At 42.5% G+C, this 121,531-nt stretch overlaps 3 protein-coding genes across 5 annotated transcripts; 1 reads left to right on the top strand and 2 right to left on the bottom strand.

Annotated features, from left to right (window-relative positions):
• Positions 1–3,562: 3,562 nt before the first annotated feature.
• Positions 3,563–44,981, bottom strand: Cyt-c1 (Cytochrome c1). The gene is made up of 7 exons (XM_069313742.1): positions 44,838–44,981; positions 40,341–40,391; positions 30,902–31,066; positions 19,466–19,582; positions 16,978–17,142; positions 16,206–16,334; positions 3,563–3,944 (listed from the first exon to the last, which is right to left on the bottom strand). The coding sequence occupies exons 1-7, from the start codon at positions 44,907–44,909 to the stop codon at positions 3,720–3,722; spliced, it is 924 nt and encodes a 307-aa protein (XP_069169843.1). The 5' UTR covers positions 44,910–44,981; the 3' UTR covers positions 3,563–3,719.
• A 630-nt stretch (positions 44,982–45,611) lies between these two features.
• tral (trailer hitch) lies at positions 45,612–102,611 on the top strand. 3 transcript variants are annotated; one of them, XM_045763950.2, is made up of 7 exons: positions 45,612–45,857; positions 60,477–60,640; positions 64,893–65,208; positions 73,938–74,082; positions 94,916–95,416; positions 100,577–100,732; positions 101,139–102,611. In XM_045763950.2, the coding sequence occupies exons 1-7, from the start codon at positions 45,737–45,739 to the stop codon at positions 101,275–101,277; spliced, it is 1,542 nt and encodes a 513-aa protein (XP_045619906.1). In that variant the 5' UTR covers positions 45,612–45,736; the 3' UTR covers positions 101,278–102,611. The 3 variants fall into 3 exon arrangements, with proteins under 3 accessions (XP_045619906.1, XP_069169844.1, XP_045619910.1); XM_069313743.1 differs by lacking the exon at positions 101,139–102,611 and adding an exon at positions 100,948–100,995 and having other exon boundaries at positions 45,616–45,857; XM_045763954.2 differs by having other exon boundaries at positions 45,617–45,857; positions 64,893–65,064.
• Positions 102,612–111,941: 9,330 nt separating this feature from the next.
• LOC138357224 (uncharacterized) lies at positions 111,942–112,735 on the bottom strand. The gene is made up of 2 exons (XM_069313884.1): positions 112,585–112,735; positions 111,942–112,405 (listed from the first exon to the last, which is right to left on the bottom strand). The coding sequence occupies exons 1-2, from the start codon at positions 112,733–112,735 to the stop codon at positions 111,942–111,944; spliced, it is 615 nt and encodes a 204-aa protein (XP_069169985.1).
• Positions 112,736–121,531: the final 8,796 nt, after the last annotated feature.

Consider the following 121,531-nt stretch of genomic DNA (forward strand, 5'->3'; position numbering starts at 1 on the left):
GAACAGATAAAACAGTAAAAAGAAAACAGAAAAACTAAGGCAAAGAACTGTAAATTAGGAAAGATTAACTGGTGGTTCAGTGAAATCCAGGTTGGATTTCGATGAGTCACAATAATGTGGCTGAAGATATGATAGTCAACATCAAGAAAGTGTAGAAACGATGACATTTTGGTCCCTCCTGGACCATTATCATGCCATGTAAAATAAGAGAGCAAGGAACAGGCAAATATAAAGTGAGAGTGTGAGGTAAGGAGCAGGTAAAAGAAACATAAGAATAGGAAGAATATAAGAATAAGGTAAGAATCGGACGAGTAATAAAAAGAGGAAGGCAAGAATAAGAAAAGGGGTAGGAAAAAGCATCAAAGGCAAAGTTTCATTCAGATCATGATTGTTAAGAAAGTTGGAGCATTTGAGTATATACTGTGAAAGGGAAGAGTCGACAGCAACAAAGCCAGGACTAAGGTTCATGTTGGGTTGGTTGTGTATCAGAGCTGATTCAACAAAACTGCAATCTGTGAGTAGAGGTAGGTAGTTATTTGAAAACAAAACCAATCTATAGGATGATTAAGAGTCCCTTACATGACAAGGAAGCATTGTGTGTAAACATAACACTTCTTTTGTGTTCCTCAAATCTGTCATTTAGTGAACACAAAACAGACACAATGCTAAGGGTTTATGGATATGCACAGCATCAGGGCAGGTATGGTCATCAGGACAAAGATCATAATACAGTACTAAGACCATGTAGTGGGGCCGAACAAATCCTGGAAAGTAGCAGGGGAAAGCTGGAAGCAAACATGTGAGTGTGAGATGATGGTGTCAAGGACCACCCTATGAAGGAGGGGGTTGAACAGCTCAGCTGTTACAATGGAAGGAGTCATACAAGGGGATAAGGTAGTAACCACAGGGGGCTTGGAGCTCAACCCAGCTACATTAGTGGGAGGGAAGCGGGGAAGAGTCAGAATGGGTATTCAGAGATGAAGCCGGGTCTGGGCCCAATGTAGTCAGGGATATGGAGCCTATCCTTCCATCATGGTTCAACTCTGGGGCCTAGTTGCCCACCCCACAAGTCTTAGAACAGGGAAAGAAGATAAAATAGGGAGTCTAAAATCTGCATAAAATGAACACAAAATTGTCCACAATTATGCACCCATATCCAACCATGGCGCCACAATTAGATGACAGGGAATCCCACAATACTGGCTGTTCCAGGGGTGCATCCTGGATATACAGTATATCCCACAATCATTACCTTAAGAACCGTCAATCCATTGACATAGGGATCAGTAATGAAGAGTTTTACAAAAGCTTCCCCTTACTTGAACACATCAGGTACTCCAGTTCAATGGGCGAGAAAGTGCACCGTCTCAACTCGCCCCTACATCGGAAAATAAGAAATCAAATGAAAGAATATTCGAGATTGGATTAGAGTTGTTACAAAGCTTCATGCAGAAAGAAGTAGGGAGGGAAGAAAGAAACATGAGGAAGAGAAAATGGTGTCCAGCAAAATTAGTAAAGGCTGAAGAACAAGGTTAAAAAAGGACATGAAGTACCATCTTATTGAGCATCACACTCCAGCAGCCACCCACCAAGCCGCCTCACGTCAACAATGGGCTAGACTCAAAGGGAGCCGGTCGGCCAAGCAGACAGCATGCTGGACTTGTGATCCTGTGGTCCTGGGTTCGATCCCAGGCGCCAGTGAGAAACAATGGGCAGTTTCTTTCACCCTATGCCCCTGTTACCTAGCAGTAAAATAGGTACCTGGGTGTTAGTCAGCTGTCACGGGCTGCTTCCTGGGGGTGGAGGCCTGGTCGAGGACCGGGCCGCGGGGACACTAAAAAGCCCCGAAATCATCTCGAGATAACCAGTGAGGGGTCCCTGTGTTCAAGGTATTTACCCATATGACTAACAACAATGGTCCCAGGGCAGAGACCTGGGCACACCACTTAAAAGTTTCTCATTGAATAAACTCCATCTATGCCATTTGATTTCTTTGAAATAACAAAGCTCTAATACATGAAACAGCAAAGGAAGGATTGGGATTGAACATCAACAATGCACTAGTCAGTTAGTCTGGCAAGTGCCTTATGACTGAAGCACGTAAATATGGAGTTTAAGATCATTAACTACATTTCCAAAAGAACACACTGGCCTATCTTGAGAACAAGAGAAGTTAAAGGGGCTGTCATGACAACCTTGGATTAATTCATAATTAATGGAGAGCTGGTCACACTTTGTGATTAAATATTTGCCACTGCTACAAAGAAGTGGCAGTGAAGGTTAGATGGTCATCAGGCTAGTGCAGAGGGTGCAGTGCTGCAGTCAGCAAAAGCTGTGGGGCCATCAGGTAGCTCTCCATGGGGTAAAATAGCAGCAAAACCCTAGAACCAAGTTTGCTACACGTCTTCCTGGCTTGTTGCCTTCTTTTGATAATTACTTACTTTGCAGGCTAGTCACCCATCAAACAAGATTGGAGATCATCTTGCCATCACCATGTGTATTAGTGGCTTTAGGCATAGTACTGTATGTACTAGCTCTATGTAGAAATCCAACATTATGTTTGTAACTAATTTTGAATGTATGTACTTTTACCTGAATAAACATTCTTATCTATCATCATACAACAAAAAATCATATCTGTGCCTACATTCAACAAACAGGGATTGCATCCACAGGTCACCACCGAAAAATTAGGAACCAACAGGTGTGCAGACTTCTTTATGCCAACTTAATATTATTCCTACTAACTAGTCCAGCTGATGTACTTAACCAGGCTACAAAACCTTCTAATTTACCCCTACCTAACAAAGGAGTGTGTTGCCCCACAGGGCATGCAGTCTTGGGAACACTCGACTCCCAGATGAACGGAAATGGAGGTTTACAAGTTTCCACGTAGGGCAAGCACTTGGCTGGCGTAAGGCCAGACAATATTTGGTCGAGCTTTTAATTTAGTAGCCAGTTTTACAAATGAACCTGCCGGAGCCTCAAGGCACCCAATAAAGCGTCGGGGTCGAACAAAGCAAGCAAGGCCCACCATAGTAACCGCCAAGGGGAAAAATTCAGTCTCACTGCCCCATTTATACTAATTTCAGTCTTTCACTAACTTTTATCTATTCACTTTTAGTAACCATCTGAAATCTATACAAATCTTTTCCTTTGCTAGATCATCATTTACATGCATCAAATCTGACACTCCCATTATCCCTATCATATGAGGGCTTATTAGTGTTAAAAAGGATAAAAAATGTTTCTACCAAATGTTTGATAAATTTCTTATAATTTCCTGTTAATGTACACGGGTCTTGGCAATACTACAACAAGATATAGTGCTTGCAAAATAAATACAACATTATGTACACGTGTTTGTCTGACAGGTGGGAGCTTTCCCTATTCCTTGCACATTTCCTTTTATAAATTCCTACATTGTAGAAACATATCAAATGCTCCTGAAAAAACAGTTACACTGCTTGCTGGTGACCATGTGTCTCGGGTAAAACTTGACAAGTTAACATTTTTAGAGATACAGAATCTAACAAGGGAAATCTTTTAAAATACATTAAAACTATTTTAATGGCATTTATTCTATAATGCAGCATCTATTTACATTTATGAAATCACATCCATGGGCATTGCCATAACTTGGTCAAAATGTTTCATGTAGTAGTACTGTATTTATCAATTCACAGTGAATGGCAATCTCTTAGCAAGGGAACAACTGCTTATTTGGGAGGCTTAAAAGCAAATTTCCTACTCTTGAGTACCGTCCACTTGTGTCTCTTGATGTAATAAGTGACGGCACAGAGGAGAGAAAATATCATTAATGACTTCAAAGCCATCCTTTTGCGTTCATCGTGCTCAGGCTCTCCAGCCCACTTGAGGAAGGTTGCTACATCTTTGGCCATTTGTGATGATGTAGCAGGGGTGCCATCACTGTACTCCAATGCCTAAAAAGAGAAAAATGCCAATTTAAGATTTAGACAAAATTAATAAGCTTAGGCTCAGCTACAAGTAACACTGGGAGTTTGCAACATCTGCTGATGTAGCAAAATGAAAACTCTGTCAGCAGAGTTTACATACTTGCATACAATTTGCATCATTATATAACGGAAATATGAAAAAATTGCAAAATTCAGAGATAACACCATCAATTGAGTCCAAGAATTGTGTAAGTACGTCAAACTTTCCTTTAAAGACTTTCATAGCCCAGTCGATAGTGCTACGGCCTCACACGCATAGCGTCCATGGTTCAAGACCCATACAGTCCAGGTTACCCAGTTGATGGGGTTCTGGGAGTTCTTCTATTCCCCAAGCCTGGCCCAAGGCCAGGCTTGACTTGTGAGAGTTTGGTCCACTAGGCTGTTGCTTGCAGCAGCCCGCAGACCCACATACCCACCACAGCCCGGTTGGTCCGGCATTCCTTGAAGAAAATGATCTAGTTTTCTCTTGAAGGTGTCCATGGTTGTCCCAGCAATATTTCTTATGCTCGCTGGGAGGATGTTGAACAACCGTGGACCTCTGATATTTAGAGAGTTCTCCGATTGTGCCTATGGCACTCTTGCTCTTCACTGAAGCAGGTTATGGAATGGAGGGAAAGTACTTCATTCATAATGATGTACTGCTAGGAATCTTAGCAAAGTATCCAAAATTTGCTTACTGTAGGTGCAGCCTGCACACACATGACTGTAAAGCTGCCATCCAGTTGGGTGGGTGTGCAGCTGCATGACTCACCATAGATGTAAAGTGCCTTGTATAGTGACTTTAGAGCCTCTTGTTGCATTACTTGTGATATAAAAAGATTATCGACATGTATATGTATTTGTGTACATTGATGTATATACAGTGGAACCTCTATTAACGAGTGGCTCTATTAACGAGTTTTTCCAGTAACGAGCAAGCCACTCGCAGCAAATTTGTCTCTATTGACGAGCTCGCCTCTATTAACGAGTGAAATCACATGGCGCTTCCTAGCGTCTCGCGGTTCTCGCAAATTCTCGGACGCCTCCGACACCAGTGTTGTTGTTGTATCTCACACGACAAGCATCCCTCTGGATATATTTGAGCTTTACTTTGGGTTTTTAGTGGTTTTGCGACTACAATTTGTAACACACGATGTCTCCAAAGAAGCTGCTTGCTAAAGATAGTGTTGTCAAGAGGAAGAAAGACACAATTACTGTGGATTTAAAGAAGGAAATTATAGCAAAGCATGAGTGTGGTGTCTGTGTGATTGATCTCACAAGGAAGTATGGCAGGTCCTCATCAACAATTTACACCATTAGTAAGGGAATGAGGAGGTAAGGGAGGATGCTGCCTCTTCCACTGAGATCAGGGAAGTGTTTGGAATGTTTGAAAAGGTGAACGCATTCTTGGAAAAGCTGCCCTGATGAAGCAGTGAGAACCCGGTGTGTGAAAATGTTTAATTTATCACTTTGTGATAACACTTTATGAAAGTGTTATCACTTTCGCAGGTATATGTCGCTTGAACGTGACACTTTTTTCTCTTGAATGCACCCAAACACCGCGCTCAAGTATCATTTGAGCAAATATTTCTATAAAATCCAATTCTTATCCGATCGACTTGGGGATTGTATACATGTTTGCCATGAAATTTCCGTTTTCTTTAATAACCACATTGCCTATTTGAGAAAACGGCATTGTATTGTATCTTCGTGGTAAGACTATTATATTGTTGACAACGAGTGTAATCAACATAGTTTTTTATTTGGTGCTGGTCTAACGCATCCTTGTGTGACATTTGAAATGAAATTTGGGTGAAATTCCCAAGAAGAGAGAGTCCGCCTGACTCAGAGGTGGATTCTCCTTCCACACCATAACCCCTCTCCTCCTTCCCACCTCCCCATCGTCTCCCTCAAGCCAGCAACTACTCTTCATAAGGTAAAGTAAATATTAAAACACTACAACAAAACATTTATATTTACATGTGCAATATTATATTTACATAAGTAAGTAAGTAATTATCAAAAGAAGGCACCAAACCGGGAAGGCTATGTAGCACCATCAAATACGCAAAATAATCAGAGGGCGCTAAATATCACCAAGGATGCCAATACGAGAACAAAAACGCATAAGGCGAACGATATCAAAAGTATCCGAGTCACCAAGAATTCTATCGAGGGACAGGTGACCGCGAAGGGTGGTCGGAAAGCAAGACACACGCTCGTCCTGGAAGTCAGGACATTCAAGAAGGACATGCACGACCGTAAGAGGGACAATGCAACTAGGACAATAAGGAGCAGGGCGGCGCTCCATCAAGTGACCATGGGTTAAGCGAGTATGGCCAATACGCAACCTCGCCAGAGCTGTTTCCCATCGCCGGTTACGGTGGAAGGAGGACGGCCACGAGGAAACACAACATTTAAGAGTACGTAGCTTGTTACCAGTAACAGACAACCAAGAAGCCTGCCAACGGGTAAGAACTGAGGAATGGATAACTGGGTAAAAGTCGGAATACGGAATGCCTTTACGAGAGATGGGACAAGAGCGGACAGCTTCCTTAGCGGCAGCATCCGCACGCTCATTTAAAGACACACCAATATGGCTGGGAACCCAACAAAACTCAACCGACTTAAATTTACTGTGAACAAGAAACAGCCAATGCTGGATCTCGACAACTACCGGATGAACCGGATTAAAGGACCCGAGAGCCAACAACAACCACAAAGGAAGACTGACAACGAGAAAGCAGGAGACGAAGAGCATAGAGAATAGCATAAAGTTCTGCTGTAAAGATGCTAGTCTCCGGAGGCAAGCGACACATATAAGTGCGATCAGGAAAAACAACAGAGTAGCCAACACCGTCCGCTGACTTAGACCCATCGGTGAAGACAGAAACGGAGCGGGAGTGAGAAGAAAAGTGCTCGAGGAAAAGGCGTTTTAGAACCGTAGGAGGGGTAAAAGCTTTAGTGATACGGGTCAAGGAAGTACAAAACCGCGGAAGAGGGACCCTCCACGGGGGCAAAGAAGGAACAACACGAGGAGAAACATCAGAAATACGAACGGAGAGAGAATCCTGTAGGCGAGATAACCGGACAGAAAGAGGGAGGTGGTGAAGAGGAACAGGAACCGCAGGAGGGGTAAAAGTTAAAGCACGACAGAGGCGAGAGGAAGGATGTTGCAAGGACCGCGCAAGATAGCGAAGACAGTAGCGATCACGGCGGTCCTGGAGAGACAGGAAGCCAGTGTCAACATACAAGCTAAGGATGGGAGTCGAACGAAAGGCACCAGAACTGAGGCGCAACCCAGTATGGTGCAAAGCATCAAGACGGCGAAGAGTAGAAGGAGAAGCAGACGAGTAAGCAGGGCAACCATAATCGAGCTTAGACAGGACGAGAGAGGAATGTAAAGCAAGGAGTGCGCGCCTATCTGCCCCCCAAGAAGTATGGGACAAGACCCGAAGGAGGGTAAGGGCCTTAGAGCACTCAACACGGAGGTAAGAGATATGGGGAGACCAAGACAAACGAGTGTCAAGGAATAACCCCAAAAGCTTCGCGGAATCTTTGTATTCAAGGGGATGACCATAAAGCGACAAAGAGGGACGAAGAACAACCCGTTTCCGCGTAAAAGTCATGGCACAAGTCTTAGAAGTAGAGAACTTGAAGCCATGACCTGTGGCCCAAGACGACACGGCATCAATTGCAAGTTGAAGCCGGCGTTGAAGGAGAGGCGAATCATCACCCTGACAACAAAGGGTAAGATCATCGACATAGAGAGCGGAGAAGACACCAGAAGGAAGAGAGGAAAGAAGACCATTGAGGGCAACAAGAAAAAGAGTAGTGCTCAGAACACTACCCTGGGGCACACCTTCGTATTGCTGAAAAGAGGGAGAGAGAGCGGTACCAAGGCGCACCCGAAAGGAACGACGAGAGAGGAAGCTGCGGAGAAAGAGAGGGAGATGACCACGAAGGCCAAAAGAATGAAGTTGAGATAGGATATGATAACGCCAAGTGGTGTCGTAAGCCTTTTCTAGGTCAAAAAGGACGGCAACAACGGAGGTCTTCGCAGCAAAAGCAGTACGAATATAGACCTCCAAGTTCACCAGGACATCTGTCGTGCTGCGGCACTTGCGGAAACCAAATTGAGAAGGGGAGAGGTGGTGATGGTGTTCCAGGAACCACATCAGACGAACGTTAACCATACGTTCAAAGAGTTTGCAGACACAACTTGTGAGAGCAATAGGGCGAAAGTCCTTAGGGGAAGTACCCAGAGACCCCGGTTTGCGAACAGGGAGGACAACGGCATCGAGCCAGTCCGCAGGGACTGACGACGACTCCCAGATCCGATTATACAGACTCAGTAAATACTGAGACGTGCTCGGAGGGAGATGGCGAAGCATCTCATAATGAATACCATCGGAGCCCGCCGCCGTAGAACCGCAGAGGGCCAGGGCAGAACGAAGTTCAGAGAGAGAGAAGGGATCATTATAGGGAAGCTGAAGATGAGTGCAGAAATCTAAAGGACGAGACTCAAGGACAGGTTTACGAAGAAGGAAAGATTGGGGAAGATGAAGACCAGAGCTAACAGAAGAAAAATGGGAACCCAGTTCGGAAGCGACCTGCAACGGGTCCGCCACAAGAGTATCATGGAGGTGAAGGACCGGTGAAACATCGGGAACGAACTTACCCGCTATCTTGCGGATACGCTTCCAGATCTGGGCCAGAGGGGTCTCGGACGTAATTGTCGAGACATAAGATGCCCAACATTCACGTTTAGCCGTACGGATGGCCCTACGGGCCACCGCACTCGCTTTCCGAAAGAAAAGAAAAGAATCGGACGTCTGCCTACGGCGGTGCCTCTTCCAGGCTGCACGCTTACAGTGGACAGCCCGAACACAGTCCGCATTCCACCAGGGAACGCACTTCCGTGGACCCCGAGAGGAAGAGCGAGGAATAGAGCGGAGGGCAGCGTTGAAGACAGTGTCATGAAAAAGGAGGAGAGCGCGAGAGAGAGGCAGAAGGGAGAGGTCAGGGAGAGCAGCACTGAGGGTAAATAGGGTCCAGTCTGCCTTAGCAAACTGCCACCTAGGGAAAGAGAGGGAAGGGCGAAAAGAGAAAAAGGAAACAAGGATGGGGAAATGATCACTTCCATGGAGGTCATCAAGAACCTGCCACGTGAAATCTAAGTAAAGAGAAGAAGAGCAGAGAGAAAGATCAAGACAAGAAAGGGTGCGAGTCCGAGAGTCCAAATGAGTGGGCTCACCAGAATTCAGAAGAGACAGGGAAGAAGAGAGGAGAAACGGCTCAAGGAGGCGACCCCGGGTATTCGTCAGAACGTCACCCCAAAGAGAATGACGACAATTGAAGTCACCCAGCAGGAGCACAGGCTCCGGCAAGGAGTCCAGGAGGTGTTTCAAATCAGGAAGAGAGAGCGGGACACTCGGGGGGAGATAAATGGAACAAACTGTGTACCATTTCCCCACAAAGATACGAGCAGCAGAACAATGGAGAGGCGAAGGAAAAAGTAAAGGAACAAAGGGAACATCAGCCCGAATCAAAAGAGCAGAAGAATTAGAAGCCCCAGCAATGGCTGGGGGGGGGGGAGAGAAAGGAATAGCCACGAAAACGACCAGGACGAGCACCAAGCATTGGCTCCTGGAGACAGACACAAAGGGGCGAAAACCGCGAAATCAGAAGTTGGAGTTCGAGGAAATTGGCGTAATAACCTCGAACGTTCCATTGAAGAATGGACAACGACGAGAAGAGAAAGGACAAAAACAGAGAACAAGGAAGAAACAAAGGCGAAAGAGCAACAGAGCACGTTAAAGAATATCAGGGTCGGGATCAGGGTCAGCAAAGTCAGGGTTAGGGGGCATGGGTAAACTGAGCAAAGACGGAGGGAAGGAAACGGGAGAACAGAGCAGAGGTGGGCGGGCAGGGTCTGGAGGAGGAGGAGGAAGAGGAGGAGACAACGGAGAGGAGCCGTCAAGGACAGCAGCAGGAGGAGGGGGAGTAGAAAGAGGGGAGCGCACTCCAGCAAGAGCAGCAACCGAAAGGGAAGCAGGGGCCAAAGAAACCTCCATAGCAGGAACAGGGGGCGCAACCACTGAAACGGGAGGGGAAGGAGCAACAGAGCCAGAAGGAGGAGCTGAGGAAGAAAGCGAAGCCTTCTTACCCGCCGGGGAAGAGGAAGGAGAGGAGCCAGGCTTACGCTTCTGACTTAAAGAGACCGGTGTCCCAGCAACTACGTACCGGGCAACGGATTCCAGTGTCTCAACAGGAGAAGCCGAACGAGAGCACACACGACGACCGTTAGGAGAGCGATGGACATCCGCCCGCACCGACAGGCGGTGGGGAGAGCCAATAGATGGAGGAAGAGGATGGGAAGGAGGATCAGAGGGGGACGAGGAAGAAGACACAGAAGACACGACAGACCGGGTAGAAGGAAGGGGAACCCCAGACAGAGGACCAGGAGGAGGATCCTTCGGGAGAGAACCCAAAGGAACGGAGGAGGGGGCAGTGGGCGCATCAGGGTCCAAGGCCCGGAAACGGTTGTGAGTCTGAGGAAGGCGGGAAGGACGTGGAGAGGAAGAGCGCAACACGCGAGCATAAGAGATATTAGCATAAGGCGGGAGCCGGCGAACCTGGCGCCTCGCCTCAGGAAAAGATAAACGCTCCCGGTGCTTCAGGTTGAGGACGGCTGCCTCAAGCTTGTAATCGACACACGCACGGGAGAAGGTAGGATGGGCCTCACCGCAGTTGAGGCAACGAGTCTGGGGAGAAGTGCACTCCGACTTAGAGTGACCTTCACCACCACACAAAGGACAGAGATACAGTCCCGGAGCAGCGGAGGGCACCATGCCCAAACCTCCAGCACTTGTTGCAGAGCCGAGGAGAAGGAATGTACTCCTGGACAGAGCACCTGGCACCAGCAAGAATGACAGAGGGTGGAAGGGTCCTACCATCAAAGGTAATCTTCACAACCCGGAGGGGTTGACGGCGACTACCACGAGGGGGACGAGTAAACGTGTCCACCTGGAGAATAGAATGGCCCTGGGCAGCGAGGATATGGCGAATATCGTCGTGGCAGTCGCGCAGGTCCCGAACACCGGTTGCAACATGGGGCGGGAGCAAAATAGTGCCAACACTGGCATTCAATTGAGCGTTCTTCGAGACCCGAACGGGGGTCTCGCCAAGGCAGGATAAGGCAGCCAAGCGGGAAGCAGCATCCTGAGAAGGAGCAGCAACGACACGCGTACCGAGACGAGTGGGGTTAAAAGTAATGGAGGCATCCACGGAATCAATGAGATGTCGATGAAGGGAGAAATCGTCAGGAGGCGCAGAATCAAGAGGGAGGAGATCAAAATATTTGGCCCACGAAGCGGGACCAAACAAGGCTTGATAGGTAGCAGAACTGGAAGGAATCGAGCGAGGGCGGCCGTGACGAGAACGGCGGTGAGAACCCCCAGAGAGAGAGGGGTTAAAAGGCGCAGTAGTTACAACTAGAGAAGGAGCCGCGCCAGGGGACGAGGTAGTCACCACTGGGGGCTTGGGGCTCGACCCAACCACAGAGGAGGGAGGGGAGCCAGGGGAAGGAGTCAGAGAGGCCAAAGGAGGAGCAAGGTCGGGGCCCAATGCAGCGGAGGCTACAGAGCCCGGTCTTCCAATACGGACCGACTCGGGGGCTTGGTCGCCCACCCCACGAGCCTGAAAAGGTAAGCCAGAAGCAGCCGAAACAGGGGTTATCATCTTGACGAAATTAAGAATTCACTCACGAATGTGCCCCCACACCCACCATGGAGCCACAATTAGAGGCAGGACACCCAACAAGAAGCTATCGCCGATCTTGTCGGGGCCTCCTAGGGGTGCGTCGTGAGTATACGCCCCACAAACGCCACCTTAAGAAACCGACAGTCCGTCGAGATCGGGTTCAGTGACGAAGTGGGGATTGACAATAAAAGGTTCCCCTCGCTCTCGACGTCGGGTACTGCAGTTCTACGGGTGCATGAGTATGCCTCCTCAAGCACCCGGGCGTCAAAATAGAAGAAGTCCATGGAAGAACCAGAACGAGCAAAAGGTCGGCAGGAAACGGCCAGCAGATAGGAGAAGAGGGGGGAGAAAAACGAAACAGAAGGAAAAGGAAAAGGTGCCCAGCAGAATTGGAGAGGACGGCAGCAGGAGCACAAGGCTAGAAAAGGACAGAGGACTGTCCGAAGGAGCATCACACTCCAGCAGCCGCCCACGAAGCCCCCACACGGCGACAACGAGCTGAGCGGGGAGGGGGCCTCTTCAATAAAACACAAGCGAGATAGCACCCATGACAGTGTTCGACACCTCTGTAATGGGAATTACACAGCGGAAGGATAAAATCCAGACGTTCCCACTCAGACAGGAACAATGGCGAGCAGTTCAAAGACCATCTAACCTTTCAGGAATGAGATGCACAATCCAAACTGCCAGTTCTTCTTCCACAGCAATGTGGGCAACAACACTGCCAGTGAGCATCTTTCCTTGCCTGGAATGATGAATGCTGGACACTAAAAGCAGTCATAACCCAACAAATTTATCCAAGAACTTTTATGGAATTGAAGTCATCTTGGGCCCAAAGAACCAGACAGGTTGGGTGGGGTCCAGAAATAGGGGCCACCAGAACAACCACTACAAGGTAGAAAAATATGGACCACCGCACCCCCAACTGCAAGTGTGTGGAATGAACACAAATAAAAACTCCCAACGAGACTGGAGAGAATTTTTCAGCTTCCAGGACTTACTCTGCCAGTATGTAATATTATGCCTATTATGATGTTATACTGTATATATGACATGTGTACAGTTATTACACTGTACACATGTTATATCTGACTACTTGTATGCACCATTATGAACCACTAAGCAGTTCTGGTCGGTGTAATAATCTCTTAACTAGTGATCAGAGTTCAGCCTAGGCCAGCATACTATGCATGGAGCACTAAGTGCACATGCTGAACATATTATACTTTCCTTGTATTTTTAATGATTTACTATTGTTTTTTCAAGTGCATTGATGCATCAGGCTCTCAAAATGTTTTTTTCTTAGAACATGCACACACACACACACACACATTCTTGTCACCAATATACACACAATATTATATTCTTTGAACAACATACTGTACTGTTTTTACTGTTATTACACTGAATACACATTACATATAACAATCTACATGTTTATACACCATTACATACCCGTAAGCAGTTCTGGTGGGTGTGGTAATCTTGTAATCCAAGCACAGCACAGCACCACACGTAATTACTGATGCCACCTGGCAAAGCACAGCACCTCCCAATCTATTTACAGTACACGCACTGCTATTTCAAGCCACAACACTAATATCAGAATCCTTCTCACTAATATAATTCTAATATCAGAATTATGAATATGAACCATTTTCAGAAAGTTTGTTTCTTAAAGGAAGATGAGGTCCCATTTCATGCGTACACACTCGAAAACAAGTGTGGCTGTGTGCTGTGAACATTGTAACCAGCATTAGATGCAGCAATATCTGAACCTTACCTGGAGAAGGTTTCGGGAGTTCTTCTACTCCCCACTGCACTGCTGTGCAGTTGCAGTTAGTGCCCACAGCATCACTTGATAAAATAAATAACTGCGATTGTTTAACTGATGTCTTAGAAGATCCTGACTGTGATATATGTACAAGGTCGAGCCTGGCCTGAGGCTCGACCTTGTACATCTGTCATAGTCAGTATCTTCTAAGACATTATCAGTTAATTAAGTTACTTTGTTATCAAGTGATGCTGTGAGCATTAACTGCAGAGCAGTGCACTGAGCTGCTGCTACATGTCCTATTCATGGTTCTCTCAGTACCGAGGCCCTCACACCAGGAGGGGGGGGGGTTAACAATTGGATTTCCTCCCCAAGATGACATTTACTAACTTATGTCCTGAGGAAGCAGATGCGAGACCTGTGTACCCGTGGGAGTTTTAAATCCAACAGTTCTTTAAAATATCCCTGAGCATGTTATGCAGTTTCTAGATAATCAGCGTTCTAAGGGGTTGTCTTAGCCAGGGGGTGGTAATGGGGGACGAGCTCCCATGACCTATAAAATGCTCCTATACGGCATGCGTCTCCAATAGCCTCTGACAACCAAGTCCAACTCCTGGCCTGCACGGGTGGCTTAGTCTTTAAGTCCGGCGGAACTGCTTTTACCGACAGGAGAAGGGGCGAGGGCATGCCTCTGGCGCCTTAAAACCAGCTGCTCCGTGTAGATGGGACTTGATAGCCTGGGAAGGCAGCCCATCTAGGGGAAGGAAAACCCTGATTTTAAACCTCTGCTGCCTTGCGGCCATACCCCCTTTTTGGGAAAGGCTTCAGGAGTCAACCTCGAGGAAAAATCCGGAGTTGGAGCCCCTAAGGCAGTTCGTTGTTGACGTCGACCTCGTTCTGGCAGCTCCTGCGATGTTGCTGGAACCATGTGTATTGGCATTTGCCTTTCTATTGGATAATTTCAGCAATGTGGAGTGGGGGGGGGACCTGCTGCATGGGTAACAGCTTCTCCATATCTACCTACCCAGGCTTTTCCATAATCTTTAGACTGAAGGATGCCTACTACTAGATAATCAGCGAGAATATCCCTAGCTGTGTCACACAGTTGAAGGGTTAAGGAGGCTTGACAAGGTTAGTTGTCGTTCTGTTATAGGGAGCTGTTACCTCAGTGCGGCTCGAGACTTGTCAGTCTTGCTTCTCTGACTACATGACCAGACTATTTGAAAAGTTAATCATAGGAACATGGTGGATGAGTAAGTCATTAGAGCCACGAGGCATCATGTTTATTTGTGGGTCTATACAAAGCCAATGGTTCAATACAACAACTGAGTGGGCCTTACTTCAGAAATCTAAATTATGTAAATATATATAATTTTACTAATTACTAATAGTTTGTATACATTAGAAAGAAAATACAAATAGGTCACTACATGCAACATCCACGATGGTGGTGTAAACATTGCCATTTTTATTTTGATTGCTATTTAACACTATCGCACTCTGCGCGGGAGCGCTGCAGACTGACATCATGCTCCTGACGTTTCAGGGGAGCACGCGGCGACACCGAAAAGTGTATACTTGTTTCAGTTTTCTCACTTTAATTCTCGTGCTACATCGTTCGTTTTGGTATCATTGTGTTCACAATAGAATTCCCTACAGGGGTATATGCATACAAGGTCTAAAAGCCAGGCGTGACTCCCCACAGCAAAGCCTAAATTCGGCCAAGTTACCCGTGAATGAGCACCAATTGGCACATCTGCAGACTAATGTATATACTCGTTCAGTTTGATAACATCAATTTTCGTGTTATGTTTCATTTTGGTATCAAATTGTGCGCAATATAAAGGCATGTATTTAAAAACTAGTTCCATAATAATAGAACAATAAATGGACTTTTAACAAATATTTTAATGTTTGACGACTTTTTGACGCACATCACCACAAAATTATTTATATCTTTCCACTGTTCTGACAAATTTTTGGGGTACGTCTTTCATTTTGGTATCAAATTGTGAGCACTCTAATGGCGTTCATTTTGAAACCACCAAGAAGTTGATTCTATAAAAATTGATTTTTTTTTTTCAAAAATTTTAAAGGATGCGATAGTCATCCGCTGAAAATAGGGAGAAAAACAGATGACAATGTTTGCGACATCGGAGTGCGATAGTGTTCAAGTGGGATCCGCAGAATTCCTTACGATAGTCTATTACCATAAAATTCCAGAGAGAACGTTCATACTGACTACTTCAGCTATTCCGAAGATTACCCAAAACTGCTGTAGCTATAGTTAAGGATTCTCAGTTTTCTGCTAGCTAATTTTGGTGGAACCAATTTTCATATTTGGATTACTGTACATTATAATTGTCTTCCTGGCTGTGATACCATGCGTAATATTAATAGAAAGCTCAGATTGTGATCATGAGTTATAATTTTTCAAGTCAATAATTAAGAGTCAAGACATTAACCAAAATAACGGAGAAAAGTCACCAATGAGCTACATTAATTTATTACAACAGAAAGCACACTATTTTGGTCATATGTAAATTAATGACTAAAATATAAGTGAAGGAAAGTTAAATTTCATGATCATACACAAGCACCTCAGTCAATGTGACGAGGTGCTCAAGACATCACGCAAAAACATTAGAAAAAGTAAAAACCGTAACTTTTCCTTATTTAATAATGACGAGAGAGCACTTTACCCTACTCACCTCATTGTAGAGTGCCTGAGCCATTCCAATAGCCCCGCCAGGAAAGTAAGGATTGTAGTAGAGACCCTCACGCACTTGTACACCAGCAGGAGGGTCACAGTACCCAGTTAGCAAGGAGAAGATGTAATTCTGCAAGAATAAATAAAGACTACTCAATCCTATCTTAGAGACAGACACAAATACATAGCCATCAATGACATAACCTCCCCCACTCTACCTTTAATCGTAGGAGTGCCACAGAAAAGCATCTTGGAACCTCTTATTTCTTATATACGTTAATGATTTGACAAATGTTTCTAACATTCTTAAACCTATACCATTTGCTGACGACACTACCTTCATCTACCTAATTTTATCATCAGTTTTCTACCCAGTGCTTCAAACTCGACTCTATCTTGTGCTACCCACTCCCCCAATATTAGTGCGCAAGACATTCCACTTCACCATTGTAATCACTGCCATCAACTTACATCGTACTTATTATTTTAAACTCAAATTTTACTACAATGTACCTATTAATAATAGACCAGGACCAGCCTGAAACACTATGCATGTCAGTGGCTTTACAAGAATGTAAAACCACCAATGTTATGTACTCTCACAAACCCAATGTACCTTGTATAAATAAAACACAATAAATAAATAAATAAATAAATAAAATAAAAGACTAGGGGTTAAAATAAACACAGTATTTAGGATAATCTAATGCATAATATTAATAGATAAAAAGCTACTTACTACAATTAATACCAAACAAACGCATTGAACATACCTCTCCACCATGTCGGGCTAATACAATGTAAGAAAGGTCTGGAGGCAAGGCACCATTGTTGGCATGGCGAGCAGCTTCATCATTAGCATAAGGACTAGGAAACACATCAGACAGTTTGCCTGGTCTCTCAAACATGTTACCCTCTTCATTAGGTCCATCTGGAATCTGGAAAAAAGTCCAATATAAATGAAAGCAATGTAATTTTCTCATTTCTCTGCTGCTTCCCTAAAATGTCACAGACCATGAAAATCTTCATTTTTGTTTTGTTTTAAAATAACTATATATGCTTTGGTCATAGTGAATCAAGGATCTATATGCTAAGCATTCACCAACACATGTAAAAACAATATTAATTCTTAAAAACAAAAATGATACCCCTTCCTCACTGAACATAAGCTTATGCAAAATTTTAAAATTTATAGCATATAGAGGAAGAGAAGGTGGAAGAATGTAAGAATTCTTGCACCTTTCCACACAGACATAACACCTCATGAGACAAGGATGCATGGTAGGATGTACAAAATAAGCCCATTGAAAAGCAGAGGTGCAATAGGTACACAGAGAATACCATCAACATGAAGGGCTTGAGACTTTAACACACATTCTATACACAAGCAGCATAACTAGCCGACTTCTCAAGGTGCTCACAAAAGAGAAATTAATAAACACTTCCAAAGGATTCCTAATTAACCAGGCCATAGACACGTTGATTCTCATAACCAATGCAATATAACCAAAAGCAAAGTAACCATCATCATAACTTCTGAGAGATGAACAACTAACTGGTTTGTTTCTTTTAGTCTGGTTTTGATGCAGGGATATTGGCACTGCTGAAAGGGTGGGGGGGCAACCCTCCCATTCCCTATGGGTGGGAAGGAAAAACCCCACAAGCTAGATAAAAACCCTCAAAACCCCCTCCCCATTTCTCCGAAGTGGCAAGAGGAAACAAGGACAAGGAAAGGAAGGGTAATAATTGTGTTAGGCATATTAAGAAAATATTTCTGGAAATGCAATGTCAAAGTTATTAGCACCAAATATAAAATAATATAAAATCAAGTTAGGAAAACAAAACATTGAATTAAACGAAATAAAGGCCCCTTTCAGGTGGGTCCCCTCTGTATCTCATTTAAGCTAAACTCCAGCTAGATCTCCAGACCTAGGTACCGCACCCGGCTATTATATTAGAGAACAGGATCAGAATCCGGCCCCTCAGAGGTAAATTGAGTGGGGAGAAACAAGAGCAACCACATAACCAAAAGGGAAAACCCACATCCTCAAATCCTCCCCCTTCTCTGCCATCAAAGACTGGAATGTTGACCAGACCACACACTAGAAGTTGAAGGGACGACGACGTTTCGGTCCGTCCTGGACCATTCTCAAGTCGATTGTGATGAGGACAGGTAGGGACAGGCAATAAATAGGCAAGAGAGAGCTGAGGAGGAAAGTAAGGTGTAGGGGATAGTAGTAATAATGAGAACTGCAGAAGGCCTATTGGCCCATACGAGGCAGCTCCTATTATAACTACCGAAGGAGATAGTAATGGAATAAGAAGAGGATAGCAAGGGAGCGTAGGAGAAGACAAAGCACAGAAAAAGGGAGAAGAGAAAGAAAAGGAAAGAGAAAAAGAAAAAGAAAGATAAATGGAAGGGGTAAGCTTATGTTAAGTCACGTTTGTTAGAAAGATTAGAGCATTTGAGTATATACTGTGAAAGGGAAGAGTCCACATCAACAAAGCCAGGACTCAAGTTCATGTTGGGTACATTGTGTATAAGAGCCGATTCTACAAGACGGCGTCTGTGTAGAGTAGAGGCAGGAAAGATTATTTTGGAGGAAGACCAATCAATGGGATGATTTGGTCTTCCTCCAAAATAATCTTTCCTGCCTCTACTCTACACAGACGCCGTCTTGTAGAATCGGCTCTTATACACAATGTACCCAACATGAACTTGAGTCCTGGCTTTGTTGATGTGGACTCTTCCCTTTCACAGTATATACTCAAATGCTCTAATCTTTCTAACAAACGTGACTTAACATAAGCTTACCCCTTCCATTTATCTTTCTTTTCCTTTTTCTCTTTCCTTTTCTTTCTCTCTTCTCCCTTTTTCTGTGCTTTGTCTTCTCCTACGCTCCCTTGCTATCCTCTTCTTATTCCATTACTATCTCCTTCGGTAGTTATAATAGGAGCTGCCTCGTATGGGCCAATATGCCTTCTGCAGTTCTCATTATTACTACTATCCCCTACACCTTACTTTCCTCCTCAGCTCTCTCTTGCCTATTTATTGCCTGTCCCTACTTGTTCTCATCACAATCGACTTGAGAATGGTCCAGGACGGACCGAAACGTCGTCGTCCCTTCAACTTCTAGTGTGTGGTCTGGTCAACATACTTCAGCCACGTTATTGTGACTCATCGCCTGCAAGACTGGAATAAATTAGCAAGCTAAAATACAGCACTAAGGAGAACTGCAGACACCTGCAGCACAGACTTACCATTACGGACTGGGCTTCTTCCTTGGCTTCTTCTTCGGTGTGAGAAACTCCAATCAGGTTACGGTACGCAACGTACTTCATAGAATGGCATGCAGCGCACACATTCTTATACACCTGCAGGCATATGAATGACGAGTTAGAAATATATTTCTTTTTGCTTTATATTTGTAAATCAAAGCCAATCCATACCAATATTCCCACTTCTTTTTGTCAGGCAAGTCCCTGATTACAAAGGTCATGATACAATCTTTAAAATACAAGTTGTGATGAAATATGAACACCCCCACCAAGACTACTATTTTTTTTTTTTTTTTTTTTTGAGATATATACAAGAGTTGTTACATTCTTGTACAGCCACTAGTACGCGTAGCGTTTCGGGCAGGTCCCTGGAATACGATCCCCGCCGCGAAGAATCGTTGTTACAACCAAGTACACATTTTACTGTTGCGTTAAACAGAGGCTACAGTTAAGGAATTGCGCCCAGTAAATCCTCCCCGGCCAGGATACGAACCCATGACATAGCGCTCGCGGAACGCCAGGCGAGTGTCTTACCACTACACCACGGAGACTTAAACTACCACGGAGACTACTATTCACACTACTGTATTTGGTCAAGTTTGCAAGGTCTGAGTTCCCTTAATTTTTGTTTTCAAATCTCTCTTCAGATTAGAAAAGAACCAGTAATAATTTATTACATTAGGAACATGAATAATTGACTTAGCTATGTTAGGATTGGATAGGTCTAATCAAATTTCTATGTTAGTTTGGAGGGGATTTTTTTTGTATCTGCATTTTTTATACAACACACAAGAAAAATTTAAAAAATATATGATGTCAGGAAAATTTGACTTCTTAGGTACAACACACATACATTATATGTAATTACTTAGGTGTAGTTACAGGATGAGAGCCATGTTCGTGGTGTCCCGTCTTACCAACACTAATATAACGCTTTGAAATTACTGACGGTTGGTTCTTGGCCTCCACCACCTTTTCACATAACTTGTTCCTGTTCCAACCATCTACCACTCTGTTGGTCAAAGTGAATTTTCTTATATTTCGTCGGCATCTCTGTTTAGTTTGTTTAAATCTATGTCCTCTTTTTTCTTGAGTTCCAGGTATCAGGAATTCTTCATTATCAATTTTATCGATTCTCGTTACTATTTTGTACGTAGTGATCATAAAGCTTCTTTTCCTTCTTGCAATGTTTTGGCTTCTAATTTCATCTTTTAGTTTTGGCATATTTAATGCCTCTAATCTCTCCTTGTAGCTCTTGTCCTTCAGTTCTGGGGGTCATTTAGTTGCATGTCTTTGCACTTTTTCCGGTTTGTTGGTGTGCTTCTTAACACTTTGGCGTACCCCGCGCGCCACCCCTCAACTGTGCGATATGGGATTCAGGGTGTCACGGGAGCGCGCGTAAATTCTGAAAAGTGTATACTCTCTTCAACTTTGTCACCTTAATTCTCGTCCTACGAGATTAAATTTGGTATCAGTGTGTTCGCAATAGAATTCTCTACAGCACTAAATGCATATAAACTCCAAAAGCCCGGCTAATTACCCGCAGCAACCAGAGAAAGTGCGAACGAGTTACCCAGGAGCGCGCAAACACGATAAAATGTTTTCACTATTTTCACTCTGGTCACCTCAATTTTTGCCCTAGGTCTTTCATTTTGGTCTCAATGGATTCGCAATAGAATTCTATAGAGGAACATTAGCATATAAAATAAAAAACCTGGTCACGCTCCAACCGCCGACGAGTTGAAGACGAGCCACGCGTTAGCCGCAAGTGTGTGCTCAGATGCCTTCCAGCTACACTCCCAATTCCCGCCCTTTTCAAGCCTTTCTTTCGCAATTTTCTTCCTGGAAGGGCCTTGTCCATGATCACTATCCATCGTGGAGTAAGCTTAGATGGTTTCTAAAGCCGCAGTAAGAAATATAGCCACGGAAAATAGCCGAAATGTTCACACGTTTGAGATGCGAGGGGAGGCGACATTGGTCACAACAGTGGAGCGAAAACAATGGGCCCACGGCATGTGCCAAGCCGCCTGAGGGCCACAAGGCTCAACAAAGAAAATGGGAAGACATCGGCGCGCATTTTAAAACCAGTCCCAAAAAAATCGGATAAAAACCTGATTTTTGGCGATTATTTAAAGTGGATGACGCAATGCTGCGCCATCCCCGGAATTACCGACAGTAAACGGATGACGCAATGCTGCGTCATGCCCGGGCGAAAGTGTTAAGATATGGGCACCATACAACCGCTGCATATTCCAACTTTGGTATAACAAAAGTCATGAATAATTTCTTTAGTATTTCACCATCTATGAATTTAAAAGCAATTCTGAAATTAGAAAGTGTAACATAGGCTCCTCGCACGATGTTCTTTATGTGGTCCTTAGGCGATAGTTTTCTATCTAGAACCACCCACCAGGGGGCCTCGTAGCCTGGTGGATAGCGCGCAGGACTCGTAATTCTGTGGCGCGGGTTCGATTCCCGCACGAGGCAGAAACAAATGGGCAAAGTTTCTTTCACCCTGAATGCCCCTGTTACCTAGCAGTAAATAGGTACCTGGGAGTTAGTCAGCTGTCACGGGCTGCTTCCTGGGGGTGGAGGCCTGGTCGAGGACCGGGCCGCGGGGACACTAACAAAGCCCCGAAATCATCTCAAGATAACCTCTCAATTCTTTAAAGATTTCTCACAATTTATAGGTTGTTTGGGGTCTATGTTCTTCTATTCCGCATTCCATAACACTGCATTTATTCACATTAAATTCCATTTGCAAAGTGGTGCTCCATATAATTATTTTGTCCAGGTCATCATGAAGAGCATGACAATCATCTAAGTTTCTTATCTTCCATATTATCTTACCATCATCATCAAACATGTTCACATAATTCTGTATTCCATCTGGTAGATCGTTTATGTAGACAATGAACATTACCAGTGAACGAACTGTACCCTGTGGTACTCCACCCGTGACATTTGTCCAGACCAATACATTGCCTCTGATCATTGCCCTTGTTTTTTCTGTCGGTTATAAAATTTTTCATCCATGTTAGAAGCCTACCTGTCATTCCTCCAAAATGCTCCAGTTTCCAGAACAACCTCTTACGTGGAACTCTGTCGAAAGCCTTTTTTTAGTTCCAGATAGATGTTGTCAACCCAATCATCTCTTTTTTGTAAAATCTCTGTGGATCGATCATAAAAACTGATCAAATTCGTTACACAAGATCTTCGATAGAAAACCATACTGTATGCCTGTTATGTACTTTTTCTCCAGATGTTTCTACCTATTTAGTTACAATAACTTTTTCCAATATTTTGACTATTACACTTTTCAGTGATACAGATCTATAATTGAGGGGGGCTTCCCTGCTGCCATTTTTGTAAATTAGAACTTTGCTAGCCTTTTTTCCACACTTCTGCTACAACTCCTGTACACAGGGATATCTGAAAAATCAGTTGAAGTGGAATGCTGAGCTCAGGTGCACATTCTCTCAGAAACCATGGTTAAACTCCGTCTGGGCCAACTGCTTTATTCTTTCTTAGCTCCTTTATGATTTTTCCCACTTCGTCTCTAGACACCTCTATGTGCTCTATGTTGTTCTCTGGAATATTTATTGTATCTGGTTCTCTGACGATTTTAATTTGTATGAACACACTTTGAAACTTTTTGTCTAATGTTTCTCACACTCATTTCATTTTCTGTGAATCTGTTTCCCATTTTCAATCTCTGAATACTATCCTTTACCTGCAATTTGCTGTTGATGAACTTATAGAATTGATCTGGTTCTGTTTTACAGTTGTCTGCTATCCCTTTCTCAAAATTTCTTTCTGCCTCTCTCCTCACTGCTGTGTAATTATTTCTTGCTTCGTTGTATCACTGATGTTTGGGGATTGACCTTTTTCTATATATTGATTCCATTTTTGTGTCTTTTGAACTCTGGTCTTCTCGCAATTTCTGTTGAACCAATTCTGTTTCCTAGTTCTGCATCTCTCCTTTGGTATAAATTTGTTTGTGCCTTTATCATATATTTCACAAAACTTGACATACATTTAATTTACTTCCTTGCCTAACAGCAAGTCTTTCCAGTCAAATTCCCCAAAGAAATTTTTAAGTTCCCCATAATGTCCTCTCCTGAAATCAGGTTTGATGCCAATTCCTTTCTGACTTCCAGCCTAATGTTCATTTTGTCCTAATTGCTGCAGTGTTTGGCTTTCTTTACTGTTTCTTCTACTTTTCCCCTTCTCCTTGGCCACTTGTGGATAGGCGAGTTGCATATCCTTCTTGCACTGTTCTATTCCCTGTGTAACTTTCTCCATCTGTACTGACAAAAGTTTTTTTTTTTTTTTGCTGTTGGATTTCCTTACTTAACCCAGTGTCATTCATATGTGTGCGCAAATATTTATTATTTGTCTGCATGATCGAGCTATTAGCTCTTGGACCCCACCTTTCTAATCAATCTTTATTTCCTTCATAGTATCTACTACAAATAGTTCTCTGACACACACATCCCCAAGAAGCAGCCTATAACAGCTGTAACTCCCAGGTAACTATTTACTTCTAGGTGAACAGGGGCCCTCAAGACTAAAGAAACCCTGTCCATTTGTTTCCGCCTCCACCAGGGATCAAACCCGGGCCCTTAGGACTACCGAGCACTGTCCACTCAGCCACAAGGCCCCCAAATTTTAATGTGTGTAAATCATAAAGAAATTAATGCATGATGAACACTGTGACAATGTCAGACCATGAAGGAAGGATTAAGACAGTAATGTCCTTAAGTACAGTACTTTCATATTTAATAATACATCTTCAGAAGGATGGATTTACAATTCAGTGGTGAGGATAAATAGGCAGGAATAAGGTGAGGTGAGAAACAACGTCTTTAATGAGGTGGGATATTAATAAGGTATTATTGAGATAAATGTGTATCTATGATCCCTCCCCTCAAATTGCCCTTTAACTGAACAATCAAAAATGGATCCAAATTATACAAACCAACACATGTTCAAATTACATGATTTTGTAATCTGTATTAAAGCAGATTCAATAATATTTCTATTGAAAGTGATTTCAAATTGCATTATTGAAGAAGCTCTCCCAATCAATTTGGTGAGAACTTTCTGACAAATGGACAAACAAAGCATTAGGGTGAAGGTAGGGTGGGAAGAGGGTGTGGGGAGCAAAAGGGTGGGGTGGGGGGAGGGGGAGGGTTCTGGGAGTTCTACTACTACTATCCAACCCCAACTTGGGGCCAGGCTCAATTTGTGATAACATGGCTCAGTACTGTACTTCTTTAAGTACAGTACAGTGTCTAATTTTCCCTTTAACACTATTTTTTGTACCAGCAATGTTTCTTATGTTTGCTGGGAGAACATTGAAAAACTGTAGACCTCTGATGTTCATACAGTGTCTCTTATTTTACCTATGGCATCACCACCCTTCACTAGGTCTATTCTACATTTTGTATTCTTACACATCAGTATGTTGTTATTTTACTGTGCAAATTTGGGACCTTGTCTTCCATTTCCATAAATGAAGAATAGTAAGAGCTCCAGCACCGAATCTTGAGGTATCCCACTTATTACTCTATGCCAGCCCGATTGTGTATAATGTGCAATACCTCTCTCTCTCTCTCTCTCTCGTCTCCTTTCTCGAGAGTATATTTTGAGAGCTTTAAGATGGCGCTATGGCCTGCTTGAGCCAGTAACTGGATTCTTTCTGCTTATGGGCCTTAGAGCCACTTCTATGATCCCACCCCAAGTCAATGGCAAGTTCTCAAGAATTGGCAGTAGCAAGTAATTGTGCAAGGAATAATGGGGGTAAACAAGACAATTACATCTTCACCAATATATTATCAATCGAAGTATAACTACATTTATGTACACAGTGTCGCTTTCACACGGGACACTCAATACATCGGCAGTGTTCTTCGAAACCCGGCGAGTCCACTATCTTCAAGTACACGTCGTCCACGTTCAATGGTAATCACAGACGAGTTTACCTTACTCAACATGGGCCAAATCCCACACAGTATTGTCACGATGTCCAAATACCCCACATCTGCTCTCCAGAAACCCTGGCAGAATACACACTAGCAGCACATCTCAGCAGAGGGCCAATACTCTCATCTTTTAACTCCTCCTCTTGGCCAAATCCTGGGTATGTCGGTCCACACAACACTGCCTAAGCACAACAGCCAACACACTGCTTACTACTAAAGGCGGCCACTTGTCCTAGCAAAAAACAAGTCGAGAGTTTTGGACTGCCCATGGTGAACCTGATTTCCATAGCACAATAGACTTCACGTCGCCTGTGGAAATACGTCATTAGCCAGACAAACTATTCAGGGAGAGCATAGGATGGCAGCCATTCACCGGGGAATTTCGAAATGTAATCGGATGCACAATCTAGATGGCGTTAATAACATTACTTCACTCACCACAGGTCATCATCATCGACCTCACCTCCTAACCGAGATATGAAACGGGAGCCATTCACAGATGCCACACCTCTGCCCACAGATAGCGTTGTCCTTCGTCTCGAATGCCTTGGAGTTGGCGTGCAGGTCCAAAGATGGTGTTGATATGGCCACTCCTCACTCCAGCAATTGTGTTGATAGTGTAACAGATGGTCCCAATAGTTTAGGAGTTTTATTGGCTCAATGAATGCTGTATATGTTCTCTGTACTGTATTCCTTTTTTCACAAACCTCTCCTACTTTAAAAAAGGAAGCGAGTATCGATAAAGTACTCAAGGTGGGAAGCACAAGTGATTTAAAAAGCAGGAGCATTTTAGTAGCCTCCCTGGATTTGAAGGTTCTCATAATCCACCCTATCATTTTCTTGGCTAAGGACTATATTTGGCTTATGTCCTTAAACATTAAATCATCTGACATTATTACCAGAACACATACACTTTTTTTTCTATGAGTAATCTGATTGTCTTGCAACTTTTATTTCCTTAACGTTCTTAATTTTTTTTCATACCCAAGTGTCTGGAATTGATCAGTGCTGTTGAAGATAATTATTTTTAGTTGTCCAACTAGAGACTTCAATGATATCAGCTTGTAGTTTTCCAAAGTGTTCTACAGACATATTTCCATGCTAATTTTTTATCCCCGAAGGATGACACAAAATGGCGACATTTTTGTCCGTATCTGATACATACGAGTGGGGAAAAAGAAGTGGTGCAAGGACTGTGCCCTGGGGTATAGAGCTTTTCACTGTGCTTGAATGCCAGAAAGTCTTTGAAAATGCACCAGTAGTATGTTTATGTATGCAAGGATCAGTTTACTACAATTCTGTTAATGCATCATAGGGAAATCTTAAGAAAATAATCTTATGAACTCAAGACACACTTACCAGTTTCTGTAAGTGCTTCTCTCATATACTGTAGATCTTGCAGCTATTTGTCTACCCACCTCTAGAACTGTTGAAGTATTCCTCTAACACACTACAGTTAGGTTTGAGTGGGTAAGCATACAAGGTGTTGCTTATTTATGGATAGGTGGGAGGAGATCTAGCTTTTATGTCCTGCCTCATAGCAATTTTATTGGTTATACCTGGTATGCTAATGACATCTCTTGACATTAAAGCACCTGTCATACTTTTGTGGTTGGAAGTGGTGTTGACATACTTCCTTCAATGCCTTCTTAATATTGATCAATACAGGGGTACTGTATCAGAATTTCCTTACATCTCTGATAATTGCGAATCCAGCTTCCACTGATGCCCCTTTATCCTGCTCTCTGAGTTGAAACATGTAGCCCTTGTCTACGCGGTATATTCCACTCAGGGAAAGGAGGCACAGGTGTGCGGTGGGAGGGAGGGGGAAGGAGGCACGGATGTGCGGTGGGAGGGAAGAGGAAGGAGGCACGGGTGTGCGGTGGGGAGGGAGGGGGAAGGAGGCACGGGTGTGCGGTGGGAGGGAGGAGGAAGGAGGCACGGGTGTGCGGAGGGAGGGGAAGGAGGCATGGGTGCGTGGTGGGAAGGCAAGATGGCATGGGAGTGCAGTGGGAGTTAGAGGGGCAGGCAGCAGGGGTGCATGGTTGAGGGACAGGCAGCAGGTAGGACAGACAGCACGGGTGTATGGTGGGTGGCAAGGATGTATGGTTTGTTAGAGGGAGGAGAGGGGGACAACAGCAGGGGTTGCTCTGATTTATGTCAGGCTGCAAATTGCTGCATCATCAGACCAGCAACCATGAACCCAGTCAGAGACTGGGCCCCAGGGGATGTTGATTCTCGAAATCAAATGGTAGTCAACAGGTAGACCCAAACTAGAATATGCAGTTGTATGATGCCCATATCTTAAGCAGCACATCAACAAAGGAAAAAAAAGGTGCTAAAATATGGAACTAAATGGCTTCTGGAATTGAAATATAAGAGCTACAAGGAGAGGTTAGAAGTACATGCCAGAGATACAAGATAAAAGAAACAGGCGAGATATGATCATACATACAAAATAATGGGATAATAATGGGGAAGACAAAATTGATAAATAAGAATTCTTGAGACCTGGAACCTCAATAACAAGAGGTCTAAAGTTAGACTACCTAAACAAAGCTGCAGAAAAGATGTTAGAAAAATTCACTTTCGCAGAGTGGTAGACGGTTAAACCATCAGTAGTTTTAAAGCAATGTATTACAAAGAGTGCCGAGAAGATGGGACACCCCAAGCATAACTCTCATCCTATAACTACACTTAGGTAATTACAGTGGGAGGAAAGGAAGGGCAGCATGGGTGTAGTGAGAGGGAGGGATGACATGGGTACATGGGAGGAGGGAATGATGGAGTAAGATGGATGGGGGTTGGCGAGGGAAGTAGGAGGAGAGGTTCTTGGTGGCGGTTTCCCCCTCCCTGATAAAAAGACTTGTTCATGACAGGTTCAACTTTTCTCTGAACCTAAACTTATTAACAGTTATCAGTGGGTTCAACTGTTCAATAACGAATGTATCCACTTTATTTTTTATGTTTCAATACAATAATCCCTTCTCTATGGGGACACATTGCTCACTTTCAATAGCTTGTACATCTACTCAAACTTTTAATTAATGAAATTAAGGTCATTTATTAGGAGAAAGCACAATGCCAGTTGACTATATACAATAGCAACAAAACATTATGACCACAATGAACAATTAGCATAGTCTGGAAACTGACAAAACAATCCTAGTTGTCCACTTTTGCTTTATTCCCCCACCCCCATGATAGTAAAACAGTAACATGCGCTATACTGGGTTGGGACACCAAACCACACTAACACACACTATACTGGGTTGGGACACCAAACCACACACACACACACTATACTGGGTTGGGACACCAAACCACACTAACACACACTATACTGGGTTGGGACACCAAACCACACAAACACACACTATACTGGGTTGGGACACCAAACCACACTAACACACACTATACTGGGTTGGGACACCAAACCACACTAACACACACTATACTGGGTTGGGACACCAAACCACACTAACACACACTATACTGGGTTGGGACACCAAACCACACTAACACACACTATACTGGGTTGGGACACCAAACCACACTAACACACACTATACTGGGTTGGGACACCAAACCACACTAACACACACTATACTGGGTTGGGACACCAAACCACAAACACTATACTGGGTTGGGACACCAAACCACACTAACACATACTATACTGGGTTGGGACACCAAACCACACTAACACACACTATACTGGGTTGGGACACCAAACCACACTAACACACACTATACTGGGTTGGGACACCAAACCACACAAACACACACTATACTGGGTTGGGACACCAAACCACACTAACACACACTATACTGGGTTGGGACACCAAACCACACTAACACACACTATACTGGGTTGGGACACCAAACCACACTAACACACACTATACTGGGTTGGGACACCAAACCACACTAACACACACTATACTGGGTTGGGACACCAAACCACACAAACACACACTATACTGGGTTGGGACACCAAACCACACTAACACACACTATACTGGGTTGGGACACCAAACCACACTAACACACACACTACTGGGTTGGGACACCAAACCACACTAACACACACTATACTGGGTTGGGACACCAAACCACACTAACACACACTATACTGGGTTGGGACACCAAACCACACTAACACACACTATACTGGGTTGGGACACCAAACCACACAAACACACACTATACTGGGTTGGGACACCAAACCACACTAACACACACTATACTGGGTTGGGACACCAAACCACACTAACACACACTATACTGGGTTGGGACACCAAACCACACTAACACACACTATACTGGGTTGGGACACCAAACCACACTAACACACACTATACTGGGTTGGGACACCAAACCACACAAACACACACTATACTGGGTTGGGACACCAAACCACACTATACTGGGTTGGGACACCAAACCACAGTAACATGCGCTATACTGGGTTGGGACACCAAACCACAGTAACATGCGCTATACTGGGTTGGGACACCAAACTACAGTAACATGTGCTATACTGGGTTGGGACACCAAACCACAGTAACATGTGCTATACTGGGTTGGGACACCAAACCACACTAACACACACTATACTGGTTGGGACACCAAACCACAGTAACATGTGCTATACTGGGTTGGGACACCAAACCAAACACACACTATACTGGGTTGGGACACCAAACCACAATAACATGCGCTATACTGGGTTGGGACACCAAACCACAGTAACATGCGCTATACTGGGTTGGGACACCAAACCACAGTAACATGCGCTATACTGGGTTGGGACACCAAACCACAGTAACATGCGCTATACTGGGTTGGGACACCAAACCACAGTAACATGTGCTATACTGGGTTGGGACACCAAACCACACTAACACACACTATACTGGTTGGGACACCAAACCACAGTAACATGTGCTATACTGGGTTGGGACACCAAACCACACTAACACACACTATACTGGGTTGGGACACCAAACCACAGTAACATGCGCTATACTGGGTTGGGACACCAAACCACAGTAACATGCGCTATACTGGGTTGGGACACCAAACCACAGTAACATGCGCTATACTGGGTTGGGACACCAAACCACACTAACACACACTATACTGGGTTGGGACACCAAACCACAGTAACATGCGCTATACTGGGTTGGGACACCAAACCACAGTAACATGCGCTATACTGGGTTGGGACACCAAACCACAGTAACATGCGCTATACTGGGTTGGGACACCAAACCACAGTAACATGCGCTATACTGGGTTGGGACACCAAACCACAGTAACATACGCTATACTGGGTTGGAACACCAAACCACAGTAACATACACTATACTGGGTTGGGACACCAAACCAGATTCATTACAAAACGAGAGCCCTGCAACTCACCTCAGTATCCACGACGGATGGATGCATGGTCAAAAGTAGAAAAAAAGCCGTCATGAGGCCAGGGGAACTTCGACGTGTGTAGCTCGAGCTCGGAGGCTTTCACCGACTCATTAAGTGCATAAGCCAAGCCTGCAGCTCCTCCTCCAAGAACACCTATCGCAGCTAATACCTGGAAAAGGATTTTTTTTTTATTAATAAAAGTATTTGGACATTGGTTAGAAAATGTGATGGTCTTCAAAATATAATAGAAATACAGGCATACCTCAGTTTAAGAGTTTAATTGGTTCCTGGAGACGCCTCGTATTCCGAAAACTCGCATTCCGAAGCTAATTTCCCCACAAGAAATAAAGGGAAATGAATTAATCCGTTCCTGACTACCCCAAAAACTCAACATCAAACTAAATTTTTATACCTAATTCATCTAAATAAACCTACAAAACTATGTTCAAGTTATTACTTACCTTGCTGTTGAATGCTGTAGGCGTATGGAAGATGGTGAGGAGGTGGGAGGAAGAGAGGAGTTACTGTTTGGAAGGGGAGTCCCCTTCCATTATCACATAAGGCAGTGAGGACTTCACTGGTATGCACACACTGCCACATTTTGCCTGCATACCACTAGGACTTGCTTGTTTTACTAAGAATTTGTCTAATGACACTTGTTTTTCCCTACATTTTAACACCTGTCTGCAGTAACACATCACATTATCATTTAAAAGGTCAATGCAACGGCCTGCTACAGCTTTATCTGGGTGAGTTTTTTCAACAAAACTTTGCAGTTCTTCCCATACTTCACACATTTTCTTAATCAAGAAGGGACATCCTCTACTGCCTCTACTCACAGCTATTTTCTTAGGTTGAACCTTACCAATGGCTTTCTCGAGACCCATGGCAAGATATATACAGTAATGACAACTTTTATGCTCAAATGGCCAAAAAACTGATAAAAAACTGTAAATCCTTGTGAAGAATTCAGGTGGGATAGTCACTGAACACGAGACACTGGTAAACTGAGGCGCGATCGCCATGCCACCACGCGCCAGTTGGCCTGTACACATATCAACAAACTCGCGTTCCTGAGGTAACCCTCGCCTTCCGAGGGTTACCATATTTCCTCGGAACATATTTTCCGAGGAAATCCTGCTCGTCTTCCGAAAAACTCGCATACAGGGACACTCACATTCCGAGGTACCACTGTAATTATGTATTCTAGGAGTGGTGCTCTTTTTTGCCCAAACTGTTTTCTCTCCTTCAGCTGCATGCTCAGATTATTAAATTGTTCATACAAAATTTGTTTGCATATCTATATGGCTAGAACATTAAAGTTGATATAAAAATGTAGCGTGGTTACAAAAAGCATTAATGCAGAGCAGTACAGCGGTTAACCACTTAACTGTGCCAACCAAGAAAACACTGCTGATTTTTCCGTACCCATTCTAAATGTGAGCGAGGTTGGTTATGTACGAAATGGACTCTTAGGACCTCCAGTGAGAGGCAGCCATCTTGGAAAAAATTCCACGAATGCCCTAGGGCTGCTGGCTGGGTTAGTACAGAATGAGCAACCATGGGTGGCGCACGCGCCTCTGGCTCCCAAACACCTGTCTGACGCGGTGTTGAATGATAACGCTCTGTCAGTGAAATTCAAACCTTATTGTTTGAAGAACATAAAGGTCATAATATTGGTGAAGCTAGGCGCAATAAGGACCTAACACAAAGGTTGGATGCAAGTGATACAGCACCTATGAGGACTGATACAGCGAGTGTATCCAGTTGTAGCTCTGAGCGTCACCCTTGCAATCCTATGCCATCTCCAATTTATTTAGATGATATAGATGAATTGTTTTTTGCATTCAGTGATGATGCATCTGATACAAATAGCATAGATGAACAGTGTTAGCGGCTTCCATGGTGGTGTTTTCCATAGATATTTTCAAGAATACCTGAATCTGAATCTCTTCCTGACTGACGGACACTCTGAGGCAAGCTGAATCTCTTCCTATGTGGGACCACACAAAAGCGATCTTTTAAAGACTACCTTACAAATTGATCTTTTCCTATAATCTTTTCAATACTACCTTATGCTTTACAAGCTTGGCTACCTACAAGTACTAAAGCCAAGGGTGTACATGAGTCCGTTATTTGCAAGCACAGAGAATGAAGAAACAGGAAGCGAAAATTTATCTGTACCTGGTGCAACGAGAGCGAAGTAGCGTTGTGCACCATGGACTACTTTGTTGATTATAGCTCACTTCCGAAGTACCTAAGTGTGTAATACAGTGTTACTGTGTAAATAGTGTGAAACTGTACATATTGTAATTTTAGTGAACTTTTAACAAGTAATATTGCAACAATAAACATTTATTGTGGACAGGTCTATTCTCCTACCCATTTAGTTTTAATTATTTTTTTCCAATATTTTTACTATTACACTTGTCAATGATACAGGTCTGAATTGAGGGGGTCTTCCCTGCTGCCACTTTTGTAGATTAGAACTATGTTAGCCTTTTTCCCACACATCAGCTACAACTGTACTCAATTTCAGGAACATGTTCCCCCCCTCCTAATTCTTCACTACCCATTTCTCTAGTGATTTTGTTGGTTTGCCTTTTTTGTACCATTTTACTGGGTCTGCATACCCCCTATCACTTTGTAGAAAAATGAATCGATTTCTTCTTCATTCCTGCTCTCATTTAGACGTTTTGCCCCGACGAGGTTCAGTTTTATCTTCTCTCTGTCTTTTGAAAGATCTCATCTTAACACTTTGGCGTACCCCGCACGCCACCCATCAACTGTGCGATATGGGACCCAGGGTGTCACGGGAGTGCGCGTAAATTCTGAAAAGTGTATACTATCTTCAACTTTGTCACCTTAATTCTCGTCCTACGAGATTAAATTTGGTATCATTGTGTTCGCAATAGAATTCTCTACAGCACTAAATGCATATAAACTCCAAAAGCCCGGCTAATTACCCGCAGCAAACAGAGAAAGTGCGAACGAGTTACCCAGGAGCGCGCAAACACGATAAAATGTTTTCACTATTTTCACTCTGGTCACCTCAATTTTTGTCCTAGGTCTTTCATTTTGGTCTCAATGGGTTTGCAATAGAATTCTCTAGAGGAACATTAGCATATAAAATAAAAAATCTGGTCACGCTCCAACCGCCGACGAGTTGAAGACGGGCCACACGTTAGCCGCGAGTGAGCGCTCAGACGCCTTCCAGCTACACTCCCAATTCCCGCCCTTTTCAAGCCTTTCTTTCGCAATTTTCTTCCTGGAAGGGCCTTGTTCATGATCACTATCCATCGTGGAGTAAGCGTAGATAGTTTCTAAAGCCGCAGTAAGAAATATAGCCACGGAAAATAGCCGAAATGTTCACACGTTTGAGATGCGAGGGGACGCGACATTGGTCACAACAGTGGAGCGAAAACAATGGGCCCACGGCGTGTGCCAAGCCGCCTGAGGGCCACGAGGCTCAACAAAGAAAATGGAAAGACATCGGCGCGCATTTTAAAACCAGTCTTCAAAAAAATCGGATAAAAACCTGATTTTTGGCGATTATTTAAAGTGGATGACGCAATGCTGCATCATCCCCGGAATTACTGACAGTAAACGGATGACGCAATGCTGCGTCATGCCCGGGCGAAAGTGTTAACGACCATACTTTCCCCTTCCTCATCACCTTGTAATTTTCTAGCATTCCTTAGTACAGTACTTCTTCCATCTGTTTGGCACCGTTTTGGGTGATCCACAAAGGTCGATCTTTCCCTTTAACGCATTTTCCAATCCTCCTGTAGTCGCAGACATTATCTACGGTAGCAAGACCTTCCACGAGGCCAACAATTTTATCTACTACTTTCTCTTCTTCTACAGCTCTTTCTGACCTAAATGTTATCTCCTTTCCTTTGCAACCAAAAATTATCAGGGACTTACTTCGATCAACTGTGTTTTGCACCAACTTCGGGTTAGATCAAGTTCCTTTCTCACTTCCAGCCTAATGTTTGTTTTATCCTGGTTGCTGCAGTGTTTGGCTTCCTTTACTGCTTCTTCTATTTTTTCCTTCTCTTTGGCCACTTGTGCATAGGTGAGTTGCATATCTTTTTTACACTGTTCTATTCCCTGTGTAACTTCATCTCTACTGAAAAGCTGTTTTTCCATGTTGAATTTTCTTACCTAACCTATTGTAGTCATTTATGTTTAAATTTGACTTAATTTTTTCCAAAGCTATTTTTAAAGTTTATTTTCCTCTTCCATGGCTTAGCAATTTGTTTCCAATTGATTCTAGTCCTTGCATAATCCTTTCAATAACCCCTCAAGGTCTAAAACCTTGCTACTCGAGTGCTCATTACTTTCTTTCAATTTGCTGATTATTTCTGCATGATAGTTCACTACAATATCTAATTTTGCCAATTTGTTGTGTAGACTGCTTATATTAAGGCTTTCTTCATTAACCCTTAAACAGAAAAATACATACATATATGATGGGAGTAACTCACAAAATGGTGTTAAAATAGTTAAAATAGTCCCACACATACATAGAGCTCACATCTGCTTCTTCAGACCACCAGTAACCATCCTCCATCTTTAAAAAAAAACCCGAGTCCCTTACTTTCCTTCTAGGGCCTTTGTAAGAAAATGATGACCATTGCTTGGCAACATCACCATCCAGTGTCTGAATGTTTAGGGCAGCCATAGAGGATACACAAACTTTTAGCAACAACAAATGAGTGACTACCATGTATATATTTGAGGCAAAATGTGTGTTATATGCAATTTTAAGATTTAGGCTTAAAATATATATATACATACATGTATTATTATGAATAAGTATGTGGGTTTCTTTATATCTATACTTGTATACCCATACATACATATATTTTCAAAGTTTTACATAATAGACTAACTTTGACACACACATACAACCTGTTAGCATGAAAAAAAAACTAAATAAATAAATTGAGAAACAATGAAAATAAATCAACAAAGTTATTCCTATGCAGCACCTCAACTAAAAATATGCAACTTCTCAAGGCCACTACAGCTAAATCACAAGAGTTGGAGACTTTTTATTTGGATTTTTGTGCTTCCTGAAGGTTAACAATGTCATAAGAAAAAATAATTGTCAAGACAATTTTTTTCTTGAGCGCCCTGGGGATGTTGGCTATTTAACAGTTAGTGGTTTAACCCCTTAACTGCGTTGCCTCCAAATGTGACACCCCCGCAGTGCGCAGGAAATAAATTCTCTGGAAAAAATTCTTTTTTCTTTTTAAAGTGTCAAAAACCCTTCCCTCAGTATGGGTATGTAAAAAAAAAGTCGAAATTGTACTTACTTTGGCTGCTATGGGGTCCGGAAGTTGGGGCGTGACGTCATCATTCCCCGTGCGCCCGTGCCGTGAGCTCTCGGGGGCGGTGGGGCGCTCGGGGCGGGGCGCGCGAGTTGCCGCGAATATATTTTCGTTCATATTTTGCGCACCTTTCCAAATACATTTTCATTGTTTTTATGTGCCAATCCAATGTATAATGAACACGTACACTATAATATCGCAGTACAACATCCGTACTGTCCGTAGACACTGTGTTACGTGCATGAAACTTGTGTACACATATGCAGCACATATTTACTATGTATCATGCTAATTTGTGTATATATACAATCTATTTACACACTATACACTGTCACACACTATATACATTCACTATCAACACATTCAGAACACCGTGTAGCAGCTGCTTCGTATGGGCCAATAGCAGCTGCCTCGTATGGGCCAATAGCAGCTGTCTCGTATGGGCCAACAGCAGCGGCCTCGTATGAGCCAACAGCAGCTGCCTCGTATGAGCCAACAGCAGCTGCCTCGTATGGGCCAATAGCAGCTGCCTCGTATGGGCCAATAGCAGCTGCCTCGTATGGGCCAATAGCAGCTGCCTCGTATGGGCCAATAGCAGCTGCCTCGTATGGGCCAATAGCAGCTGCCTCGTATGGGCCAATAGCAGCTGCCTCGTATGGGCCAATAGGAGCATTTGGCCATGAACACATTCAGAACACCTCGAGTGAGAGCAGCCACACCCAGCCTGTCTCCCTCACTCCAACATCTTACTCGCCAACATTGCTCCTCCCACCATATTGTTATAGTTCTTATTACACATGTTCTATATACCTATCTACATGTTTTATTTACCAGAACTATGCAAGTAAGCCAATATTGTGTCCAAACAGTACAGTGGCCACCATACACTGCATGAAAAATCACACAGCAGACGACGCTACGATTACGTCACCTCCCTCACCAAAATAGCTCCTCTCAACATTCTTCTGTTGCTGTTCTTACACTATATACACACACTATATATACCCATGTACATATGTGTTGCCCATAGCGAACCACTAAGCTAGTATGGTGAGCAAAACAAGAGTGGCAGCCACGCACACAATGAGGCTACCTCAATTCTCGCCCTCCCTCCCTCATCAAAATTCCTCCTTCCACAATACTACGCACAACGCTAATTATAACCACATTCCTGCTATTATCACATTCCTGGTCACTAATTCCTGTAAATGAATAATTGACCACACGTTTATTTTGAAAAGGAACCTAAGAAATCATTTGAAGATTCCTAGATGAACGAAATAATGCTGTGGTGCTGTGGCTAGCGCTGTGAACATCGTGAACAGCATTGAATCACTGATATTTGAACATTGTACCCAGTCATTATCACACTCAGGCTCTAATATAACACTATCATAGCTAAATAATACAAGTTATATATATATTTTGACATTATTAGGCGATGCTGTGGTCACATGCTGAACAGCAGTGCTGTGCGCTCATGTTGCGAGCGCCAGCCTTGGTTGCTCACACACTACTGAGGCTCCCACACCCGGGAATGTGGACCACGATTTTTTTTAAAGATGGCGTCTGTTTACAAGAGCCCTGAGGAAGCTGATGTGAACCCCATGTAGCCGCGGGAGTTTTGAATGGAACGTGAAAAATACAAATACCCGGAGGCGCGTTGCGCAAACCAGACGTGAGCCTGCAGGCGCGTTGCGCAGTTTAAGGGTTAAGGGTTAAAACCCCCAAAAATCTAGTTCTGTTTTGTTTTCCTTCCTGCCGGCGGACATCTGTAATGTTGTTGTCTGCTCTGTGAACACTAGAGCAATGTTTTCTCAAACAATTTTTCACTTCACTTTGCACATTTGTGTTATCTCACCTACTTTTCCAAAGCACTACACATTTATGTTCTTTGGGACACCACTTATTATCATTAACCTGTACTACAATCCTTAGGAATTGTGAAATGTCCTGGAGCTCCTGTGATGCAGGTGTTATCACTAGGGGTGTCACCTTTTGAATGTACACTTGCTCTCGTGTTACTGGATTATGACAGCTTTGTGAAGCATCTGCCATATGCACACTAGTGATGTTGCATGCAACTGCAGTTAGGAAAAGGTAATATTACTTCCTCTCCACACTGAGAAATGTTGACATGCTGAAGCAATGGCTCCTGTGGTGTTACCACCTGTTACTAGGAGGAAAGGGTGGGAGGTATGGTCATTTATTCCTTTATTTTGTGATTTTTGCAATTGCCCGCTTTGCTTTACTGTGCTTCCTTTCGGCAGGTCTTCAGTGAGGGCGATCAAAGATCGTTTGCGCCCTGTGCCTCTTTATATATATATTTATCTAACTTTTATATATGGAGCTGACTGTGTGTAGCGACGTCTCTTAGTGCCTGTACTAACTACAGTATATCAGCTTAGTTGTACAGTTGTGTTGAACAAAACATGTAAATACTTATATATAACGTCTGTATAAGTGAATAAAATAAAAAACAGGATGGTGGGAAGAGAAAGTGGGTGAGTGAGGCATTGTTGAAGGAGTGGCAACGAGTGGCTGGCTGTGTGTGGCGGTCACTCCTCGTTGCTTTTCGACTCGATACCAACTTAGTGGTTTGTTATGGTGAAAAAATCATGCAAATACTTGTATATAAACTGTTTATAGAGTGTAATAACAGCAAAACTATTTGTTTAATGTTTAATGAACATAATTGAATCACTAATATGCACACCAGACTTTCGAGTATAGCGATGATTCACCCCTTTTATTATATAAATATATCACAATACACACTATTGAATAATATTACTGCAAAAACTAAGAAAAAATCAGTCAAAAACATTGAAATAATTAGGTAATATCATCTTTGTGGCAACTCCCCCGTCAGCTCGGATGACGCTGACCAGCTCTGACGACCGCTGTCAACGCCCACATTTTGCCAGACTTCCTCGGCCTATTGCGCCCAAAATATGTCGCCTACAATTTATTTTTTATTTTTCCCGTGCTCAGGGAACACAAATTAACATTTTTAGAAGACGAAATAATTTTTAGAATTTTTTTTTTCTTGCGCACAGGGGTGTAAATCTCCTCAGGACCCCTTAGCAGCTTAAGGGTTAAATAGATGAAAATTTGGCAATACCGTATTTAAATTTTGGCATATCTAATTTTTTCTTTATCTTGAGATGATTTCGGGGCCTTTTAGTGTCCCCGTGGCCCGGTCCTTGACCAGGCTTCCACCCCCAGGAAGCAGCCCATGACAGCTGACTAACCAACCCGTCCTCTTAAAAAATAACGCCACTTTTGGCTCGTATGCGCGCTATGGCCAAACTTGGACGTAATTTGAAATGAAATCGACTCACAAAAGTGACGTACTGTTCCGTTTTCTGTTTGAGTCGTCGGTTTACTCGGCCAGCTTAGTAAAGGAAACTTTCCATTAACATTTTTCATACCGTTTTAAAACTGTATGAGAATTTCCTGCCCACCTAACTTATCAGAGGACCCTTAACTTACTGTTGTTGAAAAAAAATTCCCAATTTTCATTTTTTTTTTAAATTTTCAAATTACATGTATGTCCATATTCGGTCATACGGGCAAACGGCCAAAAGCGACGTTCTTTTTAAGAGGACAGGTTGGACTAGCACCCAGGTACCTATTTTACTGCTAGGTAACAGGCGCATAGGGTGAAAGAAACTCTTCCCATTGTTTCTCTCTGGCGCATGGGATCGAACCCAGGACCACAGGATCACAAGTCCAGCGTGCTGTCTGCTCGGCTGACCGGCATATAGAGGAAGCTGCTCTGTAGTTGCAGAGTTTCTCCACCCACCAAACAAAGCTGAATGTAGTAGATGATATACCGACGCCTCATTGGAATAATAATGATACACTGATCCACCGCCTGTGTTGACATGAAGTCACAATACCCTATACTAAACATACTAGTTTTAATTCTACTCCAAAACCACATAATTATACAAAATTCAATTATAAGTTAGGTAACTTTTTTTGTAGCAAAGGCATTACTTATGAAAACACTTTACAATATACCCAAAACAAGTATATTTTTACAAATTTGAAAATCTATAACTATAAAATTCTTTATGCACATGAACTGATACTTACAGATTTCCTTGTAGCCGTCATCGCTCTCAGTGTTGAGAATTTGGCCGATGGCTGTAAAAACAAAAGAATGTCTTAACAAATAAAGTAACTAAAACTAACCATTTATGTTCATAACAAAACAAGGATTGGTGTTGGTTTCTATTTTTATACTGTGTGCACATTCCCCATGTAATTCTCAATATAGTCTTCCAGCTATAACTTTTACCTTCATATAATACCGTACCGAATACCAGACTTGTCATACCGGAATGTGTCAAAGTAGGAGTTAGGAAAAGTAACAAAGTTCTTCCCCGTAACTTTTCTGAAAGTATCACCGGAAAATATACTTTATAAGCTTATTAAAAGTATTCCATAACACTGCACCAATTAAAGCATTGTGGGATATTTTAAAGCTGTCTGGGGAATAAAACACCTTATTAAAATTATATATAAATAGCAGTGTGGAAAAGAATGGTAAAAATGGCAAAGGTTTTTAATGTTGGGGTTGTATAATGTCTCCCAGATAAACAATAAATAATCTATTAAAAACTTGTACCTGTACAGTACACTGTATAGATGGATTAGTTAATTATGTAAGGGCAAACCACACCTGCAGAAAGGAGCTAAATTGGACTGTGATGGAGACAACATCTGATCATTTTTCTTACATGGGATTATATAATGGGAACAAGTTCCTAATTTTTCACTGTAAATTAATTGTGTGAAAACTCTGAACATGGTTTCACATAGATGCAATGTTGTAAATGAAAAAAGGTTATATATATAAAAAAATATATATACAGGCATACCTCAGTTTAAGAGTTTAATTGGTTCCTGGAGACACCTCGTATTCCGAAAACTCGCATTCCGAAGCTAATTTCCCCATAAGAAATAAAGGGAAATGAATTAATCCGTTCCCGACTACCCCAAAACCCCACATCAAACTAAATTTTTATACCTAATTCATCTAAATAAACCTACAAAACTATGTTCAAGTTATTACTTACCTTGCTGTTGAATGCTGTAGGCGTATGGAAGATGGTGAGGAGGTGGGAGGAAGAGAGGAGTTACTGTTTGGAAGGGGAGTCCCCTTCCATTATCACATAAGGCAGTGAGGACTTCACTGGTATGCACACACTGGCACATTTTGCCTGCATACCACTAGGACTTGCTTGTTTTACTAAGAATTTGTCTAAAGACACTTGTTTTTCCCTACATTTTAACACTTGTCTGTAGTAAGACATCACATTATCATTTAAAAGGTCAATGCAACGGCCTGCTACAGCTTTATCTGGGTGAGTTTTTTCAACAAAACTTTGTAGTTCTTCCCATACTTCACACATTTTCTTAATCAAGAAGGGACATCCTCTACCGCCTCTACTCACAGCTATTTTCTTAGGTTGAACCTTACCAATGGCTTTCTTGAGACCCATGGCAAGATATATAATGACAACTTTTATGCTCAAATGGCCAAAAAACCGATAAAAAACTGTAAATCCTTGTGAAGAATTCAGGTGGGATAGTCACTGGACACGAGACACTGGTAAACTGAGGCGCGATCGCCATGCCACCACGCGCCAGTCGGCCTGTACACATATCAACAAACTCGCGTCCCGAGGTAACCCTCGCCTTCCGAGACATTTTTGGAGTAAATCCTGCTCGTCTTCCGAAAAACTCGCATTCCGAGGTACCACTGTATATATATTGGCATACTTAATTCTCTTGTGATGCCTATAGATTGGATTTTCTCATCACATGAGGATAAAAGAAAGCAGATGAAAACAGAGTTAAAACTGCATTTTTAAATGTCTTTCAAGAGAAAAAAGTGCCCTCTCCAGCTGTGCAGTTAACAAATACAGTACCTGGAACAGTACGTATATCTTGTGGGTTTCACCCTTTGCTCTGCCTCACTCAGTAAGAAGCGGAGCCTGCTACATCACCCCCTGTCGAGCCCGACTCATCAAGTGAGCCTGCTATTTCCCCTGCTGTGCCTCACCATGCGAGCCAGCCTCTTCACCTCTTGAGACAGACAGGAGTGACTGGTAAGGTGCTCCAGTGGATAAGGGAGTACCTAAGCAATAGGAAGCAAAGATTTACAGTGAGGAGTGAGACCTCAGATAGGCGTGAAGTCACCAGTGGAGTCCCACAGGGCTCTGTACTCGGACCTATCCTGTTTCTGATATACGTAAACAATCTCCCGGAGGGTACAGACTCATTCCTCTTAATGTTTGCTGACAATGCCAAAATTATGAGAAGGATTAAGAGAGGACTGCTTGAGGCTTCAAGAAGACCTAGACAAACTGAAGGAATGGTCAAACAAATGGTTGTTAGAGTTTAACCCAAGCAAATGTAATGTAAATAGGTGAAGGGAGCAGGAGGCCAATTACAAGGTATCATTTGGGAGATAAAATTCTTCAAGAGTCAGAGAAAGACCTGGGGGTTGATATCATGCCAGACCTGTCCCCTGAAGCCCATATCAAGAGGATAACATCAGCATCACATGCCAGGTTGGCTAACATAAGAACGTCATTTAGAGACTTGTGTAAGGAATCATTCAGAACTTTTTATACCACCTATGTCAGACCAATCCTGGAGTATGCAGCCCCAGCATGGAGTCCATATCTATTCAAGCACAAAACTAAACTGGAAAAGGTTCAAAGGTTTGCTACCGAGACTAGTACCCGGGCTGAGAGGTATGACCTATGAGGAGAGACTACGGGAATTAAACATCACGTCGCTGGAAGACAAGAGTTAGGGGACGTGATCACCACGTACAAGATTCTCAGAGGAATTGACAGGATAAAGACAGGCTATTTAACACAAGGGGCGCACACACTAGGGGACACGGGTGGAAATTGAGTGCCCAGATGAGCCACAGATATTAGAAAGAATTGTTTTAGTATCAGAGTGGTTAAACAAATGGAATGCATTAGGCAGTGATGTGGTGGAGGCTGACTCCATACACAGTTTCAAGTGTAGATATGATAGGGCCCAATAGGCTCAGGAACCTGTACACCAGTTAAGTGACAGTTGAGAGGTGGGACCAAAGAGCCAGAGCTCAACCTGCGCAAGCACAAATAGGCGAGTACCTGCTGTGCCTGCCTCACCAAGCGAGCCTGCTGCTTTATCTGCTGCTTCATCTGCTGTGCCAGCTTCACCAAGCGAGCCTGCCGCTGTGCCTGCCTCACCAAGCCCGCTGCTTTATCTGCTGTGCCTGCCTCACCAAGCAAGCCCGCTGCTTTATCTGCTGTGTCTGCCGCTGTGCCTGCCTCACCAAGCGAACCCGCTGCTTCACCTGCCATGCCTGCCTCACCAAGCGAACCCGCTGCTTCACCTGCCATGCCTGCCTCACCAAGCGAGCCTGCTGCTTTGTCTGCTGTGCCTGCCTCACCAAGCGAGCCTGCTGCTTTGTCTGCTGTGCCTGCCTCACCAAGCGAGCCTGCGGCTGTGCCTGCTTCATCAAGCGAGCTCGCTGCTTTATCTGCTGTGTCTGCCGCTGTGCCTGCTGCTTCACCTGCCATGCCTGCCTCACCAAGAGAGCCTGCTGCTTTATCTGCTGTGCCTGCCTCACCAAGCGAGCCTGCCGCTGTGCCTGCCTCACCAAGCGAGCCTGCCTCACCAAGCGAGCCTGCCTCACCAAGCGAACCTGCCGGTTCACCTGCTTTACCTGCCTCACCACAATCACTTCAACAAAGCTCCAACTGTCAAGATCATATACACTGCTGGACTACCCTGGGTTTGACAGGGCAAGATTAGGCCGATGTTGTTAGGCATTATAATTCAAATAAACATCTAAATATAACCCTTGAGTTGGACTCGCTCAAAGTATGGGAGTCTAGTACCAATCACCTAATGCAACTGTTCACCTAGCACTAAATAGGTACACACGAGTTAAGTCGGCTTGCTGTGGGGTTGCATCCTGGGGTCAGTAGTTTGACCTTGGGGTGGGGGAGTAGGGGGGAAGGGGAACTATCAGGAGAAAAGTGCCAAGCCATTACAACTTTATAGCAGTGGGAAGGGGGGTCAGGATAGAGATTTGGGATGGGACAGAGGGAAAGGAATGGTGCCCAACCACTTGGACCGTCAGGGATTGAACTGCATGAATGGAGACGGGGGGGGGGGGAGGAGGGCTTCAATATAAGCCTAACATGTATATACACACTGGCTGTCTGTCCCCCGACAGCCCCGCAGATGTTTTCCTTCAAAACACCATTGCAATGAAACCTACAAATATTGGCCCAATACATAAAAACATTAATATCACCCTCAACACATTATCATAATATGCACATAATTATTCTATGTAATATGGCCCATAGTTACTATCCTCTTAAGAGTTGTACTAAGAAAATACCACAACTAGACAACACTAACCCATAGATTTTCATAAACAAACCCTCACGGTTAGTATTTTCCTGTACAAATTTGCCATTTACACTCTAGTGTAAACAATATAACACCACCTACCATTAACACAACCCATAATTGTAATTAAATAAGATGTCATCGAGTGATTACCTGCAGAGTCAGCCATGGTAGAGAAGTTTTCAGAAAACCGGCTCGGGCAACTCTGCTAGCAGTTCCTGCCATCTTGGGAAAAGGCAACACACCCCGGCAAGAGTGCTCGATGTGCCTGCCCTCTCTATAACCTATAATATCATTAACTTTGATAACGTGGAAATACAATATTCACAGATTTATAATTATTATTTAATGAATTAGTGTTATTATGTATAAAATAAGTACCACGACCATGATAAGTTGAATTTTCGGTTTGAAATTACTTTTGCCTTGTTATAACTTGTAAAAGCAGTCAGCTGTTTAGTGACAAATCAACAAAGTCTTCAAACACATACATATTAATATATAAGTCTTATGATAGAGCGTTAAATTTAAATTAATACAAAATATATTAATATATAATAATGTAATATGAATCTTTATTTGTTTAGTATTTCGTCCAGTAAAACTTTTATACAAATCATCAAATTTCGACGAATAAAATATATAATATTTATGAACAATGCCTAATAAATTATTATATATATTCTTATGATAGTTATAAATAGAATTTATCAAGAAAATTACATCTTTTCATGTTTCTAAAAATATTGGAACCAGTCTTCCGAAGTGTTTCCTTCTCAAAGACTTCGCAAACATCGAAAATGGCTAACACTCAATACTTATAGCATATACAAACTACTTTATGATTGGTATAAAAGTACAAAATATATATGGTTGAGGGTATGAGGCCGGAGAGGGCAGAAGATGCCTCGGTAATAAATGTTTCCGGTGGTTGACCCGTGACGTCACAGACCGGTAACCTTCCTCGGACACAATGAGTGAGACGTCGTTTAAATCGTAGCAAATATCGAGAGACATCGGTGTTAGAAATTGGTTAAAAGTGAGCCACAAGTATGAGTGGGCCTATACCCTTCCTGGGCAGTAAGATTAGCCTGATATCCAAGTCTGAAATCCGATATGAAGGCATTTTGTACACCATCGACGCTCAGGAGTCGATTATCGCTCTGGCGAAGGGTAAGTTTCGTTTGTTTACAACCCGAGGCGGAAGTGCCTCCATGAATAAACTTTCCTCAAACCTTTATGACCTGCAGCCCAAATATACGCTCTTTACTCTGGGGTTCTTTAGGGGGTCGGCCTGGCAGTCTATATATACTTATATGTAACAAAACTAACGGGGAATTTTTAATTTTTTTTTTTTTTTTTTGTTATTTAAGCAATCTGACGCACTTTCATCAGTGACGCACAAGTCCAATTTTGAGCTAAGGCTTGGAGTTATCCAAGCCTTTGTTTGTTCCAACACTAAGCCTCCAAACATGATATCTAGTGGTGATATGAGACTTGATATAATAGAGCCCACTTGGTAATATTAAGTTAGGAAGCTGTGGAAGACGCACTCTCTCTCTTGACCCACTGTGGCTCTCTCCCGCGCCGCTACTCCTCGTCTCCATTACCTCTCGCTTTAAAATGTGGCAGAAATATTCCCCATTCCTTCCGTCCCGTCCCGTCCCATCCCTAATCCTTATCCTGACCCCTTCCCAGGGCAATATAGTCGTAATGGCTTGGCACTTTCCCCCTGATAATGCTCTACCCTCCCACACGTCAAGGGCTTTGTCTAAGCTTTGTCAGTCATGCTCGGCCTCCCGCACTGCTCTATGATAATAAATTATAAATAAATAACATTTTATTTAGGAAAAGTACATGCATAGATGCAGCGTTACAAACCTACTGTTGGATTTATAGATAAGAGGTAGTGCATACAATACCTAAAGCCACTAATACGCATGGCGTTTTGGGCTATGCAAACATAGCCCGAAATAACGTGCGAACATACATTTTAAATTGGTATGGTATTGGCTTGCTACAAGCTGTTGCTTTCATTGTATAAAATATGACCTAACCTCTTTTAAGAGTTGCATCTTTCCAAAGGTAAAGGATTTTTACAACCTACCTAATCCTTGCCTACCTTGTTGACCCTCCCTCCCCCCCCCCTCCCTTAACCTAGAGGGGTAAGGGATTGAGGTCAAATTTGCTAGAAATATTATTTACTAAGCAAAATTAATGACATTGCACTAAACTAATACACACGCACACATTGGTTACTGTTCAGCAAGGGTGGTACACGAACAAGGGAACATGGGTGGAAACTTGGTACCGAAATGAGCCACAGGAATTTGAGAATTTTATTTGCAGTGTCAGGGTACACTAGTTAGCAGATGGCATGCACTAGGAAGTGATATGGAGGAGGCAGGCTATAGGTTCAAATATAGATATGGTAGAGCCTAATATGCTAATGGGAGATGGGAGCAAAGAGCTGAAGCTCCCCCCCCCCCCCCCTTGAACACATCTGTGTATGTAAGTCGTGTCACCCCCCCCCCCCCCCTTGCTGTCTTTAAGACTACATTAAGCTTCTATGAACTTCATAATGGAGGTTTTAAATTTCTGGGATTAACTTTTGTCATTCTTCTCTGTACATGGTTTAAGTTAACTTTTCCATTCCATGGTATGGAGGTCCAAACTGTACTCTTATAATCTAAAAGGGCAAGGTTAAGTTTGTATTTTAACTTTTATTGTTATTACAACGTTATTATTGCTAACACTTTAGAAATAAATCTATAACTTATTCGCTTTATCCTGTTGATTTGTGCATTGATTTTATTTTATTGGCTAAAGATCCTTGCCAATTGTGACTATTAGATGTTTCTCGCATTCAGACTTGGCTATTTCAGTATTTGGACTAGTATCCATTAATTTATTACTAAAGCTTTGAGCCATATATTTTTCAGCATAAAGCTGTATCTATTTTTTTTTTTTTATAGCCTATTGTGATTGCCTAGCCCTTTTGCCTTCATCTGAATGATAATTACATACAATAAATCTCTTCCTAATTAGGGATTTTTTTCTGTACAGTACCATTTTTTCAGACAATCCTCAACAAAATGAACAAATTGCATGGACAATTTCACATTTTAAATTGGCTCAAATTTGCTAAAACCTTGCATGGCTCTAATTATTACTTTTGTTTAACCATTCTCTATTTACCATGTGCATTTATTATTCCCCATCTTGGAGCCGTATTTTGATTTGTAAACCATTTTGCTGTAGTGTAACTCGATGCTATAATTTTTAAATAGTCAAGCAAACAAGCTTTTTGTCTAAATAGTATTAAAAGTTGCTTAACACTTAAATTATTAAATAAATTATTGCAGTACTGTAATAGGTGTAAGTGAGAGGGTTTGAAGAAACATTTTTCCTGTTTTTAGCACATGACTGGCCAATGTTTTGTTATGCTGCTGATATTCTAATTATACTGACAAGAGACTATGGCGACCTTCATAGAAATGTGTACAATACAACCTAATCCCTGTTCCTGTAAATATATCTATGCTTGCTTTTAACTCGCAGGGCTCGTTTTAGTGACAAAGACTAAAATTGCTAAGCAGAGACCGAGTCTTTTGAAGAGTATCTGGGGCATATTTCTACCCTCAAAGGGCCCACTTGTCAATTTTTCAGATATAGTACTACTACAGACTTGAGGTTGGAACAAATATCATAGTAAATTCAGTAGTACATATTGAAACCTGGTCACAATTAAAGTTAATAAAGTCAGTGACATAGCTTGTATGACTGAACAGTGGAACCAATAAAATACTGACCTTGGTAAGCTTAATTCTGTATGGAAGGACTGTTTTAGACTTGTCTAGGGTGTCCATTCTTGCATTCACTTCAATCTCTTTCTTGGCCTGATAATCCCGCCTGTACTGTACTTGACGAAATAATGTACAAACAAATGTTATCTTTTTGTCTGAAAGGAATAGCCCATCCAGCAAACAGGTACTTGGTTATTACTGGCCACTCCTACTTTTCCAGAAATACAAACTTAATGGTCAGGAAATATAGCTTGGTAATTGCTAAAAATGCATTGTTGGGGGACAGGCAATCAGTTTATACATAGTATAGTACATAAGAGTACATTTTAGGCTTGTATCGAGGTTTCCCTCCCCACCCCCTCCTTCCCCGGAATAAACACGAGGCATCCCCCCCCCCCCCTTCCCCAACCAGGGTTGAATTACTAACCCACCCTAGGATGCAACCCCACAAGAGCAGACTAACTCCTAGGTGAACAATAGCATTAGGTGATAAGTAATGTGGCCAACCATTGGCCTGATTGAGATTTGAACCAGAAATTCTAGATTTGTGACTAGAGAACAAACTAAACTACTACTGGGACCTCATGAACTAGACTGTACTACTGGGACCACCCGGTAGAACGAGAGGTATTATTGGTTTAGCAAGTCTACAGACTAGGATAAAACTAGTAAGAGACAGCACCTCCCCCCCCCCCCCTCCTTCACAAGCTGGATATTTGGAAATATAAAGGAACTAATTAGAGATGACTTGCTGATAGGCATTCAAATTCCAATTGAAGTCAGATTGATCATTCCAAACACTGGAATAGTTGAGCTTGGATAGCCTCGGCATCTGTTGATGTAGAATGTCGAGGGGTGTTCAGATTACTATAACTTGGTATTCATTTATATTGGCTCTACTTCTTGCTGCTCTTGTGCTAATTTTTATATAAGTCGTCAAAAAAAATATCTTGCTGATCTTGCTTTAAAAACGGTGAAGTTTACCAATTTATCACCTAAATTGTCAAATGTTACTTGCATTATTCTTGGAAATGTAAGTTTGATTTATATTGCTACTCAACTATTTATTTAGTCAAGCCAATATTGACTTGTAAAAGTTAAGAACAGTTTCCAATTCTGATTACAATACATGCTATGCTGTTGTAACTTGTGTAATTAATTTACAGTATTTAAATTTGTATGTAAATTCTCAGTTATAAATTTACAGCCATTTATAAATAGTTTGCCCTGACACTACATTGGGTTATACTTTAGAGCAGCCAAAGTTATTAATACTGTACAGTATAAATTAAACACTGGAATCTTGTGAACATGGCAGCTATTAGTTTTAAACTGTTATGTTGGCCAAGCTTCTATCTTGCTTTTTCATTACCTTGTCGTAAAACTCCAGAAGGATCGTCAGGAATAATTTCCATTCCCTAAAGCCGTGTTGTTGTTTACTTACAAACCTAACTCTTTCTAGGTGTGCAACTAGTCTTTACCTTTAATTCTTTAAAGTACAGTGATACCTTGGTTTTTTAATTTAATCCATTCCCAGAGACGGGTCGTAAGCCGAAAATTCACAACCTGAGACGAATTTTCCCACGAGAAATAATGTAACCAGAATTAATCTGTTCAACACTCAAAAATATTAACTTTAAATGCATTTCATATATAATAAATACAAATATTCTGTATTATAGTACGTAAAAGTTATAGCTTGCCTTGATTGATGACTTGTTGGCATATGGAAGACGTTGAGAAAAGGTAGGGGGGAAAGAGAGGTGTTAGTGTTTGGAAGGGGTTTCCTTCCATTATAACATCAGGCAGTGATGACTTTCTCTGGGGTACTTTCTCTTGTTTTGTAGGCATACCACTAGGACCTGGTTGAAGTTAATGGCTTGCTCGTCTTGCTAAGAATCTGTCTAAAGACTCTTGGTTCTTCCCTACATTTTAACACTTGTCTGTAGTGAGACAAAACTTTGCAGTTCTTCCCATACTGTATTTTACTCATTAAAGTTCAAAAACAAAATAGCAGGAAAAACAATGACTTTACAAAGAATTCAAGCATGATTGTCACCGAGAGGCACAGGTAAACCTGAAACGCGGTTGCCCGTGCCACCAGGAACCACCTGCTCGGTCGACCCATACGTGTGTCAACAGTTGCAATGTGAGGCAAAGTTTGTAACCCAATTCAGACTTTCCGAAGAAATTGAGTTGGTAACCCGAAACATTTGTAAAGCTACCTGAGGTTCCACTGTACTTTGCAAGGAATGCAAAGTGTGACAATGTGACACTAGGCTGTAGTAAAAGAATTGCAACCTGGGGTACTACTGCACCCTTGAGGATCCCAGAGGTTTCCACTGAAGCTGAACCCTGGTTTCACACAATTCCACCATGCACTCTGGCTCTGTTGTCCAATAATGCTACCTCTGATGCCCCACTTTCAATACAGAGAAAGTATTAAATACTGTGCTTTCAATGCTCTGTTCATTGAAAGTCCAGAGTGCATTGGGGGGGGGGGGTGAAACCTGGTTTGGTCAGTGGAATCCTCAAGGGTGCAGTAGTAGTAACCCAGGTTGTACAGAAATTCTTTTGTTGTGGCATAGTTGTTAAGAGCTTGCATCTAGGAATACCCAGCGCATAGGTTCGAATCCTCATCGCCGCTTCTGTGGTTTTTCTCATTGATGTCACTATACTGTACAGTACTGTAATGTGATTTTTTTTTTATATACTCGCCTCCCCCTCCCTTTTTTGGGGGGGTGGATGGTAACCCTGTCATTTGGTTATTTGAAGTATTTTCCTATTTATATAGCTATGTAGGAGTTTTGGTTGTTTCTTTGCTTTGGAAGCGATATAATTTTCATGTTTTTTCTGCCATTCTTATATTTATGTAGTCATTGCTTGCCCTGTTGCATCTATTTTCCCTGTCATTTGCCCTCTGTATTTCCTCCACTCCCTCCTGCTTTTTGCTTTAGCTTCCTGGTGTTGTCTATTGAACTATGGTTATATTTTTTTTTTCCATTAATGTTGGTACGAGTCTCCTACATCTTTGCACCTCAGTGTGACATGGTAAATCATTCTCTGGGCTGTTGTTTTCCCCTCAAATTTTCTCCTCCCATTGCACATTTCCTAGGCACACTTACTTTTATGTAGGTCTACTCTCCTTTCCCTGATTGTCTTATGGGCACTGTTTTAAGTTTGATCATATAGTCAAATACCAAGACTCGATGGTCAATTGCTCATAGTGGTATTTTATGCTTGAAGTTCTCGGTGTCTCATTCTGGGTAAAAATTGGGTCCTGTAGGCTTGGTCTTGCTTGTCCTTTACATGCTGTGTTAAGCTTTTCTCCCACCTCCAATAAATTTTGCTTACCACGTTTCTTCCCGCTATGGGGATTTCTCATCACTCCATGATTTGGGTCCCCATGACTTGGATATTTAGCTCTCATTCTGTGTGATGCTGTTGCTGCTGTTCTGCAGTTCATCTATGCGCGTTTTGTGTTGTCACCGTATTCCTGCTGGATCTTCTGTTTGTTGGGGGAGGTTGTAAATTGCCAGGACTACAGTATTTTATTCGCATCTGTTATCAGTGTTCGAGTAATGGCGTAGGTGTTTGTATTTTTCTTTGAACTTCCACTACCGTTTTACTAAGAGTGCAACTCCTCTTTCTTGCTTTTCTTTCTTTCCTTGTCCTTCTTTTGATGATTACTTGTTCTTTATCACTTGTAATCTTCCTGGAAATATTGCATGAGATGTAATTTATTTTGGTTTCCACTATATTGCAATTAAATTTATCATTTTCTCTAACATTATTTCCACTGCTTTGTTTGTAGCTCCATCTGCATATTTGTACCATACCTCGAGGCTCTTCTTGGACACCCTGTTCCTAGAAATATCTAGTCAAGGAGTAGGTGGGTGGAGGGAAAGGGGGGGGGGGTGTCTAGGCGTGTGTGAGAGGGAAGGTGTTGGTGGGAGGGAGTAAGCCCAAGTCAGTGGGAAAGGGGGGGGGGGCAGGAAAGTAGTTGTAGGGCAGAGCAGGATTAGGTGCAGTAAGGGGGGGGGGGATAGGGGTCAGATCATTGGCAGGTAGTGTATGGTTGGGGGCTGTGGTGGGGTGTGGTTGGGGGAGGTGATTACATCTTGTCTAATCTAATGTATTGGGTAAGATGAAAAGGTAAATTATAGTAAAAATTTATGAACATACAACTAAAATATATACATGGACAAAGGTGATTACACAAGTGATGTAAAGTATGTCTAAAGTACTAATATCGGGAAGTGGGTAGCACAAATTAGTGAGTTTCAAACACAAGGTAGAAAACTGAGGATGAAATTAAGTGCTTTTTGGTTTGCCTTTTGAATAAGGCATAGATTGGACAATTTTTTAATTCATTAGGGAAAAGTTCCATAGACTAGGTCCTTTTTATTTACGTGGAGTGTTTGCACAGATTGTTTGACGACCACATGTGGCCTTCTATATCTATCTGGTATCTAGTTTGACAGCTATTTATTTCTGATGTGTTGCTCATGGGTTCAATTACACCTATCGAGTAATAGTTTCGGGTCAAGATTAACATTTTGGGACAAGGCTTTGTGCATGTAAATAGCACATTAGAGAGTGTGCAGGGAGTGTGTGTTTAGCATGTTAAGTGACTTAGAGGGGGACTGTGTGTTGTCTTAGAGGTGGGGGGGGCTGTGTGTTGTCTGGAGACCCCATTTGTTATAGTTCTGATAGCAGATTTTTGCCGAGTGATGGGCTTGAGGTAATTTGCAGTGGATGAACCCCATGCACCAATACCTTGTGTAAGATTGGGATAGTCTGAAATATTTTCCTTTGAGGAAAGCCTGGGAAAAAAAGGTCCAATGTAGAAAGAGAATGCATACGACACTACAAAAGAAAAAACTGAAATGTTTAAGACCCAATTTTCCATACAAAGGAGGAATAATTTAAACAGGGAAATTGAAGAAATTGAGCAGACACTGAAGCATTCTTATCAGATTGAAGAATGGCAACTAGAACAGAAAGCAAATCAAGAAATAAAGGAAAAACCCACAATATTTCTTCACATATGTGGAATCAAGAGCAAAAACTACTGCCAGTATTGGACTTATTTGTAAGAGTGAAAGTTCTTACACTGAGGATGACAGAAATTGGTGAAATCCTAAAAGAGCAGTATGAAAAATGTTTAGCACTCCAATAAAGAGCATGGAAATGGAAGATCCGGACAACTTCTTTATGCGTGATATCCAAACCCCTGTAAATATAACTGATGCCAACAAGAGCATGGCAGATTTTGAAAAATAAAAAAAGATTACATGTCCATGCAGTCGGCCCTGGGTCCAGACTTGAAATTCAATATTTATAAAGAAATGCAAAGTGCCAATAGCACAGGCACTCGATATAGTGTGGAGGAAGAGCTTGTACATGGGCGATACCAGGTGCTCTTAAATTGGCAGACACAATCCCTCTACACAAGGGAGGGAGCAAAGTTTTTTTTTTTTTTTTTTTATAAGGGATATTCCTGCCTTGGCCCTAAGCCTCTGGCTGGCCCACTAAGTGTTGCTTGTTTCTGTTTTACTTGGGAGGAGTACGAGTATTTGACTCGTATGGTCACTTCAGTAAGATTTTGCCATTTGTTTAACAACTTCTGCTCTGTTGAATCTTAGTTGAAATCTTAATGGGTTTGTAACAGTGCACTGTGTTAGATAATGTTCCAGTGGTGTGTTGTGGCTGTAACTGTACACTGTGTTATATAATGTTCCAGTGGTCTGTCAGGCATTTCTCCACAGTGCTGACCTTTCCTCTCATCTTCCGGAACCTGTAAGCCTATTTCCCATGCACATGGGTATCCAAGCCTGATGCGATGTAAGTGTATTTCTGTTGCTCTACTGCTTCCTTTCATCAAACTAAGTGATTTGTAGTTGGTTGAATTCATGTACCAACCCGCAGATCCTGATGTTGCAACTGCCGTGTTGTGGTCACTGTACATCTTTTGCATTTGCTCTGTTTCTAATTACTTTCTTAATCTGTGATAGGCTCTGTGGTATGTAAATGTCTGCATTTTTTCTTAGTTGCAAGTTTTGCAGCTTCGTCTGCAAATTCATTTCCTATTTTTCCCACGTGACTTGGCACCCAGCTGATAAGTACCCGTCGGCCTTGTCGTTCGAGTGTTTGCATTAATGATATGACATTTGTGATCAGATGTATGTTATCACGTATGTGTTCTTGTTGCAAGGTTTCAATGGTAGTTCTCGAATCTGTATGTATGATAACATGTTGTCGGTGTTCAGCAAGAGCATGTTCCAAAGCCTTTTGAATGGCTAGCATCTCTGTAAAGTCGAACACCCATTTGAGAGCCTCCAACTATTTACAGAGTTTCCCGCTTTAACTGCAGCTCCGGTTTCTTGTCCCTGCTGGTCTACTGATCCATCTATGAAGTGAAGCTGTCGGATGCCAAGTTTGCTTCTACATGCACCTGTGCAATGTTATGTAGCAGATGAGGATTTGTCTGGTTCTTTTTTCCTTCAATAAGCATAATCTTAGTCTGCTGATGGAGATTCCCAAGGGGATTGCATAACAAAGTCTGCATGTATTTCGTCGACACCCTTCTCATTGACATATCGAATGTATTGATGGTATTTATCGCACAATGGGTCCACCTGTTGCTATTGGAGGCTCTTCTGTCCAGAGTTAGTGTTCCAGTGATTATATCTTTAAGTGAACTGATTCTAGGTCTAGTCAATATCTTAGCAAAGCATTGGCAAAGAATTGGACCAGTTACACTGTCCCAAATAATAAAAGGATTTGAGTGATCATGAGTCGGGTTGTCAGATTCATGGAGACTAATGACCTTCGGTCATGGATTTAGAGCGGGGAAGATCATGCCTCTCGCAGCTACTTGACCACTACGACAATATCACAGGGGCATTAGAAGGGAAATGGAATGCCCATGTGGTATTCGCAGATTTTGCAAAGGCATTAGAAAAATGTGATGATGAAGTGATGGCATACAAAAGGAAGTCGATGGGAATGACTGGTAAAGTAGGACAGATACTCAATTTGTCTGTTGCACAGAACATAAAATAAGTCGATCATATAAAATAGTCAAAGTGCAGTTAAAAGCTTTCTGTACCTCAGGGTACAGTCCTTGCACCACTGCTTTTTGTTATTCTATCAGATATAGATAAAAAAGTCACAGCTATGTATCCTCCTTTACAGATGACACACAAATCGGCATGAAAATTACCTCGGCTGAAGACATTGAAAAACTAAAAGCAGATTTTAATAAAGTTTTCGACTGAGCAGCAGAAAATAACGTGTTTAACAGTGATAAATTCCAGGTATTCAGGTATGGGGAGCCGGTCGGCCGAGCGGACAGCACGCTGGACTTGTGATCCTGTGGTCCTAGGTTCAATCCCAGGCGCCGGCGAGAAACAATAGGCAGAGTTTCTTTCATCCTATGCCCCTGTTACCTAGCAGTAAAATAGGTACCTGGGTGTTAGTCAGCTGTCATGGGCTGCTTCCTGGGGGTGGAGGCCTGGTCGAGGACCGGGTCGCGGGGACACTAAAGCCCCGAAATCATCTCAAGAGGAGATGATGATAAAAATGAGGACCTTAAACATAATACAGGGTACAAAATGCAATCCAATTTGTCCATAGTAGGAAAGCAGCATGTAAAGGATCTGGGAATAACGATGTCTGATGACCTAACGTTTAGGGAGCATAACAAAGCTAATATTGCGTCGGCCAGGAAAAAAATGATAGGATGGATTACGAGAACTTTCAAATCGTGGGATCCCATCACAGTGCTTGTACTCTTCAAATCGCTTGTGTTGTCCCGCCTTGAGAGCTGCTCGGTACTCGCTTCCTCCTTCAGAGCAGGAGAGATTGCTGAAATAGAGGGAGTACAGAGAACACGCACAGGCACGATAAAGCACCTAAGTTATTGGGATTGTCTCAAGGCTCTCCAATTGTACTCGCTAGAAAGGAGACGAGAGAGATATCAAATACCGTATACACGTGGAAAATACTGCGAGAGCCAAAGTCTCAAATCTACACAGTAAAAGTAACATACTGGAGTGAATGATGTGGAAGAAAATGCAAAATAGAACTAGTGAATTGCAGGGGTACCATAGGTACAATCAGAGAACATTGTATAAACAGAGGTCCACAGTTGTTCAACATCCTCTCAACGAGTATGAGAAATATTGCCGCAACAACCGTGGACATCTTCAAAAGAAAACTAGATAGTTTTCTTTAAGAAGTGACAGACCAAGAAGGCTGTGGTGAATATGTGGGGCCTGTGGGCTGCTCCAATCAACAACCTGTTGGACCAAGCTTCACTTTAGCTCTCACAAATCTAGCCTGGCCTTTGGCCGGGCTTGGGGAGAACTACTACTACTACTCGGAGCACCATCAAGCAGGTATCGAGCAGATGAGTGCATAATATAATAAGAGGAGAGCAGAGTGAGGAACATGATATATGATTTTAAAGACTATACATACAATACTGACACTTTATGTATATTTTTTTGGCTGTTGTGTGTGGGTACTGAAGTGCAGTAACTATATATAGTCGAGGAACTTTAGCAATAAAAATGAGTGAATGTTAACATTGTCTATCTGAAGTTGAATTCGATTTGATTTGATTCTTCCAAATATAATGTAGTAGTCTGTTTAGTGTGAGTTTGGTGGTTGACATTCATGAGTGGACTTCTTTTTTTTTTTTTTTTTTTTTTTTTTTTAATTATAGTATTATTTAGTATGTGGGAGTTGAGGTCTGAATAGATTAAGGTAGTATCATCAGCAAATGGCATAAGTTTAAGAGTGTTTGAACTATTTGGCAAATCATTGATGTACAGGATGCCTTGTAACACTATGGATACCACTTCTCTTTCTAAATTTTTCAAACCAGTCCCTGCTTGCCTTAAACTCTTTCTTATCTGCATCACTCGTTGCAGGGGTATTCTTTAGAAGGTCTTCGTGCAACACCCTGGCTTTCTCACAAATAATGGCCTCCGAAACACTATCACCCCTCAACTCCTTGTCGTGTATCCAAATTAATAACAACTTTTCCACTTCTTCAATTATTTGTGGTCTTTGTGCCGTTAATGTTCTTACTCCTTTTGCCACTTTAGCACCCATAATCTTATTTTTCTTCTTAAGTATAGTGCATATTGTTGATGTGGCTTTGTTGTACTGCCTACAAAGTTCAACAACACGTGTACCGTTCTCATGCTTCCGAATGATCTCTTGTTTCTCCTCTATTGTCATCCTCACATGAGCTTTCTGGCCTTTATCCTTACCACTGGCTTTCTTGGGACCCATGGTGAGATATATAATAACAAATTGTATAGACAAATCATATGTAAGAAATAGGTACTAAGATGCTGCCCTGTGGTACTACCACTGTTAATAAGAGTGGGGGCGGTTGTTATTGATGGCTACATATTGGTGTCGTGTCACTTGAGATAGGAGTGAATATAGTTCACTAGTTCCTGGTTTTGGTATTTGCATATGTGTGAAGTTCAGGGCAAGGCCTCGGATTCCATAGTGATGAAGTTTAAGAGGTAGTCATGGTTTACAATATCAAAGGCCTTTCTTGGGTCAATGAAGAGGCCAATTGCGAACTCATTTTTGTCAAGGGTAGATTAAATAAAGCAGACTAATAATGGCATCATTGGTACTCTTTGGGAACAGAAGCCAAACTGGCAGCGACTTGATACTGTGTCGAGTTTTACAAGGTAAAATTCGAGCTGTTTGTAAATAATTTTTTCAAAATTTTTGAAAAGTATAGGTAGATTTGATATTGGTCTGTAATTGTTTGTCGGCTGTCTCGCCTCCTTTATGAACTAGCGTTACTTCCTTTTATGGATATCGGGGAAAAATGACACTAAAGAGATTTGTTGAATAGCTATGAGTAGGGCAGGGGCAAGCCTGGCCTCGGGCTGGGCTTGCCTCTGCTGGGGTTGATGGGGTTTGGGAAGCGGAAGTACTTCCAGAACCCCATCAAGCAGGCAGCACTCTTGTATACCATAGATGGTATTTCACTAGTTCCCGGTTTTGGTTTTTAGTGATTGAATTATGGAAAATATTGCAGGAGTGACGGTGGATATATTCAAAAGGCACTTGGACAGGTTCTTGTAAGTAGTGTTGGACCAACCAGGCTGTAGTGGATATGTGGGCCTGTGGGCCGCTCCAAGCAACAGCCTGTTGGACTAAGTTATCACAAATCGAGCCTGGCCTGGGGCCAGGCTCGGGGTGGTAGAAGAACTCCTGAAACCCCTTCACGGGATGCTCCAGTTACAGTACAGTATATGATGTCTGTCAAGCTGACTAGTAAAATGAGTAACATGTCTGGGGCTTTAGGATTTTTTCTGGCAAAGTTAGCACCAATTGATGAAAAGAAGCTATTAAATTCAGTTGACATTTCTAGGTCTGTTTAAAGTGTGCAACCTTGGAGAGTTTTATCGGCTTAAGTGATTGTTGTTTAGATCCTATGATAATAGATGGATTTGCACGTGCTTTTCATATTTCCTTTTCCTTCATTAAATTTATCACAGAAGGAAAGTTTGGCTCTTATTACAGTATTCTGGTAAGTATTGATGCTTATCTTAACTACTACAACTACTGTAACTAGGCCAATCCTATTTTTTTTTCATTCGTGTTTCTTTTTAATGTCCTTAACCACTGAACAGTGCTGCTAATACTGTATTAGCCAACAACACTGCTGTGCGCAATATAAAAATACAATTTTTGCATTTTCCCTTCCCCTCTAAGATTGTTAAAATGTGTTCTCTGATCATGGATGGGGGGGGGTATATAAAAACAAAATTGTAAGAGATGTATTTTGGCCATGATAGGGCGAGGAAGTCTGACAAGATACAGGCGCTGAAAGAGTATGCGTCCGGGCCGGTCTCCTCCACCCGAGTTGTCAGGCGGGAGTTGCCACAAAGATGTTGCCTAATTATTTAAATGTTTTTCCTCTTCCCCCAGTAACATTATTCAATAGTGTTATATTTATATAATAAAATGTGTAAACCATTGCTATACTTGAAGGTATGGTTTGCATATTAGTGATTCAATTAGGTACATAAAACAAAAAGAAAAATATTTTTGCTGTTATTACTCTATACACGTTATATAAAAGTATCTGCATGTTTTGTTAACCATAACGAACAACTATGCTGGTATGGTGCATGGTGGTTATGCAGTTTCATTACACTGTATAAGTCACACACAAGCAAACAGATAATGCCACCTCCCTCACCAACACTTTTCTGCCAACATACTATTTTTTTGCTGTTATTACACCATATGCACGTTATATACGAGTACTGTATCCATGTTTTTCACCATAATGAACCACTAAGCTGGTATGGTGAGACCAGACAATAAGTGGCAGCCACACAGCTGATGACTCCACCTCCCTCCCTCACAAAGATTCCTCCTCCCACAATACTATGCACGTCGCTAAGTCTCGCATTCGCGAATATATTAAATGAAATCGTGGAAATTGATACTAATTTCTTGTGATAAATCAAATCAATTAGACATGACACGAGTAAGATGAACTTGTGTGACACCCCTTATGGTCACTGGACAAGGCAGGCCCATTTCCCATTTACACATTTCACACCCCTCTGGTCCACTCCTTTACTGCGAACAATCTTTGCATGGGCAGTGATACCTGGCGTCTGTGTACCTAACCACTTCATTACTAATTTTATTTGGACAATGAATAACTGGCATGTCAGGATAAGTTAGTGTCCAGAAAGCACTTGGTCATGTTTCTTTGCCTTGATGGTTTGTTTTGCTATAGTATTAAAAGAATAGTTAGTGTGTCCTAAAATGTTAGACCACCACTTTTTGCTGTTGGTAATATTTCTACTCGAATGTTCAAGAAAGGTAGGATAATGACTTCCATGATCACCTCGGTTTTTATTTTCTCTATGAAATCTATTCGTGCTTTTACACAAGTATTTTCAATTGTCTTTTTCCACAGTGCGATCTTTTGGGACGGAAGATCGACCGACAGAGATGCCAGTTCCTGCCAGGGATGAAGTGTACGAGTACATTATCTTCAGAGGCACAGATATTAAGAAGATAGAAGTTTGTGACACGCCAAAGCAGCCTACCTTACTTCACAATGACCCTGCAATTGTCCAGGTGAGTTTTCTGCTTTACTTATTTTAAGCATTCTTCCAAGTATCTTTTGAGGTCAGCCTGTCTCAGGTGTCTTGAGGCTGTCCATAATTATCTTGGTTGAGGACCTCATAGAACTTTGTTGCTTGTAAACTGTTTAACATGGCGCTTAGGTGATATTTAATGCAGTAGGGCCAGTCTTTAAGTTGACTAATGTTGTGTGAAACAAGCCCTAGTAAGCATTTGTGATCATAAAGGTGTGGGGGGGAGGGTGCACAAAATGATTGTGTGGAACAATTCAATAGCACTAGCCAAAGTCTTTTGCCCTGTTATTTGTAATTGTGCCAGTATAGTAGTTAGTCCTACATAATACAGTAAATCATAATGTAAAATGATTTACATCATAAAACTGAAAGCAGTCATTAGGGCTTAGTTGTACAGAGATACTTTACTGCTAGAATCCACTCGGTAAAACATCCAAACTATTGAACTACTAAAATGTCAGAATCTGTATTCTCTTGAGTGCAGGCGGGAGAGATGCATAATAATTTACACTTGGAAAATAGTAGAGGGGCAGGTCCCAAAACGGCACACTGAAATAACACCACATGAAACCAGAAGGCATGGCAGGATGTGCAGAATACCCCTGTTGAAAATCCGAGGTGCAATAAGTACTCGGAGAGAACTCTGATGCTGATAGTACCGGGACTTCAACACGCTTCCACCACACATAAAGGGTTGGGGGGGGGCTTAACTGGCCAACCCCTTGCAGTGTTCAAGGGAGAACTTGATACACACTTCCAAAGGATACCTAATCAACCAGACTGTGATCCATTTTGTCTGACTGCAAGCAGCTGTATCTAACAGCCTGGTTGACCAGTCCAGCAACGAGGAGGCCTGGTCAAGGACCAGGCAGTTGAACGCTAAGCCCCAAAATGATCTCAAGGTAACCTTAAGGTAAGGTAGGGGTGGATCGAAAAATGACTTTCCTGAAATCTAAAAATGTGTAGTTCTTTATCGGTAACAAATATGCCAAAAGTAAGGCAGAACTTAATTTTTGGGTGATTGGCACTATGAATGGGCCAGCAACTGCTCTGAATGCATCTGCTCAGGGTCAAAATGGCCAGTATGGCCATGCTGCCATCCTCTGGTTCCAGTGAAGAGTAGGGGTGCTATAGGCACAATCAGACAAGACATCAGAGGTGCATTGTTGTTAAACATCCTCCCAGCGAGCCTAAGAAATATTGGCGGAACAACCATGGCCATAGAGAAAACTAGTTTTCTTCAGGGAGTATTGGACCAACTGGGCTGTGGTGGATATGTAGGCCTGTGGGCTGCTCAAAGTAACAGCCTGTTGGACCAATCTCTCATAAAGCCTTGCCTTGAGCCAGGCTTGGGGAGAACTACTACTCCCAGAACCCTATCAAGTGGGTAGACATGATTTGTGGTTCAAATTTTGTAGAATCCTTCCACTTGTATATATATTGGAATTTTTTTCTGCAAATCCATTATTGACAAAAGACTTATTAGGTACTGGCATTGATGTAAAAAAAGTTAAAATAGCCTAGTGGGTGGAAGTTAACATTCATTATACATTGTAACTTTATTTGCCTGCTATTTAATGTGTAACATTGCCCAAGTCCTTATCTACATTTTGTGGCTAATTTTATAAAATGTAAGATGGGATAGTTACTCGTGGGTCGTTGGTTTTTGTTTAACCAGAACCATTCCCAGAAGACCTAAAGACTGGTTGAAAGATGGCCATTGGCTTGCAGAAAAGTTAATCAGCCCTTTAAAATTGGTATAGATATCTATCAAAAGTTTTTGGAATGTAATCCCCCCCCCCCCCCCCAAAAACCAGCAACTTGTGCTGATGCCTCGGTTACCAACTTGACATATCTCTAAACAGACTGGCTATGACATGGGTGGTTTAGCTGTAAAGGTTTCATTCGGCAGCGCTCTATCGAAATTTGTCAAGTACCTGTACTGAATAGCAAGAGAAAACGAAGTACCAAGGGGAGTTGTGTAAAATCCTGGTTTGTGCCTCGGAGAGGCTACAGGATCCAATAAGTTCAGTAGAACTTCGGTTTCAACTCTTTTTAACCCTGTCGTAGCTCAGTCGATTAAGGCAGTGTCTGGGATGCTCCCAGACGCAGGTTCGAATCCTCGTCACGGCCCTTGTGGATTTGTTCAAATCATAAAATATTAACTGGAACACAACTGGATACCATACTAATAATAAAACTGAACAGGAAAAATATTAAATGCTACGCATAGTTATCATGAATCATGGTAGAATCAATACTAGATTCGTAACGGCATCGAGAAAGGTCTGAAGTGTCGTGTCTGCTACAAGTCTGGTAAAAGGAAGGACAGTGGGTATAAGTGCAAGTCGTATGGTGTGGCACTGTCCTGCATCAAGTTACTGTAAAATGACTGCAAAAATTACACTAAATTACATGAATTGGATTACACTGTAAAATGTAAATTAGCACATTGCTAATTCTCGCCACAATCCTGCTATTACCAGAATCCTGGTCACTAAATCCTGTAAAAGTGAATAATTTTCCACATGTTTATTTTGTAAAGGAGCACGAGAAGTGGTTTGAAGATTCTTAGGGTTGACGAAACGATGGCAGTGTGCTGTGGCTAGTGCTGTGAACATCTTGAACAGCATTGTTAACTAATATCAGAACATTGTACATGGTCTTTATTAGTCAGGCTCTTCTGTAATACTATCATGGCTAAATAATACCAGCTAAATATATATATTTAGGCATTTTTAGGTGATGCTGTGGTCACCTGCTGAACAGCAGTGCTCTTGGCTCATGCCGTGTGTGCCTTGGTTGCTCACTCAGTGCCGAGGCCTTCATACTTGGGAATGTTGCCGACGATTTACAAAAAAAAATGCTTACTCGAGCCCTGAGGAAGTTGCTGTGAACCCCGTGTAGCTGTGGGACTTTTAAATCTTGCGCGGTACTCCCAACTATTGCGGCGCCTTGCCACAATAGTTACTCAAGCAAGCTATAAATGTATTCTGCCCCTTAAGGGTTAATAGCTGACAACCTCTTTGTGGGGGAGGGGGTGACTTTACATTATTAACTAGCATTCACGAATCGTAAAAATCCAAGCAAGTCTCTCCCTCTTGTGGTTTAGCTGTAGTGACATGGAGAAGTTGTTTTTTGGTTGAAATGAGGTGGGGTGCTGCACGAGGATTTCTTGTTTTCATTGTTTCTTGCTTTGTAGTTTTCTCGTGCTAACAGGTTGTATTGATGTCAAAAGTTGTTCATTATGTATAACTTAGAAAATAAATATGTTCAGAGATATATCTTGATCTTGAGGTGATTTCAGGGCTTAGTGTCCCCGTGGCCCGGTCCTTGACCAGGCCTCCTTTTTGTCCGTCCCCCCCCCCCCCTTCCCAACCCCAGGAAGCAGCCTGTAGCAGCTGTCCAACTCCCAGGTACAGTACCTATTTATTGCTAGGTAACAGGGGCACCAGGGTGAAAAACTTTTTGCCAATTTGTTTCCGCCTCCACTCCGGATCAAATCCAGAACCTCAGGACTACGAATTTGAAGCGCTGTGCACTCGGCTGTCAGGCGCCAGATAAGTGTAAATATAAGTACAACACACAATATTTATATTCATATTAGAATACACTGGTGCTTTGGCTCTTCAATGGCTCCCAACTCTATTTGGCTCTAACACTTTGAGAACAAAAACGCTCTGTAGTAGACCGTTTGTTCGGCACTCAAATGTAAATGTACGAGTGGGATTGGGTGGCTATAAATAAGAGCTGCCTCGTATGGGCCAATAGGCCTTCTGCCGTTACCTTTATTATGATCTTAAATGCTTGTAACAAACAATAGTTTCCCAGTAGCTGTTGTTCAATGCACAACCCCACTAAACTTCTTTTGTAGACTATCTCGTGTTTTCTTGAATATTTTGTATATACTTGGCATAAATAAGTCACCATGGCACCTAAGGTGGTTAGTGATGAGAGGCAAACGAAAAGAAAACTAGTAAGAACCACGATGGAGAGAGAATAACAACTCGTAGCAAAACGAGTGTACATGCTGTATATGCACAGTGGTATACAGTACAGAATAAAATTCTGATTGTTACCACTTTTCATTTATAGGGAATACTGATGTAAATGTATTTTTTAGTGGTAAAAATACTGTACTGTATTTTTACCACTAATTTTCATTACAGCATATTAGGTAGGCTTGTATTTTAGCTAGTAACAAAACTAATTTAATATTTTCTTTGTTTCAGCACTCTGCCCCAGCAGTTCCATCATCCTTCCAGGCAGCGCCGTTCTCCCGTCAGTCCCTCGGGCCAATTGGCGGGGGCCTGGGTCTGTCGTACAGTGCTTATGGCCAGTCAATGACACAGCAGGGTATTCCAGGGGGAGGTGGTTTCCAAATGGGCGCGACAACCCAGCCCAGTGAGTTGACTACTGTGGCAGGTGGTGGTGTTAGTAGTGTTGTTGTTGGTAACCTGGATCAGCAGTCTGGCCCTGCCCCAGTGGCAGTGCAGGCCCCCATTGGTCCCCCACCCCAGTCTGGTACACATGCACTTCACCAAACAGGTAGGAGCAAGTGCCACTTTATTATTTACATGAAAGTTAATGTCTTGGGGAGGGTTGTAAAGTAGTGTGGGTTGGGAAGGGGAATTGTTGAATATTGAATCATGATCTAGTATATGATGATATACATTTTGCTATTGTATTAAAAAAAAAAAAATAATGGCATTTGTTCCTAATATTTTCACGTGGTGATGGTAGAAATAATACAGTAATACTACTTGAACATATTTGTAGTAGTAATAGGAATTCAAATTAGATTTTAAATTAATAATGCAGAGTAGAACCTTCACTGTAATGATTTTTTGTAGATGAATGGAAAATTTAAAGTTTTTAGATGGAAGTACAGTACTTTATTTTAATGTTTATGGAGGCTAAGTTGTATTAGGTATAACAAGAGTAATGTCAATAATCAGAACTGTGCTTGTGTACTTGGAATGTAATTGTAAAAGGTATACAGAAGTTTGACCCATGTACCGTATTTACTATGCACCCATTTAATGACAACCCCATGGTGCGTACAAACCCCATCCCCCCCTCCCCAAATTGTCTTTATAACAGTTAAAATTCATTCAGTAATTACAGGAAACTTGGAAAAAAAAATTAATACAGGGGTACCACCTCGGTTTAAGAATTTAATCCGTTCCTGGAGACGGTTCGTAACCTGAAAATTCGTAAATTGAAGCTAATTTTCCCATAAAAAAATATTGGGAAATGAATTAATCCATTCCCGACTCCCAAAAACTTCACTTCAAAGTAAATTTTATACCTAATTCACCCAAATCTTCACTACAAAAGTATGTTCAAGTTATTACTTACCCCTTGCTGATGACTCCTGTTGGTGTATGGAAGATGGTGAGGAGGGAGGGGGGGGAGGAGAGGTGTTACTGTTTGGAAGGGGGGTCCCCTTCCATTATAATATCAGGCAGTGAAGATTTCTCTGGAGTACACTCTGGCACATTTTGCCTGCATACCACTAGGTCCTGGTTGTGGCTCACTGTTTGATTTTCTCACAAGGAAACGTTCCATTGAAGATTGTTTTTACCTCTTCGCAATATTTGTCTGTAGTGAGGCATCACATTATCATTGAAAAGATTAATGCAATGGCCTACTACAGCTTTCTCTGGGTGAGTCGTTTCAATGAAAGTTTGCATTTCTTCCCACATCTTACACCACTTCCTAATTGTTGAGGAAGGGACATTCTCTACTGCCTCATCCTCCTCTGAAGACATATCCTCAGCTGCCTCTTGTTGCTGCTCCTTTTGAAGGGCTTGGAAGTTCTTCGTTGTGTTCTTCCACCAACTCCTCCATATCAGCACCATCCAATTCGAAGCTCATTTTTCCGGCCCAGAGTAACAATTTCCTCAACAATTGGCACTTCATTTACAGGCTCAAACCCCTCAGTCTAGCTCTGACACATTCAGGCCACAATTTTCTCCAGCCAGAGATGAAGGTTCTTAGTCACTTTTTGCCAGGCTTTGTCAAAGTTTTAAAGCACTACAAATGTTAAAATGTTTTTTCCAGAACTCTTTGAGGGTGAGGTTTGTGGCATCGGTCACTTAAAAACATTTCCGGAAAAGTGCCCTTTCATAAAGTTTCTTAAAATTCGCTATGATTTTCTGGTCCATAGGCTGAATTAGTGGTGGTGTTAGGAGGAAGGAACTTTGAGAGAAAATTAAATGTGTTCAACAATGCATCTTCCAAGCCTGGAGGATGAGCAGGAGCATTGTCAAGGAGAAGCAGGGCCTTGAGTGGCAAACTTATTCTCCTGCAGATATTTTTGTATGGCAGGGCACACCACATCATTTACCCACTCCGTAAAAAAAAAATCCTAGTCACCCATGCCTTATTAGCCCTCCACATCATACACATTTGGTTTTTCTTTACACTGTACTTTTTGAAACTCCTTGGTTTACTTGCATTTCCACTTGCATTTCCACACAGTACAAACGTAAACCTATCTTTCATAGGCTTGTGTCCGGGCAATGATTTCTCCTCCTTGGTAATGTATGTCCTCTTGGGCAATCTTTTCCAGAACAGTCCTGTCTCATCACAAACACTTGTTGCGGTAGGTATCCCTTAGCCTCTACAAAATCTTTAAATTCAATAAATCTTTCAGCCGTTGGTTTGTCTGAGCTGGCAGCCTCCCCATGCCTCCCAACACTATGAATCTCTGTTTTTTTTTTTTTTTTAAGACTAGTGTCTCGAGGAAAGGAAGGACCCCATGCCTTTCCTGGTGGAGCATTGAGCACCTTTTAAATCACCTGTACTTTGTTTGCATGCTCTTCAGATTGGGGGCTAGATTTGGCTATATTATCGAAGGTGTTGTTGCTTTGTCTTCTGCTTGGGTTGGCACTTTGCTGCTACTGGAGCTGCTTGATGTGACCTCCTTGGGCCATTTGGAGAACTTAAAGTTGCTTTCCTCTTTGGCATTTTAAGGGTTTAAATTCCTTGGTACCTCGCCCTTTCATTGCTAGAGCTCGCCGATGTGGCAAGACTTGGCTTGGTGGGTATTTGCAACTCTTGCAACACTGCCAAGGGTTCTGGTTGATACATGCAAGAAATGGTAGTTTTGTGGCAGTTTGCATTTTTGATGCAACACTTGCAGGACTCTGCTTTGGCTTCACTTAAGCTATTGGATCATAGACGTTAAATTAACTGGAAGGCCTTTATTCCCTTACAATGAAGATTATTCCCTTACAATGTTGTGGGTAGAATTGTAGAATACGCCTCGGTTTTGGTTTCTCGAGAGAAAACCTTTTACTTTTGGTGCAGACGTTTCTTTCCTTATTTTCCAAAGTTGCTACTGCTCCTGTTTTTCTGGAATTGACTTGGTTTCTGCATAAGATTTTGCCAGTTTAGTGTCTTATCCCCCTTAATTAGTTAAGGATTCATTATTATTTTTATATAACACTGTTAGGAAAAGTATGCAGTTCTTGCCCTATGCTGAGAAGAGGGTGGGGGGGCTGTTATGCAAGTTTCCAGTACACGGATATAGCTGGCTGCCCGTGCCAACAACCTCTTTTACATTGTAAGAAATTATCTTAAAATTTGTTCATTTAGATTGAGTAAATAGATTCCTCTTTAATGTTATAAAGTGTGGGCCAAAACACCTGCCAAGGCAGCTCCTATTTATATCCAGCTGAACATATTCATATACATGTCTAACTAGTGGCACAATCACATTACCAGACAACCAACTTGGAACAATGTGTTCCATGAACATACTACCCCCTACTAAAGCAATCGCAAGGTTTTTCTGAATCTTACCCCGAGTTCATAGTCGTGCTCTTTTCTGTATATATTGCATTAATGTGCCATAACTCGCTCACTCTCGCACACTTTTTAACTTTTGAATGTTAAGCTTTTTTTAAATTTCTTCATACTGGAGGTTTCTAATCCCTGAGTAAACATACCTCTGCATGAGGTTTAAAGTTGACTTACAGCCCTTCTATAGTATGGCAGCCAAAATTGAACTTTTATCTAAATGGTAGGTGGGGAGGCACCTCTAACAATAGCAATATAAAGCTGAAGAATAAAATTAGGTGTTCCTAGCAATTTTAATGTTGATCTCAATACTGCATCTTATTTGCCTTGTTTTGTACACTTGTGCAATGATTTTTCTCAAGATCTCTACTAATCATTGCTCCCAGATTTTTTCTGACTTCTGCTATTTTTGCAATTTCAAAATTCAGTCTGGCAACTATTACCATTACATAAGTTTAGAACACTAAATTTGTCAGTATTGTATTGCATTTACAAAGTTGGTGGTCATATTAAAAGCCTATTTTGATTGTTGTAAAAGTTCCAAAAAGTGGAACTTTTGGAACAGAATAGACTTGATAATAGTCCAGGATGGACCGAAATGTTGTCATCTCATCATCTGGTGTGTGGTTTGGTCATATAGTTCCAAAAGTGTTTTGACTAAATATTTTTGCACTTCATTTTTTTTGTTCATCTTCATGAAATTTGCAAATGTTGCTGATTATATAATCCATATTGGTGATGAACAGAGGTCTGTCCAAAGCCCTTAACTGCTATAAAAAAAAACAAATTTTACTGGACCTAATTATGCCAAACTGCTTTCTTAAGAACTAGCATGTCCTAGCCTAAATTAACACTTTGGCGTACCCTGCGCGCCACCCCTCAACTGTGCGATATGGGACCCAGGGTGTCACGGGAGCGCGCGTAAATTCTGAAAAGTGTATATTCTCCAACTTTGTCACCTTAATTCTCGTCCTACGAGATTAAATTTGGTATCATTGTGTTCGCAATAGAATTCTCTACAGCACTAAATGCATATAAACTCCAAAAGCCCAGCTAATTACCCGCAGCAAACAGAGAAAGTGCGAACGAGTTACCCAGGAGCGCGCAACACAATAAAATGTTTTCACTATTTTCACTCTGGTCACCTCAATTTTCGTCCTAGGTCTTTCATTTTGGTCTCAATGGGTTCGCAATAGAATTCTCTAGAGGAACATTAGCATATAAAATAAAAAACCTGGTCACGCTCCAACTGCCGACGAGTTGAAGACGGGCCACGCGTTAGCCGCAAGTGTGTGCTCAGATGCCTTCCAGCTACACTCCCAATTCCCGCCCTTTTCAAGCCTTTCTTTCGCAATTTTCTTCCTGGAAGGGCCTTGTTCATGATCACTATCCATCGTGGAGTAAGCTTAGATAGTTTCTAAAGCCGCAGTAAGAAATATAGCCACGGAAAATAGCCGAAATGTTCACACGTTTGAGATGCGAGGGGAGGCGACATTGGTCACAACAGTGGAGCGAAAACAATGGGTCCACGGCGTGTGCCAAGCCGCCTGAGGGCCACGAGGCTCGACAAAGAAAATGGGAAGACATCGGCGCGCATTTTAAAACCAGTCCCAAAAAAATCTAATAAAAACCTGATTTCTGGCGATTATTTAAAGTGGATGACGCAATGCTGCGTCATCCCTGGCATTACCGACAGTAAACGGATGACGCAATGCTGCGTCATGCCCGGGCGAAAGTGTTAAATGGACTCGTGTTACAGTATTTTGAATGCCTTGCAGTTATTGGTTACCTAACCTGCCCAATTTTTCTAAGGCCTACTTATTCTTTGTTAGTTGCATCTGAAAGAACCATTTAAGGTTTCTAGTTTCCTTTTTAACTGTTCTTGTTCGATATTGCTCTAGACTAAAGGTGCACTTTCCCCATTAATTTGTTTGTATACTGTACTGTGTGGTTGTGGTGTTTTATGCAAACAGGGGTCGTCTTCCTTAATACTTGCACAGCCCAAGGGTTAATACCAATATTGTTTCTCTTAAAGTGTAAAGTTCAGTTTGAGCTGGATACATTTTAGGAACGCATGCCTCTTGCATCCCAATACAGAGTATTTTGAGTAAGTGAAACCTCAGTGTGTCTGGGAGAACTGAACATGCTTATAGAAGACATGTTTGTGCATCATAATTTTTCAGCAAAATTGCATTAAACTGTTACACACTTAATCTGTGGTGTAATCTGTAATTTTCTAATATAAACAAAGCTACCCACTGTAATTTATTTTTTTTATTATTGTTGAACCATTGTCGTGCACGTTTTGCAATTTCGTTTGCAAGGATGTGTAACATTTTCCTATTTATTTAACATTTTAATGCTCATTGTAATAGGAACTCGTTTTCTGAACCAGTGTGAACAAAAAATTTGATTTGGTTAATCGGGCGTTTCATCCTTCTTGCAAAATGTTTTGGATGAAGATATATTGGGATTAGTGGGCAGGTTTACAACTAGACCATGAACTAGACACATTTAAAGAGGTAGGAAGTGTTGACCCTAAATTTGAGCCCATAAGATGACGATAATTACCCAAGTGTGGTTACAGGATGTTACACTCATGGTGTCTTGTCTTTCCAGTGCTCTGTTGTATAATGCGTTGACACTACTGACGGTTTTGGCCTCCACCACATTCTACCACGCCATTTCTAAAAGAAAACTTTCCAATATTTTTTGGGCACCTTAGTTTGAATGTCCTCTTGTTCTTAAAGTTGTTGGTTTCGGAAATTCCACTGTCAATTTGGTCGATTCCTGTTATTTTTGTAAGGGGGTGATCATAGCCCCTCTCTTTTATCTCGTAGTTTTGGCATGTTTGATGCCTGTAGTCTCGTGTAGTAACAATTGTTTTTTGGTTCCGGAAGCCATTTTGTAGGATGCCGTTGCACCTTTTCCAGTTTGTGCTTAGAGATTTGGGCACCGTACATCTTCTGCATATTCCAATTTTGGTCTCGCAAAAGTCATGTATTTTAGTATTGCCTTTAGTATTTCACCGTCCATGTAATTAAAATATGTGAAGTTGGAAAGTGACGCATGTGCTCCTCTCCCAAATGTTTGTGGTCCTCTGGTGATGGCTTACTGTCCAAAACACCCTTGGGTCTCGGTTCTCTATTAGATTTTTAATTCCTTTCCACATAATTTGTAAGTTGTGTGTGGTAAATGTTCTCGTTTCACATTCCATAACATGGCATTTATTCACATTGAATTACATTTGCCACTTGACTCTCCACTTATTTTATCTAGATGAATTTGAGGGGCATGACGATCGTTTGCATCTCTATCTTCCCAAGTATCTTGGCATCATCCACAAAAATGTTCATATAATTCTCTTTGTTCTGGTAGATAGTTTATGTAGATGATCATTACTGGTTCAGGAACTGAACCCTGTGGTTGTTTATAACGCTCCTCCAATCTGAAACGTTGTCTCCGATTACTGCCCTAATCTGTCGGTTAGAAAATTTTTCATCCGTGCCAGAAGTCTCCCTGCCTCTCCTCTTGTCACATAGGTGTTATCTATGTGCTCTTGGAATAATATATAGGTTAGGATATGTTAAGACTTGCATGGTCTTCTTAACACTTTCGCTACCTGATCACGTATATTTCATCATAAAACCAAAATACACAGAGTGCGTGATAACTCAAACGGCGTAAAATTTTGTTTACACATTCCATTTATTGTCTGAATACTATGGAACTAGTTTTAAAATGCGTGCCAACATCTTTCATACCCAACGTGGCATCCTGACCCACTGTGTGGGCACCCACTCATGCTGTAGGCTCACTGTTCTTGTCACAGCCACGACCTCCCCTAGAGTCGGTTTTCCCCCGTTCTGTTTATTTTATCTTGGGTATTTGTTGTTACTGGCTTTATAAACACTGCAAATTGACTTGCAGATGGATACTGATGAAGAACAGAGTCAATCCATGATGAAAATATGAGGGAAAAAGTTAAGTGTGTTCGTGAAAAGTATAGGAAAGTGAGACTTGTATGTTCTTATATGCAAATATCCCTTTACAGCATTCTATTACGAAAAATTAAATACCAAATTTAATGATGTATCGCAAAAATTGAGATGGAAAAAGGTGAAAGAGTATGAACATTGTAGTGAAGTTGTGTGTTTGCGGGCAGCGCTCAGCTGACCTTGCTGTGTAATTACCCAAGTGTAATTACAGGATGAAAGCTATGCTGATGGTGTCCCATCTTCCCAGCACTTTGTCATATAATGCTTTGAAACTGCTGATGGTCTTGGCCTCCACCACCTTCCCCTAACTTGTTCCAACAGTCTACCACCATTTGCGAAAGTGAATTTTCTTTTATTTCTTAGGGCATCTGTGTTTAGCTAGTTTAAATCTGTGACCTCTTGATCTTGAAGTTCCAGGTCTTGGGGAAATCTTCCCTATCGATTTTATAAATTCCTGTTACTATTTTGTATATGGTGATCGTATCGCTTCTTTTTCTTCTGCCTTCTAGTTTTTGCATATTTAATGCCTCTATCCTCTCCTCATAGCTCTTGCCCTTCAGTTCTGGGAGCCACTTAAAAGCATGTCTTTTGCACCTTTTCCAGTTTGTTGATGTGCTTCTTAAGATATGGGCACCACACAACCACTGCATATTCTAGCTTTGGCCTAACAAAATTTGTGAGCAATTTCTTTATTTCGGCATCCATGTATTTAAAAGCAATTCTGAAGTTAGAAAGCGTGGCAAAGCTCCTCGCACAAAGTTCTTTATGTGGTCCTCAGGTGATGGTTTTCATCTAGAACCACCCTTAAAATATTTCTTTATCAGAATTCTTTAAAAATTCCTCGCATGATTTATAGGTTGTGTGGGGTATGTTCTCCTATTCCACATTCCACATGCCAAGTGGTGCTCCATATACTTATTTTGTCCAGGTTTTCTTAAAGGGCATGACAATCATCTAGGTTTCTTATTCTTCCTATTATCCAAGCATCATCAGCAAACGGGTTCATATGATTGTGTTCCATCTGGTAGATCATGTGGCAGGTTGCCTGCTGTGCCAGTGAAAGGTTCGAAATTTACCCTAATAGGTCTTGTTTCTCAAAGGTGAAATTGCACGTGGGTGCTCGGGGTGTTAGGGTAACGATGAGCCCCTATCAAAAATACTTTTGAACGATGGGATTTTGAAAGTGGGATGGCCTCTAGTAACCTTAATTTGTAATTGGGGGAATGGCGGAAAATTGACCTCTGTAGTAACTAACACGATCAGAGTTATAGTAGTTTAAAGGCACAGTATTTTAGATTTAGAATGTTCTGCACAAGGCATAATCATCCAGGATGGAGTTGTTAATGTATTAAAGGTAAAAAATGAAGTAAATTTGTATTTATATTGAAAAGTTGCAATAATTGTGATTTTGGTTAAGACATACATACACTAACATGTAATTGCATTTTATTTTTGTTGGTATGCTGTCAGATATTCTAGTAGCATCAAGATCATCCACACCCACTGTCCGCAAATCTCCCGTATCTGATGCCGGAGTGCAAGTTACCCCACCTCCTACTAGAGAGGAGAAAAAGAAAAGTCAATCACAGCCTCAGCCACAGAGGCAGCAAGAAAGGTAAAAAAAAAAAAATTATTTAAGTTAATACCTAGGTTTTTGTCTTTGTAATTAAGTTGCTATATCTTTTTAAATCTGCTTATTTATAAAATGCCACATTGTTTCTAAAGCCTTTACACTTCTGTGTGTGTAATTACCTAAGTGTAGTTACAGGATGAGAGCTACACTCGTGGTGTCCCGTCTTCCCAATATTCTTTGTCGTGTAACGCTTTGAAACTACTGACGGTCTTGGCCTCCACCACCTTCTCGCCTAACTTGTTCCAACCGTCTATTACTCTGTTTGCGAAAGTGAATTTTCTTATTTCTTTGGCATCCGTGTTTAGCTAGTTTAAATCTGACCTCTTGTTCTTGAAGTTCCAGGTCTCGGGAAATCTTCCCTATCGATTTTATCAATTCCCTGTTACTATTTTGTACGTAGTGATCATATGACCTCTTTCTTCTGTCTTCTAGTTTTGGCATATTTAATGCCTCTAACCTCTCCTCATAGCTCTTGCCCTTCAGTTCTGGGAGCCACTTAGTAGCATGTCTTTGCACCTTTTCCAGTTTGTTGAAGTGCTTCTTAAGATATGGGCACCACACAACCGCTGCAATATTCTAGCTTTGGCCTAACAAAAGTCGTGAACAATTTCTTTAGTATATCGCCATCCATGTATTTAAAAGCAATTCTGAAGTTAGAAAGCGTGGCATAGGCTCCTCGCACAACATTCTTTATGTGGTCCTCAGATGATAGTTTTCTATCTAGAACCACCCCTAGATCTCTCCTTATCAGAATTCTTTAAAGATTTCTCACATAATATATAGGTTGTGTGGGGTCTATGTTCTCCTATTCCACATTCCATAACATGGCATTTATTAACATTAAATTCCATTTGCCAAGTGGTGCTCCATATACTTATTTTGTCCAGGTCATCTTGAAGGGTATGACAATCATCTAAGTTTCTTATCCTTCCTATTATCTTAGCATCATCAGCAAACATGTTCATATAATTTTGTATACCAACTGGTAGACAATAAACATCACTGCAAGAACTGAACCCTGTGGTACCCCACTTGCGATATTTCTCCAGTCCGATACATTGCCTCTGATTACTGCCCTCATTTTTCTATCAGTCGGGAGATTTTTCATCCATGTTAGCTTACCTGTCACCCCTCCAATATTTTTCCAGTTTCCAGAACAACCTCTTGTGTGGTACTCTGTCGAAAGCCATTTTTTAAGGTCCAGATAGATGCAGTCGATCCCAACCATCTCTTTCCTGTAAAATCTCTGTGGCTCGATCATAGAAATAGAGTAAATTCGATACACGGGATCTTCCAGATCGAAAACCATACTGTCTGTCTGATATAATATCATTTCTCTCCAGGTGTTCTACCCATTTAGTTTTGATTAGTTTTTCCAATACTTTCACTATTACAGTAGTCAATGATACAGGTCTATAATTGAGGGGATCTTCCCTGCTGCCACTTTTGTAGATTGGAACTATGTTAGCCTGTTTCCACACATCTGCTATGACTTCCTGTATACAGGGATGCCTGAAAGATCAACCAGACTGTGTAGTTACCCAAGCGTAGTTACAGGAGGAAAGCTACGCTTGTGGTGTCCCATTTTCCCGGTAATGTCATAAAAGTTGTGTGGTGGTCTCCTCCAATTCCACATTCAATAACATGGCATTTATTCACATTAAATTCCATTTGCTACTTGATGCTCTAAGCACTTACTTTATCTAGGTCGATTTGAAGGGCATTACAATTCTCCATCTTCCCCAGTATCTCTGCATCGTCTGCAAACATATTCATATGATGCCCGTGTTATCCCGTGCGTAGGTTCTGACCCTCAAAGTCCTTGTGGATTTGTTTGTTCATGTATTTCTGTATTCCTGCTGGTAGATAGTTTATGTAGATGGACATTTTACTGGTGCAAGAACCGAATCCTGTGGTACTCCACTAGTAACACTCCTCCAGTCAGATAAATTGTCTCCTGATTACTACCATCATCTGTCAGTCGGTTAGAAAAATTTTCATCCTGTGTCAGAAGTCTCCCTGGCACCCTTCTAGCATGTTCTAGTTTCTAGAACAGCCTCCTGTGTGGAACTCTGTCAAAATCTTTTTTCAAGTTCAGAAGAGGCAGTCAACCCAACCACCTCTCCTGAAATATTTATCATATTTACCATAAAGTAAATTTGTTATACAGGATCTTTGTTCAAAAACCACCTGTTATGTCGTTACTCTAGGTGTTCAACCCATTTGGCTTCAATTATTGTTTCTAGTGTTTTGACTACTACGGTTGTTATAAATGATATGGGTCTATAATTTCGAGGTTTCTCTCGACTACCATTTTTATAGATTGGTGCTATGATGGCTTTTTCCTTGTACCTGTATTTGCTAAGATTCCTGTGTATGAGGATGTCTGGAATATTGTTTGGCGTGGAATGCTCAGCTCTGTTGCACATTCTTGTAGCACCCAAGGTAAAACTCCAGGTCCAACTGCCATTTTTTTTTTTTTTCATGCCCCCTTGAGTAATTTTTCAATTTCATCTTCCTCTATATATTCTATGGTGAACTCTGGAATTGGTATTGGTCCAGCTCTCTGAAATCCTCATTGTGTACAAACACACTTTTGGAACTGTTCATTTAGCATTTCACATCTTGGTTTTCATTCTCATTAGTCCTGGTTTCCCATTCTCATTAGTCCTGGATTCCCATTCTCAATCTGGATTTTATCCTGTACATGTAGCATTCTTTTAATGAATTTATAGAAAGCCTGGATCTATTTTACATTTGCCTGCTATACCTTACTCAGTTTTTCTACCTCTCTTCTCGCTGCTGTGTAATTATTTCTTGCTTGCTTGTAGTGCTGGTATGTTTGTGGGTAAGGCCTCTTCCTATATTGAACCCATTTTCTTGTCTTCCACTCTGACCCTCTCGCAATTTCTGCTGAACCAATCCTGTTTTCTGGTCCTGCATCTCCGTTTTGGTTTAAATGTTTGTGTGTTTATTTTGCAAAATTTGGCATACATCTCGTTTACTTCCTTGCCTAGCATAAAGTCTGTCCAATTAAACTCATTAAAGAATTTAAGTTCCCCATAGTGTCCTCTTAACCTAGTTAAACTCTTTCAATGACCTCCCCCCCCCCCCATTCTCTTCTAGAGTGTCACAAAGCATATTTAATTTCTAAAAGGACATGATCACTCTCCCAAGGGAAGACAGTACAGTATGTTAAATATCTCTTCTTTCCTGGTGAATAGTAGATTCAGTATTTGTGGAACATCCCCTTTCCTCATTCTTGTTGCCTGTTTGACGTGTTGATACATATCTCCAGAATGAGGTTTACAAATCTGCCTGTACAAATGTTCTCCATTCTTAATTTATAGGCCTCCCAGTCTATCGTTTTAAAGTTGATTTCCCCCCTTCCCCCCAGTACCAATAGTTTTAATTAATCATTATCTGTTTTTACTTTAATCTCTCATGATCATTATAAGGCCCTCTTGTTTTGTTTATCTAGTTCCTCCTTTGTCCATGTGTTGCTTGCTGCTGGTGGGCTGTAGGCATTTACAATTCAGTTTGTCATCCTGATCCCAGACCTGTAATGCCATTGTCAACTTCTTGAGGGTTTTTGGTTATTAACACTCTTCAGGTGTCACAAACAGTCATGCCCATGCACTCGGCTCCTGGGCCTGACTCGTGGAATTCAATATTCATAAAGAAATGTAAAGTACCAGTAGCGCGAGCACTCGGCATAATATGGAGAAAGAGCCTGGATACAGGGGGAGATACCAGCAGCACTTAAATCTGCAGTTACAGCTCCTTTGCACAAAAGGGGGGGGGGGGGGAGTAAAGCCTTGGCAAAAAACTGTAGACCATTTGCACTAACATCGCACATAATAAGTTTTTGAAAGTGATTAGGAATCAAATTTCTAGTTTTATGGAAAATGAGTTACACAACCCAGGACAACATGGATTTAGAGTGTGAAGATCCTGTCCGTCACAGTTACTCAACCACAATGACAAAATCACAGAAGCTCTAGAAGAAAAGCAAAATGCAGATGTAGTATACACAGACTGCAAAGGCATTTGATAAATGTGATCATTGAGTGATTGCACACAAAATGAGGTCAATGGGAATAACTGGTAAAGTAGGACGCTTGATACACAATTACCTGTCGAACAGAACACAGAGTAACAGTCAATCAAACCAAAGTCAAAGTGCAGTTAAAAGCTCTGTACCTCAAGGTACAGTCCTTGCACCACTGCTGTTCCTTATTCTCATATCAGATATAGATTAAAATAAGTCACAGCTTCGTGTCATCCTTTGCAGATGACACACAAATCGGCATGAAAATTACTTCTGCTAAAGATATGGAAAAATTACAAGCAGATATCAACAAAGTTTTCGATTGGGTAGCAGAAAATATGATTAACAGTGATAAATTCCAGGTACTTGGGTACGGCAAAAATGAGGACCTGAAACATAATACAGGGTACAAAACACAATCGAATCTGCTCATAATAGGTAAACAGCATGTCAAGGATTTGGGAATGATGAAGATAATGATGTGCGATTAACGTTTACGGAGTATAACCAAGCAAATATTGCGTTGTCCAGAAAAATGATAGGATGGATTACAAGAACTTTCAAATCCAGGGATCCCATCACGATGGTTGTACTCTTCTTGAAGTCACTTGGGTTGTCTCGTCTCGAGTACTGCTCAGTACTCCCATCCCCCTTCAGAGCAGGAGAGATTGCAGAAATAGAGGGAATACAGAGAACATATACGGCACGCATAGATGCGATAAAGCGCCTAAATTATTGGGATCGTCTCTTAAGCTCTCCAAATGTGCTCGCTAGAAAGGAGACGAGAGATACCAAATAATATACACATGGAAAATACTGGAAGGCCAGGTCCCTAATCTACACAGTAAAATAACATACTGGAGTGAACTATATGGAAGAAAATGCAGAATAGAACCAGTGAAGAGCAGGGTGCCATAGGCACAATCAGAGAACACTGTATAAACATCAGAGGTCTGCAGCTGTTTAATGTCCTCCCAGCGTCTATAAGAAATATTGCCGGAACAACCGTGGACATCTTAGAGAGAACTAGACTGTTTTCTAAAAGTTCCGGACCAACCAGGCTGTGGTGGGTATGTGGGCCATGGGGCCGCTCCAAGCAACAGCCTGGTGGGCCAAACTCTCACAAGTCAAGCCTGGCCTCGGGCTGGGCTTGGAGAATAGAACTCCTCCCAGGACCCCATCAAGCAGGTATCGCCCCTCCTCCCCCATCCTAGTTTTTGTGACGTTCCCTGTTCCCTTTCCCTTCCCTTTACTTCCTCTTTCCCTAATGATTTTGTTGCTTTGTTTTATGTATCATTTAACTAGCTTTCCAGACTCTAACACTGAACAAATAATTCATTTCTATTCCCATTTAGAGGTTTCACTTAAAGGTTCATTCTCAGCTTTTCTGTCTTCCTTTGAGAAGTATTGTCTTATTGACCAAAGTTTGCCATCGTCATCACTGCAATTTCCCAGAATTTCTAAGCATTTGTCATTTGTTTCACTATTGAATGTCATTCTTAAGAGGCATGTCTTGTCTCTCCTATTTTCCTATTCTCCAAAAATCGGACATTTTCCTTTTGAATTGAGGCCTTCTAAACCTATTTATCTAATTTTTATCTTTTTTTTTTTTTTTTTTTTTTTTTTTGCTGCTCTGTCCACCCTAGATATTTCCTTTTTTAAACACCCAAAATTTATGGACTTGCTTCTATCTGTATTGTTTTGAACTAATTTACTGCTGGTAACAATTTTTTGTTTTTCTAATTGCTTTCCTAACTTCTGCTTCATGTTGTTTCTGGTTTTGACTTTCAAACACATTGCTAGTCTGCATACATTTTTTTGTCTCGTCTGTAATTTTTTAGTTGTTCATTGACTTCTCTATGCAAGATGTCCATGAAGTTTCTCCTTGCACATCCTTACCTAACTGTCAACCCTCAGGGTTCCTTTGGAGTTAACATATGAGTCTGTTTTCTTGTTAATTTCCTCAAATTCACCACTTCTTTCCATACCTCATTTTTGTGCACTAGTTCCTTGATTTGTATCTACCAGTTTCTTTACCTTGTCTTTTTAGAGTGTAAACCTCACCCCTGAAAACTTCACGTCTTGTTCAAATTTAAGGACCTTTTCTTCATACTCCTTTAGCATATCCTTGATAAACTCTTAACTTGCCAAGAAAATCTTCTTTCCTTATATCTTGATCTGAGAATCCTTCAAAACATTCATAGGCTGGTATGCTTGCCTATACTGTGGTGGCGGTCATCTTTGTTACTGATGATAGTTTGTTTTGGAGTAAAAACGTTTCCTACAGTTTTCACTTGCTTTCATTTATTTTGTCTTATTTACTTTTCAGTTTCCCTATAAAATACCTTTATGTAACCTGGGCCCCCACTTGCTGGGCATGGCTAGAAGACTGTACAATATTGAATAAGGCTCCAATGGGGAAGGATGATGCTCTGGCCATGTTATGGCATATTTTGCTTGTTTTCTATGCATCAGGGGCATATATGTATATTGAATGTTGTAGAGAGGATTGGGCAACATGTTAGAAGAATGCAGTAGCTGTACTCGTGCTACAGCGATAATAAAAGGATATAATGTGTGATTACTCACCGGCCGCTGAGGAGCTGACGGCAGCAACCGCACTATGTTCATTGTTCCCCGCTTATCTCGCGTCGGTTTTACCACACAACCTCTAGGGTTCAGTTTTTAACCAATTTTCTTGAATCCTACATATTATGTAATTACCCAAGTGTAGTTACAGGACGAGATCTATGCTCATGGTGTCCCGTCTTCCCAGCACTTTCGTCGTAGAACACTTTGAAAATTACTGGTGGTTTTGGCCTCCTCCCACCTTCTCGCCTAACTTGTTCCAAACGTCTACCACTGTTTGCGAAAGTGAATTTTCTTATTTCTTCGGCAGCTTTGTTTAGTTTAAATCTATAACCTCTTGTTATTGAAGTTCCAGGTCTCGGGAATTCTTCTATTAATTTTATAGATTCCTGTTACTATTTTATACGTTGTGATCATATCTCTTTCTTCTATATTCTAGTTTTGGCATATTCAATGCCTCAAACCTCTCCTTGTAGCTCATGTCCTTCAGTTCTGGGAGTCATTTAGTGACATGTCTTTGCACCTTTTCCAGTTTGTTGATGTGCTTCTTAATATGTGGGCACCATAAAACTGTTGCATATTCCAGCTTTGGTCTAACTAAAGTTGTGAACAATTGCTTTAATATTTTGCCATCCATGTATTTATAAGCACTTCTGAAGTTAGAAAGTGTAGCCTAGGCTTCTCGCACAATGTGCAATGAAAAAAAGGTTTTCCTCTTGCCGGTGGCCATCTTGAATTTCGGCGTCTGCACTGTTAACACTATGGCAACTTTTACTAGTCCAATATTTTAATTTCCTTGCATATTAGTGTCATCTCTTCTATTTTTGAAAAGCACTACACCTTGCGTGCCTTGGGACCCCACTCTCTATCTTGACCTGTTGTACAACACTTGGTAATTTTGAAATATTCTGGAGCTCTTTTGATGCAGGTGTTAGCACAAGGGGAACTCTGTTGGATGTGTACAGTTACTAGCTCTAAAATTATTATGAAGCCTTTTTTTTTTTTTTTTTTTTTTTTAATACGTGCCTTAGTTTTGTTGCTAATAAATGGTTTCCATTTTTTTTTTTAAGGGGGGTTGTGTAATTTTTTTTTTTTTTTTTTTTTTTTTTTTTTGGCAAACTAGACATAAAAGATAAGACGGAGATAAAGGACTATTATGATACTTCAGTACACTACAAATATAGTGTGTTTGAAATTTAAGTTTTATCAACTGCACTGCACGCCTGGTTTTGGCAAAAACGTTTTGGTGCAATTGTCAAGGACATATTTTTGTTTATTATAAATGTTCAGGTAAAATTGTCTGTTTCGAGACTCTACTATTTCCATTTCAAAACAGAGTAATGAAAACATTAAAAGAACATAAATATATAGCCTAAGTTAAAAAACGCCTCACAAAGCACCTAAAGGTGCTTTGTACAGTGCAGTGGTTAAAGGAATTTTTTACTTTTGTTTTTCCATTAACCCTTAAACTGTGCAACACGTCATATGACGTGTTGAGTGACATACCCAAAAGTGCGCATCGCGTCATATGATGACGTGTTGGAGTACTGTATTACGCAAGATTTAAATGGCCTGCGAATACCTGGGGTTCACATCATCTTCAGGGGCTCTTGTTAAAAAAGAAGTGGGCAACATTCCTGGGTGTGGGGGCCTCAGTACTGAGTGAGCCACCAAGGCTGGTGCACGCAGCATGAGCTCACAGCACTGCTGTTCAGCTTATGACCACAGCATCACCTAATAATGTAAAAAATATATGTAATTGGTATTATTCAGCAATGATAGTACTGTATTACAGAAGACCCTTGACCGTGATAAAAAATGACCAGGATTCTGGTAATACCTGGATTGTTAATTTGCACTGTGCTGTGGGAGGAGCAATATTGAGGGTGGGAGGGTGTAGCGTCGTCTGCTGAATCTGTGTGGCCACCTGTTGCTGTCTGTACTTACTACACGAGCTTAGTGGTTCTCTATGGTTGTATATCCATCCATGTAAATGAACAAATGTGTAAACCATGTAGATACTTGTATATAACGTCTGTATATAGTGTATAAAAGCAAAAACAGTATGGTGGTAGGAGAATGTTGGCGAATCGGGTGAAGTGATGGAGGGAGTGGCGGCCAGTGACTGGCTGGTTGTGTGTCGGCCGTTCCTTGCCACTTTTTGACTTGGCATACCACTTAGGGGTTCATTATGGTGAACACAAATGTAGGTACTTACATATAACGTGTATGTATAGTGTAATAACAGCAAAAAGTGTTGGGAGAAGCCATTTTGGTGAGGGAGATGGCCTCATCTTTCCGACTTGTCGTGCTGTGTAAGGGTGGCCACTATGATCTTTGTGCACTATACCAGCTGTGGGACATATTTCAAAAAATAGTTTACTATAATTATAAATCGATTAAATGAACTGTGTGAACAAGTTACATGAGTGGCCTATATGAGGTTTAATGATTAGTTGGATGTCTCTACTTCCACAAAATTCTGGGGGATAGATTTAATAATGTTAGATCTACCTAATGAATTTGACATATTGGAATAATTTCAGTGGTAAATCTTGTAAGTAAAGGATGGTTTAGGGGGTAGTAAACTAACTGCAATATCATAACTAACGGTTTATCAGCTCGGCTGTTGAGCAGGTAATAAGTGCGTCAGTCTCCCGAAATCAGTCGATTCCTGTCTTAACGTGGTGGCGTATACCTCCATGCTGTGAAGAACATGCAATGCAATTTCTAAAGAATTATAATAATCTCGGCTAATCTCCATAAAAGGGGTTAACCGTTTTACGGAATTAATCTTACTAGGGTTATTTTGATGTTCCTTTGTCCTAATGGCCGGACGATCTAAATTTATTATGGCCATAAATAGCTACTAGATTATCACTTATGCAACCAGACGTGAGGTCCCCAATGTTGGATGAAGCGGGCAGCACCGTCTGGGATTCGCAATTGCACGGATGTTCCAAAATTAACGCGGTCAGGTGGTGAGCTTCCCAGAAGTGTTGCTCTCTGGAAACCATACAGCAAATATCTCGTGCGCCCTCTACCTTCCTCTCGGCACATGATCTCGGCATAAGTCACAATATTCTATCTTGTCCTATTATCTAATAAGACCTTATTGACATTATTTTAAGTCTTGATGCATCTCGGGCATCGACAAAGATTTTCCACGGTTTATATTATTAAACCGAAGTGTCATTAGATAAAAAATGCGTGCGTAAATAATATACAGGTCGCGACTTTTATTCAACCGGAATCTGCTTATTGTAGGCTGTGGAAATTTCTACCTAGAGATAGGTATAATTTGTTTATAATGAATTAAATCAATTTCTAATCTAATCTTTGCAAATTAAGCAAAGGTTAGACTGTGTTAAATTCAATTTGAATAAGGTCTTTTTCTCATAGGAACTGAGGCGGCCGATTCAACAGCGGCCATGCATAGTAGGATTTTGGGGTCACTACGCTATTAGTTAGTAATGTTAGTAGAAATAATTTCCTAGCACGATAATGTTATGCTAGGGGTTAGTATTTGGGGTGTCAGAAAATTGACGCCAGCTGAGATGAACAGTTATGGTGAACAGAACATGTAGATACTTTATATATAATGTCTGTATATAGTGAATAAAAGCAAAAACAGTATGGTGGGAGGAGGATGTTGCAGAATGAGGTGGTTTTTGAGGGAGGGAGGGAGTGAGTGGCGGTGAGTGGCCTTTTTTTTTTTTTTTTTTTTTTTTTTTTTTTTTTTTTTTTTTTCTCATATCCCCCAAACTTCCCCACCCCTATTGCTGCCAAAATATGCCACTTACTATTTTTGTTTATTTTTCCTGTAATAAGGTAATAAGGGAACAAACACAAAGGAACACTTTTGTTTGTAAGATGAAATAATTTTTTTTTCTGGATCGGCAGGCACGAATCTGAAGCCTGCCGATCCAGAAAATGCCTTAATCTGTCAAATATGGTGTCCAGATATTATCACCATCTGTCCGACAGCTGGGTGGACAGCGCTTCGGATTCGTAGTCTTGAGGTTCCAGGTTTGATCCCCGGTGGAGGCGGAGACAAATGGGCAAAATGTTTCTTGCACCCTGGTGCCCCTGTTACCTAACAGTAAATTGGTACCTGAGAGTTGGGCTGCTTCCTGGGGATGGAGGCCTGGTTGAGGACAGGGCTGCGGGGACACTAAAGCCCCGAAATCATCTTCAGATAGATCCGGACAGAATGTCCATAGAAACTGGACTACTGGATATTTATCCAGATCAGCGTATAGGTCCGGACCTAAAAAATCTCAAACCAAGGGATCGACTTGCTGCAGAATATAACATGTGAACCTTTACCACCGAGAAATAAATGAAATGCCTGGCCTAACACTTGTTGTACACCATCACTAGGAAAGGAGGGAATCGGGCAGGGTTCAGGCAAGCAGGTAGGCTGGAGTAGATGTGGGTGTCAGGAGTGGATAAGAGTGGTGGGTGTCAGGGATGGGTGTGGTAACCACACCACCCCACCAGGGTGGGTGGGGGTGGGTGTGGAGGAGTGACCTCTGTACCAGAGGTGACAAGTGTTAAGCCTAGGAGGATATGGCAGTCAGGGAGGAGGGGAGAGTTCTCTCATTACAACCCTCTCTTGGAGGGTCAGAGGTGGTGTAGTTGTTTAATTATATTTTTTTCTTTTTGCCGTGGAGAGCTAGTTACGAATATTAAAAGCCACACCATAATGTTTGAAAAGTAATTGGTTGGTTATTTATGCATTTAAATATTTAAAATAAAATAAAATAGGGTTTAAGGGGGCGTCTGGTTATTATAATGAAAGTTGTTCAATGTCGACCAATATTATTTTTCTAGTTGTATATGAAAAGTGCTTAAATTGTCCCAAGTTTCAGTACTGCAGCGTAAATAGAAAGTTTTTTTTTTTTTTTTACACATTTTCAAGTCCACACTTCAGAACACACGTTTCAGATAAAAATTATTCTGACACTTTTCTGACACATTAGCATATAATAAAGGATTTGGGGATTTAGAATTTCCAAAACCTCTTTAGTTTTCCTAATACAAATGTTCAAAGTTCCCCAAATTTCTTTTGCAAATATGGCATGTTTATTGCTATTATAAAATCAATAAATGAACTTAGAGAAAAATGAAAGCCCCCCAATGTAGAGACATGCCCTCCACATATACTGTGTAAGTTTCATGTAAATTGAATAAAAAAGGAATCGGTTTTGTAAACGTTTGTGTCAATTGAAAAAAAAACAGAAATGAATAAAGTCTAAGGTTCTAAAATCTGTGGCTGGGGTTGACATCAACCAATTTTCTCCAAAATTGGCATCCTTACAGATAGGCTTACGTACAGTCAGGTGTGTAAGTTTGATGCAAATCGCCCCCAAAAAAATGAAAAAAAAAATATTTAAAAAAAAAGAAAAAAAAATCTTTTTTTTTCCTTAAAATTTTTTTCCAATTAAACTAATTATAATATTTGTTTAATATATGCTATTGTGATAGCAAAGAGTTGTAGTTATGATTTCAGTAGACACTTTTGATTGATAATCGATTTTGACCATTTTTGCATAATTTTCACAACTACTACAATATATTTTTTCCCCCTTCCTATTTATGCTACAATGCTGAAACTTGGACCAGATGAAACACTTTTCATATAGAATTTGTCAAAGGTTGATTGAAATCGAATGAGTTTTCATTTTTGCATTTTTGGACCCAGATGCCAACCAGACGCCCCCTTAACATGGCGCATGTTATGGTGTCATTGTACAGCAAGTGAGTTATGTTGTCATCACTTGTGACATGGGTTAGGAGAGTGATGGGTGGATGGAGGGAGAGTCACCCAGCTTCTGCCTGTGTGGGGCCACATGCCTGACTGCCCGCCTGCCCACCACCAAGCCCATGTGCCTGCCATCCATCCAGCCAGCCAGCCCACTTGCCTGTCTGTCTGTCTGTCTCTGCCCACAGGCCTATGAGCCAGGCAGCTAACCACCCACCCAACCCCTCACACTAATTATAATGGAAATTCAAATTGGTTGTGGTACAAACATTTTTGGAAATGTTCTCTTTTGAAATTTCACGGTGAAACAGCCTTTGATCGGGAAGAGCGGCTCATCCAGCCCTGGGTCCTTCCCATACAGTTCAGATTAGCGAGCTAATACAGTACCAGTCATGTCTTGCGATGATTGAGGATAATCATTCTTGCATTAGTCTCTGACCAGGCTGCCAGGTTGGTGGTCGGGTCAACCAGTTATGCCCCTTACATGTAGCAAGAGTGATAATCTTTGGCCCCTGGTGCAATAGGCATGCTGAGGGAGAACGATCAACACCAGGAGGGAGGGTGCCATTATTATACAATGGGGCCTCGACTTACGATGCTAATTCGTTCCCAGAGACGGATCGTAAGTCGAAATATCGGAAGTCGAAACGATTTTTCCCATAAGAAATAAAGGGATTTGAATTAATCCGTTCCCCACCCTCCAAAATATTAACATAAAAATACAGTTTATACTGAATACAATGTTTTTTTCTAACTACAATACAGTACCAAAGTTACTCTTACCTTTATGGAGGGCTCTTGATGGCGTATGGAAGATGATGGGGGAGGAGGAGAGTTGTTACTGTTTGGAAGGGGAGTCCCCTTCCATTATCACATCAGGCAGGGATGTTTTCTGTGGTACTCTCTCTCTCTCAAGTTTTGCCTTAATACCACTAGGACCTGGTTCAGTGCTTGTTTGTCTCACTACAAATGTCAAGAGACATTTGTTTTTCCATTCGTTTTAACATTTGTCTGTATGGGTGCTAAAGTGATGCAACATTAATGTCCTTTTTCTTGGTTAGTATGGTTGATATCGTTGACTGAGATTTGTTGTACTGTTTAGCCAGTTCACCTACCTGCACACCATCTTCATATTTACGAATGATCTCTTGTTTCTGCTCTATGGTCACTCTTACATGGGATCTCATATGTTGAGCCTTACCACAGACTTTCCTGGGACTCGTGGCATATATATATATATAATAATTACTTTAATGTTCAAAATGCAAAAAATCGCCACAAAAGCGGAATTTCTCATAGGCGCGATCGTCTCTAAGCGGGTAGCTGTAGTAAACTGAGGCAGGTTGGACCGCTTGACTGGGAACCATGCGCTCGGCCGACCCGAACGTGTACCAACAAATATCGGATGTAGTCGCATTTTTCTATGAAATTTATATCGTAACTCGAAATTATCGTAAGTAGGGGCAATCGTATGTCGAGGTGCCACTGTATATTGTTATATATTAATAATGGCCGTAGTGGTGTTGTCCTCTCTCGGCATGCCTATTGCACCTTTGCTTTTAAAGTTGCATATTTGCACATCCTGCCATGCCTCCTGATTTCTTATTTAGGTGTGTGCAGATTTGGAATCAGTTCCTCTAGTATTTTCAAAGTACAGATTATTATGCATTTCTGCACTCAAGGGAATACAGATTTGAAGATTTTAATTGGTCCTAATTATTTAATGTATTGAGTGGTATTCTAATGGTAAAGGGTCTTTGCACATTCTCCAGATCAGCAATTACTGCAGCTTTGACTGGGGTTGTTATTGTGCAACAATATTTCATAAAGGTGCTAGTGCTCTATAGGAAGAGTATCGTTGGTATGGCATCTCTTTGAAAGGTTCTCGTTATCCGACCTGTCATTTTTCTTTGTCGTGACAAGTACTCGTGTCCTTTAAAAGTACTGTAAGGTCTACCAATGTGATTACTCCTAGCTCTCTTGCTGTACATTAGTTTTATTCTATTGTGTGATTTTTACCATGTTTTATGTAGTTTCCATTTTCATATTTTCACTTTTCCCTAGTGCAGGACTTTGAACTTAATCCTCATTAAACATCATATTCTTTTCTATGGCCCATTGAAAGACCTTATCTAAATTAGTTTCTCTGCATCCACTATATTGTCTACTCCACTGGTTCTTAAACTGAGAGGGGCCCTTTTGCTATATGTAAGGGGGGGGGGGGCATAAGTTGAGGCATTGTACAGGTTAGGATACCAGAAGGGGGGGGGGGTGCATTAGGGCCCAGAGTATATTATGGCTTTCATTAATTCCGGAAGCTCATCACAAAATTATTTATCTTTCCAGTGTTCTGACATAAATTTTTGTTACATCTTTAATTTTGGTATCAAATTATTTGCAATGTAAAGGCATGCATTTTAAAACTAGTCCCAACATAACACAATAAATAGAATTTTAACAAATATTTTAATTTTGACTAAAAACATGTTTATAATCTTTAAAGTGTTCAGACATAGTTTAATGTTACATCTTTCATTTTGGTATCAAACTGTGCGCACTCTAAAGGCGCTTATTTTGAAACTATCCCGAGGTCGATCGGATAAAAAATGAACTTGTACAAATATTTTTGGAGTGGACGCGAGTCCTGTCCTCGGCTAGGACTCGAGAGAAAAAAAGTGGACGTGATCGGTATCCAAAGCGAGCGATAGTGTTAACAACCGTGCTGCGCAGAGTTTATTGTGAAATTCCCCCAGTGCACATGAAAGTCTTCCCCAAATATTCTTTTTTCTTTGTAAAATGGTTAATTCCCTTCCCTTCCCTGAACATGTCTATGTAAAAATATATACCAAATTCCACCTACTTTGCCTATGGGGTCGTGGACAGGGTGCACTGTGACGTCATCAGGGCCTGGTCGCCCGTGCGTGAATCGCCCAGACATGGTCGTGCGGGCCATTCAAGCACCGGGTGTTGCCACAAATATATTTTCAATTTTGTTATGTATTTCCAATGCTTTTTTATTATTATTATTATTGTATATGATGCATATGTGTCCTTTACAATATGAACATTCTACTGTATAAATAATGTTCTATGGAACTGTGATACATGTCAGTAATGTGTGCACAATAAATGTTTATTGTTGCAATATTACCTGTTAAAAATTCACTAAAATTATAATATGTACAGTTGCACACACTATTTACACAGTAACACACTGTATTACACACTTGGTACTTCGGAAGTGAGTAATAATCAACGAAGTAGCCCATGGTACACAGCAAGACTTTGCTCTCAGTGCACCAGGTACAGATAAATTTTCGCTCTTTCTTCATTCTGTGTTTGTGTGCTTGCAAATAACGCACTCACGTACACCCTTGGCTTTAGTACTTGTAGGTTGTATGTAGCCAAGCTTGTAAAGCATAAGGTAGTATTGAAAAGATTATAGGAAAAGATCAATTTTTAAGGTAGTCTTGAAAAGATCGCTTTGTATGGTCCCAAACAGAGATTCAGCTTGCCTCAAAGAGTGTCCGTCAATTAGGAAGAGATTCAGGTATTCTTGAAAATATCTATGGAGAACACCACCATGGAAGCTGCTAACACTGTTCATCTATGCTACTTGTATCAGATGCATCATCACTGAATGCAGAAAACAATTCATCAATGTATCGCCTAAATAAATTGGAGATAGCATAGGATTGTAAGGGTGACGCTCAGAGCTACAACTGGATACGCTCACTGTATCGTCCTCATAGGTGCTGTATCACTTGCATCCGACCTTTGTGTTAGGTCCTTATTGTGACTAGCTTCACCAATATTATGTATGACCCTTGTGTTCTTCAAATAATAAAGTTTGAATTTCACTGACAGAGGTTCTTTCAACACAGCATCAGACAGGTGTTTGGGAGCCAGAGGCACGTGTGCCACCCATGGTTCCTCATTTAGTACTAACCCAGCCAGCAGCCCTAGGGCATTCTGGGAATTTTTTCAAGATGGCTGCCTCTCACTGGAGGTCCTAAGAGTCCATTTCGTACACAACTAACCTCTCACATTTAGAATTAGTACCGAAAAATCAGTTTTTTTTTTTTTTTTTTTTTTGGCGCAGTTACGTGGCTAATAAGTACGCTGCAAAGGGGCAAAATGGGTAATGAGAGCAGAGTTTGGAAACCACTGCTCTACTCTATAGTTTGTCCTTGTCTATGTCCTATCTGAGAAAGTACTGGAGCAAGCACAGTATCCCGGGGATTGAGCTTTTCACTGCGAATGATCTGGATTTTACTTTTTATTTTATTTTACTGGATTTTACACTGAGTTTATTAGGAAACTGAAAATCTTTCTTCCTGTTCTAGCAATTCTTTGAGTGCACTGTGTGAAATAACACCATGGTCAAGTTTGTCAAAAGCTCTTGCAAAATCTGTGTGTATACATTGTCAGCATGTTTGCTCTTCCATGACAGCTAAAGTGATAGTCACAGTGGTCCAGCAATTGAGAGGAGATGAAGAAAATACCAAAACTGCAGCACAGTAGTCTCGCTGATGAACAATAATAGGAATCCATGCTTCGTTTACCCATAGACATCGGCCTGTAGTAAAATGATCAGCCACTTAAGATTTGCCAACACTTGCCTGCCAGATACCTATGCATTCCACTCCTGCCAAATTCATATACCCACCAGTCCTGCTTGCCATATGCCTCTGGTCCCCCTAACTGTTGCATGCAGTCTGATGTAGACATTTCTATCTGGTTGATGGTTAGCTGTATGAGCTAGTTCAAAATGTCCCTCTTAACCACTTGACTGCGCCAGCCGAGTATTCTCGTTCGGCAGGAAACTGTGCCAACTGCGAACACTTAGATTTTTTCGTACTCATTCTAAATGTGAGAGGTTGGTTGTGTATGAAATGGACTCTTAGGACCTCCAGTGAGAGGCAGCCATCTTGAAAAAATTCCCAGAATGCCCTAGGGCTGCTGGCTGGGTTAGTACTGAATGAGCAACCATGGGTGGCGCACGCGCGCCTGGCTCCCAAACACCTATCGGACGCAGTGTTGAAAGATAACACTGTCGGGGAAATTCAAATCTTATTATTTGAAGGACATAAGGGTCATAATATTGGTGAAGCTAGGCGCAATAAGGATCTTACACAAAGGTCAGATGCAAGTGATACAGCGAGCATATCCAGTTGTAGCTCTGAGCGTCACCCCTTGCAATCCTATGCTATCTCCAATTTATTTAGATGATACATAGATGAATCATTTTGTGTTTAGTGATGATGCATCTGATAAAAGTAGCATAGATAAAGTGTTAGCAGCTTCCATGGTGGCATTTTCCATAGATATTTTCAAGAATACCCGAATCTCTTCCTGTGTGGGACCATACAAAGCGATCTTTTCAAGACAACCTTACAAATTGATCTTTTCCTATGATCTTTTCAATACTACCTAATGCTTTGAAAGCTTGGCTACATACAACCTACAGTACAAGTACTAAAGAAAAGGGTGTACGTGAGTGCGTTATTTGCAAGCACACAGAATGAAAAAACAGGAAGTGAAAATTTATCTGTACCTGGTGCAACGAGAGCGAAATCGCTCTGTGTACCATGGACTACTTCGTTGATTATTACTCACTTTTGAAGTACTGAGTTTGTAATACAGTGTTACTGTGTAAATAGTGAGAAACTGTACATATTGTAATTTTAGTAAATTTTTAACAAGTAATATTGTGACAATAAATATGCATCATGTACGTTAAAAAAAAAAACGCATCGGAAATACATAAAACAAATAATTGAAAATATATTTGTGACAACACCCGGTGCTTGAATGGCTCGCGCGACAGTGTCTGGGCGATTCACGCACGGGCGACCAGCCCCTGATGGTCACAGCGCACCTTGTCCACATCTCCACAGCCAAAGTAAGTGGAATTTGGTACTTATTTTTACATAGACATGTTCAGGGAAGGGAATTTATCATTTTACGAAGAAAAAAGAATTTATTGGGAACACTTTATTTCATGCGCACGGGGAATTTTACAATAAACGGCGCAGCACGGTGGTTAAATGCCAAGAGGTTAACTGATTATGCTGATGTTCAGGGGGAAGGGGAGAAAAAGGCTTGGTCTTAATTCGTTTCGTAGAAATCTCGGTACTTGATATTTCCTCTGAAATGAAGGGGTATATTTTGGGACGTTCTGCCATGCCTCATGGTATCTTTAAGAAATTATTTACTTGTATGGATTTTGATCCGTACCTATAATATTTTCTGGATGTAGAATATAAGCCTCTTGTTCCTGCACTCTTGGGAGTGAAACCTTTTAAAAATTTAGGTGTCCTATAAATTTTATACACTTTACCGCTTTACTGAATACTTTAAACAAAATACCGTAATATTGCATTACAGGTATTGCTAATAATACTGTTGTAGCGAGTAGATTATCGCAATAATATACTTGCTTCAAATGCATTAGCCTAACGAGAGAAGCAAAATTCTTCTTGGTACTAATTATGTCAGATATGTAGAGCAGTGTAGTGTTTAAAATGGCGGGGTTACTGGCCATTAACAGTCCTCGCCGAAGTAGTTTCCCGACCAGGAACAAGGAGTCCTACAGTTGCGGGCTTGGTGTCCAGATCTCTGGTGGTAAGAACAAGGCTCTTCTCGGTGTTCTCACTGTCACCTAGATCCTGATACTGGATTAGTGTGGTACGTCCTCCCTGGGTGGAAGAAACGCCGGTTCTGGAGAACGTAGAGTTATTGGGTGTCTGTAGTCTGCTGTGTATTACTGAGGTGGGACAGTGTAGCGTTATGAAACGTCGTATGAAGCCGGTCTGCCAGTGTAGCCAGCTGTGCTAATGGGGTGTCGTCAGCCAAACTGAATAGGGCCGGTTGAATGTGTTTTGGACAGAGTTGTATCCAGAGTGATCTCACAATCTTGCTGGGGGCCGGGCCAGTTGCAGTATGCATTACATACTGAATATGCCGCAGAAGCTGGGCTGGTGTTTTTGTCTGATAATCTTTTGTCGGTGAGGAGTTGATCCCTTTGTTGAATGCGGCGTTTCATCGCTGCCTGTAGAAGAGCAGCCTTCAATGCGGTGTACGTCCTGGTGTCTGGTGATGGTGCAGTGATGACAGCAGAGGCAGTGTGCATAGTCTCCGAGGGAAGTGTTGGCAGGGTACAGGCATATCGGGCTCTCTGTTGTAATTTTGTGGTGATCGAAAATAGCCTCCATTTGCACGAACCAAAATTCTGGTTCATCTGCGTTGTATGCTGGAAACCTGGTAGATAAATCCACGACGAAGATCTTGTTTGCGACTAGGTGTCCTTTTCACTCCGGGGTCACCAATGTAACAGTTCTATTGTTACATAAAGTATGGTGACAATAAACACAAACACTAAGAATATATATATTTGGTCGAGTATACAGGTCACACCTTGGCGTGTGAGTAGAGTGCACCGAGAGTAGGTACAGTATCTTGCAAGTGTCTGTTCTAGACCACACTTGAAAGTAGACTGGTTATTACTCTCTACTCTGCTGCTTATATGCTCGGGCAACACCTCCAAAGGTTGGTGGGAAAGGTTTGCATTCCATAATTAGTACCAAGAGGAGTTTTGCTTCTCTCGTTAGGCTAATGCGTTTGGAGCGAGTATATTATTGGGATAATCTACTCGCTACACTGTAGTGATGATACTTGACAAGATGCAGGTGTCCCAACATGATCTTGGGAGTGATGATGTGGCGAGAGTGGTCTTCTTATTTGAGGCAGTGTTAGTAGACTCGGCTTGGTATTGGCCAGTGTCTGTCACTTGTGAGAATGCAATTTTGTCTGTTACATGCAGCACAAAGGCAGGTGATGCAATGTTATTGGTTGATGGAGATTATGTTGGCTCTTTTTGAGGCAAATTCCATTGTAATTGAAGGTCATCTGGGTTCAGTCGGTAGTGATTTGAACCAGTTGCATTTTTTGTTGTGCAAAAAAAAGGCTAGGCTCTGCCTTTGGTGTTTTTAATTCCTGATAAGACTTTATTCCTGTGTTTTGCGGTGATATTGAGGACTTGTTTGCCAAAAATGTTACTGCAAATACACGCTCCAACCCCTCTAGATGCAAGATTTCATAATGTTTTTTATTGATGTATACAGTACCTGGCTTGTGGGAACTAGAGATGTCGTGTGATTGCCAAATTTGTTACATATAGAATTAAATACCATTTAAACATTAGGATGCCCTCATTGTTCTTTGTCAATAAATTGTGTAGTTAAATTATTTGCTGCATAGACTTGGTGAAAAAGTGAATTTAAATTGTGTGAATTTAAGGTCTTGTTTGGAAAGTTGCTTCTATTTTGCCAAAAATATATTTAGGCTTGGTAATTAATCTATAATGATAAAAAAAAAACTATAATGTATTAAATTTTTATTTGCAGTAGACCACAAAGGACTGGGAGCCAGGGTGGCCAAAGTCGCCGCAGTAATCAACAGCAGACACAGCAACAAATGGCTGAACAGATACAGCAGCAGAACCAGCAGCAGCCTCAACAAAACCAACAGCAACAGTATCATAATAACCAGTACTATCAATACCAACAGCAATACAAAGGAAGAGGTGGCATGAACCGTGGCCGTGGCAGTAGAAGGCCCTCGGGCCAGCGTGGCAGAGGGCAGATATTTAATCAAGGAAACCGTCAGAGACAGTTCCAGGATCGTCAGTTGTTCGAGACGGAATTTGACTTTGAGCAGGCAAATGAGGAATTTGAGGAAGTTAGAAATCAACTGGCAAAAACCAAGATTACAGAGAATGGGGATAAGAAGGAAGATTCTGGACATGAAACTGCTGGAACAGATGATGACGTTCAGTCGACGTGTTATGACAAGACCAAGTCATTCTTCGACAGTATTTCCTGCGAATCCATTGAACGCAGTCAAGGGTAAGAACTGTTGTCACATGTTTTATTTAGCTATGATAGATAAATGTTATTAATAAATATTACTGGCAATAAATATTAATAGTAAACGTTAATACAGATTGTAGTGTGAACATGCTTGAATGAACTAAGAGGTGAGGTAGATTCATGCATAAGGGACTGCTTGATTCATAAAAGTCCATTGCTTCACCTTGCCCCACCTCCCTTGTTAAAAAGGCAATTTGAGAGGACCTATAACCACTGAAATGCTTATACAGGATTGTTACTTGCTAGTATGGTAGTGTAGTGAGATATCTTGATAAAAACACTGAAGAATATTAGGGACGTAAAAATTATTCAACCAACTAGTTGGTTGAATAATGTTGTTGTCCAGCTAAATTAAGTTAAATTTACATGAATTTCTTGTGCATTGTTAATCCACAAGGGTTCCTGAGGCTTCCACTGATGCCAAACCTGGGTGTTGCACAATCCCCCCCCCCCTTTCACTTTATGGAGGGGGCTGAACAGTGGCTTCCTGTTGCTACTTGCACTGATACAGCGCCACACACGTCATATTACGAGTGTGATTTCGACCGCTGTCTTAAAAGTGTACATTGTAGCGCATTCAGTTGGAGAAATCCTTAGTCCTTGGTTGCCAGAGTGCACATATACTAGTGTTTGTTGCCTAAAATAATTGTCTGGACTAAAATCTGGGATGTTGAACATGTTTGAGTCCACATCGCCAGCTGCCTAACAGTATCATGATGACTATCGTATGTCCAGTATCTGGTTAATCAGGATGAATCAAGCATGCATGTTACGGAAGCCAAGAGTCTAGGACTTTGCCATTTTGGATAATGTAAACTTACTTTTTCAGCATAGGGTCACAGCATAAGGGTGGGGGGATAAAGGGACACTGATTATAACCACCTGTGCTAACAAAGTAAGGATCTGAAGAGCAAAGTTCAGAGTACATGAAAGCAGTAAGCATTGCTCCTTCCCCCCCCCCCTCCCCTTCCCTGGGCACCACAAAACCAAACTAGGCCCTGAATCATGAATGAATTGGGATGTGCAAGTACATGCAATAAGATAAAAGTATCATGTCCTGGATATCTAGGATCAAGAAGCCCACCTGGAAAACCATGCCGATCTGGGCTAAGTTGATCATGTGAAAGGTTACCTTAAGATGGTTTCGGGGCTTAAGTGTCCCTGCGGCCCATGCCTCCTTGTTGCTGGACTGGCCAACCAAGCTGTTGGATGCAGCGGCTCGCAGCCTGATGTATGATTCGCAGCCTGGTTGATCGGGTATCCTTTGGAGGATACCCGATCCTTTGGATCAGCATGTAAAGTATTCTCTCCTGAACACTGTGAGGGGGTCAGGCAGTTATGCCCCCCTTGTGTGTAGTGGAAGCATGTTGAATAGTCTTGGGCCTCTGATGTTGATAGTTCTCTCCCTGATTACCTATTGCACCTCTGCTCTTCAATGGGGGCATGCTGCACAGCCTGCCATGCCTTCTGGTCTCATATGTTATATCTGTGCACAGGTTTGGGACCAGCTCCTCTACTATTTTCCACATGTGAATTATGTATCTCTCCCACCTGCATTAAAGAGAATACAAATTTAGGCATTTTAGTCGGTCCCAATAGAGTTTAGGTGTTTTACTGAGTGGATTCTAGCAGTAAAGGATCTCTGCGTGCTCTCCAGATCAGCAATTTCTCCAGCTTTGAAAGGGGCTGTCTTTGTGCAACAGTATTCCACTCTAAAGAGCACTAGCCTCTTTAAAAGTATCATCATTGGTATAGGATCTCTAGTGTGAAAGGTTCGTGTTATCCAACCTGTCATTTTTCTTACAGTTGTGACTGCTACTTTGTGTTCTTTAAAGGTAAGGTCTTCAGACACGAGTGCTGTACACTCAAATACTTAACATTGCCTTTTTGTTCTGTTATGGTTGACTGTTTTGTATGTGGTTTCCATTTTTATGTTGAATTTTTTCCCATAGCGCATGAGCTAGAACTTATCTTCGTTAAACACTTTATTTTCTGTAGCCCATAGAAAGACCCCATTTACACCTGATTTGGAGGTTTGCCATGTCTTCTGTTGTTCACTCTCCTAAAAATCCTAGTCATCTGCAATGGATGATTCAGTACTATAGATTGTGTCCTTGTCTCTGTCCAAGATGAGGATGAGGAAAAAGTACTGGAGGAAGCACAATACCCTGGGGGACTGAGCTTTTCACGGTTGATGGATCGGATTTTATTTTGTTGATTATTACATATTGGGTTCTGTTAGTCAAGAAATTGTAGATCCATCTGCCTGTTTTTCCGATAATTCCTTTTTAACACGTTTTGTATGCAATAATGCCATGGGCACATTTGTTGAAGGCTTTTGCGAAAGGATGCAGCCGGTGGCTGAGCAGACAGAACACTGGACGAGTGGTCCTGGGTTCGATCCCGGGCGCATAGGTACCTGGAAGTTAGTCAGCTGTCAAGGGCTGCTTCCTGGGGGTGGAGGCCTGGTTGAGGACCGGGCCGCGGGGACACTAAGCCCCGAAACCATCTCGAGATAACCTCAAGCTAATGCATGTTGGCTTATGTGCACGTAAGTGTTCCAGAGATCATGGGATGAACTAGTGTCAATTCACTTGTGACCAGCATTGTTACAGCAGCCCCAATTGTGTCGGTGTCAACAAGATTGTCGACACACGTTGCCGTGTGAGCAGTCGGAGATGGTGTCTAACTCGATATTAGCTTTGAATAATGCCAGTTGAAGTTGCTTCCAGGAAAGTTCTTTGTATAAACATGTACTTTTGTACATAGTGTCTGTTGATCCCCCTCTGAACATTGCCACACTAAGCTCATTGAAATACTATCACAAGTGACCAGCTCCAAAGATCTGTACTATTTATATTTAGGCCCTACTAAAATAAATTTTGCTGTTGACCCTGGAAAGGACTTCTGCATTGCATTCCTTAACTTTGAGGGCCTTGCATGATCAATATTATTAAAGATGCAGGTATGGTTGTCTGATAAAGATTTCCCCACAGTTGGCTCCTTGTTTGATAAAGGATCTTGGATACTTGCTTATGTCTTTATCCATGGCTGCATTGCTGAAGCAATATACCATTGCAAAGTGGTGACATTACACTTGATTACAACCAAAGCGAAATAAAATACAGCCGGCTTTTGATTTTCCAGTTTCTTCCTCTGGCTTTTCAAGGTTCAGTTCCATGGTGCCTTCCTCGTTGTTCACTCGGTGTGTTAACGCCTAGGCCTTGGTTGGGGCTTTGTGACCAGTGCTCACCAGGCCTCCCAGGGTCAGTGGAAGTGACCCCTCCTTCAGGTACAGTACAGTTTATTTGCAGTGTTGGGCTAGTCTCCTGCCAGGCTCTCTTCTCTGGCTCCATTCCAACCACTTCCTGGTGGTTCAGTGTCGGTCAGTGGTTGTCTTCGGTCCTTTCCTCTTTGGAGTCGAACTCTGTGAGTAGCTCGTCTTCTGGATTTTGGGGGCTTGATTTTGTCGTGGAATGAATCGACAGTGCTTCCTTCTGTAGGCTTTGGAAGATGTTCGGTTACCCCAAGGTGGGTCTGTGTTGGCTTGGAGCAGGTGGCTTCCATCATACACGTGTCTATTCACTGAATGCAAGCCTCTTGGCTTGACTGTTCAAAGTGGAGAATTCTCTACTTTTTGCCTCCCCAGTTCAGTGATTTCGGGTTTTATCTAGACTGGGAACTTAAAATTTTAATTGTTGGGGACAGGGCCACACAACAGTTGTGGAACTCGAACATATTTACCGCTAGGTGAACAAAGGTACAAGAAATGTCCAACTGTATGTCCTGCTCAGAGATCGAACCTGGGATCCCCAACTGTGGGCTGAACATAGGCAGGGTAATTCTTTTGGCTCCTTTGCCACATTTGTTTCTAGCTTTTCTATCAGTGTTGCCAGAAATGCCTGAAAGCCAGGCATTTTTTCCACGGCTCCACTTTCAGCAAATTAGTCTGGAGGTGTTCGTCACTGTCGACTTTTACCCAGTTGTTCATTCTTCCATCCTTGTCCGTTGGCAGGGTTGTTGGTCTTGTTACTGGTAACAAATGCATACCCTTAAGAGTAGTGTGTCCCTGTGGCCTTCCTCCTACCACCGTAACTGGCGATGGGAAATGGCTCTGGCAAGGTTGCGTATTGGCCATACGTGCTCAACTCGGACACTTCATGGAACGCCGCCCTGCTTCTTATTGTCCTAACTGCATTGTCCCTCTTTCAGTTGTGCATATCCTTGTTGAATGTCCTGACTTCCAGGACAAGCGTGTGTCTTGCTTTCCGACCATCCCCCGTGGTCACTTGTCCCTCTATCCAATTCTTGGTGAATCGGATACTTTTGATATCGTTCGCCTTATGCGTTTCTGTTCTCATGTTGGCATCCTCGGTGATATTTAGCGCCCTCTGATTATTCTGCACATTTGTTGGTGCTACATAGCCTTCCCAGCTTGATGCTTTCTTTGATAATTACTTGTTCATTGCTGGTTTGAGTCTCTTCTCCAGATGTGAAGATTAGAGCTTGATGCTGGTATGCCACCATTTGTATGGTGCACATTTGGCAAAGCTCTTGGTCTCCCATCGGTCTTTCATGGTGATTGCAGTACAGTATAAGGTTTCCAGCAACCCCACACAGGCCTAATTATAATTAGTCTCTCATCTTGCATCAAAACTGGTCCTAGTCTACCTGCCCAGGAAGTGTAATTGTCATTGGCTACAATGAACTGCATTAATAAAAGGGGTACAAAACACATCAGTGACAGGGTCTTTGCTAGAGCTTTTAAGAGTGAATGGTGGGAATTGGCCCCCTTAAATTAGCACAGAACTCCAGGCTTGACATTCTAAGAAAATGATACCCAAATCTTTAAGGGCATAAGAGATTGTAAATTGCTGTACTATACTTTCAGTGAGAATTATTCTTATGGGTTTTTGTTTTCCTCGTATTTCATCTCGTACTGCATAACTTTCTTCGGAATAGTCGAAACGGTGACAAACCAATTTTGATATCTTGTGTGGTTATCCTAAAACTGAGTTGGTGGTCAAGCTGTAAATGTATGATTACCAATTTTTTTTTTTTTTTTTCTCCAATGTTTTGTACTATTAAATATTATTTATTCCTAGTAAAAAGCCTTTAACAAAATTATGGTTTCAGGAATAGCCAACGTCCAGATTGGAGGCATGAGCGCAAGATAAATGTGGAAACGTTTGGTGTGAGCTCTGCAAGGAGAGGTTACTACCCTCGTGGTAGAGGTGGTTACTACCGTGGTGGCTACTATCGGAGCTATAATTATAACCAAGGATATTATAGGTATGGACAATGATAATTTTTGCATGAAAATTACTGTAGCTACATACAATGACTATGACAACCCACTTGTGTATAGAAAGGTCTGTATGAATATAAAATGGGAGTCTGTGTTAAATTATGAAGTTGATACACAATATAGCAAGATTGATGTTTACCAGCGATAGTGTAACTCCCTTTCTTTCCATGTATGGTGTTGGGAAAATTGCATACAGCAGCAGTAAATGGTGGCCTTAACTTTCTCAACCAGCATGATCATAATCCATCACAGGTGGCTTCATTACATCCTTAACATCTATAAACTTGACATATATAATTACTTTGAACATTGCCTTGAATGGCATTATAATACCGACATCTTCAATTTCTTTAACAAATAAAAAAATTGAATTATTTATATTTTCGACAGGACTGGCAATGGGGCTTATCGTGGTGGCAGAGGTGGCGGTCGAGGTGGGATTGTAAACGTGAATGGCATGTCACAAAGAGGTGGAACTGGGAACTCTTATGCATCTACGGTCGTCAGGAACTCTACGCCGACTAAGTAGTAATGGAAATTAAAAAGTACTGCATCTTCCTAGTATCAGGATAAAGGTTGAGGGAAAAAAAAAAAGATGGCAACAAAATATTCTAGGGTGAATGTACCTAGGTAAGGAGATTTTTAAAGCTTTAATCAATGCAAATTGACATTAACCTTAATTTGGTGTTTGATGCTATGGATGAAAATGTTTAAAAAATGTGAAAGGTGCATCAGTAAAGTGCAAGTAGATTTGAAAGTTCTAACAAGTTAGAAAGTATTAAATTGAGTATTTTGGTTAAACAAATAATTAGCCTTCTGGAAAATGATTTTTGGAAGCATAATGAATGCTTCGGTGATTATCTGTTGGCAGATAGCATGATACCTGAAATATACATGGTCCATATTTTGTAGAAGACTTGACCTGTTCAGTTTATGGCAAGATGTGACTGGATAGAAGTGCTCTGGAATGCTGATATTTATGGAATAAATTGGTGTGCTGTTGGGAAAGAGGAATGGTAGACAGGCAACTGGAGTGATTAAGATAAGCAAGTGACTGATGGATTTATTGAACAGGTTTTCTTTTCATGGTGATACTGGGTGTTGGTTGCAAGCCAGCAATGTTATCTTAAGTCTTCTGTAGGTGCAAAGGACTTTGTTTATCCAGTGGCTGACTGATTGGAAGCCATTGTTATGCTATGACATTAATATGCCGTTCCTTTTTGTGGGGCAAATGGAACAAAATCAGTATAAAAAATGTACAAATAGGGCCCTCCTAATAAGTGATAGACTGAATTAGATAAAAGTGGAGCCTGCTAGTGGTGAGATGTATCTAGGCTTGGGACCACAAGCAAGAGATAGAGGAAGAGTAAATGTTTAAGTTAAACTAATATGGTAAGCAACCCAACAGGGCTCCTCCTGCAAATTTAATAACTGCTATAATTTCATTTTGATACATTTTAATGCGATGAAACTTCAGAAAATCATATTTTTTATTAGTTTTTTGACCCAAGAATTTCCTGTAGTAAATTATTAATACAGGTTACCTGCCACTTTAAGGATTTGACCTGATTTATTATGTGATAGTGGAGAAATTGGTTATAGTTCAATCAGAGATTGTAGGAAGACCAGCTCCAGTGTGTGTGTGTGTGTGGAGCATAAAGATTGGGTGGATAAGTTGTCAGGGCTTATCCTCCACAACACTGCCCCTGCAGGTGATTATAATTGGCAGCATTAGAGAGCATTGGTTAAGTGATGCAGGGGCAGCAGATGGACACCACTAACGTCCACGAGGTAATGTGGAGGTCATCGTCCACATAAATGTGCTTTTTGAACATCTATTTTTACAATAAACATTAAAGCACAGGTGTTGTTTTTTATTTTCTCAAGTTCATCTGACATCTTAATGGCATGAGTGTAAGGAAGTTTAAGTCAAGGGGTAACTGTTAAAAAAAGTAGACTGGTTTGAACAAAGATTGAGGTTTATGGTTAATACCCAAGTTTCAAGTGTGTTATGCCTGAATTCATAAATTTGAAATGCTGTAAATAAATTTATTGTCATACTTACAGCATTGGAGTAAATTGTAAATGAACTATCTCCCCTGTCTACAAATATGAAATTCTTAGATTTCACGGCCATGGTGTGGCGATGGGGTATGTGCATGCTGGTTCATACCTGTAGAGGTGTACAAGGTAAAGATATCTTCTACTCTCTCGAGCCTGCTTTGGCAGTGGATAGCACAAAAGATTCAAAGATACATTTGCATATAATTAGAATTATCCAATTTATTGCCATCTCTTCCAGAACCTTCACCTTGGGAAGGTAAAGGTTCTGGAAAAACTGGGAGTTGAACCCAGTTTTTATATTTTGCCCAAGGGTATTGGGGCCCTCCCCCCCCCTCTTGGGACAGGTTGTGTAACCTGCTTTGAATGCCACCATTGACATTCGTATGTTGCAACAGGGATCTGTGATTGCTACAGCAACTTAAACATTTGTTCACCCCTTTGTGTTAAGATCACTTTCGGTAGTAGTGCCCTCTTGCCCTCGGTAATCCTTGCTATTGCCAAGTGTGTGGTGTAGGAATAAATTCCCTTTGTGCTACTGCAGTAAGTGCTGGAAATATTGATGTAGAGCTTACTTACCATGGTGCCCCCTCTGTGTTGTCACCTTGTCAGGGTGAGGGAGCTCGCATACACCTCCCTGGGACCGATGAGGGTTGCCTTTGCCCACGTTCATGCCCCTCTTTGGGAGTTGTATGTGTGAAAGGGCACAAATGTAGGTGCCTTGAGTCAACAGACCTGCAGGAGGGGCTACCTTAAGTGGATGGTTGGGTGTCCAGGCTGGGAAGACTGGGGTCTTTCCACCAGTGGGAGAATGGACAAGGCTGTAAAACTCCCTCTGTTTAAAAATAAAAAAAAGGGGGGGGGGGCACTGCTGAGGACAATGCAGCCCTTCCTGCACTGACCAGTGCTTGGCCTCCCTGGTAGGTGGTATCCCATGATATCTCCAGGCCCCAGACTTAGAATTGGTGCTGTATGGAAAATGAACTGGCCTCTTACCCAGGCTTGTGGAGTGTGCGACCAGGCACCTCCAGAGTCTGACTAATCGAAGACCTGGGCTCTGCAGGACCCCCCCCCTCCTACATTGGGTCAAAACCAAATGGTTTCATTGACCCTCCTGACTACCCCTTTCTTTTCTCTTCCCATCTCTGTGGTGGGGTTAAGCCCCTAGTGTTGCCCACCTCATCACCTGGAGTGACTCTTCCTCTCATTGTGACCGCTGCACCTTTTACCCCCTCATCTTACTGGGGGTTTGTGGCGCTGTTCCCTCCGCAGACATACCCACACAATTCCTCCCAGTTCTACTTATTTCCAGCATTGTTTGGTTTACATGGACTCAGTACTTTGATATCAACCGTGTGGATTCTAAACGTCTTGACAATTTCTTCTTCCATAAACACCTTGTTGATTCGGTGGATGACCTCTGTTAACTCTTAACCCCACCCGTACTGGTACACATGTCGTTGCCGCTCCTTCTCGGGAAGCAGCTGACTACTTGGCCTCATTGTCCAGCATTGGGGAGACCCCTTGTTAAGATCTCCAAAAATGCCCAGTTAAATGCCAGTATTGGCACGGTTATTCTCCCGCACCATGTTGCGACTGGTGTCGGGGACCTGAAAGACTGTCCACGAGGATATTAAATGAATGATATGCTTGAAGCCTAAGGCCATTCCGTCTTCGAGTTTGATACATTCATGCATCCCGCTTGTGGTCATCGTCAGTCTACAATTTAAAAGTTGTGGAGATCACTTTTGATAGTAGGTCCCTTCTGCCTTCTATCATTTTTGCTGGTGCTAGATGCTCTGTTCAGGAGTACACTCCCTCTCCTAGACTTTTCAATAGGTGTTGGAAGTTTGGGTATCCTTCCCTCTAATGCACGAGTGCAGTGTGTGTGTATGCCCCTTGTGTGGGGACTCGGGTCATTCTTAAGACGGTGCTCTTCTTCCCAAGCTCGCTGTGTTCAGAAGTACATATCCTTTCCTTGCCTCTGCAGTAGGTGCTGGAGATTTGGGCATGGTCCCTTTAGGTGCACAAGTGAGATGTGCGTATGCCCCTTGTGTGGAACCTCAGGTCATTCTAAGATGGAGTGCTCTTCTTCCCAAGCTCTCGATTGCAATGACACCCACCCTACTTTCTCCCAGTGCATGTATGCACTACAAATTTGAGGAGGGCCACCCTCGATTTGAAACACCGTAATCGTTTCTTTTCCTGAGGTGAGAGACAGAGTACGCAGTCTCCTCTCTTTCGCTGGCGTGTCTTGTGCTCATGTGTTACTCCCCCTCTCCTCGCCCTCCCCTCCTTTCTGTCTCGCAACCATTTCCAGGTCTTTAACTCAGACATCACCACCACCTCGCCTGCTCCTTTATGTTCTAAACCAGGTGGTCTTCCTAGTGGTTCTCTGCCTGGTGTTTCCTTCCTTCCCAGTCTCAACTTTTTTTTTTTTTTTTTTTTTTTTTTTTTTTTTTTTTTTTTTTTTGAGGGGGGGGGAGTAAAGAGGAAGGAGAGGCATAGGTGAAGGGAAGTATAGAAGTGGGAAATACAGTGAGAGGTTTGAAAGCAGGCGGGCTGTCCGCCTTGCTGACACGATGTGTGGGTGTTGGCAGCTAAGCTAAGCTGGCTCCCTCTTGTCAGGGAGCTGTGAGTGTGTGAGAGGTTCTTCACATGTGTTTCACCATATATGGATGTCCATAGATGAATACTGTGTAGCATTCATATATACACACTCCGATGCTTCCACACATGTTATTCTGTTTAAGGCTCTTTATTTTATTATTATTATTTATCGAGTTGTCATACATATTATTTATAGAGTTGTTCATACATACACATATATGAACTGTTCATATATATACATATATAACTCATCTGGGGATTATATACTGTGGGGCGGGGTTTTCGTCCAGAGAATCGAGGCTCTTGGGCCACCAGCTGTGGGAGCGGGGCGTCTCATCTTGGAGTAATCTTTCAAACATTGGGTCCTCTAACATTTCGATGGTGTTCCATACCCTGATGGCTTGGATGCTGCAGTCTGATGTTTAGTGGCTGTATGTTCAGGAGTTCGTGGAGCTCCTGGATTGTCTGATCATATGGTAGACGGTGTTTTGCTGCTCTCCTTAGCGCCTTATTTTGTACTGCTTGCAGTTTCTGCATGTTAGTTTTCTTTATGGTGTGTAGTGGTACTGGGGGATATTCTAGATGCGGCCGAACTAGAGCCTTATATAGGTGGATCTGAATGTTAGTACTGAGGCTCCGGAATCTTCTCAGTTTTCTTAATGCTGCTTTGGCTTTGTTTAGTCGGTCCCTTACATGAATTTGTATCCCTGTTCTATTTATCATAAGTCCCAGTATTCTGCTTACCTCCGCATATTGGATCGGCTGGTTATCAAGGATGATGGGGTCCGGGTTTCTTTTCGCAACGTGTATTATTTGGAACTTTTGTTTGTTGGTGCTAATTTTCCATTGCCTCTCAAAGTTGTTTATGAGTTCAATTGCTGCCTTGGTCTTGTCGGCTAGTAGCGGCTTTGATGGGCCCGGTTGGCATATTATTTGGGTAACATCATCAGCGTATGTGATGTATTCTCCATGTTGGGGCTGGGGTAGGTCAGCTGTATATATGTTGAATAGAGTGGGGGAGAGGCAGCTTCCTTGTGGTACTCCACTTTTCAGTTCTATTACGTCACCCAAGTAGCTGCCGATATTAAGCCTAGCAGTTCTATTGTCTATAAAGCTGCAGAGTAGCAGTAAATCTCTCGGGAAGCCCTAGTTCAGATATCTTATATTTTAGGCCTGTGTGCCACACTTTGTCGAAGGCTTTCGAGACGTCCCTAAGCACTATATTACACTGATCTTTTTTCGACACTGCGTTGGCTATATGCTGGTAGATCAGGGCTATAGCTGTATGGGCCCCTCTGCGGTTTCTAAATCCATGCTGCCTGGTGTTATACTTCCCTTCCTCTTCCATGTACTTCACCAGTCTCTGATTGATAATTTTTTCGAATATTTTACCTGGTACTTTGAGGAGGGAAATTGGCCTGTAGTTTTCAGTTTGGGTTGGGGGTTTACCTGGCTTGGGGATTAATCTTATTGTGGCATTCTTGAAGTATGTGGGGAATAGTCCAGATGCAAGAGCTGCATTTAAGATACATGTGTATTGATGGAGTGCAATCACTGGTAGGTTGGATAATACCATCTTATTTATTTTGCTGTTGCCCGGCGCCTTGTTCTTGAAACCCATAACCCAGTCTCCTGTGTCCTCTTTCCGTTTTCTCTCCCCCCCTCCCCCAATCCTTCTTCCCAACCCTCCCCTCTTTTGGCCCTCCATGTCGGCAGGTATGAAGGCATTGCTTTCTTCCCTGCATCCCCTCCCATTTCGGTGGCTAAGACCACTGTCCCAGCTATGGAGGTAACCCTTGGTCCTTGATTCTTTCTCAGTTGCTGCCCTTGATGAGGTGCACTCCCCTGTTGCCCCCCCCCTTCCCCGATTCCTTTGACTGCCCTTCTCCAATGCCTCCTCCTGCTCGGGACTGTCTGTCTGTCTGCCTCTGGTCCGTCCTCCCACTCCCTTGACTCAATTGTCCTTGCTAGATTTACCTATGCCCCCTACCCCTGATTTCACTGAATCTTTCACCTTCGCAGTCTCCGTGGTGTAGTGGTAAGACACTCGCCTGGCGTTCCGCGAGCGCTATGTCATGGGTTCGTATCCTGGCCGGGGAGGATTTACTGGGCGCAATTCCTTAACTGTAGCCTCTGTTTAACGCAACAGTAAAATGTGTACTTGGATGAAAAAACTTGATTCTTCGCGGCAGGGGATCGTATTCCAGGGACCATAGGATTAAGGACTTGCCCGAAACGCTACGCGTACTAGTGGCTCTACAACAATGTAACAACTCTTGTATATATATCAAAAAAAAAAAAAAAAAAAATAAATAATCTGATATTACATAGTATGCTGTGTATATTACATAGTATGCTGTGTTTTTCTTTGCCTTTGTTTCTTCCTTGTTCTCTCTTTCTGTTCTCTCTTTTGGCGATGCCTATTCTTCAATGGAATGTTTGGAGATTTTATGCCAACTTTAATGAACTCCAACTACTGATAAGAGTTTTCACCATTTAGTGTCTGTCTCTCCAGGAGGCAATGCTTGGTGCTCGTCCTGGTCACTTTCGTGGTTATTCCTCCCCCCCCCCTCCACCCTCCAGCTTTTGCTGGGGCCCATATCTCTACTGCTCTAGATTCGTACTGATATTTCCTTCAGTCTCCCTACTTTTTTTAGTTGCCCATCCAATGTTCTGTGGCCCGTATCTTTGCAAATAAATGGTTTACAATCTGTTCCGTATATATCTTCCCCCAAATGTCCCACTTTCTTTTCCTGATCTGCACTTGCACCCCTCTCCTCTCTCTATCTCTCTCTGCTCTTCTTACCTTTACTTAGATTTCACATGGTGGGTTCTTGATGACCTCCATAAGTGACCATTTTCCCATCCTTGCCACCTTGTTCTCTCCACCCTCCCCTCTCATTCCCTAGGTGGCAGTTTGCCAAGGCTGACTGGAACCTATTCACACTCCATGCTACTTTTTTTACCTTTCCACTCTGCCTCTCCCTTGAGACTGCTGATTCTTTTATTTTGTTTTGGAAGGCGAGTGAGGTGGCTCGTAGGACCATCCGTACAGCTAAACGTAAGAGTTGGAAAGCTTATGTCTCCACCATTACGTCTGATACTCCTCTGCCCCAGATCTGGGAGAAAATCTGTAAGATAGCGGGTAAGTTTGTTCCAGATGTCTCGCCAGTCCTTCACCTCCGTGGTACTATTGTGGCGGATCCAGTGACGGTTGCGACCAGACTGGGTTCCCACTTTCGACTATTAGCTCAGGTTCTCATCTTCCTTATTTGTAAGCCCATTCTTGAATCTCATCCCTTAGCTGTTTGCACTCCTCTATCGCTTCCTTATAACAATCCCTTCTCTCTCTCCGAACTTTTGTTTGCCCTAGCCCTCTGCGGTTCTACGACAGCGGGCTTGGATGACATTCATTGAGATGCTTCATCATCTCTCTCCATGCGTGTTTCAGTATTTACTGAATTTGTAAAACCTTATCTGGGAGTCATTGTCAGTCCTTAAGGACTGGCTCAATGTAGTTGTTCTTCTTGTTTGGGAATCAGGGTCTCTAGGGACATCCCCTAAAGACTTTCGACCTCACGAGTTGTGTCTGCAAACTCATTGAATGTACTGTATGGTATCTGCTGTGGTTTTTAGAACACTATCACCTCATATCCCCATTCTCACTTTGGCTTTTGCAAGTGCTGCACCACGACTGATGTTTTGGTGAACTTGGAGGTCTATATTTATACTGCCTTTGCTGTGAAGACCTCTGTTGTTGCTGTTTTTTTGAAGTGAGGATTGGTACTACTCTCTCTCTGCCTCTTTTTGGCAGTACGAAGGTGTACCCCAAGGTAGTCTTAGTACTACTATTTTTCTGGTTGCCCTCAATGGTCTTCTTTCCTCCCTTTCTTCTGGCATCTTCTCAGCTCTCTCTGTCGACGATCTTACCCTCTGCTCTCGAGGTGATGATTTTCCATTTCTCCAACGGTGGCTTCAACTTGTGATTGATGCCATGTTGTCCCAGATCACCAATCATGGCTTAAAGTTCTCTACAACTAAAACTTGTGCTATGTCTTACTCGGAAGCAGGTCGTTCTCCATCCTCCTCTGTCGCTTTAGGGTCATCCCCTTTTGTACGAAGATTCTGCTAAGCTTTAGGGGCTTATCTTTGACCCTCCACTTAGACACTTTGTCTTGGTCACCTCATATCTCTTACCTACGAGTTGATTGCTCCAAGGCCCTTAACTTACTTAAGGTCTTGTCCCATTCTTCTTGGGGAGCTGATAGGTGCATGCTCCTCAATTTACATTCCTCTCTTTTACTGTCTAAACTCGATTATGGTTGCCCTGCTTACTAGTCTGCTTTTACTTCTACTCTTTGCTATCTTGACGCTCTGCATTGTACTGGGTTACGCCTCGGCTCTGGTGCTTTTCGTTAGACTCCTACCCTAAGCCTGTATGTTGAAACTGGCATCCTGTCTCTACAGGATTGCTGTGATTGCTACTGTCTTTGCTACCTTGTGTGGTCCTTACAACACCCACACTCACTCATGTTGTGCCTTGACCTTTACTCCTCCTGTGGTTCCTGTTCCCATTCACCCCTCCTACTTTCTATACGATTGTCTTGCTTATAAAATGCTCTTTCAGTTCGTGTTACTAATATTTCCCCTCATGTCGTTCCATCCTTGCTTCCATGGAGGGTTTCCCCTTCCTAAGTTTTGTAAAACCTTGACCCACGTGACTAAAGCTTTTCACCTTCCTACAGTTCTGAAACCCCTTTTCCTTGAATACTTTTCTTCACACACTCGCTCCATTTCCATCTTCACCGATGGGGCCAAGTCTGCAGACGGTGTAGACTACTCTGTTGTTTTTCCTGATTGCACCTATATGTCTCCTGCCTACAGAGACTAGCATCTTCATGGCAGAACTTTATGCTAATTTGTATGCTCTTTGTCAACTGCTTTCTCGCTGTCAATCCTCCTTTGTTGTTGTAGTTGACTCTTGCAGTGCCCTCATGGCTCGGGAGGCCTTTAATCCAATCCATCCTGTAGTAGTCAAATTCAACATTGGCCGTTTCTTATCTCCAGTAGATTTAAGAGTGAAGTTTTGCTGGGTTCCCAGCCATATTGGTGTGTTCTTAAATGAGCGTGTGCACACTGCCTGCTAAGGAAGCTGTCCACATTTGTCCCCCATCTCCTGTAAAGGTATCCATTATTCTGACTTCTACCCACTTATTCATTCCTCCATCCTTGCCCGTTGGCAGGGTCATTGGTCTTCTGTTACTGGTAACAAACTGCGTACTCTTAAGGGTAGCGTGTCCCCATGGCCTTCCTCCTACCACTATAACCGGCGGTGGGAAATGGCTTTGGCAAGGTTACATTTTGGCCATACACGTTTAACTCGCGGGCACTTAACGGAGCACCGCCCTGCTCCTTATTGTCCAAACTGCATTGTCCCTGTTAGGGTCGTGCATATCTTTATTGAATATCCTGACTTTCAGGACGTGCATATCTTGCTTCCTGACCATCCCTCGCGGTCACTTGTCCCTCGATCGAATTCTTGGTGAATCAGATACCTTTGATATCGTTCGCCTTGTGCGCTTTTGTTCTCGTGTTGGCATCCTTAATGATATTTAGCTCCCTATGAATATCCTGCACAATTTGATGGTGCTACATAGCATTCCCGGCTTAGTACCTGCTTTTGATAATTAATTACTTTGTATTCTTCTACCACACCCTCAGGTCCACAACAGTTTCCATGTCTTAAACCCAGACACCTCCAGCAGCTGCTCCTCCTGCCTCCTCTACTGTCTGAGGCCGCGAGTCTTTCTCTAATATCGCCTGCCAGTGTTTCCATTCTTCTTCCCAGTCATCCCCTTCCCATCATCTTTGTCACTTTTTCCATCTCCTAACTCATTTATATGCACCATGAACCCCCTTCAACTTTTGGTTCATGTCTTCCTCCTCAGCCAACCAAGCCGTCAACCATTCCTCGTATTGTCTACTCTCATTCTACCTTCTAACTCCTCACCTGAGACAGTGGAGTTTTTTGCATGGTACTTTGCAACTACCTCCACATCCTCCTTCCTACCCTGTCTGTTAGTCAGAAATGTAAACCTGGTTCCTCTCCCTTCTCCAGCATCTGTCCCCGTCCTTGTTCATGTGTCTCCCATCTCGGCAGCAGAGTCTGCTCTATGGAAGTTCCCTTCACTCTCATTTCTAACTTTGGTGTTGTCCCTGATCCAGTGCCCATTGTTGTTTCTGTCCTTACTCAACGCCACTCCCTCAATCAGCTCTCATCGGACCCTATTGGTTGGCCTGTGCCTACCACTACCCTCTTGACTCTACAACCATTGGTGAATTTACCTATGTCCCTTCACCCTGATTTCACTGAATCTGAGCCTGATCTTTCCTAGTATCCTGTGTCCTCCTTTGCCTTAGATTTTTCTTTCTTTTTTTACTGTTAACTGTTGATCACTATGTCTATTCTTCACGAGAATATATGTGGTTTTATACCAATTTTAATAACTACAGTACAGCTTTTCATCTCGGTGTTATTGCTTTGTTGTCTCCAGGAACTGATGCTTGGTGTTCTTTGTTGTCTCCAGGAACTGATGCTTGGTGTTCTTTGTTGTCTCCAGGAACTGATGCTTGGTGTTCTTTGTTGTCTCCAGGAACTGATGCTTGGTGTTCTTTGTTGTCTCCAGGAACTGATGCTTGGTGTTCTTTGTTGTCTCCAGGAACTGATGCTTGGTGTTCTTTGTTGTCTCCAGGAACTGATGCTTGGTGTTCTTTGTTGTCTCCAGGAACTGATGCTTGGTGTTCTTTGTTGTCTCCAGGAACTGATGCTTGGTGTTCTTTGTTGTCTCCAGGAACTGATGCTTGGTGTTCTTTGTTGTCTCCAGGAACTGATGCTTGGTGTTCTTTGTTGTCTCCAGGAACTGATGCTTGGTGTTCTTTGTTGTCTCCAGGAACTGATGCTTGGTGTTCTTTGTTGTCTCCAGGAACTGATGCTTGGTGTTCATTCTGGTCACTTCCGTGGTCAGTTTTTCCTCTTTCCCTCCAGCTTCTCCTGGAACACCTAACTCTACTGCTCTCTTGGTGTGAATGATGTTCCTTTAATCCCTCTGCTTTTTCAATTCATGTTCATTCCTCTGTCACCCATATCTTTGAGTAAATGGTATACCTTGTTCCATATATTCCCTACATTCAGTATTCCATTTTCTCTTACTGATCATAAACACCTCTTGGTCATTACCAGAACCTATGTTCATTTGGGGTGATGTATAATTGTTGGCATACGCTCTGGGGGTGACCTGACAAATACCAGAGGCCATCTTCTAGGACCTTTCATCCTTTCCTCTCCATTCTCTCTTGAATAGTGGTGAGCAGACTCGTGTAGAGTTGCACCCTCTCCTCTATTGATTTTCTTTGCTCCTCTTCTATCTATATTGATCTGACATAAAGGTCTTCATTGATTTCATAGGTGACCAATTCCCTATGATTGTAACCCTTTTTCTGAGAGAAGCCCCTTCTGCTTCCTGGAGCTATCGAGCTAATATGCAATTCATTAGACCAGGGCATTAGTCATAGGAGTTTTAAGCCTACCGGGGGCCACACGCCAGAACCTGGCCCCCTCAGAGAGGCACAGGAAGCACTGGCCCTGGAAAACCACCATGTAGTTGGGGGTTTTCCTTATCTGCCATCGACCAGGGTTAGGCACCCAGAAAGGTAGGCATAACAAAACAGACCCCACATGGTGAGAAAATTGCAACCAAAAACCAAGCAGAGAGGCTTGCCTTCTCGCAGGCAAGCGAGAAGGCAACCATATTCGAGTTTCAACTCCCTCCAATCCCAAGGAAACAAGCAAACGTCACACCCCATTGCTGCGTCGCTCGTCCGCCTCGATTTCCTATGCAGTGTTTTCCCATAGTGGTGTCCTCTGCTGTTTGTGGTGTGGTGGCCAGGTGTACCTGAAATGTACCGGGGCTGCATGCACTTAGGGCAGCCTACCCTAAGTGCCCCATGAGTACTACTATTGTGTGTCAGGGTTTTCTTCCCTGTTGCATTCGGGACACCATTTCTGTAGGGGTTTTTGCTGCATCTACCCCGCCATTGTGGCCAACTGGGGTTTCGTGACCCTTGTTTGGCCTTGGGTACCCCTCCCTGTCCAGCTCGTTGCTGCCGTGGAGGGGCTTGGTGGGCGGCTGCCAGAGTGTGATGCTCCTTAGGGCGGTCCCCTGTCCTTTTGTAGCCTTGTGCTCCTGCTGCTGTCCTCACGAATTTTGCTGGACGCCTTTTCCTTTTCCTTCTGTTTCGTTTTTCTCCCCCCTTTTCTCCTATCTGCTCGTCGTTTCCTGCTGACCTTTTGTTTGTTTTGATTATTCCTTTGGACTTCTTCTATTTTGACATCCGGGTGATTGAGGAAGCATACTCTTGCACCCGTAGAACTGTAGTACCCAACGTCTCAAGCGAGGGGACCCTTTTATTGTCAATCCTCCTTTTGTCACTGAACCCGATCTCAACGGATTCACGGTTCTTAAGGTGGCGTTTGTGGGGTGTATACTCACGACGCACCCCTAGGGGGGCGCCGGCAAGATCGGCGATAGCTTCGTGTTGGGTGTCCTGCCTCTAATTGTGGCTCCATGATAGGGTGTGGGGGCACATTCGTGAATGAAAGTTTTTTTTCCTCGTTTCCATGGCTGATAATGTTTCCCTTGTACCTTCTCAGGCTCGTGGGGTGGGCGACAAAACCCCCGAGTCAGACTGTGCTGGAAGACCAGGCCCTGTAGCTCCCGCTGCATTGGGCCCCGACGACTTGACTACTCCCCTCAGCTTCCCTCCCTCCTCTGCGGTAGGGTTGAGTCCCCAGCCCCCAGTGGTGACCACCTCGTCCCCTGGCACGGCTTCGTCTCTCATTGTGACTACTGCGCCTTTTACCCCCCTTTTTCTCTGGGGGTTCTTAACGCCGTCCCCGCCATGGCCGCACTCGCACGATCCCTTCCCGTAATAGTACTTACAACGCCTTGTTTGGTCCCGCTACGTGGGCTAAATACTTTGATCTCCACCAACTGGATTCTACTCTCCTGAAGATTTCTCCCTCCATAAACACCTTGTTGATTCAGTAGATGCCTTTGTTACTTTTAACTCTACCAGTTACGGTACGTGTGTTGTCGCTGCTCCTTCTCAGGATGCAGCTACTCGCTTAGCCACTTTGTCCTGCATTGGAGAGACCCCTGTTCGGGTCTCCAAAACGCTTGGTTAAATGCCAGTGTTAGCACTGTTCTCCTCCCACACCATGTTGCAACTGGTGTTCGGGACCTCAAAGATTGCCATGAGGATATTAAACATATCCTCGAAGCCCAAGGCCATTCTGTCCTCCAGGTGGACACGTTTACTCGGCCCCCTCGTTGTCGCCGTGTGCCCCTTCGAGTTGTAAAAATCACCTTTGATAGTAGGGCCCTTCCGCCCTCTATTATTCTTGCTGGTGCCAGATGCTCCGTCCAGGAGTACAATCCCTCTCCTAGACTTTGCAATAAGTGTTGGAAGTTCTGGCACGGTGTCCTCAAATGCACCAGTACTGTGTATCTGTGCCCCTTGTGTGGGGACGATAGTCATTCTAAGTCCGAGTGCACTTCTCCCCAGGCTCGCTGCCTCAATTGCGGTGAAGCCCACCCTACCTTCTCACGCTCGTGTATGCACTACAAACTCGAGGAAGCCGTCCTCAACTTGAAGCACAGTGATTGTCTGTCTTTTCCTGAAGCGAGACACCAAGTTCGTCGTCTCACCCCTTTCGCGGGCGTCTCCTATGCTCGCGTGTTGCATTCTACCTCTCCTCGTCCTTCCCGTCTTCCTCAGTCTCACAACCGTTTCCAGGCCTTAAAGCCGACACACCCACCACCTCCTCCCCTATTCCTTTGCCTCCTGTCCCAGATAGTCTCCCTCCCGGTTCTCCATCTGCGGTTTCCTCCCTTCCTACCCAGTCCGCCATATCTCCTTTGTCTTCTTCCCCATCTCCCCCCCACTCTTTCTTCCCGACCCTCCCCCCAGTCTCTTGACTCTCTATGCCACCTGTCTGTCCAGGCTGATATCCATCATCCTCCCAGCAATCTTCGTGTTGTTCGCTCCCGTTCCTCTTCTGCTGAGACCATTGAGTCTGTTGCCCGGTACGTTGTTACTAGAACACCTGTCTCTTCGAGTCAGAAACGTAAGCCTGGCTCCTCTCCTTCCTCTCCGGCGGGTAAGAAGGTTCCGCTTTCTTCCTCACCCCCTCCCTCTGACTCTGTCACTACATCCCCTCCCATTTCAGTGGTCGAACCCCCTGTTTCTGATATGGAGGTTTGTTCCGTCCCTGATTCCCTCTCTGATTGCTGCCCTTCCTGAGGTGCACTCCCAGATTTCTGCCCCCCCCATTCCCTCCTCCAACTGTCCTTGCCTGCCCCTCTCAGTTGTCTCCTCCTCCGGACCCCGTCAGTCTGCCTCTGGTCTGTTCTCTCGCTCCCTTCCCTCTCTCATTACTAAGTTTACCCATGCCCCCTAACTCTGATTTTGCCGACCCTGCTCCCGATCCAGACCCTGATCCTGATCCTGAGATTCTTTAATAAACTGTGTTCCTCTTTACGTTTATTTCTTTCTTGTTCTCTGTTACTGTCCTTTCTCTTTGATAATGTCTATTCTTCAGTGGAATATTCGTGGATTTTATGCCAACTTCCATGAACTCCAACTTCTAATTACACAGTTTACACCACTTTGTGTTTGTCTCCAGGAACCAATGCTTGGTGCTCGTCTTGGTCACTTTCGTGGTTATTCCATTCTCTCTCCCCTCACAGCTCTTGCTGGGGCCCATAACTCTACTGCTCTCTTAATTCGTTCTGATATTCCCTACGTCACCCTACTTCTTCCGTCACCTATCCATTGTTCTGCTGCCCGTGTTTTTGTGGGTAAATGGTATACAGTCTGTTCCATTTATCTCCCCCCAAATGTCCCGCTTTCCCTTCCTGATCTTAAGCACCTCCTGGACTCCTTGCCAGTGCCGGTACTCCTTTTGGGTGATTTCAACTGTCGACATTCCCTCTGGGGTGATTTTCTGACAAACACCCAAGGCCGTCTTCTCGAACCATTCGTCCTCGCTTCTTCTCTATCCTTTCTGAATTCTGGTGAGCCCACTCATGTGGACTCTCGAACTCGCACCCTTTCCTGTCTTGATCTTTCTCTCTGCTCGTCGTCCCTTTACTTTGATTTCATGTGGCAGGTTCTTGATGACCTCCATAACAGTGATCATTTCCCCATCCTTGTTTCCTTTTTCTCTTTCCACCCTCCCCTTTCCTTCCCTAGGTGGCAGTTTGCCAAGGCTGGCTGGTGCCTATTCACCCCTCCGTGCTGCTCTCTCTGACCTCTCCTCTCTGCCTCTTCCTCGCGCCCTCCTTTTTTATGACACTGTCTTTAATGGTGCCCTCAGCTCTATCCCTCGCTCTTCCTCCCAGGGCACATGGAAGTGTGTTGCCTGGTGGAATGCGGACTGTGCTCGGGCTGTCCGCTGTAAGCGTGCAGCCTGGAGAAAACACCGCCGCCGGCAGACGGCTGATTCTTTTATTCTGTTTCGGAAGGCAAGTGCGGTGGCCTGTAGGACCATCCTTTACTGCTAAACGTGAGAGTTGGAAATCTTATGTTTCCACCATTACGTCTGATACTCCTCTACCGCAGATCTGGAAGAAGATCCGCAAGATTGCGGGCAAGTTCGTTCCCGATGTCTCGCCGGTTCTCACCTCCGTGGGACTCTTGTGGCGGATCCAGTGAAGGTCGCGGCCGAACTGGGTTCCCACTTTTCTTCTGTTAGCTCTGGTTCTCATCTTCCTCAATCCTTGCATCTTCGTAAGCCCGTTCTTGAATCTTATCCTTTAGATTTCTACACTCATCTCCGCCTTCCCTATAACGATCGTTTCTCTCTCTTTCTGAACTTCAGTTTGCCCTGGCCCTCTGCGGATCTACGGCAGCGGGCTCGGATGACGTTCATTATGAGATGCTTCGCCATCTCCCTCCCCCTCCGTGCACGTTTCAGTATTTACTGAATCTGTATAACCAGGTCTGGGAGTCGTCGTCCATGCCTGAGGACTGGCTCGATGCCGTTATGCTCCCTATTCGGAAACCAGGGTCTCTCTGTATGTCCCCTAAGGACTTCCGCCCTATAGCTCTCACGAGTTGTGTTTGCAAGCTGTTTGAGCGTATGGTAAATGTCCGTCTGATATGGTTCTTGGAACACCATCACCACCTCTCTCCTTCTCAATTTGGTTTTCGCAAGTGCCGCAGCACGACTGATGTCCTGGTGAACTTGGAGGTCTATATTCATACTGCTTTTGCTGCGAAGACCTCCGTTGTTGCTGTCCTTTTTGACCTGGAAAAGGCTTATGACACGACTTGGAGATACCATATTCTGTCCCAACTTCGTTCTTTTGGCCGTCGTGGTAATCTCCCTCTCTTCCTTCAAAGCTTTCTCTCTCATCGTACCTTTTGAGTCAGGCTTGGTGCCACTCTCTCTGCCTCTTTTCAGCAGTATGAAGGTGTGCCCCAAGGTAGTGTTCTGAGTACTACTCTTTTTCTGGTTGCCCTCAATAGTGTCCTTTCCTCCTTTCCTTCTGGCATCTTCTCCGCTCTTTATGTTGACGATCTTACTCTTTGCTGTCGGGGTGATGATTCACCTCTCCTTCAACGGCAGCTTCAACTTGTGATTAATGCCGTGTCATCTTGGGCCACCGATCATGGCTTCAAGTTCTCTACTACTAAGACTTGTGCCATGACTTTTACTCGGAAGCGGGTCATTCTTCGTTCCTCTTTGTCACTTTATGGTCATCCCCTTGAGTACAAAGATTCCACAAAGCTTTTGGGGTTATTCTTTGAAACTCGTTTGTCTTGGTCGCCCCATGTCTCTTACCTCCGTGTTGAATGCTCTAAGGCCCTTAACCTACTTAAGGTTTTGTCCCATACTTCTTGGGGAGCGGATAGGGGCATGCTCCTCTATTTGCATTCCTCTCGTTCTGTCTAAGCTCGATTATGGTTGCCCTGCATACTCTTCTGCTTCTCCTTCTACTCTTCGCCGTCTTGATCCTTTGCACCATACTGGGTTGCGCCTCAGCTCTGGTGCTTTTCGTTCAACTCCTACCCTCAGCTTGTAAGCTGACACTGGCTTTGTCTCTCCAGGATCGCCGTGATCGCTACAGTCTTCGCTATCTTGTGTGATCCTTACAGCATCCTCACTCTCGCCTCTATCGTGCTTTGACTTTTACCCCTCCTGTAGGTCCTGTTCCTCTTCACCACCTTCCTCTTTCTGTCCATTTGTCTCGCTTACAAGATTCTCTTTCGGTTCGTATTACTAATGTGTCTCCTCGTATTGTTCCCTCCTTGCCCCCGTGGAGGGTCCCCCTTCCCAAATTTTGTACTTCTCTGACCCGCATCACTAAAGCTTTTACCCCTCCTACAGTTCTGAAATGCCTCTTCCTTGAGCACTTTTCTTCCTCACTCCCACTCCGTTCCCATCTTCACCGACGGGTCAAAGTCTGCTGACGGTGTGGGCTACTCTGTTGTTTTTCCTGACCACACTTATATGTGTCGCCTTCCTCTGGAAGCTAGCATCTTCACAGCAGAACTCTATGCTATTCTTTGTGCTCTTCGTCTCCTGCTTTCCCGGTGGCAATCCTCCTTCATGGTAGTAGTTGACTCTCGTAGTGCCCCTATGGCTTTAGGGTCCTTTAATCCTGTCCACCCTGTGGTCATCGAGATTCAACATTGGCTGTTTCTTATCTCCAGTAAATTTAAGTCGGTTCCGTTTTGCTGGGTTCCCAGCCATGTTGGTGTCTCTTTAAATGAGCGTGCGGATGCTGCCGCTAAGGACGCTATCCGCACTTATCCCATCTCCCATAAAGGTATTCCTTATTCTGACTTTGACCCAGTTATTCATGCCTCCATCCTTGCCCGATGGCAGAGTTGTTGGTCTTCTGTTATTGGTAACAAACTGCGTACTCTTAAGAGTCATGTGTCCCAGTGGCCTTTCTCCTGCCACCGTAACCGGCGGTGGGAAACGGCTCTGGCTAGGTTACGTATTGACCATACCCGTTTAACTCACGGTCACTTAATGGAGCGCCACCCTGCTCCTTATTGTCCAAATTGCATTGTCCTTCTTATGGTCGTACATATCCTTGTTGAATGTCCTGACTTCCAGGACGAGCGTGTGTTTTGTTTTCCATCCGTCCCCCGAAGTCGCTTGTCCCTCGATAGAATTCTTGGCGACTCGAATACTTTTGATATCGTTCGTCTTATGCGTTTTTGTTCTCGTATTGGCATCCTTGGTGATATTTAGCCCCCTCTGATTATCCTGCACATTTGATGGTGCTACATAGCCTTCCCGGTTTGATGCCTTCTATTGATAATTACTTACTTCAACAAACCACCAGTTTTCTGTCCTCGTCGAAGCCACTAGGATTAGTGGCCCTCGGGTAAATCAGCTATTTTCTGACTAAACCTTTGTGCTGCCAACCCCTAGAGACTAGCATCTTCACGGCAGAATTTTGTGATTTTGTATGCTTTTGTCATTCTTTTGTCGCCCATGGGATGGGTATGGGGTGCATAATAAATAAATTAAAGGAAATCATTGTAGTTGACTCTTGCAGTGTCTTCATGGCTCTGGAGTCATTTAACTGTTTGCGTCCTGTGGTGGTCAAAATACAAAATTGGCCATTTCTAATCTCTAGCATATTTAAGACTTAAATCTACTACCACATTTCTTTAAATGAATGTGCTGACATTCAGCACCATCCAACTATGGATGGTCTCTACTAAAGAGACCATCCACAGTTGTCCTATTTCCCAAAAAGGGATTCCTTATCCAGATTTCTACCCTTTCGTTTATTCATCAATCTGCAACCTTTGGCAGTCATTGGTTTGGGGTGCCAGGTATCAAATTGTGCTCTTAAAAGACAACCTATCCCCTTGGCTTTCCTCCTACCATCAAAATAGATGGTGGGAAACGGCTCTGGCTATACTGTATTACATATTGACCATACACACTTAACTCATGGGCACTTAATGGAACACTGCCTTGCTTTTTATTATCCAAACTTAATTGTCCCACTTAGTCATGCACCTCTGTGTAGAATGTCCTGATTTTCAGTATTATCATGTATCTTGCTTTCCTAATGTACCTGGATAATATCCTTTGTGAATCAGATACCTTTCATATTGCTCACCTTATGTGTTTTTGTTCTGGTATTGGCATCCACAGGAAGTCGGATATATATTAGCATCCAAATGAATATCCAGCGACCTTGATGGTGCTACATTGTCTACCCAGCTTGGTGTCCTTCTTTTGATAACTATTACAGCCAGATTAATAATGATTTAAATACATATACAGTATAATTATTTATATAATCATTGTAAGTTCTACATAGGGGGACAGCTTCATATATTTCAGTTAAAGAATACTTAGTAAGCTTAGTTAACATTTATAAATCATGATTCTTGCTTCTATTGTTTCATTGATAGGCGTAATAGTTGTCTTAATAATGCTTCCCCCTCACTGTCTGGCCCGTTGCCGCCGTGAGGGGGCTTGGTGGGCAGCTGCCGGAGTGTGATGCTCCATGGGTCAGTCCTCTGTTCTTTTGCAGCCTTATGCTCCTGCTGCTGCCTTTACCAATTTTGCCAGACCCCTTTTCCTCTTCCTCATGTTTCATTGTTCTCCCCCCTCTTCTCCTATCAAATTGTCATTTCCTGCCAACCTTTTGCCTGTTTTGATTATTCTTTCGACCTTCTTTTGTTTTGACGCCCGGGTGTTTGAGGAGGCATACTCTTGCACCCGTAGAACTGTAGTACCCAACGTCTCGAGCAAGGGGGACCCTTTTATTGTCAATCCTCCTTTCGTCACTGAACCCGCTCTCGACTGACTCACGGTTCTTAAGGTGGCGTTTGTGGGGTGTATACTCACGACGCACCCCTGGGGGGCCCCGGCAAAATCGGCGATAGCTTCTTGTTGGGTGTCCTGCCTCTAATTGTGGCTCCATGGTGGGTGTGGGGGCACATTCGTGATTGAAAGTTTTTTTTCCTCGTTTCCATGGCTGATAATGTTTCCCTTGTACCTTCTCAGG

Source organism: Procambarus clarkii, chromosome 76 (assembly GCF_040958095.1).
Source record: "Procambarus clarkii isolate CNS0578487 chromosome 76, FALCON_Pclarkii_2.0, whole genome shotgun sequence".
Classification (NCBI taxonomy): Eukaryota; Metazoa; Arthropoda; class Malacostraca; order Decapoda; family Cambaridae; genus Procambarus; species Procambarus clarkii.

Bases quoted from the DNA above. Each gene is read 5' to 3' on its own strand.
- Cyt-c1 (XM_069313742.1), bottom strand. From the start codon at position 44,909: ATGGCAGGAACTGCTAGCAGAGTTGCCCGAGCCGGTTTTCTGAAAACT. The intron at 17,143-19,465 runs GTAAGTCTGTGC...ACTTTTTTCCAG, and splicing joins AAGAAGCCCAGTCCGTAATG to ATTCCAGATGGACCTAATGA. The intron at 16,335-16,977 runs GTATGTTCAATG...TTATTCTTGCAG, and splicing joins TAGCCCGACATGGTGGAGAG to AATTACATCTTCTCCTTGCT.
- LOC138357224 (XM_069313884.1), bottom strand. From the start codon at position 112,735: ATGGCCTCTGGTATTTGTCAGGTCACCCCCAGAGCGTATGCCAACAAT. The intron at 112,406-112,584 runs GTATACCATTTA...ACCAAGCATCAG, and splicing joins TAGGGAATATATGGAACAAG to TTCCTGGAGACAACAAAGAA.
- tral (XM_045763950.2), top strand. From the start codon at position 45,737: ATGAGTGGGCCTATACCCTTCCTGGGCAGTAAGATTAGCCTGATATCC. The intron at 65,209-73,937 runs GTAGGAGCAAGT...GTATGCTGTCAG, and splicing joins ACATGCACTTCACCAAACAG to ATATTCTAGTAGCATCAAGA. The intron at 74,083-94,915 runs GTAAAAAAAAAA...TTTTATTTGCAG, and splicing joins CCACAGAGGCAGCAAGAAAG to TAGACCACAAAGGACTGGGA.